This window comes from Phaenicophaeus curvirostris, chromosome 10 (assembly GCF_032191515.1).
Source record: "Phaenicophaeus curvirostris isolate KB17595 chromosome 10, BPBGC_Pcur_1.0, whole genome shotgun sequence".
Lineage (NCBI taxonomy): Eukaryota > Metazoa > Chordata > Aves > Cuculiformes > Cuculidae > Phaenicophaeus > Phaenicophaeus curvirostris.
This window is the reverse complement of record NC_091401.1, coordinates 23925296-24069474: the sequence shown is the minus strand read 5'-3', so window position 1 is coordinate 24069474 and position 144179 is coordinate 23925296. Positions and strand designations below refer to the sequence as shown.

General features: G+C 43.7%; 4 protein-coding genes and 1 long non-coding RNA gene across 9 annotated transcripts in view; 2 read left to right on the top strand and 3 right to left on the bottom strand.

Moving 5' to 3' along the window:
- The window catches only part of CCNL1 (cyclin L1), a 13498-nt gene extending 1150 nt beyond the window's left edge, over positions 1 to 12348 (bottom strand). The window contains exons 1-10 of one of the 5 annotated variants that reach the window (XM_069865318.1): positions 12015 to 12337; positions 11801 to 11875; positions 11425 to 11534; positions 5149 to 5269; positions 4708 to 4772; positions 3275 to 3374; positions 3044 to 3148; positions 2630 to 2771; positions 865 to 976; positions 612 to 710 (exon numbers count right to left, since the gene is read on the bottom strand). In XM_069865318.1, coding sequence (XP_069721419.1) covers positions 612 to 710; positions 865 to 976; positions 2630 to 2771; positions 3044 to 3148; positions 3275 to 3374; positions 4708 to 4772; positions 5149 to 5269; positions 11425 to 11534; positions 11801 to 11875; positions 12015 to 12314 — 1229 coding nt within the window. In that variant the 5' untranslated portion in view covers positions 12315 to 12337. Of the gene's footprint in view, positions 1 to 607; positions 711 to 864; positions 977 to 2629; positions 2772 to 3043; positions 3149 to 3274; positions 3375 to 4469; positions 4484 to 4618; positions 4677 to 4707; positions 4773 to 4948; positions 5096 to 5148; positions 5270 to 9532; positions 9606 to 11424; positions 11535 to 11800; positions 11876 to 12014 lie in introns of those variants that run through there. The other 4 variants (XM_069865319.1, XM_069865320.1, XM_069865321.1 and 1 more) reach the window with 4 other exon arrangements.
- Positions 12349 to 31140: 18792 nt separating this feature from the next.
- Positions 31141 to 34373, bottom strand: LOC138724833 (uncharacterized). The gene is made up of 4 exons (XR_011338115.1): positions 34168 to 34373; positions 32031 to 32155; positions 31711 to 31889; positions 31141 to 31194 (listed from the first exon to the last, which is right to left on the bottom strand). It is a non-coding gene; the product is annotated as an uncharacterized lncRNA (long non-coding RNA).
- A 7979-nt stretch (positions 34374 to 42352) lies between these two features.
- On the bottom strand, positions 42353 to 127596 carry VEPH1 (ventricular zone expressed PH domain containing 1). The gene is made up of 15 exons (XM_069865123.1): positions 127282 to 127596; positions 124677 to 124747; positions 119863 to 120155; positions 117305 to 117520; positions 114446 to 114620; positions 100237 to 100403; positions 98483 to 98692; positions 90412 to 90632; positions 83932 to 84141; positions 82638 to 83032; positions 67121 to 67260; positions 65087 to 65221; positions 59580 to 59697; positions 47571 to 47707; positions 42353 to 42695 (listed from the first exon to the last, which is right to left on the bottom strand). The coding sequence occupies exons 3-15, from the start codon at positions 119998 to 120000 to the stop codon at positions 42459 to 42461; spliced, it is 2499 nt and encodes an 832-aa protein (XP_069721224.1). The 5' UTR covers positions 120001 to 120155; positions 124677 to 124747; positions 127282 to 127596; the 3' UTR covers positions 42353 to 42458.
- On the top strand, positions 104301 to 109789 carry PTX3 (pentraxin 3). Its single transcript, XM_069864898.1, has 3 exons — positions 104301 to 104713; positions 105110 to 105643; positions 108519 to 109789. Exons 1-3 carry the CDS (start codon positions 104566 to 104568, stop codon positions 109130 to 109132), a joined length of 1296 nt encoding a protein of 431 aa, XP_069720999.1. The 5' UTR covers positions 104301 to 104565; the 3' UTR covers positions 109133 to 109789.
- A 13866-nt stretch (positions 127597 to 141462) lies between the features above and the next one.
- LOC138724824 (lysosomal amino acid transporter 1 homolog) overlaps positions 141463 to 144179 on the top strand; it is a 12619-nt gene continuing 9902 nt past the window's right edge. The window contains exons 1-3 of the mRNA XM_069865151.1: positions 141463 to 142374; positions 143563 to 143692; positions 144175 to 144179. The exon at positions 144175 to 144179 is cut by the window's right edge and continues 86 nt beyond it. Coding sequence (XP_069721252.1) covers positions 142190 to 142374; positions 143563 to 143692; positions 144175 to 144179 — 320 coding nt within the window. The 5' untranslated portion in view covers positions 141463 to 142189. The remainder of the gene's footprint in view (positions 142375 to 143562; positions 143693 to 144174) is intronic.

The following is a 144179-nucleotide window of genomic DNA, read 5'->3' as shown; positions in this document are numbered from 1 at the left end:
GCAGCTACCACAGCATCGCCCTGCAGAGCCCCCCTCTCCTCCAGGCACAGAAGAGAGGCAGAGCGCTGCAGAGCCACACAGCACATCACGCAATGCTGACAGGAGAGATATTCTCCCATGCACTTGGAAGAAAGCTGCACCTATGGCACCTCCCACTACTTCAAGGTGGGCTGAGTTCCTAGAGACTGCTCTCATTTACAATTGATTCCTTGTGAAGATCACTGAACAGGGAAGGCTACCTTGCAGTCACTCCATCATAGACTCACCAAGTACACGCGCAGTTAAGAGTCTTAAGCTTTCATTTTACAGCAAAGCTTTTCCTGCTTGAACTATAACCCACCACACAGTTACCAAGAGAACTGCTTCATGTCAAGAACCAAGACTGTGAAGTCAGATCCAAGTATTACACACTCCTGCTGTCCTGCAGTTAGAAGCCTGTGCTAAGCACCTACCAGCTACTTGGAGTGGCCCTGCTTTTAAGAAGTGAAAAGCCTTGCTGAAATATTCCAGAGGGGTAGTTGTGACTAAAAAAAATGAATCCCCCCTCCACCTCCCAAAGCCCTGCCTCCTCCCTGCAGCTCCCCTCCCCCAGACTAAAAGCCAGGACTTACTGCCGCCTGGGAGTGTGAGATCGAGACCTTGACTTTGTTCTTGACCTAGATCGACTACCACTTCTGCTGCTTCTACTTCTCTTGCTTTCTTTTCTCATGCTTGTGGGGAAAAAAAAGAACACAACACAAACAAAAAAACAGGATTACATTTCCAAAATTTTCTTCCACGAAGTAGCTCAAAACTAGTTCACTTCAGTTAAAGAAACTGCTTTTATAAAAGTCTTCTCTTCATCAGGAAGAGATTTTTACCTACCCATTGTAAGGGCTTTTTGAAGCTTGCTGTCTCTCTTCTGGCTCTTTTTTAATGGTTTTGGTATTCAGAGATACTGGACTCTTCTCTTCAGCTTTTACTTCTCTTGGGGAAGCTAAGAATTAAATTTAAATTCAAAATTAGGTATTTTATTCAAATATTTTGTAATAAACATTCCATCCTTTACACACCTTCACCAGTATTTGCATAAGATGCAAACATGACCTCCATAACTACTCTCTCATTCCATCTGCCCATTTATAACACACTCCTGGAAAAATACACTGCAGCAAGGTGCCCGTGGGGATGCATCTTTTAAAGCCAGCTGCCAATGAGGGTGGAGAACACTGTGACCTTCAAGCCAAGCTCATTTGAGATTTCATCCACCACAGCCCAAGTGGTATTGAATAAAAGCTGCCCTTACAGTTCACAAATATAAAATTTAAACTGTTACCTTGACAGTTAATTCCCAATACTATCGAAAGAACTGAGATCAGCAAAATTACAGATTTTGTTTTTACACTAGTGGTACAAATATAATGAATAACAAAAGATTTTGTCAGTTTAGAAGTCCACCTGTCTCTACAGACAGATAACAGACCCCAGAGATGGATTCAACCTTTTCATGGAAGGGCTACTATGCAAGAATGATGCATTTGTACCTAGCCTGCTGACAGGAAGGCAGAGGCACTGCAGCAGGACTTGCACTGCAGTTTCCTCGCTCAATGGCGATCAGGGGTTTAATGTAAAAACACAGAAGGGTAGATTCCTCTCAGAAGCTTTCCCTCAGTTTGCCAGTTAGTAGGCAGTCTCCCAAAACCCCACCAGAGGTCCTGCTTTCACTCAAACTCTTCTAACTTAGGCTCCCATGTCACAGAGATAAGCAGCAGCTTTCATTGTTCAGTGCGAAACTAACACCTGCCACCTCAAAAGACTCTGGAAATTCAGATGCATTGTCCTCAAGGAGAAACAACTGCTACAAACACTGCTTTCTCAGATTATGTTCCTAAATTCCTGAAGGGGAATGTAACAGACAGGAGGCCTGTGCCTTCTACTTTACACCCTCCCATCACTGGATTAATGCTCACAACAGCCTTAAAACACCGTTGGCAGATTACATATCGCTAGCAGCATTAAAAGGAAAAGCAGAGTCATAGCTGCCTGTTCTTTGAATCATTAGAGTTCAGGCAGATTTATCGGCCAGTTCAAAATACACATCGTAACCATTTCTTCACTCAAATGCCAGGACAGCACTGTGATCCTCCCTTCTCCATTTCCTGACCACAAGCTGTCTTTCTCCACTGCACTTGAACAGTTGACAAGTACATTAAAAACAGAGAAAGCCATTTTCAGAAACACTTGCTGCAAAAGGAACCACAAAGGCTATTGCAACATCCCTGCCCAAGAGATAAAATCCAGAGTCTCTCTTCACAACACAGTAACATACAGCAAACACCCGAGCCTAGATACTTCCAGAATGTAATTACCTTACAGGTGCATATTATTTAATCTATCACTCTTCCCACATGTGAAAGTATGGAATAAAGCATCCCATTTCCCTCTAATCTGCTATTTCAAGGTATTGAAACTGTTTTCAAGATTTGTGATTTTTAAAAAAAAAAGAAAGATTTGTCTTGCTTCTGAATTCTGTGACAGTCTAAACCATCCAACAGCTAAAGAAGTAAATCTACATTTTTAACACCTTGGGACATGAATTTAGAGGAAGCAAATAGTATTATTCAAGTTTCTGTTCAGAAAACAAACTTACATGGTTTGGATGCAGGAGAAAAGCCACCCAGAGTTGAGAGTGCTGGAGTTCCATCTGGATTTAAACCTTTTGCCTTCAGTTTAGCTTCCTGTAGCGCCATTTTCCTCTTTTCTACTTCTTTATCCAGGAATTCATAATTGGGCTGTTAAAGTAACATAGTGGTAAGAAGCTGCTCTAATGCAATTAAGATTTTCATCTCATTTCTGAAAAATACTCTTTGTCTTTTAATCACCTATCCAGTAACATGACTAACTTCTGTAATCTGTGCTCACATTCCCCTTGGAGAAGCCACACAGCAAAGCTTTACCAAGTAGAAGACCTATGTGCAAGGGTTCCAAACACGCTTAAGAAAACCATGAGATGGCTCAAGGTGCAATTAACGCTGAACAGGAAAAACAAACATTTCTAAGTTACCTTCTTCCTAGTATAGAGCTTAAGAGTTGTCAAGCATATCTCCTGAATCTCCTCTTCTGTGGTGCCAAAGAGCAAGAACCAGTGAGGACGGGTGGGTAATGGAATCTGAAATTAAACAGCCAAAAGCTTAAGCACAGATCACAGACCAGACTTTCGCTTTACCTTCATATTCCCAAAACCAAATTACTAATAATAAAAGGCGATGCTAACTAAGGACAGATGAATGCTCACCTGCAGAGCTCTAGCAGCAAGATAAATGCAAGCACAAGCTATAGTCTCTGGCTGAAAGCGAACAAACACATTTGTTCGAAGGCTGTCATTCATGTAATTCCTAAAAAAGAAATAAATTGTGACAGGTTGGAACTCTGGTTTACATCTCTTCAGTTAGAGGATAACAATACTGGAGACTCAATTGACTTTATTATTTTTTCTGTTATTATATAAAGCACTGCTTCCTTAGAGTTACTGTATTTGATGTTCTCATTTGTTACTTCTGTAACAAAATTTGCACCACTGCCATTGTTCTGAAACCCCAATGCAAGGTGCGAAACGGTTACTTCCTAGCCCTGTACGGTAAATTGTACCATGAAGTGTCCACTGAGTTAATCTAACAAGTAATTTTCAGTTGTCCAGTTATTTGCTTTAAACACCAATGATCTTGTATTTAAAAATCAATATGCTTAAAACTCAAATGAAAGCATAAAAGCATGGTATATTTTAACCTACCATTTTCCAGAGGCTAGATGCAACTTATAAAGTTCATAAAACATTGCTTTAAAATTCTATGTGTGCTCCAAGTCACATTAACTTCATCCAGAGAGAGAAGCATCCACTTTGCTCATCAAATGTTGGAAAAAGACCTGCAAGTTAGTAATGGGTCTCCCACTTCACTAAGCTACAGTTCTCCCACCAGGGTGGCACTGCCAAGCAAATACATGCCAAGAGATACATTTAAACAGCAGAGACCTCCATCCATTTCTAAGTTACTGAGCTACAGGATAGAAATGAACAGCAGCCAGTACAAATTGACTCTGTAGAAAATCACGCCCAATACAGCTTCTAAGTGAACATGCTGCATGCACCGCAATTTTCTTTTTCGTTAAAAACTCAAGTTTAGCCAAATGCTATATCAACTAAATAAATGTTGGCAGAAAGTCTATCCCGTGTGTCTTTTAAAATACACAACAGTATACAGTAGCTAGGCAACAAATACATTTAGAAACATTTTTAACAGTTACTTCTAAAAGCAAATATACAAATCCTTTGGACACCCAGACAGAACTAGAAGATGCTGCCCGATGGATATGGACCACTTCAGTGAATCTCGGATGAGAGCTTGCACTGGGTTGGCTGGAGAGAAGGGCAGCCAAACAGGCCATCCCCAGGTCATGGGCTGAGGTGCAGAGGGCAGAGCTCTATGACTTACCATCATGGACTACCCTTTAATTAAAGAGTAGAAAAAAGAACAAAGTTAAATTGAGTTCTCCATTACTATGTTGGAATCAAGCCATGAAAATAGTAAGCAGAAACAAGCACCAAAATATATTAAAAGCTTATGTTTGTGTAATAACTTACATCTCATTGCTTTGTATATGGATCTTCATGCTTGTTATTTCTGCTACTATTTTCCTGGCTAGGAAAAGAATGGAAAAAAACCAACTTACCAGGCAGTCTGTACCAGGGTTTGATTACGTTCACATTCTAAGACTTGTAAATACATAACAATGATCTGAAGAATAAAGGGGAAAGAAAACAAACCAAAGACTCAGTTTTAACAGATAAAGCAACAGTAAGGAAGTAAATATTCCAAGCAATCCTTTTCTAAGCATTCACCATAAGCTCACATGTCACAATCACATTCAGACAATATTTAACTACTTTTCTATGGTTTTCAAAACCAGTCACCTTTAACATTTCCCAAGGAAGCAGTTTCTATCAAAGTCATTATGACTATTTGCCTGAGTGCTCTTGCAAAAGCATTCATGAGAAGTACTAAGGAATAAAAAGAAATCAGGTAATTATTACACCCATGCTTCTTGCCCCACAGCTCACAATGATGTCATCAAGGTGGAATAATATTTATCATTATATTTTTGATAACTCACCTTATGTGGGTGCTTGACATGAACACAAAATCCCAACTCCTTCAGAACCCTCCTCTCTGCTTTGATTACTTGATTTTTGGTGTTTATGTAGTTCTGATCAAGTATCAGGGGGCTTGGAGTCCTATAGTTTGCAAAAAATAAAATCAAAACTGCATATCCAAAAATAACAGCATCTCTGTTTTCCCTTCCAACCAACTAATGGCAACAGAAACCTGTTTTCAACTCCTGCAAGCAAGTTTAAGCATTAATCTTGTGCTGTCCAAGTTTAGATAAACTAGTTTAGTTTCTGCTTTTGACTAGCTATGGATTAGGTGGCTAAAAAAAAAAAAAAAATCTTCTGCTACTCTACAGGCAAACTACACTGGTCCAGCTGCTGGAACGAAATTCAGCCTTACAGCAAAGATCTCGAAGAACCTTTACACTTCATGACAGAGGTGGGAGAAGAGTGTGACAACTACCTTTGCTAGGTAGGGCATGAAAGCAGAAGTAAGCTAGAACAGGACTTTTACCGATTTAGCAGTAGCAAGTTTGTGCTTTATGAATTGCAGCTTCCTATGTGCTGGAAGGCAAGGTTATTCAGATCTCCAGAGAACAAGACAGCCCTGCTACTGTGATATAAGAAAAGTACTTAGTAAAGCAAAGAATAACCCCTGAACTTGTGACAGATCTGCCTGTAATTCTGAACGTTACACCCACTACTGAGCAGCGGATGTCACATCAATTCCATTACTTGAACTTGCAAAACAAGAAAGAGCTCGTTTCACAAGATTCCCAAGTCTAGCTCTACCAAGCCCCAATTCCTTCCAAATCAAACTCCTGAATTCTCCAAAGCTTTTTTCAATTTTAGCTAGACTAACGTTTTATTCTTTTCTTTGTCTGTGCTTAGATTTGACCTTTCAACATTCCACATTGTGTATTTTACTCCACTTCCTCTTTAAGACAGACCAGCTTTTCCCCCGTTTGTAATACATCTCACACATTCCACATGCTTTTCAACACAGAAGAATGGTTTTGCAGCTAGTTATAATCTATTAAATCAGAGTCTGTTTACATGATTAATGTAACACACCCCAAGCACTGGTGACAAATTCAGTCTACATTAATTTTTTTGTGTTCTGAAGGTAACGTCCAGTGGATTCAAAATAACAGCTTCCATTTCATCAGAGAAAATCTTTCACTACTAAACTATCTTTTTTGATTCCACAAGTGGATCACACTTCTCTGCCCCGATAGGTTACAGAGCACAAGAAACACTCAAAAAAACCCTCAATTTAACCCCCAGGAAGAAGGTGCCAGTTTAACCATGTGGTTAGCTGAAAGGCTTTCCGACTTCAGCAATCCACAATCCAGCAACCACCTGGAAGGACACTGGTCAAACACAACAAGCCATCCACCTCACCAATTAAAGCACAATGTTATATGACCATGCGCATGAAGCATGAGCTCCCCCTGCTCTTCCCTAAAGGCTGAGAAACAGCTCCCGGGACATCAACTATGAGCTACTGCAGCTTCCTATAGTCAGGAAGCACTTACAATTCAAGTAGGAGCCTTGCCACTCCTGCCTCCTAAAAAAATATAATGTTTGCCATGTTACATAAAAGTAACTTCCCTCATTAAACGTTACTCTCACTCATTAGGGCAAGTTTACAAAGTCGGTGATTCCAGCTACTCTAAATATAACCCAGTCAGGATTTTTTTATTGTTTGGTCCAACAACTCCCCTAAATTTACCAGAAAAGAAAAGCTTCCAAAGCTTCTTTACGGAAATTATGTCAGTAGAGAGGCTGAACATCTTAACTGAATACTGCAACGGCTGCCTGAATACAACCCTCTAGACTGGGAGGCCAAAGGAACCAAACTGAAGTTCTTCAAATCAGTGAAACTGATCCACATCCAACTGATTTCAACTGACATTTGGTTTTATAACAACACTTCCTCCAACGTTGCTTTACACAATTTTATCTAGAGATCACTGGCATTAACAGGATCTGCAAGGCATCATTCAGAGCGAGTTTAGGTGTCCAGGCTCAGCTTATCTTGTTAGCAGAATACTTCATCGCAGGTGACAGATGTTGGATGAAAGTTAGGGCAGGTATGACTTCCAGTCTAAAAGATAAAAGAATCGGCAGGGGAACAACATGACCACATGGGACCCTCCAACAACCTGGCATGGGATTACTACCTTCCACACACCTTTGCACTCTCTGAAAGCTACCAAACCATTCAGCATTACGAAAACACATTAAAGTAGCCAGAAGTGCAACATGAAAGACAGTCTTACTGCATTTTAAGTTCTCACTGTCCTTCTACAGGGTCATAGGATCAGCACAAACTGTTCTTACTTTGGTTGTACGTGTTCAACAGCAAGGGGATTGGAAAATCAAAATTATGGCACTAATAAGCATGCTTTACTCTGCTGTCCCACATTGCTCTGGTCATTTATGACACAGAAGTTCTAAAGATTTAGAGCTCTAAGGCAGCCATAAAAAACATCAGTTTACCCAGACAGTATTTCCAGAAATAGGAAGATAAATGCAGCCTTATACCCTTGTATACACAGCCTTGTACCCACTTACGGAAAAATAAATATCTGCAGAAGACTTTACTGCACCATATTACTGGCAAAAGTCAGGTCACTCACTGTATTAAGATTTACCAATTTAATACTTCAGCATAAACTTCAAAATGTTGGTATGTATACTCATTTAAAAACTGGAAACTTCAGAGATTTCTTTTTCAAACACTTCTTAGCTTTCCAATTGAGAAAAAGAAAAAACGGAGCTTCACTACTGCATTTGCTGTGCTTAGTTCTCAGTCCAAGAAGCAACTGATTTAATTTTAGGTTCATGTAACAAACCAGAGAGAAATAGTTCACAAGCTTATATATAAAATACAAGCTTCAAGGGCTTTACAGCCAAGTAATATTACAAATTCTTACTTTGAATCTGTTCTTGGCAAATCAGTGCGAGAGTTCCAGGCAAGACTTAAGAACAGTGAGCACACAATGCCCATCCAACACTTAGTCACAAAACTTCATCTGGATTTAGAGATTGCATAACAACCCAAGAGATTAACACACTGCAATGTGTTTGTAACAATACATCCATTACAAATATCCTTTTAAAAATCCCTCTAACAAAAGAAACCTAAGTTCTCAACACAACTACAGCTTAATTTAATATCATGTTAAAATTTGATGTCTCTGGAACGTCTGATACTTTGTAGGAAAAGTGCCTTGCATGTAGTTTTGTTCACAATGCAAAAAGTACTTTTGACAAGTACAGCACCTCACAGATCTCTCTTATGCCAGGCAACGAGAGAAGAAAGATTTTTTTTTCAATATTTGTCTCCAACACTGTAAATACAACCACTGCAGTTTTATAGAACAGCCTGAAGAGCACCAAGTAGTGTGCATTATTCATACAAGCCATTTCCAACACAACTGCATGAACCTGCTTGCTGCAGTAGAAGACCAGAGCAGCCAACTGAGCATCTCAAACCAACATTTGTGAGATTACACAATGACAGGAGTCACATTTGGTTCTAGTCTGGTAAGGACTTTCTGCAGCTTTCAGGCACATTTAAAACAAATAAAATGAACTTCAAACTACATTCTACATATTAAACAACAGTTGCACTTCACTCGGAACAGATGTTTCAGCAAATAATTTTTTAAAGAGCAATATTTTCATAAAACGAGCTTTTCTCCATGCACAAACATTTTTTACATGCAGTACTACATGACATACGCTCATGAAAGGTTAAAAAGAAAATGTGCTTGTCCAAAACACTTCAGCTTTTTCTTACTTCTCAATAATAGAAGTATCACCTAGCAGTAACTCAGTTGACTACAGGTCTCAAAAAAGGAAATTCCAATGCAATTCCCAGTTCTGCAAACATGTACATATAAGAGACTGCTTACATAACGATTTATATAAAAAGCTTTACAAATTCAAGACTTCTGTATCCTTATGAAAGCATGTTTTACTATGAATTCAAACACACAGAGCCAGAAAGTGGAACTAAGAACTCAAAACTGTTTAAGAAAGAAAGTAAGCCTACTCAAACTTCATGTGCAGGTTAATAGTTTCAGTTAACAGAAATACTAGACTACAGGTGAAAAGGAAAGGACAGCAGCCTAACTGCTTGTTTCAGTTCCGAGTGGTGTGTCAGAAACTATCTACAGCCTAAGTGTTAGCTTCAGATAAAAAAAAAAAAATTAAGCTAGTATTCTAAAAACCTGGACAGCAAAGAAAAAAGCTTATAACAAGATACAGGAGTTCTTCCAAATGGTTCACCAGCGGCCAACCTGTTAGTCCCCCGGTTCCAGTGACCTATTCTCAGAGCACTGGCTTCTCCTTGGGGATTTTCGATACTTCACTCACTGTTGCCATGACGACAGCTTCATCTTTATGTACCACTCCACATCACCCAGGCTTTGGTAAATGTAGCTGGTCGCTGTATAGTCGGTTGCAAGGGAAAAAAGAGTCGAAGTTAATAACGTGTACAGATTATGTAATTGTAATCTTGTAAAAAGTACAGAAAACGTTTACATCCTGCTTGTTGAAAAAAAGAAAGAAGGCCAGCCTGAATGTCAGACCAGCATTTTTAAGATTAAGTTCATGCAGATTCACTCAGAATCTCAAAGCAACAATATCCATTTCTCCAAAAAATAATGGGTAGAAGTGCACAATTTTCTCGACATGGTGCATTTTAGACACCACGTGACATGCACAAGTGATATTCTGATTTGGAACAGGCTAGCTGGAAAGATTTAAGTTCACAGGTTAAGTTCAGTTTCTCTGATCCTTCGCACAGGGCAAAGAAAGAGCTAATTTATATTCTCATTGTAAAGAAAAGCACTGCATATGATTAACCTTCACTGTCTGGACCAAGGCCAAAACATTAAGAATCACCAAACTAGCTTCCATAACTCCGATAACCAAACTCCCTCATCCTAACTGTGGTAAGAAACTGTACCACCAAATGCACATTACTTCTCTCAGGGCTATCAGAGATAACCTTAAAAGAAGAAAAAGGCTGAGTTCCAAAGCATAACACCGCTTCATTCTTCTTTTACCTAACACTAACTTGTAAAACATGAGCACGAGATAGTAGAAGCAGAAGTTTTAGATACAAGAGAAGCATAACCAACATAAATACACCAAGAAACAGCTGACTTTCCTAAGGGATTTCTACTCAACTTCTCAGAAAAGGTTACGCAGCACTCAAGTTTAAGCTCCTGCTGCAACCTGGTTATACAGATCAGAACAATTAAAAGTGTGAATTTAAGAACATAGCTAGAAACAAAATCCTCTTGTAGCAATGGATTATCTTATGCAGTAAGCAATCGACCACTAATTGTCACAGCTGACTCCTCCAATATCACAGACACACAGCACAATACTGCTGCATGACAGGTTTAAAAACTTCATTTAATAGCAACCCAGAAACCTCCTTCCCTTGTTCCTTCCAATACATAAAATTAATTTTCTCACATGAAAACACACACCGCTTTACACACAAAAGCGCAGTGTTAGACATCCACAACTAAGAACAGCTCTACAACTTGAGCAAACAATGATCCAGATCTGCACACAGATCAGGCAAGCTCACACTCCAACTGCACTGATACAAGCACACAGCACCGTGAAAAACACAAGTCTCACTGTTGGCCATTAAAGACGCCTTCAGCTTCCAAGGCTCAATTACACATTCCTTGTTGAAGTGGTGTCCTTACAGCTGCAAACACTGCAGGCCAAACCATACTTATTTCAGATACTTTCTAATTGTCTTTTTTTTTTTTCCTAAAGGCTAATACTATAATCACTAGAAAAATTCAATTTTCTCTTTTTGTTAACTGATGCTTTACTGGCACCATAACCACATTCAGACAGCTATGTACTAACAAAAGAAAAGTATTGGGACTACTGAAAACAGAAGCCTGAGAAATGCACAGAAACCCACTAGTTACCTACTCATGACCTAAAACTACCTTTCAAGAAATATAAGACGGCAAAACTCAATTAATAACAGACCTAAAAACTACAACCATAGAGCCAATACTCATAACTTGTAACTACGTAAATAAGGAAAATGAGTCCACCATGTAACGGCAGAAGTGAGCACTGAACTGCATTGCCTACAGAGCAGCCAACGAGCACTCCCTTCCCAATTTTAGGTCGTTGAACTTAGCCTGGAAAAATACTGTGAATTGAAAACTGCAGTGTACATTAGTGATAATGGATGTTTACGTTCATAACGAAGCTAATCTTACCTTTTGGCTCTTAACTGCCGCAAATGATGAAACACGTTGATCACGTCCCTTATACGACGAGGCGCCTCTTCGATTTTGGATGCGAGATTGATGCAGGCCATAGCAACAATCTGAAAGGAAGTCCCGTTTCCGTAAGAAAATCACAGAAATCACAGAACGGTTTGGGTCCGAAGGGACCCTAAAGACCATCTAGTTCCAACCCCCCTGCCGAGAGCAGGGACACCTCCCACCAGACCAGGCTGCTCAAAGCCCCTTGAACACTTCCAGGGAGGGGGCATGAGGGCTAGGATTACACAACTAAAAAGTCCCAGGGCCATAAGGCTCGAAGAGCCCAGCCCACAGCCTCCTCCCGCTTCCCCCCCGGCCCCGCGCTCACCTCGAAGCTGTGCTTGACGAAGGACTTGGAGTAGAAGAAGCGATGAAACAGCACCTGCCCCGTCGCCATCGCCACCTGCGGAGGGAGAGGCGGGAGTCAGCGCGGGCCCGGCCGCCGCCATTTTGTGTCCGCACCAGCTGGCGCCGCTCCCCAACCGCCCCCCCTCGCCCTTCCCGCAATGGCGGCGCCCGCCCGGCCGGGGCCGCGCACCCACCTGCGGGAGCCGGAGGAGGATGCCGGCCGCCTGGATGAGCTCGCAGCCCAGGATGCGCAGGTCGGTCTCGCACTGCAGATCCAGCCCGTCCTGCATGGACGGCGTAGGCGAGAGGCGCTCCTCCGGGATCAGCGAGTGGTCGATGGTGAGCGACACCTCCGAGTACAGCCGGTCGCCGATGAGGATGCCCGGGGCGGTGGTTGGGGGAGGCGGCGGGGGAGCGGCCGAGGCGGCGGAGGGGACGGCGGTGGCGGCGACGGCGGCGGCGGGAGGGGCGGCGTGCGCGGCGGCGGAGGCCATGATGGCGGAGCCGCTCCGCACCCGCTGTCGGCGCGCGAGCAATGGCGGCGGCCAACGGCTGCGCGCACTGCTCCGCCGCGCGGGGCACGCCGGGAAAAAAGAGTCCGCGCGCCGCGCCCCTGCCCGCCGCGGAGGATCATGGGCTCGCGGCCGGGGGAGAAGGGAACGGACAGTGGGGGCGGGGGAGGGTGGGGGCACGGCTGGAAGGGTCGGAGTCATCGAGTCAGGGAATCAAAGAGTCACAGACTCATAGAGTCATGAAATCATAAATTGTGAAATCATAGAATTGTAGATGCATAGACACAAAGAATCACAGAGGCATCGAGTCAGAGAATCAAAGAATCACGGAGCCAAAGAATCAAAGAATCACAGAGTTGTAGAGTGAGAGAATCAAAGAATCATGGAGCCAAAGAATCAAAGAATCACAGAGCCAAAGTATCATAGAGTCACACAGTCAGAGTCATAAAATCATAGTCACAGACTCATAGAGTAATGAAATGATAGAATTGTGAAATCATAGAATCGTAGACGCATAGACACAAAGAATCATAGAATCACAGAGCCTAAGAATCACAGTCATCAAGTCAGAGAACCAAAAAATCAGTCAGAGAATCAAAGAATCACAGAGCCAAACAATCACAGAGTCACAGACTCATAGTCATGAAATCACAGAATCATGAAATCATAAATTGTGAAATCATAGAATCATAGATGCATAGACACAAAGAATCACAGAGTCTCAGAATCACAGAGGCATCGAGTCAGAGAATCAAAGAATCACAGAGCCAAAGAATCAGTCATGAAATCATAGAATTGTGAAATCATAGAATTGTGAAATCATAGAATTGTAGATGCATAGACACAAAGAATCAGAATCAGAGTAAAAGAATCATAGAAATATAGAATCAGATGCATAGAATCAAAGAATGATAGACTCATAGGATCAAAGAATCACAGAATTGTAGACTCATAGAATCTTAAAATCGTAGAATCATAGAATCAACGAATCATAGAATCAGAGTAAAAAAATCATAGAAACATAAAACCAGAATAAAAGATTCAGACTCAGAATCAGAATCATAGTCATAAAATCAAAGAATCATAGAATCATTAGATTATAGAATCACAGACTCAGAATCAAAGAATCATTGAATCATAAAATCATAGAATCCTAGATGAATAGAACCTCAGAGTCAAGAATCATAGGCTCATAGAATCATACTTGTAGAATAGACTTATAGAATCATAGACACATAGAATCAGGCTTATAGAATCAAAGAATCATAGATGCATAATCATAGAATCACTACGTTGGAAAAGACCTTTGAGACCATCAAATCCAAGTCCAACCATGTCTACGTTCTTTTCATTGAAACAATGGAAGACCAAACCCTCCTGGTCCCTGATAATGAAAATGCTGGCAAATAAACCCTCTAAGAGTCATTTTGGAATTTTTCAAAGCAAACACCCCTTATCAGGCCTGGGCAACACGAGGGAGCGATCTGCATCAATTGTGTGCAACGAGACAAGAGCTGGACACACAATACATTTCCCACTTAGATGCCTATGTATAAATTTTCCCAGAAATCTTATGCATATCGTATTACTTTCCAAGGACTAATTTTAATGTTATTCTGAACTTCATAAGGATCAAATCTCTTGCTAATTTGGAGCTGGCTCTATGCCTGACCTTGCCTTTGAGATAGAGAAAGCCTGCAAAGAGAGATGATTCCAGAAGAAGAAACATCTGTTCAGGACAGATCAACTGAACACAGGACATTATCATCTCCAAAGAAGGAACAGTGTCTGGAAAAAATACTGTTTGAAAGCACACATGCTATCAGAGGGATATTCTGTCTAACTTTTAAGAAATACAATTACTTAGATTGAACTTAACTCTACTTTAGCTTAAACCAAAAACATTCCACTTTTTTGCAGTAGTAACTACTTCTTGTATCATCCTGATCAGTGATGCCCAGGAGCAGCCCTCACCCAGCTGTCAGGGGTGATGTGCCATGTTCCCCCCACGAAGATCCCCTTGCGCAAGCAAGGAAGGAAATGAGGAGATGAATGTGAGGAAGCAGCTCCACCACCGCCCTGCCCACACAGCGCACTGAGTGGGGCGGCAGCGTAAGGTCACTTTTTTAACAGCATTTGCTACTGAAAAAGTTCTTAAACAGTGAAAAATTACAGAACGGTTTGGGTTGGTAGGGACCATGAAGCACATCCAGTCCAACTCCCCTGCAGTGAGCAGGGACACCTTCTGCTAGATCGAGTTGCTCAAAGCCTCATCCAACCTGGCCTTGAATGTTTCCAGGGATGGGGCAGCCACCACCTCTCTGGGCAACCTGTGCTGGCGTTTCACCACCCTCAGCATAAAAAGTGACTTCCTAATATCTAGTCTAAACTTCTCATTTAATTTAAAACCAGTACCCCTTGTCCTATTACTACAGGCCCTGCTAAAATGTGGTTTGTTTTTTTTTCTTTCCTGTAAGCCCCATTTAAGTATTGAAAGTTTGCAATAAGGTCTCCTCAGACTCTTTTTTCTCTAAGCTGAGCAAACCCAGTTCTCTCAGCCTCTTTGAATGGGAGGTGTTCCAGCCTTTGATCATCTTCGTGGCTTCCTCTCACCCACTCCAACAGGTCCTCGTCTTTCCTGTGCTGAGGGCTTCAGAGCTGGACACAGGACTCCAGGTGAGTTCCCACCAGAGCAGAGGAGCAGAATCACCTCCCTCGACCTGCTGGCCACGCTTCTTTGGATGCAGCCCAGGATACGATTGGCCTCCTGGGCTGCGAAAGTGCACATTGCCGGCTCATGTCCAGCTTCTCATCCACCAGGACCCTGAAATAACTGAAGTGCTCCTCACAGCAGCAGCAGGAGAGCGGGAGACGCTGGTTACACTGTACTTTAAAGGCCACGTTAAAAGGTTGGTGGCCTGGATGCAAGTTTGGCCTGGAGCCGTGGTGGGAATTTTGGTGCGTGCAATGTACTATGCAGGGGATAAAATCCATAAAATGGAGTAAGGAGATAAACAGGTTGGCTGTGGTGCAACACTGCCTGATGGAGAGCTGCGCATTTTCAGGCTGGAAGCACACTCCAGCAAAATGCTACCTTCTTCTTCAGTTATCAACGGAGGAAAAACAGGCTACGGCAGCTACAGCGGTTTAAGACACTATTCTACAAAAATGCAGGATAAGCATTGGGGAAACAGTCCCACACGGAGCAGCCTCCCACCCTCCCTATCCATCACATCGCCATGTGTTGGTCCCCTGTTACCTGAGGCCATCCAGATCCTCAGCCCCACAGAACTCATCACCCAAGGCAACAGGTCACGGAGTTGATTTGGGAGACATTTTCCCCTCCTTTAGGCCCCGTACTGTGCAACCAGCTTATTGCAAGGCACAGTATTAGGGGCTACTTGAGCCTCGATCTGCACTCACTGAGTTTTACTTGCTGGAAATGTTATTTTTACAAGCTCCCACATCTCATTTACATCCTGTACGGCTGTGTGGCAGCTCTGCTGGTTTCTGATGACAGGCATCCCACGGATGATGGGTTTATTGTGTGATTATGGTTGGACTCGATGAGCTGGTGGGTCTCTTCCAACCTGGTTATTCTATGATTCTATGTGTTTATTTCCAGCAAGGGAGTGTTGGAAAGCTGGCAAAAGACTTCTTTCAGTGGGCTAGCCCATTGTTACTGAAATGAGTGTTTCCATTGCAATCTGAAAAAAGAACACGGCTCATTTGGGTACGATCCTGCAAACTACATATACGTGGCACCGGGATTTCATAGCACTCGGCATCTCTCCCCAGCTCCCAACTCTTGTTTGAAAGGGAAGCTTCTGGCATGTTGCCCTGATGTGGGTAGCTCAGCTGCACCTAATATAGAAAACACCAGCAGGTAAACTCTCTTAAAGACTTGGAGTTTTAGAAAGTGAGAACCCCTTATCAGACCTGGGCAACACAAGGAAGTGATTTCTATCAATCATGTGCAGCCAGACAAGAGCTGGGGACAGAATGTATTTCCCACTTAGATGCATATATATAAATTTACCCAGAAATCTTATGCATGTTCTGTTACTTTCCAAGGTCTAGTTTTAATGGTATTATGAACTTCAGTCGAACCTGCTGCTAATTTGGAGCCAGCTCTGTCTGACCTTGTATTTGAGATCAGGAAAGCCTGCAAACAGGGGTGCTTCCAGAAGACCCATCTGTTCAGCACAGATCACACCGAACACACGGCATTATCATCTCCAAGAACGAACAGCACCTGGAAAAGCACCGTTTCAAAGAAAACCATGCTCTCAGAGAGACGTACTGTTTAATTGTCAAAAAACTGCTATTTAGATAGAATTTAACTCTAGTTTAGATTAAATCAAAAATATTCTACTTCTTGTAATAGTAACCATTTATTTTATCAATATTGTACTTAACACAAGAGCTAACAGTGTCTGGAAAAGCACTAGTTCCAAAAAAACATGCTGTAAAACCCATCCTGTCAGAAGGATGTTCTAACTTTAAAAAAATTACAATCCCTTGGATGAACTTAATCCTGCTTTAGCTTAAATCAAAAGTATTCCACTTGGTGTAAAAGTAGCCACTTCTTGTATCGCCCCAGCCCTCAGGGAGGGGCTGGGAGGCCCGGGCACAGCAGGGCGAGGGGGCTGCGAGGAGCACGGCGGGGTGGTTGCTGCCCCCCCCCCGCCCCCATGTCTGGGCGGCGGCGGCCGGGGAAGTTCCCCCCTCCGCCTATTGCATCACTTCTCGGAACGGCGCCGCACCCCGCCGGCCGTATCCCTCCGCGGCCGGGACTAACTGCGCGCGAACAGAAGCGCAAGCCGCTCTTTTCGAGGGCTCTGATTGGCTCGGCAGGCGCGGCCCCGCCCCTCGAGGGCTCTGATTGGCTCTTCCGGGCTTGAGCGGCAGGCGCGGCCGCGCCCCCGCCGCCATCTTGTGAGGCCGCCTCACCTCAGCCGCCCGTGTCCTCGGGTGGCCCCGCCGGGCCGGGCTGGCGCCGCGGGGTTGGGGGCTGCCTGTGGGGAGCCGGCACCCGCAGGGCCCTTGTCTGGGGAATCGCAGGTTGGCTCGTGTTGGAAGGGACCTCAAAACCCATCCAGTTCCACCCCGGGGACACCTCACCCTGGACCGGGCTGTTCGAACGCCCCCAGCTTTCCTGGAGCCCTTTTCAGCGCTGGGAGCTGCTCTAACATCTCCCCGCAGCCTTTTCCAGGCTGCGCAGCTCTCGGTCCTCACAGCAGAGGAGCTCCAGCCCCTTCATGGCTACAGGAAAGCTGGGGAGGGGGTTTTTACAAGGGCTTGGAGTGACAGGCTTCAGATTGGAGGTGGAAAGATTCAGACAAGACATTAAGATGAAATTCTCCACAACGGAGGTGGTGAGGCCCTGGCCCACGCTGCCCAGGGAAACTGTGGCTGCCTCTTTCCTGGAGGTGTCCAAGGCCAGGTTGGATGGGCCTTGGGCAGCCGGATCCAGTGGGAGATGCCCCTGCCCGTGGCAGGTGGCTTTAAGGTCCATTCCAACCCAAACTGTTCTATGATAGTAAGATCTGCTAGAGGGGAGATGCTCGCTCTTACTTAGACCTGATAATTTCATGCATGTGTCTTGGACGCTGGTCCCACAGGATGATCAGTTCAGCTTTGACCTTGTGGGACAGGCTCATCGCTCTGCAGGGAGGATAAGGTTGCAGCATTGCAGAGGACACAGGAAAGATTTATTGTTTTTTTCCATTGGTTGTTGGGATGAGCAAACCTGTTGGGAGCAGAGGGCTTGCAAGGTGTTAGGTTGCCTAACCCTCACAGAACGGGGCAAGGTTGCTGTAAATCATTAATTGAGCAAAGGGTCAGACTGGTTTCCTGCTGCCGGTGTTTGTTGTGCTAAGAGAGCCTGAGATAAAAGCATTTGTAGAGAGGCACGCATCCAATATTTTTAATCAGAGACAAGAAAAAAACAGTGCTGAAGCCTAGTATGTCCAGCTTTTGCTGGGATGGCCTTGTGAAAGGGGGCTGAGGTGCACATGGCCTGGTTTGCTCTTCCTCAGAGCAGCTGGTGCTGGATGGGGAGCGGTGGGTGTGGCGCCTTGGGTTGTGCCAGGGTTACAGCGGTTAGTCAAACTTTCTGAGTTTTAGAAGCAAGCCTTTTAGACAGATAACAAAGTCCACAGTACACAATGTTGGCTTTTTAGCCTTCCTTTCCATTTATAGGTTGTAGTCTGTAACTATCACTAAAGTAATACTTTTTATGCAAATAAAACGTTTTAATCTGGAGGTGCTGTACCTGTGGGTGAATGACTCATAAGGAATTCTGGTTAGTTGGAAGGGTTGATGTGCTTGCCCTATTTTCCTGGTCCTTTCGCGAGCTCCCTTCCTTTACCCGTGTACTGTACAGTCACTAAGATCTTAAAAACAATTTTACATGGATTAAAAAAAAAAAATCCCACCACCAACCCGGAACATCACTGGCCTTTTAGAAACCTGCAAGTCTGATGTGTTGCATTATCAGAGCCAAGAAAAGTCCAGGGAACCCACAACGCTAGCACTGAGCATCTCTGCAATTCTGAAACAATTTACAGTCCATTGAACATCCTAAAGATTAACAGAATAGTAGTAAAAAGGGGAGCTGGGAAAAAATTCTCACGATTGGCTGAGTTCAATAACCCTCAAATCGTTCCACAGGTGGAAGTACTGGGTTCCTTGGTATTTGCAGAAGGCAAACAGCTCTTTCTGGTTCCATAGAAGTTTGGAATGTGTGCCAAACGGGCTGGAACGAGAGAAGCGAGGAGCCATGCAAGCAGCAGGTGTCACTCATTGCAGTGGAGTTTGCCCATTCGTGCACACACCCGTTGTGTATTTATTTTAATTTCCTCCAGATTTCCGGGTTACACTTCAATGGTTTAAAAACAAAGCGTGTGTGCTCAGCCTGCCTGAACCCTACTTACCAATTCTTGATGTTTTTCATGTACATATTCTTTAATTCAATGAAGTTGAGCGATGCATTGTCCCCTAAGCTGTTACACCACTGGAATTCTTGGCTATGCCAGAAAGTTTTCCTGTAGCATGTTTAAAGAGTGCAAACAGCTTGTGGCAGATGGTAAACTGGTACTTGATGTCTCCAAATGGGTAAACACAGAGTCACATCAGTGTTTGATTTTCAACACTATTCTCAGGAGATGGTGCCCACATGAGGGGCTGGAGCTGTGTATCCAGATGTGCGCCAGAGACAAACCTGTTAACGAAGCAGCATAATAAATTTGTGCTTAGTTGCCAGGACACGGTACACTGCTGGAAAACAATGGCAATCAGTAAGCACTGATTGAGTCACAAATGTGAGTGCATTAACGAGCCTAATTATCTTATGCCCTTTGGCCTGTAACTGCACAGTTCATGGAAGCTCTTTAAAATTGGTTGTATGGAGATAAAATGGATACTAAAATACATGTGTTTGGTGTTGCACAGCCTACAGTCACATACCGCACTTGCAGCACTGGTGCCCAGGTAGCCTCCAGCCTTTCGTAATCTTTCTCCATCACCTTCCATAGCACCCACAGCTGCTGACACTCGCACAGCGAGCGGTGCGGGGCTGCCGTGAGGCACTGTCAGAGCACAAACCCCACTGCTGGCCCTTTGGGAGGGAACAGCTTGCCCAAGCGAGCAAATGCACTTAGGAGCGGGGCATAGCAGCATATCATGTCTTCTGACTATGTTGTTTCTGTCCTGTGTCTGTACCTTTGCACATTTCTGCATGATCCCGCAGCGCTGTTACGTTCTTTCAGGCTTCCAATTGCAGCCACAGACTCCAGAACTCGGCGATAAGCTGCTTTGGCAGAGGATACCAGGTAACACCAGCTTCTGAGTGAGCCTCGTGGGAAGGGAGTTCTAGGATATCCTGAAAGCTTTCTCCTAGGGGGTAATTAGATCTCCTCAGTGGCTAAAATCTCTGGAGGATTTTACAGGTTTGTCAGCAAATGTTTCACAAATGCTCATACAAGAAGAGGTTCTTGGCACAGAACAGCAAATTGCCACATGGGATTAACTTAACAGAATAGAAGGGAGTTGTTTGGAACAATAACAGGCTGCAATGGCAGAAAAATCTAATTTCATTAAACGAGGATAGAGGTCAATATGTAAGAAAACAATATGATTTGGCTGTAAAATACGTGGATGTGAAAGTTTCTGCTGTCACAGCAAGTAGACTAAACTAAGGGGACCGAGACTAATGTTGAATCAATTTACTCTTGCATTTAAATCATCTTTCACTTCAGACATTTTTACAAGTTGTTGGGTTTTTTTTAAAAACCAAATAATTTAGGAGATTGACTTCAAGACTTCATTGACTTCTGAGAAATTAACTGAGAATCTAGAATTACCTGCCATCTCAGTGATGAAAACACGTGTTACCAACTCTAATAGAACTTATGATTGCAAGTACACTTCCAGTACAGGTCAGATACTGTGTTTGCATTGACATGAAACAGTTTGGCACCAAAAGACTTGGCAGTGACATTTGCTCAGGCTGGAAAATGGACTTTTACTCTGTCAAATTATGACTTCAAGAGAAATTTGTTAAGTACTTTATAAAGACTCCAGCTTTGGACCCTAAATTAACAGCTCAGAGGAACAATGAACATTATTTGAAATTGTTCCCAGAATGCGATTTCTCTAAACTCTTGCTCACTGGTTTTGAAAGAGAAAAGCGGAATTTGGTAGCATAAGGTACATCCTGCAGTTTTTACCATGAATAACTTGGCGTGAAACCAGAAGTGTAATTATGAATACAGCCTTTTATAGAAGTGTTTCTCTTTCATGTTAAAGTGAGTCTTTACCCTCCACTCCCTAAATTTCTCCCTCTGCTGGTTTCAGTTGCATTCCTCCTGGCATTACTCATTGCTGGCTCACTCTGGTGAAGCTACTGCTGGTGATGAGCTGGAAGTCTTTATCAAGAAAAGGTTAAAACATTGTTCCCATGGGAAAACATTTTTTTTTTCCCTCAAGGATTCTGTCATCTAGAATGTAAAAATATGCTGCTGAACTGGAATATTTCTGTTCTTCAAAGCTTGTACTTGAGATACAATATTTGTTGCCTTTTACTTACTCAGTAAAGGTGCATTTCTATATAAGTGTTTTATAGATTTCTCAGCAGACTCCAGTGCAGGCTTAGCAGCATTTGAATGCTAACAGAAACCTGCGCATTTCTCTCGGTTTTTGAGTTTATGGACTCAGAGCTTCAAGTTTCCCATCACAATACACACTAATTGCTTAGCCTTCCATCAAAAAAGAATAAGGCATTTGGAAAATAAGTAAAGCAGGAGTGCTTGCTGTGTATTAAATAATTGAGCTTTTCCTATGGACTGATGTTCACCGCTCACCTGTTTGCAAACAGTATTTTCCTACATTTGCAAACCAAACATCATGCTTGAAGTCATTTTAGTACAAACCTGTTTTCCTTGTTGAGACACATTGATATTCAAGAAACAGCATGTGAAATTTGATTTGCCAGACCTTATCATGGTCAGGCAATGATATGGCAGCAGAAGTCATAGTCCAACACGGATCAGTGAGAGCCCGTTTCATCTGCACACAAGTTATGTGCCTTAAGTAAACTGGTTTGAGAAATAGAAAATTATAAATGTGTTTAGCTATGGCTTACGCTTAACGTTAACGCACTGGCCTTTGAACTGTGGTAGACAGCTGCTGAGCAGGGTTGGGGCTGGCAGTAACACTCATCGCAAGGACAGGCCAGTCATCCCTCGTCTAGGCAGAGATTGCTGTTCCCATGAGCAGGAGGCAGGTGAACCCTGATCTCCTTGAGGTGGGAGAGGCTGTGTGCGTTTGGTCCCACAACTCTGACTCTGGGAGTGCCAAACCTTGTCAGAGGTACAGGGCCAGCAACTGACAGGACAGCGATGCCCTAAACCACAGCAACCTTCTGCCTTAACACGTGCCCATCAGTGTCTCTAAACGTCCCAGTGGCCAAAATGTGAAGGTAGTGGATCTCTCTGCCTCACTGTCTCATGAAGCTGGATGCTAGAAGTTTAGCAGGTAGGTCTTCCACAGGTTACGTTGGCCTATGGCATGGACCTCACATGGTCACAAGCAGCAGGAGTTGTGTAAAATACAGACAGGCCAATCTGAGAGGGGACAATGATTGCTAGTGGAGGTAATTACCTCAAATATTTGACGGTAATAAGATGTCTCTGCTGCCAAGCACTTCTGAGAAGTAAGCAGTTTCTTCTGTGCTTCACATTTGATTTGGCACTATGAGGTAATACCCAAAACCAAGACAGGGGAAGGAAGCATTGCGTGAAAAACCAGGCTATTTCATCTAATGGAGGTGTGCTGCAGCTGACAGTCTGCTCCAGGCAGAGCTGACCCCACAGGAGCAGGCAGCCAGCTCTGCTCTCCTTGTCCCTCTGGATCAAGCCTGTCCCCGGAAGGTCAGTAAGGCCACTGGGAAGCTTTGGGGACAAGGGAAATTCATGACCAGGCTTGATGTTATCTCTGCCAGCTGTCACCACATGCTTTAAAGAAGTGATATGCTCTGTGTGCGTGCCTATACAAACATCTCCCTCAAGTCCATCCTAGGGAAATTCCTGTGGGTCTGATAGCACTTCCATCTGGAGGCAAGAAAACTGGGAAAGCAGCAGATGGGAGAGTATGACATGGAGCACAGGACAGATTCCCCACGTTCACAGTGCAGCCCCTTGCTTCAGTGAGAGCCTCCTGCTCCTTGTGTCACTGTGATGGTGAAAAACCTGAACTGGGAACGTGCCTGGGTTCATGCAGTCCTGCAGCACCAACCCACCTGCTCACTGATGTGGTTCTCACAAATATATCACAGCTGAACAGGCTGGAAGCTGTAGGTGTGTGAACGAGGAGGTACAAGGCCAGGGTGTTAACCTGGAATAAGTCACAACACAGCCACTAGCAGAGTGTGAACAGAAGCAAGCACTGACAGGACAGAAAGAACAGGCTGTTTCCTGAAAGGCTCACATCAGAGACAGATTTAGCTCTGGTTCATGCAGAAGGATATTTGTCACTAAAGGGAAAGGGCTGGATTATTTTTAGGGGTTGAATCATGAGCCTGCAGCTTTAAAAGGACAGAAAACAGAAGGATGAGGGTAGCTTGTCTGGCGAGGGCTTACCCTCCTTCGGTAGAGCGATGCACACGATATCCTGAGAAGCAGACTGCGTGCAGATAACGTACAAACCACTGTGAGCTGTTGCAAGTGCAGCATCTGGTTTTATCGTTACAAGCTCTGACGCTTATAGTCTGAAAACCCCAGCATCCCACATGCTGTCCTCATCCCTGGCCACGCAAGCAGCAGTGTAACGAGCAGACTGAGCCCACGCGAGTGCTTCCTACTAAAAACCTGTTTAAGATTGAATGCCTTTACCCGGGAAGTGCCTAGCAGAGGCAAACTGTATGGGCTGAGCGCATTGGCAGCCTTGTTGTGTGCTTCAGTCTGCCAGCTACCCTCCTCTGTTGCAGGAGGCAGAGGTGACTTTCCCAGCCCGATAGCAGCGTTGCCATCAGCCCAGCCAGGCTCCTGGGGCAGAGTGAGGTTGTGGGGCACTTTTGTGAGCCTGAGAGAGCTTCTGTGCTATGGCAGTGAGTGTGCCGAGGCTGCAGGACCACATCCTGCTGCAGGGGCTGGGGGGTGGCTGTGTCCTGGGACCTTATCTGATGGGTTGCAGGAGCAGCTGTACCAGCTAGAAAACATCAAGCTGCATCAACCAGCCATTTCACCAGGTGTTTCCCCTGCAGACAAAGATACACTCAGTACAGAAATACTTCTTCTTATGTAGATATCAAGCAAATCTTTCAGCACTTCATCCATTTGCATATTTGCATTGACTGACCTGTGGATCCGCACAAAATGAGTACAAGGCAAGGTTAGCGACAGCACCGTGATCTGCACGCCTGGCCTGAGGTGCAGGCAGGATTTACCAGAAAAGGCTCCCAGGCTGTTCAGAATTTCTCTGAAAGGGGCGAGAGGGCTAGCTGAGGGGCTGCACACACTCCTGCTCTACAGTGGGTGTTGTGCAGCAAGACCTTTGACTGCTCTGTTAGCCTGAGGAGCCACCCTTTGTGTATATAATAAAAAGCTGCTTTCAATATTGAACAAATTGTTATAACTGCGAGCATCAAAGTATTAAAATAGCAGTTAGTGAGCAGAGGATGGCATAGAGCCAAGTGGCAGCAGTGCTAGGGGCAAGTTAAACGTATCAGCTGGCTGCCTTCTTTCCCTATAGGAGTTGCTATAATGGCCAGTGAGCTGTTCAAGCGTTTCTTCATGGTTCTGCAAGCTTTCTCTCTGCCTTTAAAGCATGTTCAAGTGTCTTATTAACCTCAAGAGGTCCTTTATTCTATCTTTTCCTCCCCAGAGAATGATTCACATAAGAAAGATCAGGTCCATCAGGTCCTTGCCTCTTTATCTCCACTCCTCTGTCAGGGATATTCTTTCTCCTACAGCATCTAAGTGAAATCTCTGCTGAGCTCTGAGGCAAATTTCCCACTGACTGCAGTAGAGAGGGAAGCGCTGTCCTTATGGAGAGTGTGGGGCAGCTTAGACTGAAGAATAGGTTGGCTTCTTAGTGTTTATGTATCACAGTGCTAGAAGTAGCTCACAGGGTAAAGTGAGAACTTATTAGAAAGACACCTTTAGCACTCTGGAGAGGAGATGCTGCTGAGAAGGCTGCTGTACATCAGAGCTCCCATCTGAGCTCTGCGAAAGCTCCCATTGTGGCTGGTGGGCCAGGTGTGTGGAAGAGGTATTAGTGATGTATCTTGCTTGTGGCTGTTGGACGACCTCTACTATATGAGGTTAGCTATAAGCAGAAATTTAATCCCCTTAGGCACATCAAATACATCCCTGGTAAACAGCTGTGTTTGACACAGACCCAGCTGTGGGCTTTTGTCAGGAGCTGTTTGCCATCTAGTGGGTTGCTGTGATTTTGCAGAAAAGCATTCTGGCGGTTGTTTTTATACCATCTCTGATCAGGCAGGGCAGAGGAGGGATGCTGAGATACCAAGGGCCTCACTAGCAAAGGAAGAGGAAATTAAATTGCTAATAGACGGGCAAGATCTTCCTTACCGATACCACCACCAGCAATATTAAACACACAGATACTGGAACTGGTAGACCACAAGTCATTTGCAAGTAAAAACCTGGTAGTTTGAAATAGTTATAGCTGTCAATGAGCTCTGTCCCCACAGTGCTGAGAGAAAATTGGCATATAAATGTAGGCAGAGTATACTTTTAGGATACCAATATTCCTTTGTTTCTAATTAACAGAAAATATTCTCAGAGACTTGAGAATTCACGTTAGCAGGTCATTTGCGAGACTAGGTGGACACATCTTGTTCAGCAATTAACATAAATAGGGTTTACTATTGTTACCATCAAAGGTCCCTCAATGCTCTACAGCACATTAATTTGAGTCAGGTTTACATTTGATATAATTATCCTTTTAGTCAACATAGATAATTTTGTCACTTTATTTTGCAACAGACTGCAATCTGAACTAGAAGATTCAATAAAACACTCTTGAGTCAGGCTAGGAGGAGCGGCTGAGAGAGCTGGGGGTGTTTAGCCTGGAGAAGAGGAGGCTGAGGGGAGACCTCATTGCTCTCTACAACTACCTGAAAGGAGGTTGTGGAGAGGAGGGAGCTGGGCTCTTCTCCCAAGGGACAGGGGACAGGACGAGAGGGAACGGCCTCAAGCTCCGCCAGGGGAGGTTCAGGCTGGACATCAGGATAAAAATTTTCACAGAAAGGGTCATTGGGCACTGGCAGAGGCTGCCCAGGGAGGTGGTTGAGTCCCCATCCCTGGAGGTGTTTAAAAGACGGGTAGATGAGGTGCTCAGGGACATGGTTTAGTGTTTGATAGGAATGGTTGGACTCGATGATCCTGGGGGTCTTTTCCAACCTGATGATTCTACGATTATATGAAGGGTCAGGGGATCCTGCACTTGCTCCTAAGCTCCTTGTAGCTTCTCCAGTGGCCACCTTGGAAGCAGCTCAAAACCAAGTGCTGCAGCAGGAAAAGCAAGCACTCCCCATTCCTTCCCTGAGGAATTCACCTTCCTAATTGTACCAAACTAGGCACAAGCAAAGAGGTTCGGCTTCAGCCATAGCCGTTTGTGCAAGGCAGACAAGCGGCAGCCGGCAGCCCACCAACAGCATCCCTCTGCACTCGGAGGGATAAACACGCTGCCTTGAAACACCAGGCTGTTTTCTTGTGCGGCCCTTGTGTCCACAGGCAGTTTAGGTCCTCTGTGCTAAACAGTTTGCATAAGGGACATCCTATTCCACTGCCAATGGAGCAATCTCTGCAAAGCCCTTTCCTAGAGTTCAGATGGAAGGAATGCTTTATAGTAAATTACTGGAGAGAGGCTTTATTCTAGGGCCTTTTACCCAGCAGGAGGCAGCACTTTACTACAAAAACAACCAAACTTAAGAACATTTATTCTTGATCTTAGGTAAAGCTAGATTTTTTTGAGTGAATTGAAGTGAAAAAAACCAAAATAATGCCCATCATGTTATGCCTGTCTCCAGTAGATTTGATAGAGGTTTGTACAGAAGGTATCACAAGTGGCTCCTGCAACATCCCACTGAAGCAGGGCAGGGTGGCAGAAGGCACATGGAGAGGCTGGGAAGCTCAGAGATCTTTAGGAGGGAAATTCCACCTTTATCCTACATTAGCTGCAAACAGGACTGTGTTAGAATCATAGCATAGTTCAGATTGAAAGGGACCAATGAAACCCATCGAGTCCAACCACCCTGCTGCGAGCAGGGACGCCTTCTACTAGATCAGGTTGCTCAAACCTAGCCTTGAATGTTTCCAGGGATGAGGCACCAACCACCTCTCTGGGCAACCTGTGCCGGTGTTTCATCACCCTCAGTGCAAGAAGTGACTTCCCAATATCTAGTCTAAACCTCTCCTCTGAATTTCAAAACCAGTACCCCTTGTCCTATTGCTACAGGACCCCCTAAAAAGTGTTTCCCCATCTTTCTTACAAGCCCCCTTTAAGCACAGAAAGGCTGCAACAAGGTCCCCTTGGAGTTTTCTTTCTCCAAGCTGAACAACCCAAACCCTCTCAGGTTTTCTTCTCAGGGGAGGTGTTCCAGGCCATTAACAACAGATTATGGCAGATAGAAAATTTATCAATGTTGACTTTGTGGTCCTTTTGTCCCTGGGACTGTAGGGAAAAGAGGGCTTGATCACCCTGGAGAAATGCTGTTCCAGAGAGACACCTCCAAGCCAGCGCTTCGCAATGCAAATAGTGCTTCAGGATGACATTATCCTGCAGGAATCAGGACAAGAAAACACTCCTTCAGACATTGTGCAGCCTGTCTCAGAAACTATGGAAAGCCTGGATACTTTTAGGTTCAAATATGTCAGTATTCCCAGCAGAGGTGGAAGACAGACCTTTTGGCTTTCCTTTGCAGCAGAAAAAGACGTACACTGACTTTAGACACTTGAGAAATACCAGACGTCTGCTTTGGTGTTACAGTGTAATATATAGAAGTGATCAGCACAACTCAATTGTTCCCTTTTAAGCCTATTTGCATACATCATTGTCAAAAGAGGATTCACAGTTTACTATAATTATAATTTTTACTGCACTGGGGCTTAATAGAAGACCTAAATATTTGAGTCAACTGAAAGCATCAGAATTTCAACCACTCATCCGAACAGCTCTGAACACATCCACACCACTCCAAGATAATCAAAACATGATTTCTGATGGGATGTATTTCACAGGCTGGGCCCCTCCCCCCAAGCATTTACTCCTTTTCTCAAGTGACTGGAGCAGAATGAGGCCTCCCTTAAAGGTCTTTGCTCCTTTGAAATAATCCACAGGGTACTCAAAGCTCAATGCATAGCATGGCTAAAACCCAGCAGCCACACACCCTTCTGCTTCCCTGCTGCAGCCAGGGCAACACTTACCACTGGTCAGAGCACTTGCAAATGGAGATGGGGTCAGTGGTGGCATCACCTCTGTAACTCCAGCAAACAGCTGTGCTGCTCAGCATCCTGCTCCCAGCCCTGGTGGGACTCCTTAAGAAGAGTCCAAGACAAAAGCAGGCCACACAACGTCCTTCTTCAGATGATCTTCCAGCAAATTCAGTAGCTTTGCAAACTAGAGCTGTGCTTATGTGTGGACGTTTCCATCTGAATGTTTCTGGTCCACAAGCCTGCATAAAAATCACCCACCCAGCATGGCAAGAAAGCCCCAAGCCACCACATCACTCTTTACACCAGCAAACCCTACCCACACCTCCCATGCCCTCATCTGCCAGGGCTGCCTATTTTATAGCTGTCTGCCACCTGCAGCTTCTTACCTAACTCCCAGCAGCTGGTTCTCTAAGCTCTGTAAGCCCAGGCACTCACCCCTCTACACAAGCTTCAAGTTCAGTTCCTCCTTAGGAAGGGAGAAAACCCGTTTTTCTTGATCATGAATTGGAACTTTCCAGCCACTTCTGTCAAAGTCCAGCTGACTGCTTTGCAATGCCATTTTTCCCAAGTCACAATTTGGGATGCAGCTATGATTAGTGGAGAATGTGCCCTACTGTGCACTGGGTGTCTCCAATGGGCCATCTCAGGGCCCAGCAGGTTTAATCTGTCTAAACAATCTGTTCACATTTAACAAGCTGGTGGACCAGAAGCTTTTCTGACATTTTTGGACTTCACATCATTTGTTGGCTCAATGTACAGTCATCAAAACAGTATTTATGTGTCTAGATCTCTCCTAATATTACCAGACCCAGTGGGAAATGCAGTGAATCCATAGTGTTTGTTGATACTCTTTGCAGGAGGCAGCTTTTGGCACTGATAACCTTATCATAGAATCCCTAGGGTAGAAAAGACCTTTGAGATCATGAAGTCCAACCATACCTGTCTACTACTAAATCCTTGGTGCATAGTAAATAACTGAGCGGTGCCTGTGCCTCCTCGATGATTTACGATGTACACAGAGACACACTCCTTCTAGTCACATCCCACTGAGACTTTGTTCATCTCTTTCTTATTCAGAACTACACGAAGGTCCACGAAACTTTTTCCTTCCCTCTTTTCTTTTCTCTTACCTACCTCCTACAGCTTTATACCTGTCACAGTACTCTTCTAGGAGACACCTGAGATGACTCAAGTCCCAGAAGGAGGGAACCTTTACCATGGGGACACTTTATCCCACAGAGACTGAAAAGATCGTAAAAAGAAGCTGAAAAATACAAACCACTGTTATAATGTGAACTTCTTGTGGGCTGGTGGATCATACAAAGAGCCATCAACACATCAGATGAAGGTGCCACACTGTGAACAAGCGTGAACTTTGCTCATTGCCAGCATCCTTGCAGTCACCTACCTGCTTGGTGGTTCCTTTTGAAAAGCTACATGGCAGCGGCTTAAGATTTCCCAAAGATTCTCCCTATGAAATAAACAGACAATGCCTGCACGTAAATAGGTTTCTCTGCCAATGGATTTGGTCTGGCAAGCCTGATCTGAAACAACTAGGTGACCACTATGCTTTAATCCCACATGTTCAGGTGCTCCCTTTCCTGTTGCCTCCATTAATCACAATCCAATCTTTTAGCTGGAAAGAAGAGAGATGAACTTTTTCAAAGGAAAATGAAAAGAGGAGGGACTAGAGAAAATGACTGACATAGATACAGAAGTGGAAAGGAAGGGCTTGTTGAACCAATATCAGAGCCATGGATTAAAAGAAAGAGAGATTGATAGAAAGAGAGATTAAAAGGAAGAAGCAAAATACAGCATAAAAAAAGCTCTCAAATGCTTCTCACAGCTGTTCCTCTGTCTTGGTTAAGGACAGGTTTAAAGGACAGGCAGCTGTCAGTTTTTTAGCTGAGAGGGATGTACACGGTGAATTCTTCAGGAGCTGTGAAAGTTTAGAAAGCCCATTAACTATCTGCTTTGGGGGGAAAAGAGCTATTTTGCTCATATTTCAAAGGGCCTGTGGTCTAGTTTGCTGTAACACTGGATGGTATGAGACTCTACGCTGCTCATTCCGACTGAGAGAGTCAGAAGAAATAATAAAAAATGGAAGCATCCTGAAGATCTTGTTGCATTTAAGTGCTTGGATACAACTTCAGATTTCAGATAAGCCTAATCATCTTGAGTCATCTTCCTTTCGACTCTTCTGTGGTGAGCCAAGGAGCTCACAGACCAGCTCCCATGTGCCTGCCAGGCTTGCTGTGCACGCCTCAGAAAGCTTTCAGAGTGCCTGTGGGGCTTGTTTGTAAGGAAAAGGAGGCAGGAAATCTGAGTGCTGGGCAGCTGAATTACTTAGGTGCTATCCAGTGCCTTCCTCATGACGTTAGAAGGTCTGCAGATGAGGACCTTGAAACGATCAAACAACACGTAATTAAACAGTGGAACTTGTAGTCACGAGATGTTGTGGAGGCCAAGAGTATGGATGGCTTTAAAAAGAATTGAGCAAAATCTCATTATTAAACATAGTGTTCAGGAAGGAGCATCTGGTGTTAGAGGTCCCTGAAGTGTCTACTGGTGATAGCGAAGAGGGTGGTGCAGAGAGCGGGTCATTTGGCTTCTCCTATGTTCTCCTTAAGCATCTGCTACTGGTTGCTGTCAGAGGCAAGATGTTGGGCAGCTGTTTTTTGTCTGAGAGCATTGATCCACCTCATCACAGCCTTCCCTGCAGTTAATGGGCTTATGGGCTTTATAGTTTAGTACCAACACTGATATTTTACACATGGGTTTTATTTCTCATTTCATAATAGTATGTACAACAGGCTGTTGATAAAATCATAATGTTTTCCATCATCTGTCCTCTCTCCCGTTGCATCGCCCTTGTCAAAGACGATCAGAGCAGCGGGAGGCTGCGAGTGAGAAAGCGAGCTGCGGTGAGTATGGAGAGCTAATCAATAGCAGAAAGGAAAGCCCAAAAGCAAAAAGCAGCTTTTTGAAGAGGTTGACTCTTTTTCACATGCATTGCCCTTAGTGATTAAATGGACCAGGATAGAGCCAGATGCAGAGCACTCAACAGAGTTTGTAAAAAATTAGTTGCGAACACCCGGCTTCTATTAATTTTTGCTGCTTTTTGCTTATCCACAGAAGTATCTGGAGGGCTGCAAGGTGTTTACCAAGCTATTGATGAATTCTAGCTGGAATAACTCTGCACAAGACAAATATTTCTCCCTAGCCAACATTTGCTATCTTTTTTTTTCTCTCTGGGGCTCAGCGCTCAGCCTTGTTTCCTGGGGGTATTCCTGGTGCTGTGGAAGAAGGTTTGCAGCTAAGTAAGTGCTTAGTTTACAGACATGCAAGAACTTGAGCTTTGGGGATAGACTTTAGGTTTATCAGAGGTCTTGTGGTGTTTTAGACATATATTTTACCCCTTTTATTAACACAGGGCATCTGCCTGGTGCAGTCCCACCAGGATCCGTCTCTGGTCCCTCCAGCTGTGGAGCAGCAGAACTGTGGAGCTCCTCTGAAGTCCTGTTTGTCCTGCTGATGGAAATCTCGAATGGGTTGGGCTCAATTATCCTGGAGACGTGTCGTGCCGGATCCAGATCTGCAAGGCATATGTTGAACCCAATAGCCTCGGGCAGAGAGCCAGCGTAGCAGTCACAGTCCCGTACACACATGGGATGTGTTTAGAAAGCACCTTCAATTCCTTATAGTGTGGGATGTAGTCAATGTTTTGAAGACGTACCTTGTGGATGTTGGTGGACAGTGTCCTTCCATCATTTCTCTGATGCTGATGTTGGCTCTGATCACTTGCTGGTTGGGCAGTGGGATGCAGAGGGACGTCATCGAACCAGGTTAGCTATAGCTTGGCTGGAATGGAAAAAAACCCTGGTTTTTTTGTTTCCTTCTGAATTCCTGATTGATTTTAGATTCACTTCTTCCCTTCAGAACGCTGGACTGGACTGCTGAGGGGCGGCAAGGGGACTCACACAGCCCTGCCCATCCCTGCTGCCTGCATAAGGGAACATTGGTAGCACCAACATTGAGAGAGCACCACGGGTCTTAACGAAACTTAATGAGTTGAGGGAAATAAAACAGGTGGATGCCCACACATGACACCCAAGAGAGAGCAGTGAATGTTTCAGCAACAGGAATGAGACATCACTGGAGTCTAACAAAGGTAAGAGAGCAGAATCAAGATCAAGGGGAAAATGTTCATGATCTATCGGACACGAAGTCTCTGTGAGTGCATGGCCAGGATTCAGCGCTGCCCTTGGTGTGGCGCTAGGACATCTGAAACCCATGGTGGCTTCTCCATTTCAGAACTGAGGCACAGTCATGGACAGCTGGAAAAACATACTCTGCTGTTGCCTAAACACCACCTGCACTGAAGCAAGAGATCTTCACACTTGCGTTCTTCAAAGGAAAAATAACAGCACTTGCCACGAATATTTTCCCCTGGGCTGGAAGCCCCAAACCACAGCCAGGCAGGGACCTTTGCTTGCAGATCTGTTTTGCACCTTGTGACACATGGCCTCCCCCAGTTGTTTATTCTTAAATAGTCATTCCACCCAGTACAGGTTCGTAGCCTTTGACAAGAGCATTACTTGGTAATACAAAGTTATCTATTACAAGAAATAAGCAAAAACAAAGGATTCTCTTACAGACACGTATTTTCCACGAATAATTGCCAGTAACCAGAAAACAGGTTTTTTTTGCTCCTATTGTGGAGGTGTTACCACCCCTTCTGTCATGGTGCTTTTTCAGTGATCTCTAACCGCACGCTGCACAGGAAAATCAGGGAAGAGGGACCTGCTCAGCAGCACCTGGGGGTGACCACGGACTGCAACGGCGCTGACCTCAACAAGTGATCCTCTCCGAGGCTTACTGACAGCAAAAGCATTGCCTGCTTTGTAAGGACACCCCTAGATTCTGCTTTCCCCATGATTTATCTGCAAGACGGACAGAAATGGCATGTCCAAGGTTGGGTTCTCTGTGGAGGAGGAGCCAGAAGGTGGGGAGGGGGCAGAAATCAGGGGGCAAAACTTGGCTTTTACACAATTGCTATTGCTTAAACATATTGGTACTTTGGTCCTAAAAAAGCCAAATGATTTCAACGTGTACTGAAAGTTACAGTTAATTAAATGGCAGGATTACCTTTTGAGGATTTTATACCTGCAGAGGATGGATGGGGCAGTTATATTAGAGTATCTGTATTTATGGAAACAAATACATCAAAATCTTTTGATGTCCTGAGGTTTTGTGAAACCTGTCAGAGTTCTCTTGAGCTGGGAGGATCTCCAGTGGGTCTGGGACCGGGATGTGCTCTGACAGCATCGCTGGGGCAGTGTGGAGGCCCCAGGCTGGGCTGGGGTCCCTGGTGGAGCTGACCAGGGACATCCAGGTCATGACACAACCAACCTCAACGCAAACAATTAAAAAACTCCAGGTCATTTCAGTGAAGCCATCAAATGAATCAAGTCTGATTTAGTTTCTTTCTTCACCTAATTAGACAACGGGGAGATTTATAGTATAATTGAACCAACTCAATGTTGCTGTAATTTGACATCTAGTTAATCAATGTCCAGTTCCTTCACAGACACAGTATAAATACTTCCTAACCGGTGCAGTCATGATTCTATTAAATAAAACAAACCCAGCCCAAAACCCCATAAAATTAATTTACTTCCTCCTACCATTTCAGCATGAAAAGCCCGTTGGAGCCCTGTCACTACCCCAAAGCCCGAGATGTGATGATGCAGGGTGGACACATCCAGTGGGTCCTCCGGGGTGGCCACCACAAGACGCAGCCCTGCTGCTTGTTGCTGAAGCCACGAGCAACACTTGATGCCTGTAAGAGCAAGAAAAGCTGCATTTCTTACCAAAACATTCCTCGCTGCAAACCTGGTGCCTGGCGTTTGTCAGTGGGGAGGGAAGAGTTTGTGGTTCTGCAGCTGGACAAGTCCGGTGATCACAGAAAGTTGTAAAGGTACCACTACGACAGGCAATGATTGCACTAAAAGTCTGGCCCTACTAGAGTTAATAGTTTTGCATTTGACCTCAGCAGGGCCAAGGATTTTACCCGAGGAGCATTAGTCATCAGCATCGAGATGAATTAGACAACTTGTCAACAAGAAGCAGGCAAGGTTATTCCCATGGGCTGCTGAGCTCGGAATTGGAAAAGCTGGAAAAATAATGTCCAGCTTATTCCACTTAGGCTCACAATGCATGTGATCCCTGTACGCAATACCTAAGCATTTATCGCCTGTTTTATTCTGTTCCTGACAAACACGCTGGGGAACGCTTTGTTCGGGGAAGCGGGAGAGAATTGTAGGGTAAAATTTCCTTGGAAAACTTCCCAGAACTGGGCTCAGCTCTCATAAACAAGCCCTGGGAAGGCAGTTTCGGTGTACAACCTATGGTTCATATTTCTAGGAAACGGTGTCAAGCGGAGCTACTAATGGCCCCACGGAAGAGTACACGGCTTGGAGAGCTCACAGCCCTCCCGGCACGATCCCGCAGGGCTTCCTTGGAAATCATTGCTGGTTTTGAGAATGTGATCTATTTGAGACTTAGGAAACGCAGCGAAAATGTCCAAAATTTTAATTAGAATTTTCAAGCATGGGCAGTTTTGCACTGGGGAGGAAACAACAATTTAACAAGGAGGTTTGTGGGAGATGGCTGTTGTTTGCCATCTCACTCCAGAAGTTGTGAACTTGCCACCGGGGCACAGAAATATCTGTCTGGGCAGTAAAAACTGACCAGCACAGTGTCGGTGACAAGCGACCAGAAGCAACTGTTTGCAAAAACTTCACAAGCAGGAATATAAGAATTTTTCAGGGAATAATAGAACAAACATATTTGAAACAAAGAATTATTTGCTTGTGAGCAACATACAAAATAGATGTAGTAGTTGAATTTGTTAGAGAAAGCAATGATTGTGAATAATAACCTCATTGCTCTCTACAACTACCTGAAAGGAGGTTGTGGAGGGGACGGAGCTGGGCTCTTCTCCCAAGTGACAGGGGACAGGATGAGAGGGAATGGCCTCAAGCTCCACCAGGGGAGGTTCAGGCTGGACATCAGGAAAAAGTTTTTCACAGAAAGGGTCATTGGTCCCTGGCAGAGGCTGCCCAGGGAGGGGGTTGAGTCACCTTCCCTGGAGGGGTTTAAGGGATGGGTGGACGAGGCGCTGAAGGATATGGTTTAGTGTTTGATAGGACTGGTTGGACTCGATGATCCGGTGGGTCTCTTCCAACCTGGTGATTCTATGATTTGCCTGGCTAAATATCATTACTATTCATATTTATCTTACAAACCTTTTACTATGGAACTACCTCGTTCTTCAAGTTCCCCTGAGCTGTTGATACCAGTGCTGTTACTCTTGATGCAGCTCTTGGGCAGCAGCTGTAAGCATCGGTGTGAGCTGCTCTCATTTCGCTCCCTCTGCTGCCTTGGATGCAGCAGCGATTAGCCAGGAGAAACCACTCCTCACTGCTCCTCTCCCTGCAGAGGCACAGGACATCAAACCATGCAAGACATGAGTGCAGAATTGGAAGGTAAGAAATCTATAATATCTATATCATGGAGAGGAGAATGGAGCCAGCAGCAGGAGGGTCCCACACTTTGCACATCTCAGGTGCAGCTGCAGTCCTGGGCACTGTGAGGCAAATGGGAGCTTGCAGGTCCCTGCTCCCACCCAGGCAGGGACTGGGTCGGTCCTTGTGATCAGAAGGATGTCTTGATGATGGGTAAGTCCTCACAAGGGCATGGGTGTGCACAGGAGAAACCCATCTCAGGCTTACCGAGGTGCAAACAAGACAAGCACAAGAAGAAAGATGCACATGACAGCACGGTTTTGAAGGAAGGAGGGGGAAGAGATTTTCCCCCATGAGGAAGTGCTCCAGAGCAGCTCATTGCTAGCCACGCTGCTTATGGGAAGGTCTGCTCTCTTTTTCTTCTCTTAGCAGTTATCATAGGAGGGAAAATACGTGCAGCTGTGCCCGCACAGCATAGCAGGGCTCCAGGGGCTACGCTGCGCCGCAGAAGTGCATCACAGTTTGTTTTAGAAGAAGCTGTGGTTGCTGCTGATACATTTTTGGCGATCCTCTGGTCCCGCTATAGATCGTAGAATAATTTATGCTGGAAGGGACCTTGGGAGGTCATCCAGTCCAACTCCCATTCACAGCAGGGCTTTGGTCCAGTGGATCCCCTAGGGATTACAGCGTCAGCGCTTTAGGCAGCTGCAGATCGTTGCCAAGGCACATGGCTGGAAGCAAGCTCACCCCGTCGCTGGACACCCCGCTCTGCTCCGACTTTGCCAGCTCCCACCCTGCCAGCGCGAGAGTCGCTCCCTGCATTGTGTTAGCCCATGGAGGGGGTCCACGCTCCTGTCCTCTCCACAGAAGTGCTACGTGACGAGCCTGGTCTATAGCCCAGGAGGTGAGAGCCAGCTCTTCTGTGCCAAACCCCTCAGCTTGTTCCCCTGTGTCATCGTATCGTCAGATGGGCGAAGAAGTGATGCCGAAGTACCAGTTGTTCTTGAGTGTAATGTGAGGCCACACACTCGCCCAGACCTGGATTTCTGAAAGGCACACGTGATGTGGCACAGAAATTGTGGTGGACATCACCGCTTCCAGGAAAACATGGATTATTTTCCTTACATAAAGACGTTCAGAGAAGCTGGAGCCAATATTTTAAAGGATTATGTTTCCTAGAGAAATTACATCGATCTGTAAGACACGGTTTATGTTTGGAAATTGCTTGCATTCAGGTCCAGGTTTTGGTCTGGTTTTCTAGCTGTGGGCTGCTACGCTCTTTCCATAGCAGTGAGGCTTCTTTCTTCCACCAAACTCTGGCTGGGTTCTTCAACAGAGGTGAAGTCACTGCTCCCCAAAGAGATAAGAACATCTTCTGTGCTGAAAGGTGGGCAAGACAGAAGGCAGAGAGGAGCGGGCGCTCAGTGAAGCCCTGATCGAGGAGGGCATTTACATTCCTTTTTCCACTGCCACACACTCACCTGCCCAGGGACCCTCCACCAAGGCTGCCAGGAGCTCTCACCTCGTCTTCACGGAGGGCTGGGCTCATTCCTGCAAGGGACAAGCAAACCAACCAAGAAAATGCAGCACAGTAGGAACTACCAACATGTTCGCTGCTCAGAGGGCAGCAGCTATTTAAATTTAGAATGTTTCGATGCATGTCATTTTAAAAAGAACCAATAAAAACTATTTATATATTTCCTTGAGAAGAAAATTAGCAACAGTGAGATTTTTTTATTTATTTTTATTAAATCTCCTAGCTCTCATCATAACTAGATTGATGATTTCTGTGTTTCTCCTTTTAGGAGGATGATTAGAATAAGTTGCCAGTTGAATTTCCCTCTTATTTTATTCCAAGTTTTAATTTAAGACAGGAGAAGTGTGGCTAAGCTTCTTATTTTATGCAATTATCCTTTGGCACGGAACCCAAGGTCTCTCTAACTACATAGCTATGCATTCCATATTGTTTCAATCACGTTGAGATTGAAAGGAAGGATGTAAGCGACTGGTGACAGCCAAGTGCTGATGACAAAGCCTTGAGGCAGCAGGTGAAGCAGAGCCACAGTTGTCTCATTTATGAGTTTCACACTCAGATTTGGAACTCAGTTGACAGTGAAGCGTCTGCTGAGCCCCGTTTTGCACACTCTGTTGGATGACAACGTGCATTCATACAAACGCGCACTCGGATAATCAGGCGCGTTACGTCGATGATGTCATGCATAGGTGGCAGACTGAAACTTGGCATTAAGATTAAGAAATACAGACTATTTTGTCTGTAAAAAATGTTTTTCATGGCCAACTGTATTACTGACACGCCTCGGTGGGTGAATTCAGTGTTTATTGTAGGATGTAATTCTGGAACTTAAGACCCTAAATCCGCAAGTTTGCAACTATGAATTAACTTTGTTCCCATTAGACTCAAATGATTTATTGGTCCAGGTACTGAAAGCTAAATGACTGAAATCTCCTTTCTTTGTCTGCCAAAGAGGCTGTGGAAATTTCCCACCATTTGTCTGTTCTTACACTTGAACTGCTGCCTTTAAGTCGAGGTTTGGCTTCATGGCTTCATTTATATCCAGAAGCAGCAGAGGAGGTGGCAGTCCAGCCTGCAGACCTAAATGATTTGTATGGACATAAGATACAATTTAGTATAGACTTCTTCCCCACTCCTTACATGCCATATGATGTCCTGGAGTGCAGGCTGTCTGCATCCAGCCTGTTCTGTACTCCGTGCGTGAGCAACCCTGAATGAACCATCCCATATCGCTGAGACAACAGTAACCAAAGGATCACAGAGGAAAAGGATGCACCTTTCAAAACAAAACAAAACAAAAAAGCCCACTTTTGGTCTTCAGCACCAGGTTTGGACTTGACCTCATGTGTTTTAGAGACATGAAGTGTAACAGAAGTTTAAGTGTTATAATTCTGTATTACGGGCACAAGGCACATGTTGCCTAATTCCATGTAAACTACAGGGAGTGAGGCGGAGTTCTGTGCTGTGGAACCATAGAATCATAGAATCACCAGGTTGGAAGAGACCCACTGGATCATCGAGTCCAACCATTCCTATCAATCACTAACCCATGTCCCTCAGCACCTTGTCCACCCGTCCCTTAAACCCCTCCAGGGAAGGTGACTCAACCCCCTCCCTGGACAGCCTGTTCCAGTGCCCAATAACACACCAGGTGACCTCCACAGATGTCCATAGACTTGGCCTCAGGTATTTTCACTATTTCCCTAACTAAATTTAGCTTAAATGAAGTTGTTCTGATGACTTTGCTACATTCTGTGACCTAACAGTCATCTCCGCATTTTAGTCGTTACAAGAATTTTCAGGAATTTGACCATTTCAGCATTTCCCTGGAGCACCGAGAGCATCAGGAAGTCTGGAGCTGGTTAAGGCATTGCACGGATCATTGACAGAGGTCTTATCTTTCCCCTCTGACATCATTAGCGTCAATGTAAATTTATCTTTTAGCTCTACAAAACCTATGGCTGGCTTTAAAGCACTCCCTGATTTTCCATCATCTAGGAACGCTTCAGCAACTGCTTTGTTCTCAGCCGCTGGCTGTGTGGTGTGATCTAATGGCATTTCCTTCTCCAGTCAGCATGGGAATGTTGGAAATAAAATATTGTCTTTTCAGACCAGGGCTTGCTGACCTTCCAGGGCACGGGTGCCAGGTTAGTTGTTCAACACACATTAGGAGCCCCAGCTGGAGCTCTAGCCAAGACGCTGCAGAGGTCCGTGGGGCAGGAGGTCCCTGGGGCTGGAGGAGGGCTCCAACCCATCAGCGCTGGGAGGAACCAGGTCTTAGGAAATACTGAAGACCCTTCAGCAAATCAAAACAAACATACATGAACTCCTGCAGGAGTCAGGGAAGGAGCACAAGAGCATAAGGAAGGAATTACGAGTTTTGTTTCACTGTCTTAAAGAGTATTTGGGGAAACTGTAGGGAGTCAGAAAAGGCACGATTTGGGATTGGTCCAGCTAGTTCTCAGTGGCTGAGGAGAGCCAGGCTGCACAGGCAGGGAGACAGGGACCTCTCCGGGCTGGAGGGTTTGGAAGGGTGGTCGTGGGTGGGCAGCGTGGTGACACCAGGCAGGTCCATCATCCCTGCCACCAGAAGGTCACCATCAGAGCCCAGTCACCTCAGATTAATCCTGCCTCAAGGTAATTTTGAGCTCGTTTGCTTGTACTTCCCACCTTGCTCTCGCTGCACCCTGCTCACCTGTGGCTACAGCAGAACCACAGCATACAAGGTTTCAGCATCTTTCTGCCAGTTCCCTGGGGCACGGCTCTCCCCAGGGGCCTCATCATCATTAGCTCTGGGAAATGATTAAAAATAATGGGGAAAAAAACAAGCAAAGAAACTCAAGACACCTCCACGAGTACAGGCAACTAAAAAGAGGGTAGAAATAGCAAGCAGCCTGTTAAAGCCTAGCCTAATTTTCATTGCACTGTAATGGAAATTCCTTGTGCTGGTTCTGCTCCAAGGTCCATGGTGTTTCTCCCCAAAAGGTTACATGGTGCTTTGAGGAATCAGGTTGAGAAATACCTCTCTGGAGCTACCAGTTCTGGCTGCTGCAAGGGACCAGGCAGCCCCTCGTTCTGACCCAGCAGAAGAGCTCAGTAACTCCTATAGTACCGTAAACTATTTTTTTCTAATTCAAGTAAATGCGCGTTACCAAACACGAGCACCTTGCCTGTCAGTGTAACAAATTACAGAGGTCTGGTTCCTGGAGAGACAAGCACCAGCCACACTCAGTGCTTGCAAGCTATCAGACTCCAAAGATAAATATTTATATGGCATGCTACAAGACTCCAAGCTCCAGGCCGTAAGACCAACTGAACAAGGACTGCGCCAAGGAAGCAGGCACCAAACCATCTAGTTGAATCACTCAGATCACACTCTCTCCACCCCATAAGCTTCATGCCCATCTTCTCCTTCCCGTGCACACCACAGCAAGGACAGGGTGAGGCAAGGGAGGTGGCAGCTGAGCATCCCTGCTCCAGCTCCACGGTGCCAGCCCTGCCCCAAACACTGTCCTGGTGCCGTTTTCCCAAAGCAAGAGAAATTCCACACAGGCAGAATAACATTTCTGAGCTGTCCTAGGCCCCGTTTTCAGAGCTGCTGACCAGCAGCGGCTGAGAATGATTAGGATGGTGGACAAATGAGGCTGTAAATTAAGAGATGTGCAGTCATTCAAGCTGCACCCTAGCAGAGAACTGTGGGGTAAGACAAACCTCATAAGGACCACCGGGAACAGGCTTGACTCGGCAGCACCAGCGCTACCTTACACTCAGTTCGAATTTCACTTCAATCCAAATTTGCAATCCAAAATTTTCCAATCCAAATTTATTTCCCAGGTCATTCCTCTTGCTCCCTGTTCCCCGAGCATTTCTGATGACCCCAGCAGGTCCCCGCGGTCACAGCCGCCCCAGCAGCGCTGCCACCCTCACCAGCCCCTGGTGCCAACACCAAAACTCACCCAGCAAATAGGACAGAAATCCAACAAGCAGATATTTCAGGAAGCAGGTTATATTGCCATGCTCTGCAAGGAACTTTCAAAACCATTGTGGGCTCCCTCTGCTACTGAATGGAAAATATATATTACAGCAAAAAAGCATTACAATTAATTTCCCAAACCCTATTAACATCTTCTTTTGGGCAACAACTTTTTGCCAAAGATCTGTTTTTCTAGGTTGGAAAATTTTGAATTTTATTTCTACTCAAACTTGAATGATCTCTGAGTTCAGTTCTTCACTTGTAGACTTCTCATTCATTCCCCTTCCACCCCCACCAGCTCTTTTCCTTTTTTTGCTTTCAATCTTTTCTACAATATTTCCTCCACTTCGGAATCATTTGAGAGCAACAAAGCAAATGAAACCAACTGAGAATTTTCCAGCTTTGGAGAAATTTTGAAAAGTTACAGAACAGAGAAGACAATTAGAAAGGAAAATATTTTTTTTTAAATTACATTCAGTTACAAAGGGAAGGAAAAAGCAGGAAAAAAGGGAAAAGTAAAACATATAAATATTTTAAAATATTTTTCAGCGGTATTAAATCTTAAACATTTCTCAATTTCAAACCTGAAAGAAGCAGCAAATTTGATTTTTTCCACAGACACATATAAACAGTGAAAGGACAAAGATTAAATAAGAAGAAAAATTATCTTTTTACAGACAGAAAGTGATTGACGAAAGCAGAAATCCTTACGTGCTTGAATGTTCTCAGCAATGTCTAGAGCCACCAAGACCTTGTGCATCTCAGAAGGAAAGGCTGAGGAGGTGGGGTCCAGGTTTGTTTCTAACCACGTCTCCTGGCTTGCAGGCTGTTAGGCTGAGGATAAAGCTGCATTTCACACACGGGCAGCTCCTTCTACACCAACAAATGTCCCCGTGCCAGGGAGCACTCGCTCGTGGTGACACTCCATCACCTGGCAGTGTCATCGAGGCATTAGACCTCTCATGCTGCGCAGAGCTGACCCTGACCCATGACCACAGACAATCTCCCCCACGGTTTTCCTGGTTTTGGAGGTAAAAGAGATCCATAGCGTGCCAGTGGGATGCTCTGCACCAGAGTGGTCCCAGCCACGTTCGGTTTGCTGGCGCGGCCACGGAGGTGCCAGCAGCTCTACAGGTAGGTGGTGGCCTCTCGACTCTCCCGCTCTCTAGCCTGCGCGACGGCAACGTTGATGCACTGAAGCCACTCCTCAGCGTTCTTCTCGTCTTTGGCCTTGAAAACATAGGTCTTGTTGTCGGTGAAGATCTCGAAGGCCCGGGGCAGGCTGCGGTCCCTACGCTTCTTTGCCACCACTTTAACACTCTGCACCTTGCTGAGCTCAATGGGGCAGTCGTCGGGGTCATCTTTCTGAAACACAGGGAAGACAAACAGAACCAAGTTAATCTGGTAAAGCTTCCACCACCTTAATAAACAACTTACATTTCTAGAAAGAGCCTGAGGGGCTTAGCCCCCTCCCATGCAGCGCCAAGCTCCTCTACTGAACACCATCAGGATTCATGGGGTATCACGGTCTACTGCACCCAATGGACAAGGTCCACAATGATCTCTCACCCCCCTGACCCTCCCAGCATCTGCACTTTTTAGTTCCAGCTTCAGATATTAGCATGGGCTTGGATTTTCCTTTCTTTGCCTTTTAATAATGGTGACCTTTGTTAATGGAGCCACGCAGAGCTTGTGCTGATGGCAAAAGCTTCCTGGGTACAAAAATCAGCCAGTCCTTGGCGACTGAAGAAAGGTCTCTTCTCTTAAGCAGTGCTAAGTTGTTCCCCTTCTAAGAGTCTCCACCCCAAAATGCAAGCAGCAACTCCTTTTGTTGGTTTTGAAAACAGAACAGGTATCTTGAGTCTGACCCTGGAATTTGAGGGAAATCATGGTATTTCTCAGCGGGGAATGGAGAATATGGGATAGGTCAGTTGCAGTTTTGTTTGAAAATGTGTAAAGTAGGTACGTCTAGGAAATCTTAGTGTCACTGTAAGAAATAAGATGCAGGGAGCATAAGAGATAGTACAAAGTCATGAAAGCTTTCTGCAAGAGAAGAGATTCCTGAGCTCATAAAAAATGTATGAACTGAGTTTCAAAGTGAGAACTTTCAGCCCAAGGCTCTGATTTCTCAAGAATATTTATGTTTCTCTTGTTGAGCTTCATATACTTTTAACTCAGGAGAGGCTGCGGTGTGGGAACTGCAGTCTCTGGAGCTGCTCTCCCAGCAGGCAAGGTATGAAATGCAGGACAGGGAGACTTCTCCTGAAATAATGCCTTAGTCCTTCTGGTAAAGAACCAGCAACATTTTACTATTCTAAGGGGAAGCTCATCTGAAAAGACCACCCAAAGGAAGTCCCAAGCCCACTGGCTGTGATTCCTCTCTGGGATTTGACAGCCCCCAACCATTCCCACTGATCTGCCATTTTTCCACATCCAAAATGAACACTCAGCATGAGTTTCCCCACTTTTGGAGCTCTTCCATGTTGCTTACACATATATTATTTGCAGTCAAGGTCTCCTACGTCCCTGAAGTGCCATAATCCATGGGCAATCCCCTCCTTTCTGACTCAGGCCAGCATTGAAGTCACATCTTGACTGAAGCAGCTCTCCAGTAAGAGAGGTTGGCATGAACCCCTCGGCAGGGTCGGTAGCTGGATGAGCAGACAGACCCCTCTGTCTTCCCAGCGCATCTCCATCCCTTGGTGTTGCTGTTGCTCATTCTGAGATGTGACATCTATTTGCCTGCCTCATTCTTTTTTTTTTTTTTTTTTTAAATCAGGGATCTCATTCCAGATCTGAGAAGTTTTCTTTAAATGGATAATTTCCCACTAAAATATTCAGTCTTAACCAAATGACTTCCCATGAACAATGAAGTCCATAGGGACAAATGTTTCCAGAGCCACCATTTGTTTATACTTGGGGGCTGGGACTTCGTTGGCTTTTAAGATCCCTTCCAACACAAACCAATCCATAATTGTTGGTTCTGCATAATTACATAAGTCTTAATTATTTATATCTTAAATAAGCTTACATTAGGAAAAAATTCTTCACAGAAAGGGTCATTGGGCACTGGCAGAGGCTGCCCAGAGGGGGTTGAGTCACCTTCCCTGGAGGGGTTTAAGGGATGGGTGGATGAGGTGCTAAGGGACATGGTTTAGTGTTTGATAGGAATGGTTGGACTCAATGATCCAGTGGGTCTCTTCCAACCTGGTGATTCTATGATTCTATGATTCCTTGTGCACGACCATCAGACCATAGTAGTGGTCCCACCCTCCTCTGCGTCCACAAGCAGTGATTAAGGCTTTACCAGCAGTACTAAGCTGGCTTTGCACTGAAATCTCACCTGGGATAAACATGAAAATTTTATCACAGAAAATGCAAAGCAATGACGGACTTAAGAACCAAAACTTTGCACCCCACGAGCCAGACCCTGAGACTTAGAAGCCTGTCTAGCAAAAATTATATGCTCCCTTCATTACCACACAACATTTGACCTCACATTGCTAAAGAAAGTTGATTATACCCTGGGCACATTTCTGTGGAAGAAGTTTACCACAATTTTCCAGGAGTTTAGGAAGGGGCTCTTTTTGGGACCTCTTACATTTTGCTTTTCTCCTGCCTCCCTTTTACCCACTGGCCATACAGTTGTTTGCACAAAGTGAGTATAGTCCACAAGGCTACTCTGATGAAGGGAAGGTTCATGGTGGGGTTCCAGGAATGAGCAGGCACAGCCAGCTGGCCATCTCACAATGCCTCCTCTGTGTTAGGTTTGTGTTTTTAAGTGAGCAGCATGTAAAGTCCAAACACACAAGCAGTGCCCAGCCCTGCTCTGCAACGTCAAGGATGACGGGGCAGAGCTGTGCTCAGCCAGGCAAGCACCTTCTGGCCTTGAAGAATGAAAGAAGCACCAGGTGCAGCTTGTCAGGAGCCTCTACCACCACTTTAGTTGGCCACAGCCTGTAGCCCTACATCTTGCAATGCTTTTGGCACCATACCTGGCCAGTGAGGTGTGAGGCTGGTCCTCCTGTCGCGAGCCAGAGGTGTGCAGGAGTGGACCTCCTGTGGGTTCTGGAAGTCACATATTAGTGTCCAAAACATTTCTGTGAGGCTTCATACCTCCAGTCTGCTTGAAGAGCTGAGACTTTTCTGTTTGGTGCCTGCATAGTCAGCACAGGGCATGTGTGCAACCTAAACTGGGGGGCTCAGAAGTTGCTCCAGACTGCAACCCAAGCAATGGTTAACAGCAGGATTTGACTCTCAAATTTAGGCAAAAAATACAGAAGTAACAGGATATAACGCACCGGCTTGAAAGACTGATTATCCAGGCACAATAACGCGGCTGCTGTCCCCAGGGGGCTGGATGCTCGCCTGCTACGCTGACGAACCCATCCAGGTATTTGTGTTCAACTTCAGAAAAAGCAAAGCAGCCTTGAGTTTGCCATTTAAAAACAGAAAGTTAATCTATTTGAATGATGCTGTTGAGCAAAATCTGCTGTTCAACAATTTAATCTGCCAGCTTCACCCACCCGTGAAGCGTTGTACGGTCCCCGTGTGAACAAGGGGAGCACTGAGAATGCAAATCTGATTGCATGTCAGGGAATAATCAAGGTATTCTGATGTGCCTTATGCCTGGCTTGCTTGGAGAGCTAATTAAAGCCATTTTGTTAAACACATTTCTATAAGCCAATGAACATGCTAAAAAATGACAATTATCCTTACACTCTCCCAAGAGGGAGCATCAGCCACATAGAGCTGTAGCTATGGTACACATATGGTACACGTAGGGATTAAACCCTCTTCAGAATCTCAGAAAATGTAAGAAAAAGTCACTAGAAAGCAAGGAAAAAGCTGTTTCCTGAACTGCTTGCTTTCAGAAGGATTGTATTGTCCCACAAAAGGTGCACATTCCTCCTAGGCAGCACAAACTGTTATATTTCTTATAGGAAGCGGCTCAGGGAGCCATTTAAGAAGCCTAAAGAGTTTTACTAACGTTCTGTAAAAATAAAGATTATTTACCAGAAATATTAAGGTTTGGCTCTATTTGGAAGATGTTGCTACTTTTGCATTATCTAAGAGAGAGCTCCTGTAACAAAAATAGACTATTTTGCACAGTGTTTGGTAATCCTCCTTGTGAGAGCTGAAGAAAATGACTTTCTAATAACTAAGAACTGAGGAGGACTGGATTCAATTACCTGCTCTCCCATGCCCTGGGACACACTTCACATTGGTCGCTCAGTCCTATTGGTATAAATTTCAAACAATTTCACAGAAATTTCAGCAGAATTTCTCTGAATTTAGATGAGGGCAGAAGTGAAAGCAAAAGACACTCTGTTCCTTTGAGAGAAAAGCATTTGAACGTCATCTTGCTTTAAACATACTGGTGTTTCTTGCACAGATAACACCAAATAAACCGCTATCATCTCAAGAACAGTCCTTGGGCACCTGATCCAGTGGGATGTCCCTGCCCATCACAGGGGGTTGGAACTGGACGGGCTTTAAGGTCCCTTCCAACCCAAACTATTCTGTGATTCTATTAATATACAAAAGCAGGAAAGACTTTCCAAAAGGTGAACATTGCTTGAGTTTGGAGACTGCCCTGAGGTGTTCAGGAAGGCTTGACTTTCCAGATATGCTGAACATAACCATCTTCCCCCAGAACGCTGCTGGTCCCATGCAGACTGGGGTCCCAGGGCTCACAGCTCACTTGCAGCACCTCAGCTGCGGCTGCTTACCTTGTTGTCCCATGCCATGTGCTTTGCAAGTGGAAAAGGGATATTTACCTGAGCCGAATTTATTGAATTTGTGTTTATTCAAGGAAATAAAGAATCACTGGTCAAGAGTGGATATTATTTCTTAACTCATTGTAATTCTTTCAGAAACAGAGGGCCCCGTGAAGCAGAAATGTTTCCAATTTCCCTGGGATGCCTGAAGGCAGAGGGGATGATGCTCAGGCACAGGTCACCAGCTTATAGAGTATAAATTACTGAGATGCAAAGGTCACAGTCCTGAGCCCTGGGTACTTGTAGGCTGAACTTGAGCAGTGGCAATCTAACACTCAGAAAATCTCACACTCTTGATCCGGAGAGAAAAATAAAATGAAAGGCAGTGAGCAACCCCTTGGTTGAAGTTGCCATGTGGTGCACAGAGACCATGGGCAAAGCTGAGCGGCAACAACCTCTGGGAAATGGTGTTGCAGAAGAGGGAAAAGAGAGAAATCAAATGGAGGGTCTTTTCACTTACGGATTTTCCTTTCCGAAAAAGCAGCTGGTTGCCAGCCAGAGTGAAGTAGCGAGTTTTCCATCTTTTGATAAACTTCCACCGGACTTGCTTCTCTTTAAGCTTGCCTTCAATCAGAGGTTGGCCGTCCTGATTTACAACTGGGGAGGGGAACACACAACAAGGGGGTTATTCCTGTCCTCCCTTTGCCCCAGCCGGAAACCAGGCTTTTGCTGCGATGTAGAAAAGACTTTTTTTGCTGTTCAGCTGTGTCAGCTCCAAGACCGCATTCCTCCTGACCTCCAGAATTCATTCAGCCGCCACTTCAGGAAGACGTTTCAGCCTTTAGTCGTGTTTTGCTTGGGAGGCCTAGCAGATGGAGCTGACAGCTAAGACTCCCCTGTCCATCACTTTTTCTATTCCCTCAGCTACCACGTTCTTATCCCCACCATCACGCCTCCCAGTTCTTCCTCAGCCCTGCAATAATAATTTATAATTTCATGGAACTGAGAGTAGGCATTTATGGTGTCTCTGAGGCTTTAGTCCATATTATAGTGCAGGATTTTGAGTAGGAATATTTTGAGGATCCCACTCTCCGTTAACTGCAATAGCTTGCTTCATTGCAACAGCCACCCCATGGAAAAGGAATTAAGAGCCAGAAGTGGCTCTTGGGCCTGTCCACTTGGGCCTGAGAGACTCGGCAGATAATCCCAGCCCAGAAATGTGACTTTTTGCTGAGAAAGAAGTTGGTGAGTCCCAGAACTTGACCCTTCCCTTCCTCACCTTCCTGAGACACAACTCCTTCTCCCCGTAGGAAAGGGACGTGTCTATTATCAGCCCTCCCTTATCCAGCGTTTGAGCAATAACCTAGCCCTGCATTTTGTAGAGGTCATGTCCTATTACAACTTTATTATCTTTTCTAGTTCTCCCTTCAAGAATATTTCAAAAGTCATTTAATGTTAGCAATACATATTGTAAAAACTAATCCTTGCAACAAACCCAGAATTCCTTACGTCCTGTAAATCTCACAGCACTGACCAGTTGGGAACATGATGTTTTCCATCACTTTTGCATTTCGAAAATAACACCATTTATTTTGACATCTGGACTGCCAAAGGCAGCTCAGCCCCCAGGAACCTGGTGTCCATCCTGCTCCTTCAGGAAGAGTCAGGGTCTTGTCATCATGTTATCCATTGAGGACATCAATGTTTTACCATCTCATGGCAACGTTAACTTCCAAACTATTAGGCTGTCACTGGCCAATAACGCTGCCTGTACCTGGGGTGGTAAGAGCTAAACCAACATTTCTGCCCTCCTTATTCAGCCTATTTAAATACAAGATGGGTAACCGACCAAATCAAAGATGAAGAAGGATGAGGAGAGACACAAAAGCTTCTTTCCATCCCAATGACCTGAGCTACAGCGCATTGCCCATGAGTAATCTAAAATGTAACTAAAAATATACAGTGTACAGTGAAGAGTTCAATACCCGTAACGACTGTAAATGTCGTGGAAGCAGAAATACAGGCACACTCAGCTCCCTTGCCTTTGGCTCAGCTACTTTCCAGTCTGTTCAAATTTTATAGTGGTTTGAAAAAAGTCTTCAATTTGCCTTAGAAAAATAACTTACGTTTGTCAATCTAGATTTTCCTTTAATCGATTAACTCAAACCCAATACCCAAATAAAGTCTCTAGGGAAGGGGAAGAAACCCTTTGTTCCTCTTATTGCAAAATCATTGCTATATTTAAAGTTATTTTCAGAATAAAAAATGTGTCAATGTTGGGAAGCCCTGTGCTTTCACTTGCGAGTTTATAAGGTTGTGGTGAGCTCTACCACCAGCCCTGTGACCGTGGTGCTCACCTGTGTTCACCTGCACTTACCTCAGCTGGAAGCATGCAAGGTTGTGGGAGCTGGAAGAGCATTCCCAAACCTTGCAGGTAAAAAGAAATTTGCCACTACAAGAAAAGCCCAGTAATCAAGGGGATCGCCAAGGGCTTTAAACCACAACCGCAGAGCAACCTCAAACCACTGCCCTTCACGTATGAAGCAAACAATTAAAAAATTCTCTAACACCACATCTGGGGCTGGGTTTCTTTTCCCTTTCTTTCTATTTTTACACCGATAGACAGGACATGATGGATCAGATAGACCGAAGAGCAGTCTAAGGCATAAGCTGCCTGAGAACGGATGTTTTTTTGATGTGATGTTTGACTTGGAGCTCTTCCCAGCATCTGTCAGATGGTCAGCTATCCTCTGGCTGGCCGTACTTGCATACCTTAGCAGTAAAATTTAGCCAGTAAAGCTTTTCCTTGAAAGTGTTCGCTATCATCTGTGCAGGAGCCTTTCAGAGCCCAAAATGCAGTAGGTTGGTGTGATGCTGAGGATGCAAATCGAGCAGTGCATCCAAGTGCAGCCACCGAGGGTAGAACCTGGGGTTTCAAAGGCTTTGTTGCTTTTTGGGCACGAACCTCTCTTTACTACCTCCTGTCTGGTAGAGGAAAAACAAGCAATGCAAATGCAATGCATCAGATCTAGATAGAGGATGTATTTTTTCCCCCAGGATTGTTTATATTGGCAGAAGCTGGCTTTGGGGGTCTTCAGTGTGTACTATTTCAATTTCCTCAAGAAAGACTATAAATATTTCAGCCTCTGTAGATAGGGAGTTTTTGGAAGGAGACGGACTGAATGAAGAGGGAGGTGGCCAAGTTCCAGCTTTGATGGGGAACTGCAGCTGTGATTTCCATGATAAATACAGGTCACACACTGCCTCTCAGCCCATTGCATCTCCAGCCCAACACAGCAGCTCTTTTCTGTGTATCTGCATTTCAGCACCCAACCTGACAAAGTAAAACAGAGCCTTGCTTTCTCCCTGCATAATTTTTGTCACGGCAAAACGGCACAGATTTACAGGGAAGCTGGTTTGGTGCTGCACCCAGTTCACAACACACCCTTTATTAGGACAGAGCCACATCTTACAATGCGCTCCTTTGCTTTTGCCTTAAAAGTTGTTTTCAGGACTACTACAGATACACATTTTCACTTGTTTTAGAGATTTCCTCAACTGAAAATCTTTTCTCCCAAGCCTTTCAGAGAAGTGTGGCTGAGGGGGAGGCAGTTAGAAATAATAATTCAGTTTATGTGAAAATCCTGGGAAAGGGAACAAGGAAATGCAGAATTGAGGGGATTTAAAGTTTTCCTTGGCCATGAGGGTGTTACGATGTGCAGCAACGCGGTCCTTCTGCAGTATCTCCTTGCTGAGGGTGGCTGCAGCAGCCTCTCTGTCCTGCCTCTGTGCCCTGGTCTGCTGCTGGGGAGTTGCGCTGGATCAACACTCAAAATGATGGCTCTGGGGCTGGATATTACATCTGGGGAGGAGCTTTTTAAACCCCCTGCTGAAGAGGTTGTGCAGAATGGGATGGAAAAGGCCATGGGGAATTTCCCTGCTCTATGGCAGGGCAAGCCACCCAAACTTCATACGTCCCTCTGCCTCCCTGACACGGGTGTCTGAAGCACCGGTCCACGTTGATGCCTTTGTGAAGAAGTCTCATGCCACAGAGTGTGCACTGCATCTACACTCATACAAAACACATAGAATTAACTGCTTATGAATCGACGGCAAAATAAACCTGCATAATCCCTATTTTCCAAGCAAGAGGAACAATATCATGTGGGAAAGCTCCCTAAGAACCACTAACGCTGTTCAAACAGAGCAGAAAGCACCTGCTATCCAGCTCACACAGGTACAAGAGGCACACAAGGCAACATCAAATGCCACTGAACAAAAACATACGGGAGAAAATAATCCATTTTAAGCAAGGAAAAAGCTGGGAGTTTTTTGGGTTTTGAGAAAATTTTTTTTCTGCAAACAAACAGAGCCCATGAACCATCAGACTCAAGGTGAGCCTTGGGATTTGCACCTGAGCAAGGACCATGCAGTCATTTTTGCCAGCAGTTGCCCTGATGTCCTTTAGAAGAGACATCATCTGCTGCCAGTGTACTGGGAACAAAAGGGCTGTTTTTCTTTCTAAACAGCTTTTTAAGGCAGTATCAGGTATTATTTGGCATTTCTGCAGCTGAGACTTGCTGAGATACTCATAATGGTCATCCTTAAAAGTCATTCCTCTTTGGGAGGTGAGCAAAAGGACAGATCCACAAGGCCAGCCGTCTTCTAGCAGGTCTGAGTACAAGTCCTTATGCTCTTGTACCAGCCACTTCATCTTCCAGTGACTTTGTTCCTCAGTTATAAAATCACCATTATAATTTCTCAGATGGATGAGAATAGATAAAAAGTTTTAAATCTTTACAATTAGTCTCCAAGATGATATTTTGCTTATTGCGCAAATCCTATTTCTAATTTAACAGTGTACAGGGTAATATCCTTGTCATTCCCATCACTTGCTATTCATGTGTCCATTCTCTTGGTGGAGGATGTTTTGTTACCATGAGAATATGCAGTTTGGGGTCAGGAAATTACCATCTCTGTAGCACATGGGTGATAATAACAGGGCATGGCTCCCAGTTGTCTCACAGGATGAAGTGTCAGAACCGCAGTGAGAGACAGAGCAGAAAGCTGCAAATCTGAGCAACTCAAACCAGCAGCACCAAGCTTTTCTAGAGCGAGTGTAAAAGAAGAGAGAACCTCACTTTAATAAAAAGGGCACAGATAGAACAGGAAAAGATTTTTTACTTGGACATGATAACTATAAAGAATTTATGTGCGTAGTGACTTTTAGAGCATAATGACAACTGTATAAACGTATAAACAGCAAAAGAAGGACTTCAAATGAAAAGACTTGCTCTGTGGTTGGGTCTTGGGTATCTACCTGGCTCGTGTCCCATGGGAATGGCTCTGATACCAACTCCAGTGAAGTATGAACATGCTTTAACTCAAACTAAGAAGGTGTAAAGCACAAAAAGTTTGGGGACCAGAAGATAGGAAGATGGTCGGTGGTCGGGAATGCAACATGAGGGAGGAAGTGAATGTGCAGTTTTGGCCTAATGTGGATTTTTATAGCCAAAATCTTTCAAACCCAGGATTTACTAAAGAAATGTTGATCTCTCTTCAAGCGCCTGTTGGCTGGAAGCAATGCTAACAGAGCACTTCTTGTGCACATCCACAAAGAATCCCATGGGGAATTCTGAAGTCAGCTTCCAAAGTCATTGTAATGAATCTGATGCCAGTATGTCTGAGGGTCTGATTAGAAGAAAAAGATCCATGAAAGATAAGAATGAAGCTCTTTTTCAATATTTTTCTAAGTCCCTTTGCTTATTTTCATTGCGGTTAACTTCACAGAATCACAGAATAATTCAGCTGGAAGGGAGCTCATGGGGTCTCTTGTCCAACCTCCTGCTCAGAGCAAGGTCACCTGTGGGGTCAGAGTAGGTTGCTCATGAATTTATCCATCCGGGACTTGAAAAATCTCAACAACATCTCTAGGCAAGCTGTTCCAATGCATGATCATCCTCACGGTGGGAAAACTGCCCTATGTAGTCAGTCTGAACCTCTCCTGTTCCAGTTTATGCCTGTTGCCTCTTGCCCTCCCACCACACACCACTGCGAAGAGCCTGGCTCTGTCTTCTTGGTGACCTCCTTGTAAGCATGGATGTGCCCTCCCTGCACCAGCCCTTGCTCCTCAGCTCCAAACAACCTGCTGGAGCCTACCCTGATCCTTACCGGGGTTTTACTCAACCATCACTTTAGCCATTCAATACCTGCTTTAAGTGCCTGGAGCTTGTTAAGGGAAATGAGGAGATAAATATATCCATGCAGGACTTAGATATTATTGATAGGTGGTTGTGATAAGTAGAGTATTGTCTTAAGAATATAATAGGAACAGGTGTTGGAAATTAATCTTTATGACAACTACATGAATACTGCTCAATTGTCCCGTGTACAGCCCCAGTCCAGCTGAATCAACAGATTGTGTAAGAAATGTCAGACTTGGAACACAGGTATTAGATTTGATGATAACTGATGATTAAAAGGTCAACCTATTTTTGAGTATAGGCATAGACTAGATATATGTATAAGTTAATGGAACAGCTTAAGGTTTTTTCTTTGAAGTTGAAAAGAGAATAGATGTGTCTCAAGAAAGAAGATAACTGACTTTTATGACTGGAGGAGGAATGTGACCTGTTGAAGCATCATTTCTGAGGGAGAACTGAAATGAGACAGCGGAGATGAATTATCAAGGTGGACTTTCAAGTTAGTGAAGAATAAAGAACTAGGAGCTCCAAGAGCTTTTCAAAGAAAGTAGCTATTGTATAATGCTATGTCATAATATACAAATATCTGATGATTATGTGTGACATGATAAGTCTACAAATAGAGATTTCCTGCATAGCAGGGAAGAGCATAATGTGCTGTAGTGTTTAAGGATCGACCAGAAATAAACCCACATTTCAACTGCGTGGTTAAATTACCTGAGCAACAACTTCAGCATGGCATGGATTCACCTTCACTTGACTTTTAAAAAGCAAGATAAACCTGCCAATATGCAACAATAATGCAGATCAAAGAGAAAAGATTTCTTTGATATAAGCACTATTGGACTAGATTCTTTTAATATTGTTTTATATAAGGTCAAACTAAGTGATCTCTGGGTTTGAAATCTCTCTGTGTGATGGTATGCTGACATGTATGATGAGATCTTTAGTTAAATGAGTTAAATTATTCTAAAATTATATTTACTATACATTTGTCATTACTTTTATTTCCTACAGAACACACACTGAAGGTAAAAATAGTACCCAAACTCAAAATGAAGAATTATTTACTATAATATCTGTAATACTGTGATACAGTAATTAATACTGTAATAATTGCTTCTGAAACCATCTCAATATAGAGATACTAATTCCAAAATCAGTTTAACCCCAAATAGTGCCCACTGATGTGAGCGTCCATTGGAATTATTTTCTACTAATTATGTCTTGCTTCCTTTACAGAACCACAAAGCATCAAGCTTTAAGTCGTTTGGGTTAGAAAACCTCCCAACTCTTCCAAGATGAACTCGAGACAGATAAAAACAAAGCATTCAATCTTGCATTTGATGAAACATAAAATCATCCACAAAAATTCACTCCAATCGTGACTGATCTCAGTGATAATAAACTCCTCTTAACTTGAAAGAATGGAATGTGTGGGTGGCAAGCAGCCGAAGATAAATGCAATTAACCTAAGGGAATACGAATTCACTCACTCTCGTTAATCATCACATTTCGTTTTGTTGAAAACCTGGAAAGAGCACATTACTGAATGCCACTTTTTATAATTTTCAAGTAAGCATTATGGCTGGGATATTTCAGTTCACCAGATAATCACCACTGCTAGCAAAAGATAAATGTATTCAGAAGTTAATATGGTGTTGGCTATTCTGAGTGAATTGCTTTTTTAAAGAGGAATTCACAACCCCCCTCCTCGGTTTTACCCGAATCATTGCCCATGGGCACAATGTCTCTTCTGCAGCCCACAGGGATTACTGCAATTTCTTTGTGAGCTTCCAGAATAGGGAATGTGCTGCAATTCCCTCTCCGGCTATCAAGTGGTTTTACTGAATTTTTTTTTGTGCAAGAGCTTGCGAAGCCAACTGTCAATACAGGAGGTTATGTTGAAATGAGGCTCTTAAGGGCCAGCTTTTCCTAACAAGAGGCACACACTGCACTTACCAGCATTTCAAATACCTTTTATCTGTGCCTGAATGGTTGTAATTTAAAAGAAAAATAACATAGCCTGGATTTCCCAGCTCTGAGACCAGCTGCAGCCAGGGCACATACCTGCATCTGAGCAGATGAGTAGGATTTGTGGGAATGCTCTTTCCCCTTGGCTCGGGGGTGGCAGGAAAAAACAATTCAGGAAGATTTAACAGCAATTCTGGAAAGGAGTGCTTGTATAAAAAATGCTTTGCAATGAGAAGAATGCACAAGAAATATTCAGGCTTTCTCTGGGTTAATTGCCACTTTGGGTACATCCAGCACATTGCTTAAGTTGCCTCTTTCCTCCCAAACTCAACCTCTAAGTGTAGTCTGGCTCCAAAAAACCTCCCAGCTACATTCAAAAAAACCATCATTGATCTGGAATCCTAAGGCACGATTGAGGCTTTAAGGCATAATGCTTTCCTAAGTCCGGAGGATAAGTGGAATCTTGCAACATGGCATCCGAAAAATGCAACAAACCCCAACTTTAACAAAAAACAAAAGACAATAATAGAAAAGAATTTGTCTCTGAATTCCTTCTTGAAGAAGAATTTCATTGCTAAACAGTGTTGCTGAGAGGGAGAAATTACTTTCTTGGCTTTCAAAAGTATGTGAGATTTCAAAGGGTCTGTCCCATGGTGGAATGCAAATAAAAGATGTTTTACAGACTTTACGTTTCTTACCAATTTAAGGAGACCTCTGAATCCTCTTTCTTGTGTCAGATCTTATAAACCCCAAAAGACCTTGAGTGTCTCCCATCTGGTACAACTTTTCCTAGCTTCCATAGCTCTACATCACCAATATCAAGGTTGATCTGTCATTCACCTGCAGACTTTTATTCCATCGAGCACTGTGTCTCGTGTTCCTTTCTTACACCTGAGCTTCCACATGACTCATGCAGTTTGTTATTCCCTTGGTCTTCTACAGATTTTGACAGCTGAGAAGCAAATTGTGATATTCAGTGTGCCTTTCTCACAAAATTTTCTTTAAACTGAGACAGAGAGGAATTGCTTATAAAAAGGACAGCTACAGTCCAAAAAATAATCTGTTCCCAGTTCCTCCTGCTCCTGCCCATCCTCAAAGCATCCCTCAACTCTCAAGCCCTGGCTCTAAAACAAGTGTCAGAGATGCTGAGATTTATAAAAGTCCTCTCCCTCCTCTCGTGGGCAGCAGGGAGAGCCCAGTGGCTGGGCAGGAGGAGGACAGGGTGGAAACCTTTAAGCGGAGGAGAGACAGGAGGAACTGTGGGCAGCGAGAACCCTGCAAACTCCAGGCACCACCCTTAGTGCCTTCAGTGCTTGAGGAGGTAAAACCTTCTTCCAATGTCCAAGCACCCTCTGTGCTCCTGAGTGCTAGTGGTACTTGAGAAAGAGTCTCAAGTTATTGCATCTGCTGAGAAGGCAGCATTTCACTTAATGCCTCAGTGCTCTATTTGCATTTTTTTCCATTGGGCTTTATCATAGAATCATAGAACCACCAGGTTGGAAGAGACCCACCGGATCATCGAGTCCAACCATTCCTATCAAACACTAAACCACGTCCCTCAGCACCTCGTCCACCTGTCCTTTAAACCCCTCCAGGGAAGGTGACTCAATCCCCTCCCTGGGCAGCCTCTGCCAGTGCCCAATGACCCTTTCTGTGAAATATTTTCCTAATGTTCAGCCTAAACCTCCTCTAGTGAAGCTTGAGGCCATTCCCTCTCGTCCTGTCCCCTGTCCCTTGGGAGAAGAGGCCAGATCCCTCCTCTCCACAACCTCCTTTCAGGTAGTTGTAGAGAGCAATGAGGTCTCCCCTCAGCCTCCTCTTCTCCAGGCTAAACACCCCCAGCTTTCCCAGCCGTTCCTCATAAGGCCTGTTCTGCAGCCCCTCACCAGCTTTAGTTGACATCATACAGATAAAAACCATAAAAAAAGGCAAATCTGAAAAGAAATTATTTTCTATTCAGTCTTAGAAGGGGCAGTATAATTTACAAGTACCAGCATATAGGAATGAAAGCCAAATTTGTGCCCAGGCTGCTGGGGAGCTCCTGTCCCCCTCTGCAGTTGACGATCCTTTCCGTCCGTGTGTAAATGCAAAACCGTGTTTACACACCCAGAGAAGTGGGATCAGCACATGTGCTTCATTGCAGACTATTCACCGAGCTAGGGGAAACAGCGAAACTTTAGAAGGGATGTAACCTTCTCCCTCATCTCTGTAGGATATTGTGACCCCAAATCTACAACCTAATTTTTCAACAGCCTGGAACGACGATGAATAAGAGAGAGAGGCAGCGTGCCAGCCCCCTGCCGCAGGCACTCCACAGCGGGCGTTACGCTCCCGTTTCCCAAGGACCGCTGGTGTCAGGCAGAGTACACAGAGTATATTGCCTGAGATGTCAGCTCGAGTGCTCTGCAAACAGACTCAAGAGCCTCTTGTCAGGGCTACAGAGACAGTCCTCACTTTTGTAAGCTCGTGTGCTAACCAAAGAGCCCTGAAGAGCTCACTGGGAACTGCTGCCTGCTCGCGCAGGCTTTTTTTGCTGTTTAACTCGAGTTCAGACCCATTTGAAAATAAAAGCTCTATACTGGTAGTATTGGTGGGGTCTGGGTCCCAGACCCAACACTCCTGGCAGCAGATCCATGGTGCTGTGCCGCTCAGACCACCCCATCCCACATCACAGCACGCTTCCAGCCCTTCCTAGACTTCTCCTTGAAGGATGAGATGCTTTGGCAGGACAGCAACAGGGAAGCAAGGTGTCAGCTGTCCTTTGATGCCTCCAGACTAGTGTCATCAGCAAAGCCTATGGCATCAACAATTGATGCCCCACATCACCCCCAAGCTCTGGTCTGTAGGCTGCCCTACCAGCAGAATCAATAATTTGCCTCAAACTCTCCCCTTTTGGAGCTAGTTAAATATCTTTGAAAATTCAGAATCAAGATATTTTATTTAGCTTGGAAATTTTAAGCAGGAGACTAATTTTTCTTGTAGCCTGACAATACGTTTATCGCTCGTGATGGACAAACCATAGTAAGACCATGGTACTGAGATGAAATTTCAGCTCAAAGCATGATTTCTTTTATGGCCATTGAGTCCCATGAGAGTTGTGGAAGGCGGAAGATGGTCAGACACCCATGAAAATGAGCACGGGCAGCCTGACCTGCAGCAGAGGCTGTGCCACTTTTGCAAGATTTACTAAATTCAGGGTTGATGAAATGTAAACAGATGCTAGCTGCTAAATTAAATAGCTGAAACAGCCAATTATTCAAAGTCTCGGCCAAAAATATTCAAAATTCTTGGCCAAAACTATGCAGGCTTTTACAGAGGGGCAACAAGCATCTAAGAAAAAGGCCATTCCTCCAACTTTCAGTACACAGTACACTGATCTAAAACACATGGTATCAGAGGGCTTAAAAAAAGGCTTTTTAAAAAAAAGGTCACCAGAATCCTTTACCTGGTAAAAAGCATATTTTCTTCTCACCTGGTTTCTAATATAGCTGGAGTGTTATGGCTGCTTGTAAGCTTTGCTGTGTTCCCAAAAGGATGCGTACAATGGATTCAATTATATTAAAGCAAATAAATCGGAGAATTAAGAAGACATGAATCCAGGGCAGTATCTTTACCAATGACCTCCAATACATGGCACCTGTGGATGTGGTGGACCTGGGACACAGATGGGTACAGATCCCTCCCCAAGGGTTAGCAGACTTATGGTTCTACGATGAATTTTGGGTTGTACCCCTCTAAGCATACACCATAGAATCATAGAATCCCTAGGTTGGAAAAGACCTTTGAGATCATCAAGTCCAACTGTACCTGTCCACTGCTAAATCATGTCCCTAAGCACTTCCTCTACCCATCTTTTAAATATCTCTGGGCATGGGGACTCAACCAGCTCCCTGGGCAGCCTGTTCCAGTGCTTGATAACCCTTTCTGTGAAGTATTTTTTCCTAATGTTCAATCTGATCCTCCCCTGGCGCATCTTGAGACCATTCCCTCTCATCCTATCACCTGTCACCTGGGAGAAGAGACCAACACTCACCTCCCTGCAGGTGATTCCTCCTTTCAGGTGATTGCAGACAGGGATAAGGTCTCCCCTCAGCCTCCTCTTCTCCAGGCCAAACAACCCCAGTTCCCTCAGCTGGGTAATGTCTGTGCTTGACCCTGTATCTCACTTGCGATGCTCAGACAAGAGGAGTTTAACGAAGACTTCCAGCTGATACAGATGCTGTCTGTGCTATGCTGGAAAGTTTGCTTTCCCTCTCCCCCAGCCACCATCATCAAAGACACCACGTTATCTGAGAGCTTCACTCCATCCTCCTCCTGCCCCAGCCCACCAGCAATGAAGACAGACCACTCACCCGTTGCCTTTTCAGGGTTATTGCACATGAAACACTGCCAAGCTCCTGCTTCCTCGCTGTAGCCGAATAAATCAAAGAACCTCACTTCTTCCAGGTGCATCTGCACATGGTCCAGGTCCTAGGCCAATAATGAGAAAAACCAACTCATTATACTACCCACAGTTAACAGCTCATAACCCAAAATCACAGAAGGATACGCAGCAGGTGCCGGCGAGCATCGTCTTCCACGCGTCTCCTGTGGGCAAACAACCTGGGCTAAGCAGGACGCATCTCCCTATCATCACTAGCAGATATATATAGAGATATATATATAAAACAAACCTATGGGAGGCAGAGGACTGGTCAGGGATTTTATTGCCTCTTCAATGCTGCAGCCAGCAGTGCACTCAGTGGTGCTACTCAGCACATTTCCCACCAGCTTCACTGTCTTTAGTACCTCCAGCCCCCTCTCTCAGGATTTTTATCAACGCTCCACAAAGCAGTGGTCTCTGCTCACAGTGCTGGGGACTTTGCCTTGTCCAACTGGATCCCCCATCAGAGCAGGAGGTAGGGGTCCACTTCATTTTTCTTTCTAAAGAAAGAATAGCGGCTCTGTACCCAGCCCCTCGTGAGAAGCACTAACACAAATATTTAATATGAATGTTAATATGAACATTTCCAAACACCCAGCAACAACAGCACTGATGTAGCTCATGTAAAACACCTGAAGGCAAATGTGGTGCTGTTCTGCCACTGACAAGCCAGGGAAGTAAACTGAATGTCTGATTTTATCAGAGAAACCTACAGAAAGTATACTTGCACCTCCAAGCACAGGAAAAGCCAGAGGATACTCTTTTTGAGGCAATCAATAGCATTATATAATTCAGTGTATTTTAAACCCTGTTATTTAATTTTAAAACAGATTGTGATCTCATACTTAAACAAACATTGGTGTTAAATAACAGCAACCGAGTTATTCACTGCAAACACAAAGGGAATTGCCAGGACTGCTCAGAAAACACTCCTATTTATTTGCATGGGGTCTTCACAGATCTGCAGCACTGCGCTCAGCAGCCCAAAGAAAACACAGGCTTACGCAGTCAGTGGGGAAAATGCCATCCCTTGCCAGGGACATTAAGTTCATCACACTGAGCAAGGCTGTGTAAAGCGTGCAATTCCATATGCCTTGGGTGCCTGTTCACCAGGGCCAGGGCTGTGTCCATACAGCACAGTCGGCTGCTGGGCTGCCTCGCCCCAGCCCACTCAAACTGGTTTATGCTTGGGATCATGAGTAAAACTTGATTATTTTGCTCTCTAACAGCTCTTTATATGTTGCTAAAGTTCTCATTTTCCTCCAAAGAGGAATTCTATACATTCAAGGAATGTAGTTGGCTGCTTGTGCTGTGCAACAGGAGCACTACGCAGCTAAGTTTCGGGCCCCTTACTACAAGAAGGACATTGAGCTACTGGAGCACGTCCAGAGAAGGGCAATGGAGCTGGGGAAGGGTCTGGAGCACAATTATTTTGAGAAGTGGCTGAGGGAACTGGTGTTGTTCCATCTGGAGAAAAGGAAGCTCAGGAGAGAACTCGTCGCTCTCGACAGCTACCAGAAAAGAGTCTGTGGTGAGGCAGCTGTTGGTCTCTCCTCCCACGCAACAAGTGATAGGACAAGAGGAAACGGCCTCAAGTTGCACCAGGGAAGATTTAGATTAGCTATTCGGAAAAATTTCTTCACTGAAAGTGTTATCAAGCACTGGCAGAAGCTGCCCAGGGAAGTGGTTGAATCACCATCCCTGGAGGCATTTAAAAGACACGTAGATGTGGTGCTTAGGGACATGGCTTAATGGTAAGTTGGCAGTACTAGGTTAAGGGTTGGACTTGATGATATTAAAGGTCTTTTCCAACCCAAACGATTCTATGATTCTCTCCATAATTCCCCCACTGGTCCACGATCTGACAGTCTGAGGCCCCCTGCCTCCTTTAAGATATTTTGTGTGGTGTGAGACCCTGAGCATCACCTCTCTGGACAGGAAAGCTTAGTCCTCCAGAAGGACAGACCACCCCAGCCCCTCAAGGTCTCCTCTCTGCTGCAGTCTCCCAGTGGACGGGCAGATGGCATGTGAGCAGAGTGGAGTGGGCCAGCAATGTACCCTGCCCTGATGTTCCTGGATCCTCCTCCAGCACCTGGGAGAACACAAAATAACAAAGGAACTGCTCTCAACAGGTCTGTTAAGGGCATGTGGATCATGCTGAATGGAAAGCCTAAGAGCTTCTCCATCCTGTGGAAGAATCTTTTAGTGGCTGCAATGAGCCAAGCTCAGACTGAAAAAGAACAAATATCACTGAAATATCAATGCAGCAATCTTTCTTTTCCACTCTGTGCTCTAGTACGCTTGATATAATCTGCAAGCCACTTACTTCAGGAGGGGAAGCACAGGGATAAAGCATAATTGGAGAGGAGAGATTTATCTCATCCCTGTGCTCCATCATCTTGAAAACTTCAGTGACTCCATTGTGAAAATGCAGCTCTTCTTTCTGCTGCATAAACTGATATAGCAAATGAAGGCAAGGGAAGAACTGAACTAACAATAGCTTAAAAATGTTAATTATTCCCTTGCAAGGCTGCTCAACAAAAGACTCTCATAAAATAGTCACAATCTCACTCTTCTGACACAGCATGAGTCAACACAAAGAATTCAGCAAAAGAGCTCAAAATCAGCTTAGTTTTTTATGATGTGGCTTGCGTGTACTTTGATAAAGAACTATGAAACAACCGAGCGGAAATCTGTAAGGATGTACATCTGGAAATGCTTTACTTCTGGCACATCCTAAGCCTTATTGTATAAATGTTTTTTCATGGTATGAGCAGGCTGCCCACTGAAACGCGACGTGTTTTCTGTAAGTCAGGTATTCACTGCAATTTCTTGCTCATGCATCCTGGGCCAAATTCAGAAATCGCTTACAGTGATGTAAATCTGAAAATATTTCTCAGTATTTACTTGGGAATAAACCATTGACGTAACAGATTTTTCTCCAGGTTTGCAAAACACTTTAGAATAGACATTGACAAAAAGTCTAAGTTCATTTATTCTGGACTAGCCATAGGGTCAGAGGGCAAAACGCAGAGTGACTGCAGAGCAGTGCTGAGGCGCTGACTTTGCTGTGGTTCCTGTTGGCTACTGGGGGGTCGGACCTTTCCCACATCCTTGCAGCACAGAAATTCCTCAGTTCTGATAAAGCAATTCAGACATTGCTGAAACCTGACACATAAAACTCAATATAAAATACAAAGATTACGTTGATGTTGCACTTGCATCAACAGATTTCCAACCATTTCAAATTGAGGAGGGTTAGGTTGGATGTTAGAAAAGGGTTCTTCATGCAAAGGGTGGTGGAACAGCTCCCAGGGAAGCAGTCGTGGCCCCAAGCCTCACAGCATTCAACAAGCATTTGGACAATGCACTCAGACACATGGTGTAAATTTTGGGGTTGTCCTATGCAGGGACACAAGGTGGACTCGATGATCCTTGTGGGTCCCTTCCAACTTGCGTTATTCTATGATTCTATGAAATTAAATTTACTGAAAGCTTATAGAAAAAACCACACCCCCATAATTTTCCTACTTGCAGAGGAATAATATTAACAACTACAAATAATTCAGAATATTTGAAGTTCTAATAGCAATGAGAAGAACCTCTGAAGTGAAAAATTCAGATTATGGCAGAATTTTAGTCTGTCAAGCAAAATAAGGACTGGGTCATGCCAGGAATGCTCCAACTAGACTTTTGGGGGATGAAAAAGCTAAAGGAAACCTTCCTTATGGCAGGCCTGGGTTTTGCACACAGAAAACTCAGTGGGACTTTTCTGAGCAAACTGAATGGAAATTGCACTAGAAACAAACTCAGGTTCTGTATTAATAAGCAAAATCAAAACTAAGAAAGTAAACCCACCAGCACGTTGTGGAGAACAAGAGTGGATATTAAAGTCTTACCATTTGAGATGTATTACATCTGCCTGATTGTCTTCAGTCTCTGAAGGCTGTTAGGCAATCCGCAGCTCCTGGAGTTTCCAGGCTTCACTTCACTGCTTAATTCAGTAAATCAGTGAAGATAAGTATCTCATTTTCCTGCTCTGCTATTTTGGGAACTCGTAGAGCTGTTACTGCCACGGAGTGATGAAAGTTCCCAAAATAGGCCAAATGCTAGCATCTGAGCAGTAGTAGGATTATGCAGCCCTGGAGACTAATCACATTTCTAGGGTGTTGGACATATTTTGTAGACTGTGTGCGCATGATGCCCTACATCTAATCCTACCCATGAAGTCACAGCTCTTCCCTAAGCTCTTTATTCACCCCAAACTCCTTTACACTCCACCAGCTCCAACTTTGACTGGTACATCTTGACATGGACTCAAGTTAAGCCACTATTGAACATAAAAGCAGTTCTAAAGCTTTTGGATGAGTCAGGCTAGGATTTCAACAGCAGCTAAAGTACTTATTGCAAGCTCCACTGTGTCAAACTAAAACTAGCCCATAAGCTAAGTCTGAGATGTGGGGATCCCCTGCTCCTCTTGCAAGCCACAGCAGGAGTTCCCACTTCAATGCAACATTATCTTGGGGGTTCAGAAGGTGTTTCTACACAAAACTCCTCTTTTTAAATCAGCCATAACCTTAGTAAATTAATCTTATTCAGTCAGACACCTTCAAGCACACAATATTCTAAGAGAGAGTATTTTAAAATCATGTTTGACAATTCATGTCATCCAATTGAGCTGGATGGAGATGCTCAGGAATAAACAAATATTTGTTTTACAATCCTACAGCATCCTTTTCCAAGAAGCCTGATTAATAGCTTTGAAATAGCGTTCGCTGAAATCCCAGAGACAGTAAACAGCTTTGAAAGAGTAATCTTTTAAACTGATGGAGGGTAACTAATGGTGCATGTGCAAATGATCATTTCCATAAAATCCAAGTCTGTGTTTAACTAGGTGAATTTCCAAGTGGCTGCCAAACAGTCCATAGTAGCAGCTCATCTGAATCTAGAGCCTGAAACTGTTAGCAGGAAAAAAATGCGTATGTAGCATCACTAGTTTTCATCCCATCAGGAACGATGCACATGAGGCACATAGGAGGGAGCGGAGAACAAGCCTGGAGACCTCCCAATGCATGGTACAAAACAACATTGTGGACCCTCTGCAGAGGTTGAAAATACCATGGCTGGTGAACACTTTTCAACACGCCCACAAAGCTGAGTGCTTCACATAAAAGGGAGGTCAGCGGCACACACTGCGGATCACTGAATGGGCATCCAGGAGAAGAGGACGTGGCATGGTAGTTAAGGGTAAATACTTGGAAGACAACAGAACTAAGGAAAAGAAAGGAAAGGGGCAGAGAAAGGGGGTTTGTTTTTCCTAGTTTGAGCACAGCAAAGACTTGCTGCAGCTCTTGTAAAGGTCTTTGTACAGCTGCTCTAAAAGTCAGGGCAAAGCTCTTCTATATTTCCTTCTTCTGAGAAAAAAAAAGAACTTACCTTTTGGTGTGGAAATGTAGACTGAATCATGGCAGTTTCAAAACTGTGCGTCCCCTTGAGCTGTGTCTTCTCCCACAGGGCCTTAAGGACTTGCACAGAATTACTCTGAATGGACAAAGGTTCTGCAAACAAGCTCTGAAGAAAAGGTTGAAAACAGGATTTCAAGCGGTTTTTACTTGGCCTTTAACAAAGAGCATCTTGTTCTTACAGCAGGACAGCCATGAGAATAACCAGGGATTAGTTAATTTCTTTGTAAGGAGTTACGGTGGATCAACATGCACACAACTAGATAAATCTACAAATATTTCATTCCCTTTGGGGCTGTTTTTTTATTGTACATTACATGTCATTAAGATCTGTGGCTCACTAAGGATTATCTATCAGGTACCACGTCACACAGCAACTTGTATGTCATTTTTCCATTGAAATGCTAGCTTAATTAAATGTTAGCAGCCTCTGTGAACCAGGTGCAGATCTCAGTGATATGCATCTTTTTGGAAAAGACAGGTCATTTTCCAGTTAATGTAAAGAGATGCAGGTTTGTACGTGTTTATTTGGACCTGACTCTTGGTCCTTGTGCAGGGAATAGTGCAATGTTTGCGACTGCACTGAACAGCCAGTGGGATGAAATGCAGGAGAAAAAAACCCCACAGAACACATTGAACGCATTTTCCTGTCAGAGTATAGGAATTTTCAGCCCCTGAACATTCACAAAACAAGATGAAACCTCTGTGGGGTTGGGTGCTGTCACCTACAAAGCTCCCTGTTTCAAAGGACTAGGCTACAACCTTATCCTACCTTTAATTATTCTAATATTTCAAGAGCATTAAGTTTTTCATTGTATAAACTGCACACAAAGTCAATGTTACAAGAAATCTTCTGTAGCTGAGACAGTTTAGCATTTCTGCCTCTCCTCTATCTGCTACGTGATCTTGTAATTAAAAAATGCATTTGCATGCAGGAGCCAAGTTGAGAGTGCACAAGCAAATCTGATTTTCCATATCTCAAGTATTTGATTTTGCAATATGAGCAATGTCCTTTTAATGCAGGATTCCTGGAAGGATGTTCCTGCTTCTCCTTCTAAGCAGAAACCCAACAACCCTAATCCCACTCTCTGGCATCCAGCAAACACAGACACCCTTCAGTAAGACTCAACCAGGAATTTTATTGTGTCCCAGGCAATGCATTTTTTCCAGCTAAGCTGTCAGAAACAGGCGGATCATTTTCTCCAGAAGAAAAGGGAGAAGCAGGCAGCTCCAGGCAGCCACCCAGCACGAGTGAAACGGCAGCACCATCAGTCCGTGTTTGGTGGATTTATGAGCGACGCTAGGGAAGGTGTTTGGAAGGGACACATCAGGCAGCTCTGGATTTGCTGGTGCTATCACATCGGTGCGGCACCGTCCTGCCCCATGACAGAAATTAAACTGTCAATCATATAGCATTAGAGAACTATTTTAATTAATGAATCTGTTGAACTAAGCGTCCTATCTATTGAATCACCTCTCTAACATCATCTCTTTTTCTAATTTCATTCCTTTTGTTAATCATCGCTTAACTGGAAGACAATTTCTCAGACCTTCACGGACAAATGCTTCTCTCCCTGCTGCCCTGCAGTAATAATTTGCCATTTCAAAACTTCCATCCTAGGGTTTCTAGATATGATATAACTATTCTTGCCTTGGGGGTTGATTCTGCTGCCTTGCAAACCCACTGCGATGCTCCTGCTCATTTGCAAGGCACCTGGGACCTACTGGAAGTTTTGCCTGAATGAGGACAATAAGGTTTGGTCCCATTTTTTTGTCCCCAGACTTTGTAATCTCTCCAGAAATTTTGAATTGGATCCATTAAATATAAATATAAAAGCTTACAAACTGCAAAATCACTTCAACCTGCTATAATGACTTTCCAAGGAATCACAAGGGTTGCAGGACACTGTGGATTAGACGGATATTTAAAGAGATTAACAATTAAAACATTTTTTTCCACGGACAATGTTAGCAATATAGAGGTGACACTAATTTGTATTGCACACACCTGCTGGAAGAGGAACATGATGTGGATCCACAGCGGAGGCTGCTGGCTGATGAGGGTAAAACTGGATTTACTGTACAGGCAGTAATGGCCCTTCAGGGGACAGCTGAAGAACAGCTTTGCTACACAACTTCTAACAGTATCTAGAAATAAATACACAGAATATTAAAATCAACTACATAAAAGACAGAAACCTTATTATCTGTTATCAGCATATGAGCAAGTAAGCACCGCGTGGGCACACATTTCCCCTCCTGGGCTATCTCAGTCTGGGTCACCTCCTGCGGCGTTCAGAAGGGCATCACAGTCTCTGAGCCCTTAAATTAAACAAAAACCCATCTGAAAGGACCAGAGAAACTCGGTCTCCAGTGCTTTAAATCTTACGTAGTAATCGTTTACTCCCAAACACAGAAGGTGAAGGCAGCACGTGGTCAGGCTGTTTATCTTCTTCGTGCTTTCTCACGCATTTGGTGCCAGCGTTTAGCTTATCAAACCAGACAGATCTGTCAAAACTGTGCATCACTTACTCTCATTTAAAGAGTATGTTGGAAGAAACATCCCATATTAGGCAACAGCCCTGTGGGGGCCTGACATCCGTGGGATCCTTGCCGAGACTTTGCACAGCTGAAAGCTGGTGTCTAGGGATGGAGGAGAGCAGTATGCTACTCCCAGCTAGCATGGGCTCATTCAGCCACTGGTATAAGTTGTGGTATTTCCCTTTTGCGATGGATTCTCTGGAAGCCAAAAGATGCACAAATAAATCTACAACACTACAGCACATTCACTCTACAGGCTGTCTTAAAAATTCATCACCAGAAATACCACAGTTCCAAAGAAGAAGGTTAGTGAGTATTCCCTGAGCCCTGCAACACAGAGCAGGGAGCCAACGTATCAGCTCCTGCCCCACTCCATGAGGGCTCCCAGCCACAGCCCCTCTACTCATCTACCCAGGAGCTGCAGCCCCAGAGCTCAGGTCCACCAGAATCTGTCTGTGCAGAGATGCTCTGGCTACAGCCTGACTTCTAGGGCGTCCAGGTCCTACAAACCCCACTTCTTATCCAGTACATAAGCTCCAGGTCTCCTGGTCATACCTGGTTTTTACACCGTAAGTCAGGGAGCTGGAGATTTGCAGTTGTTTGCTGAGAGACATGACACACAAGGGACAAGACTCACCATCTCTCATAGCACGGCAACAGCAATGGGACACAATGACTTGCTCAAATCAGCACGTGAATGCAAGACCAGCCACTGGCAAAACCCATGGGCCATAACTGCCAGCACAGCCACAGACTTTGCAGCAAAGGAAAACACACAGAGAGGAAAAAACGTGGAGTTCCAGGTCCAATCAGGACAAGGGATTGCAAATGTCTTTACAGTTACCCACCAGGCAAGATCATAGAATCATAGAATCACCAGGTTGGAAAAGACCCATCGGATCATCGAGTCCAACCATGAATGAAACAACAGCTCAGAGAGCAACACAACCTAAGCCAACAGCTCAATGTGATTTGGCCTCTAAGGAACAATCACACATGACCTGCCCATGGCAGAGTAGTTGAAACTGGATGATCTTTGAAGGTCTCTTCCAGCCCAAACCACTCGACTCCTGGAGGAAGCACAACAACCTTGAGGAGCAAAGCACACCATGGTTTGTCATACAGTGTTTCTCGGCTCAGGAATATCAAGTTGGCTTACTCAAGATGGGATGTGTCTGTTAAGAGCTGTAACTCGGTGCCACCCACCCGACACACAAGTTCACTCTAAAAATAGAGCTGGACTCCCAGCCCCAGCTCCGGGGCACTACAGGCAGAGAACGTCTCCAATTCTCGCTGCTCTGTCAAACACCGACCATTTATGCTATCTGTGATCATGTCATCTGTTGATAAAAATCCTGCAATGGTTACATGCAGTCCTTTGGGATCAGCTGCTGAGTGCAAAAGCTACATGCTACGCAATGTCACCTGACTGTGAACCTCCCATTCTGGTTTTATTAGTAACTGAAAATGAAGCCCTTGAGATGCAGGATTCTGCTTTTGAAAAACATTGACCTTGAACCCTCATTTTCTGCCTTTGGAAGACTACTCATAATGATAACAGCATGTTAAGCATAACCTAATAAGACTTCTTTATTAACTTAAAATAATGGTATTGTTTTATAGCCCCTTCGAATAGGAAAAAATGCCTCTTCAAGATAAAAAGTCATGGAAAAAAGAAGATGGAGAGCCTTAAACAATGACCTTGGTGCAAACACAGGAGAGAGCTGTGCCCTCTTCACCTAGCTGGAGAATTGAACTTAGAAGGGGAGGAGAAGACCCAGTCACACCAGCTGCTGCTGCTGCACTTGTTTCCTAGCTAAAAGCAGAAACGACAGACGAACTGCTCTGGAGTGGTTGATGAGCCCATTGGACGGATCCATGAACAAAGCCACTGTTGCTCACCTCTCCTGTGGCCCTGCCCTGCCAGCAACTGCAGGGTGAAAGCCAAAGTATTTTCAAGGAGAACAGAGAGCAGTGTGGGTTCCCGCGGAGTCAGCCAGCCAGGTCTCGCCGTGCAGCATCCACAAAATGAATCACGCAGCTGAGAAGGCTGACACGGGCCAGCCGTGCAGGGAGCATTACTCAGAGTCTTATGCTATCCTGGTGAGTCACCACGCAGCGAAGGTGTAGGAATAAAATGCCCTAAGAAAATAGCCTAACTGGAAAAATGAGTTGGAACTTTTTAGAATATGTGGCTAGTGGGAGACAGTTTAAACAACAACCCTTCTGGATCTGCTGACAATGAGAGTCAGCGACAAGGAAGACTGATACCAGAAGGCAGCCTTTCTGTCCAACAACAGACCGTCTTGAAATGCTTGTTGCTTTTAACATTTTTTATCTAATCAAGATGTGAAAGCAAAGGAGAGAAATGTAATAATTTCAGTATTTCACATAAAACCACAACGTCTGAGGAATGATTTTACCAGAGGCCAAAAGGATGGTTCCTTAGAGCAAAAGTATCAATGGATCAGATTGTCACTGAAAACACAGAAAATAAAAACCTGGGATGCTGGAATCTGATGAAGATGCTACAGAGATGCCAGATGGCTGTTAGGCTTGGGGGAAAAACTTCAGAAGCTGACAAGTGGAAGCCACTTTATTATCCTTTGACAAAGCTGTTTGAATTTGCTGAGAGAAGGAAGTCACCAGTGTCAAGCTGGGACTGCAGAGCTCATCGAGACTCCACTGTAGCACAGGAGAAGAGATCTGAGATGTAAAGGCACGGGAAGATTAAAGCTAGAGTTCACAAAAACCAGTAGAGTCACTACACATTCTGTGGGGAAACACGTACAAGCCAAAGCAACGTGTAATATTTGGAAGTGAGCACAATAACCAAACCAGACTGTAGAGCAAGGGATGACAACAGCACTCACTCCTCAGGGGAACACTTACGTGGTATAATCAGCAACGTTATAGCAGATGAAGCTTGGATTATCTGGAAGCCAACAGGGTGCTCATTAATCTTTACTTATAGGCAGATTCATAAGCCAATATGGGGCCAGAAGGAGCAATAGTGAAAGCAGAAGAAAAGCCACAGACGCTAGGAGGTCAGAGGGTCAGACCAGGTGGTGAGCTTCCCTCCCAGCAAGGGAGTTCATGAACCAAGTCAAAATGATGTTACGCTGAACAAAACTACAAACATCATCCAGATCACTTCCCTACAAAGAGACAGGAGGAAGGACCTAGACCAGGCCTGGTCCTCCTAACCCATTGGAGAACCAACAAGAAAACCCATACATCTTTGTCTCTAGAGAGTGCATTTAGCAGAGGACAACTTTGAAGATGTTTCCTTTGCTTTGTGAAAGTGATGGAGAGAGAAGCTGAAGTGGGGCTCTGCTTTTTGCTTCACCAAGCATACAAGAAAAGAAGCACGCTCATTGGAGCTAGAAATACGGCACTCTTTCCTCTTGCGTAGGCCTGAAAATTTGATCGTCTCTAAGTTCTACAGTGGGACAATCTTAGAAGTGTGAGTATGACCATAAACTTTCAGCAGCAGAAAGCCAGGGCTTGAAGTTAAATCAATAAAGAAGCTGCTAAACTGAAATAACAATTCTGAAAAGAAAACTAACATAGCTGCAGATCCCAGATACATCATGCCCATAAGCAACACAGTCACCTTAGAAGGAAAAAGATGGAGCATAAAATCACCTAGTAGCTATGGGGAAGAATTGAGTTTAACCTACCTTACCCAAACCCATTGGTTCATATCCAAACTTACCAGTGTTCATGTTCAAAATAAAGAAGGAGTTTGAGACACTCGGGGGATCCGTTTGAGCAACCCCAAGTGCCAGGACATATTAAAACACAAAACTAAATGATGTCTCCAAGGAGGCTGTTGACAGAATGTTCTTCAAGCAGCGTGGTCCAAACTAAGGATCCCTGGTTATGCATCACAGATGCTAACAAAATCTTAATTTCAATACACTTAGACAGAAGTAGAGGCTTGTCCTGGGTCTATGTGTGTAAAAAGTTTAATGCTTCATTGTGGGAGATCACTCTTGGCTAAAAGTGAGTACATAAACCATGTAGGGCCACTGCAAAAGGGACCTGGCAGTCAATGTCTTCCTCTTCAATGAGTATAGCACTTATTTTTTCAGTTACAAATATATGAATTGACAAGAAACCTGGGAGACATTTAAAGGCTGCAGGCAAACACTGGAGTGCATTAAACAACTGTGCAAGGCAGCAGAGTCCAGAACTAGATTTCTTGTCGCCCGTTGTAGGTCCACACCAAGCCAATTAAACCCTACCTGGGCAATCTCCCACAGAAGTCACTGCAGCTGTGAGCAGAGGCGGGTAGAGCTCTAGGATACCAGCCTCGGTCAGCAGTTAAGAAAGGGTGTTTAATGCTAGGTGGGATTGTATTTTGGTAGGACTGCAAAGGAGGATTCTAAATGCCACAGAACAAAAAAATTGAAAAGGATATACGGAGAGACACAAAAACTTAACAAACTGCTTAGCAAGACATTGTGAATAATACTGAGAAAAAATACCAAGGCTGATAATACCTGCCAAAATAAACGTCAGCTGAAGCGCTGGGGTTCACGCTGGCTGAGCAAAAAGATAGTTCCTGGAAAAAAGCAGCATTCACTTGTCAAAATCGACAGTGAAAAGCCTCCTATTCAGACAATCTTTAAACCTTTGGTATGAGACGAGTGATTACTCATAGCTATTCCTGCTACATTTGACATGCTGAATGTCACAACACCTGTTAACAAGCCAGAGTTTACTGTGTGATATTCAATGCTTTGCAATGAAACACCACTTTCAACATGTAACAGCTAACCTCAGCCACCCCAAAGTCAGTGGAAAATGGTATTTAAATAAGAAACCTATTCCAATGAAGACTAAGATGAATCTGATCCATATCTAGTGCTGCTAACATTGTATTTTGCTCAGGTGCAAACCAAGATGCTAGCACCATGGGAGTTCATTTTCACGATCACGGGAGACCTGTCAATAGGTAAGCCAGGCAAAATGAGTTTCTTGTCATCATCTGGGTCCACGGAGCTAGAAAATGGTGAATGAAAATGAATTTTTTTCAAAATGAATCAAGAAAATGATGTTTCAGAAAAACATCTATGTTGTGTCATTTTATAAAATGTTTAAAATGGAAAAACCTGATCATATTAATTAATAGCATCATTGGAGACTGCCCCGCAGCATGTGAGATTGGCACAGAGGGTGTACTCATGCTGCAGAATAACAAGCAACCCAGTGAAAAAGATGCTTTTAAAATGATTGTAGTATTTATGAATGGCATGTACTTACGTACTTAGTACGATGTGCAGCTTAAGATATAAACACACGTAAATAAAAACACACATACATAAATTGGCTGCTCTTTAGGTAAGCAACATTGCATCCTTTCCCCAGTCCATCATTGCGAGTTATATAAAACATTGTGAACCAAATATCAACCTTGTGTAATCCCATCTGATTTCAGAGGTGTTAAAGCAGAGATAACACAACATACTAAGACCTGTTCACACCTGTGAGACTTGAAAGCAGTCGTTCCTAGGGAAAACAACTGACTGCATTGTCCCTTGTAACTGCCTGGCGGCTGAGAAAGGGGAATCTGACGAGGGAAAAGGTCTGTAGGTTTAGCAAGAACAAAAATAAATCACTTGCAGGCTTGAGTTAGTGGAAAAGCTTTGAAGGAGAAAAGGAACCAGTCTCAGCCTACGAAGGTGGAGACAACTTAGTTCTCTGAATCTCTGTGCAATTCCCTGCATGGAAACATGTAACCACACACCCTGACTTCACCTGGTAAGGAAAAATGAATTTAGCCCCAAAGAAACTTTCAGGCTATCAATAAGATACAACACACAGGAGATTCCTGTCAACAAAACCTACTTGTTCGGCAATAGCTCCCCCAGCACATGGCACATCTTGGTGAGTGTTGGTAATCCAATGTTGACTAAAGGTCCTTTTGATGTGATTTAAAGCAACAAAGGCTAAATTATGGCAAAGATGGATCTGCAACTCTTTAAAATAATTAGTCAAAGTATGTAAGGGAGGGAGGAAAAAATCAACCAATTTCCCCGAGGACATTAAGCCTATTACATTTGTTACTTCAAGTTACACATTTAGAGACTCTAGAACCAGTTCTGACTTTAAGAACTACTGTCAATTCTAAATATGGAAAGCAAATTTGAAGCAGGGTGTTTATGCCAACTTCTATATCACAGAGTAACCTGCCCCATCTGACCTAAATTAGGACTTGCGGAAACACCATTTCAGCCACTAGATTAGTTACTCTATGAGTGCTGAGCACTCAGTGTGCAGGCTCATAGAAGCTTTGATTGTGGAAAAAGAGAAAAATCCAGAGACAGGCTTGTCTTATGACTATTTAAGAGTGTTAGCTCTTGGAGCTGGATGACGGATGCACTCGTTTTGCTTGGACCAGGAAAATCTGTTGTACATGTCAACGTGTCAAAAGACGTGCACGAGGAGGAAGGGGACGGTTCAGGGACAAGACTAGATGACCCCAGGTCTGTCTTCATTGTGGTGGTAATGCAATAAGGGCAGCCAGAGGTCAACGCACACACCACCCTAGTCTGAACGCCAGTCACCCACAGCCACGCTGCTGCTGTATGAAAAATGAGCTGCTTCTGCACTCATGAGCTGCTGTCAGCTGAGCCACGTGCTGACTTTCTCAGAGAGAATTAGGGCATGTTTTGTATTTGTTGTCAGCATTCCCTTTGGTAATAGCAGAGAAACCAAGTTCTCAGTACCTGGGGACCTCCGCCTGTGTCCCCACATCCAGGTGGAACACTGGCCAGCCTGGTGCCACCCCATACTCAAGGAGAGGCCATCCAGCCCTGTTGCAAAGCAGGATTGTTAGGAGAGAAGTCTGTGTATGCCAGTGAGAGTTTTTGTCAGCCAAGCATTGGTTTAGTTAACTCAGCAATGTAGAAAAGTTCATAGCTCTGCTTTATCTCATTAGCAGCAAAGAAATATTGACTAAAATAACTAATATACTGCTGAGTATCTGGGGAAATCACAGAATGGCTCGGGTTGGAAGGGACCTCAAAGCTCATTTGGTCCCATGGGCAGGGACACCTCCCACTGGACCAGGCTGCTCCAAACCCATCCAACCTGGCCTTGAGCACCTCCAGGGATGGGCCAGCCACAACTTCTCTGGGCAACACGGACCAGTAATTCAACTCCTTACAGTAAAAAATTTCTTCCTAATATCTAATCTAAATCTCCCTTCTTTCAGCTTAAAACCGTTACCCCTTGTCCTATCACTGCACTCCCTGATAAAGAGCCACTCCCAGCTTTCTTGTAGTAACACACTGAACAAACAGAACAAGGGCTTGTTTTATCCAATCAGTATGAATTATCCCTATTGATGGGCACCTACCAGCAAGCCTAAAGCAAGACACTTGAATGCTCTGACCATCCCTCCACACAAGCAGCTCCTCATCTCAGCATCCTCTGGGCACCACCTCCTGCTTTCTTGCATTACTGACAGCAGCAACTGGTGACACCTGGGCACGTTCTCCATAAAGAAGGATGAGTTTTCCTCCTTCCTTAGCCTGGCTTTGACTTGACTTGGAAGGAGACACCACATAACACAAGGAAAAGATTTTAAAACATGAAGAACATGTGAAAGGCAATGCAAGGCACAAACCAACCCCACACCGTCACCGAATGCCCCAGGTGCCAGAGACTAATCAAGACCACAAGGCAACGCTTCTCCAGTCAAGAAACATTTCTCATGTTGGCAAGTCTCAAACTTCCAGAAAAAGAATAAGCCACAACTTGTTTTTTCCTACAGGAAACGAGAGAATGTATGTTGCAATTTTAAAGTTCACTGCAAAGTGGTTGTGCCTGGGGAAAAACAACAAAACATAAACAGAAAAATGTTAGTAGAGTTGTCAATTGTTGTTTATTCCAGCTTAATATGCTGGGCTAAACCAGAAGGGCAGAGGCAAGTAGGTACAGAGTCACTGGTTCTGGGAACAATTAACACATTATTTGATTTATATTTGTAATCCTTTACTATTAAATAAAATCTGTTAATAGGAGTAAAAGTATGCTCATAAACTTCCTAAATAGAATCAAACCCACCCCAAAACATGAAACCAATGAATAAGAAATTGAAACAACTTTTTAAATTTTAATTTTAAGCCTTTTTCAGCTTCCTCAGTTTCTTTTGCCTGATCTCCTCAGTTTGGCTTACAAACATGCATGAAAACACTATGTCTATAGGAGAAAAGGGTAATTTTAAAAGCAACAAGCTTCAAGAAATGCTCATTTAGATGTATTTTAACACTACTAGCTTTCCATGCATTCCATAAGTCAGTCCAATAGATTTCACATCCAGTAAATTACACAAAAATTAATGGAGACGGCATGATTCGACACACCAAGTCCAAATCTGAGTGGCAAAAGCCACATTTAAAAACATAAAGATTAGCCTAACTTTACCATTTGAGCAATGAAACACCTATGCCATTTTGGAAGGTGCAACAGTAAAATATCTCTGCCACATTGTCCCACCTTCAGATGCAGAGGTGCAGTTACCTTTCTGCTGCCTGTACTGGTGACTGAAGAGCAAAGAACCTCTAAGGCGTATGCAGGAAAGCGGGGTCCTGGGAAAACAGCCCACTCTTGCAGCTGCCTGGCTCCCGAGTGCCCCTATCGCATCCCTTGGCCACCTTTGCCCAGCACCCCAGCCTCAACCCAGGCAGAGGGCTGCTGGCTAACCCTGCTTCTGCTCAAATCATTCTGTCCATCCTGGTCCAACCTGGAAGTTGAGAATCCAGTTCATAGAATCATAGAATCACCAGGTTGGAAGAGACCCACCGGATCATTGAGTCCAACCATTCCCATCAATCACTAACCCATGTCCCTCAACACCTCGTCCACCCGTGCCTTAAACACCTCCAGGGAAGGTGAATCAACCCCCTCCCTGGGCAGCCTCTGCCAGTGCCCAATGATCCTTTCCATGAAATTTTTTTCCTAACGTCCAGCCTAAACCTCCCCTGGCGGAGCTTGAGGCCATTCCCTCTCATCCTGTCCCCTGTCCCTTGGGAGAAGAGGCCAGCTCCCTCCTCTCCACAACCTCCTTTCAGGTAGTTGGAGAGAGCAATGAGGTCTCCCCTCAGCCTCCTCTTCTCCAGGCTAAACACCCCCAGCTCTCTCAGCCGCTCCTCATAAGGCCTGTTCTCCAGCCCCTTCACCAGCTTCATTGCTCTTCTCTGGACTCGCTCCAGAGCCTCAACATCCTTCTTGTGGTGAGGGGCCCAGAACTGAACACAGGATTCGAGGAGCGGTCTCACCAGTGCCAAGTACAGAGGGAGAATAATCTCCTTGGACCTGCTGGTCACGCCGTTTCTGATACAAGCCAAGATGCCATTGGCCTTCTTGGCCACCTGGGCCACTGCTGGCTCACGTTCAGTCCCTGTCAACCAACACCCCAAGGTCCTTCTCCTCCAGGCAGCTTTCCAGCCACTTCTCCTAGTCTGTAGCACAGCATGTGGCTTTTCCCCCAGGACAATGATAACACCACTTCACCAGGAATCTCCCAGCTACCAGGTAAAGCACACTTGGAGACTGTTTAAACTGATGCTTCCAGATTAGGTGTAAAGCACATGAGGTTTGCTGTTATCACGTATGCAAGGGCAGCAAGTTATGAGTGTATTCATGTTCCTATTACGCTCCCTGTTGTGCTGGGAGTTTCTGATGGTGCAGATGACTGCGAGCGGGATGGCTATCCTGTGAGTTAGCACTTCCATTCTCACACTGTGCCAGAGGTCTGTGCCAGACCTCACATTTGGGATGCATTTGAAATACCAGTCCTGTAGAATAAAATGCCAACTAATATTTTTTCTGGCCTAGCAGCAGCAGAGTTGATCTCTGGAAATGCTGGCCTGAGCCTATGCAGCTTTGAGGTCCCACTGAAGGAGCAGGGGTCCATCTGTTCCAAATCAACGTTTGGCTTATGGAATGCTGGAATTTATCAGACCGGTGCAGGGGTGAGCACTGCAGGGGAGCAATGAGCTTTTCCATCTACACCATCGTATGGTACCGATTATCTCTCAGTACCGCATAAAACATAACAACAACCAGATTTAGGGCCAGTGTACTGCAACCTGCTTCCCCTGCTGCCTCCTCCCTTTTCAGTGTTCTGTCATTAATCCCATAAAATGTTTGCTGTTTGTATTTCTTCCCATAGGGCATCAAGGAACTAAGGGTGACTGACTACTATAAAATGGTTATAATATTTTTCACCGGTTGGCATTGCATTTTGAATGTGGCTTCAGTGACCAAGGACTGAATGATGCACTAGATCTCCCTGGGCTCTATCCCTTTAAAAAACGAGGCTAGTCAGGCTGGAGATATGCAAATCCTTTAGTATCCTCTACACACACATGTTATCAAACGCTTTCTTGACACTCTGAGCTGTTAATGGTGGCATTTTTATCCCAGTTACCTGAAAAGCAAGTAGAACTAGAGTGGAAAACACAGACCTGCCCTGAAGTTATAACCAAATCCAGCAGCCATACAGGCTTGTGTCTGGGAACCGTCTGACACCAGCCACTCCTAGAGCTAGGATACACATGGCCATGCAGTTGCTCCACCATCCCTACATGTCTGGGAAACAAGAATAAGTCAAAAATAGCCTGTCACACAAGGTTCAAGGCAAGGGCCAGCATGGCTTGGGCAGGTGGAGCCTGTCAGCTGCTCAAGAGCCCCATGCTGCACGGGGTTGGAATTTGGGCTAAACCAGGTAAAACAGCAATGTCATTTTTCCTCTTAGCCTTTCAGAGCAGCCTACTCCCCCTACTTCCAGCCCTGTACCCCCAGATGGGTACCTGAGATCTAGAAAAGCAGAAAGTCTGAAGGACCTTTTGGAGAGCATCTACTGCAGCCAGTGGAGAAACAGCAAATGCAACACAGAGATCATGAACGTGCGTTCTTGGTCTTAATCATTGGGACCCCAGCCACGCCAAGGCAGTGGAAATCCTGCTCAGTGTATGCTGAAAAACAACAATGAAACTTATGAGCATTCAGGAAATTATAGATGGACAAGGCTGGGCCACTGCTGTCTGCAAGATCCTGGAGGTACTGATAAAATATAAGATCGTAAACCATATGGAAAAATATGGGCTGATGAAAACTACCTTGCTTTACTCCATGAAAGCTAAAGTGCCTGACAAATACGGTGGGTGTTATTTATTTTTTTTTTTCTGGAAGAGATCCACAGATTTAAGAGGATTAAAGTGATGAATGTGACAAAAAAGAATGCTTCAAATTGTTTAAGGTATGGCAGAGATGTGAAGCTGTGAAGCTGGGCATATTGGTTTGAACGACACAGGAACTGAACTAAACCATCAGTCCCAAACTGAAACAAGCTCAAATTAAAGGATTTTTGTGGTTTCAGATGCCTTCTTTGAGCCTCAGTTTAAATCCCCTCTCAGACTGCAGTGTTAATTCCAACAGAATCACTTAGGCCCATACACACATGCATCTGGTAAACTGTTGGAGCTTGTCTATTCTTCAAAACACCCTCAATCTGACCATTTCCTTAGTCTTAAGACATTCTGGCCAGCAGCCCAGTCTTAACCCTGCTTCTGCTGTAGGTTCACCACACAGTTCACAACTCTCACCTGCCTGAAACACATGCAGCCCAAAATAGTAAATATTGAATGAGATCATAGAGCTGAGGACATGTCAATTGTTCAATGTGTATAGGAGACACCTTCAAACTGCCACAGACAGGCCATGGATCCACCCTTTCAGTTCTTGACCTGTATCCCTTCACAGCTGTAAAATCTAACACCAAATATTACACAATTTTTGACAGGTAGTATAATTCCAGTGAGCTTATAAGTCAACAAGGAGACTGAAAAACACATTCTGTAACTCAAAAATATTTTGTGAGGGCCAAGACCTACACAGCAAATGTCTCAATCAATAAAAAGAAAAAAAACAAATCTGCAATTCACCATGTTACAGAGCAGAGAATGCAATCAAAGACACACAGGGGACCTGGAGTGGTCATCAGATCTGTCCCCTTACTCACTCTTGGAGAGCCTATGATGTTGGAGTTGCAGCAGCAGTACAGCTGGCTTATAGTGTAAGGCAAGCTTCAGAAGAAATAAAATCTTATATTAAATCAACTGATGTATGTGGGATAAACAATAACGCTTAGGGAGCATCAACCCTTCAGAAATGTCAGACCTTGCTGCCTTGCCTAGGCCAGCTTCCAGGTTTCTTTAACATGCTTTTAACCTCCGTAACCTCCTCGACCAGCACAAGCTAGAGAGTTTTTTCTGCTGTTTAAGCTGAATCTTTTTTATTGGTATTTAAGCTCATTCTTTCTTGCTTTGTCCAGCACGGGCTGTTCCCCAAACTGTCTCACGCATAGCTGAAAATTGTTACCAAGTCCTCCTACAGTTTTACCCTTCCTAGAAAGGATAAAACCAAATTTTCTCAGTTTTCATCCTTTCAAGGAATGTTGGGATGGCAATTCTGATGTGAGTCATAAAGTCCCACCAGTACCTTTTCCTGCTACTAGCTCCCAAAGGGCAAGTGAGAAAGCTGTAAGCGAGGAGTGCAAGAGCAGAACAAGCACACAGCCACAGTCTCCTTCTCGCTCTCCCAGTACCTCCATCTGTGACTCGGGCATTTCCAGAGCCAGGGGCGGTATTGTTTTGATAACCCTCGAGTGGCTCTAATGCATGATTTTACCTAATCACTTTTGAAACCAGGTACCCTTTCTGCATACTAAATGTGCTGTTGCAATCAGTTCTGCCATTTAATTAGGTGCATCTAATTCTGTGTTAAGAGGTGTCTGGTTTGTGTATTTCAAATTTGCTTCCTAATTACCTCGTTGTGTGCTCTCTAGTACTGTATTAGGACAAACAGCGAGCCACCACTCCCAGTTATTCTTCTCAGCCATCCGTGGTACTGCAAATCTCTATCAGACATCCTCCCACTGAGGAGTCCCAGTCCATTTTTCTTCATGTGGAGGTCTCAGATTATCCTCATACTCAGCTTTGTCCTTCAAGATTCAGGCTTCAGCTAATGCAGACAATGACACAACAATGTCATTGTGACGTATCTATTTTTCTTAATAATTCTTCTCTTGCCCGTTTGCTTTTTGTCAATGCAGGTTTCCTCGTTCTACATATTAAACTTCCACTTCAGCAAACTCCTACATAGCCAAGATAAAATTAGCCAACTACGTATATTCATATTTTCTAACATTTACTTAATGTTTTCGAAACACGTGACTTGGAAAGTAAAACAGATACATTTGACTGGGCCTTTATAGCGTGCAGGAATCGCAGAAGTCCAATAACTGGAAGGGTTTTGATGGAGTGGTTTATGTAATATACGAAATATTAACAAAGCTGTCCCTTGTGTAATGAGCCAGACCACATTTCTTCAGCATATTTAGAATGAGTCACATAAATCTCCTGTTCTGCACATGTGTCCCTACTCAAAGAATTTCCCTAAGAATGCTAGTTGAGGATTTTCAGGAAATTACAATAGTTTGAATGAATTTAGAAACAGTCACATGCTTAGAACATATCATAATAGGTACTTCAGAAAGGAAACTGGGCAATACATGTAAAAATATTAAAATTATTGTGTTTGATTACTGCAAGGTCACAGCACTCGGCACTTCAACTCCAGATTGTTTGCTCTCATGTTTCCACTGTAATTTTATGAAATAAAAGCTTGACCACTAATTCTACCAAATAAATATTTCAAATAGCAAACCTGGAATTTAAGATATTTAGGAAATTCTTCAGAAACATAAGCTTTTAATATATGTATAGTTATAGCCCCTTCATGACTGGAAACTGCCTTTCAACTTCTTGACCACTGAAAAAGTAAACAAATACCGAATCAATAACCATTGATATCTGATGGACCTCAAGGTATGTAGCATTAGAAGATGATGCTTTAGGCAACTGCAAATTAATTTAATTTATTGAGACAGCCACTCTTTAGAATCAACACGGCCCATAGAAGGGCTGGGTTGTAAATAGCTCATGACCACCAAGGGGTTAGATACACACAAATTCATGCTAAAAGAAGCAACTGTTACTCAGTATAAGCAAGCAGCTCACTACCCAACCTAAAGAATTTACTTCAAAGAGGAGTATCAAAGACCCATCTTGCAGCATATGGCCCATCTCCCCCGCAGTCTCACAAAACCAGCTTTCTCCAACTTGAAAACAAATACCCACCCCAGATGAAAATAGAAAACATTAAAAAACCCCAGGGAAGTGGTGAGATAGGATCCAAACCAGGGATCTCGTTCTGTTCTGCCTTCAAGGAGATTTTTAGCCTGTGCTGGAACATGCTGACCTGAGGCTCCTGATGTGCTTCATTTCTGGTGTATCTTGTAAGTCAACTGATATAATAATGTCATGTTAGTGAGGAAGGAGACCCAGATTTGCTCTAGACCAGCACAGCAGAACAAGAGGCTTAAGTATTGGCGTGTGCTTACCCATATGCCCGCGTGGCAGAGTTCAATCTATTGCATGTTCACTCTATTGCACTCAACTCTCCATGGCCATTAACACAGCTCCTAACTTATAGCCTGGAGCTGGGTGATGGGCAGAAAGGGAAAGGCAGAAAGCCACACTCCCCCTGCCTGCCCATCCTGCAGACATGCCCAGAGGCACGGCCAGCCCAAGCCAACAGCCTCAAGTCCTGCCTTTCTCCATAGAGCTCGAGGCTCATTCCCTGTGACAGCCAAAGGCAATCCTCACATTAACCTTCATGGGAGTGTGAGGTAAGCGAGGGCTGCACTATATCCTTGAAGGAAAAGAACAACAGGCCTGGAAGATTTCAAAACACTGCAATTCACGAATAATGTTGTTTTATAATGTTCTTCCCCTTCCACAAGCTCGGTGCTAGAATTGCTTTGCTGCTTATTTGTTTGAACCTTGCAAAGACTTCAGAGTAGTTTTAAAGTTCTCATGTACAGAAAGGCTCAGACTTCTTACCTTCAATAATACACTGATCAGGGATAGGAATTTTCCTCCCCATCTCCGTGACGTAGGCTTTCACTTTACCCAGGTTTTCCTTCAAGTGCAAGTAGAGTTTGTCTTGGTATTCCACAGGGCTCGTCACGGCCTCTGCACTTCCTTCATGGGCCTTTTCTCTAGCAGAATCTGGCAAATTCGCTGACTCCATGTAACTGATGCTTTGGTGTGAAACCGAAGAAGTTCCCAGTTGCATTGCTTCAGCATCAACGCTAAAAGGCAACTTGTCATTTTCTTGGCTAATGTAGATCTCAGTGAAGGAGATACCGGCAGTTATCTCCCCATTCTCCTCATCCTGTCCACTCTCTGAGCTTACTCCCTTCACGCGGACTGCATGCAAAGCAAGGCTTTTGGACCTGGAAGGTGATTAAGGAAAGGAAAATGGCTTTGGAATAGAGGTAAGAACATGTGCTCTCCTGAGTTACCTCTGTGCAGTTGGCTCAGAGAGATCAGTGTGGGGCTCTCTTAGCCAGAGGCAAGTATCTTTTGATTAATATGCATTTCAAAAGAAAAACTCAAGCCATAGCTTTAATAAGCAAATGAAACCAAATAATACCCATATATCCCAACATCTGCATGCCATGGACAAAGCTAGTCAACTTATCCACAAGAAACTTATAACCCCAGCACTGGAATATATGCTTTATTGATCACATCATAAAAATGCCATCCAGAAGCCATTTAACTGAACCAAGACTCAGCCCTGGTTCTTCATTGCCCTGTACCTGCAGGCTGAGGATGAAGTTAAGCCTCCGTAAGAGTAAGAAGGGTGGAAGGGAAGTTACTGAAAGGGTAAATAATGGAGCAGAAAGAGAAAAATCTCTGCTGTGAAATTGTGGCACAGAGGCAGCCTGAAGAGACCATGGGTGCACATTGCTGTCTGACCCCTTATCTCCCCCAGGGGCCCAGGAGAGTTGCACTCATCTCAGCCAGCACACAAAATTTGATTCAAATGTTTGATAGGTATCAGCACCAATAATACCCAAGAGAAGTCTCTGTATCTTCCTTTCTAGTTATATCTGTACGTAAATATTTTCCTATCCCTTCTGCTGGTTTAGGGCACAGAAGAGATTAAATAAATAATTTTGAAAGATTTTATCCAGCCTTTGAATTCACTGATACGAGGCTTAGTTAAAATTAGACTTACGATGCCCATAGGTATCATGCAAGCAGACCAATCTCTCTATGTTTGGATAAAGTTTTATTACAAACCCGATATTCCTGAAAACCACTCTCCCATTTCACAGAGCCATACCTGTTAAATCTCATATCCTTCCTTTCCTCTTTAGAAACCTGGCCCAAACTGTATCTCCGCACTGAGCCAGGAGTGCTGTTGTCGACATTTATTTTCTCTTCAAAAGCTTGTATTTTAACTTGAAGCTTTTCATCATCTTCGTTTCCATTCATAACAGATTTTAAATCATCCAGTGGCACAGGAGATTCTGTTCCAGTATCATTTTCTACCCTAAGGGAACAGAGAGCAGAGATTTAACTCTGGCACAGTGTGTTCATGGTGATGCTGACACTGCATTTCTGACTGTTACATTATGTATCTGGTACAATAATTATGACTCAGCAGAGATTCCCGAGGAGTTGATTAATCATTTTCTGAAACATGTTCTAGATCAACGGCTGTGTCAGGTGGATCAGAAATATTGAACATCTCTGACAACACCAGACTGGAAACTGCACGTGCTGTATCTGCACAAGCAAAGCCCAATTCTTTTCCTGATAGTCCCATAGTGAAAAGTTTCTCAACTGAACTGAAACCATTCTCTCAAGCTTGCTAAACAGTGACCTATTACATTATTTTCATAAACCAAAAGTAGAGCTAATTGCAGAGTTTATAGAAGTTTGTGGTTTTAAAGATTTAACAAAAGTACATACAGTTCCTACTGAATTACCATACTCTGGGTAAGAAAAATATCTTTGAAAACTCAGCACACGGATGGAAACAGGCTCGGAAAAAGTTCTGAGTAATGTGACTGAAGTTCAGCAAGAGAGAAAATTCTGAGTAATGTGACTGAAATTCAGCAAGAGAAAAAACACGGATGGAAACAGCCTCAGAAAAAGTTCTGAGTAATGTCACTGAAGCTCAGCAAGAGAGAAGGAGAAAACTAAGACTTAAAATAAACTTGTGGAACTGCAGAACAACTTGTATTGTTTTGAACTCTTAGAATATGTAGCCTTTTAATGCAAATTCAAAGACAACCTTAAAATAAATCGGAGGGAAGCCGTTAATCTTAAAGCACAAAAAGAAATGTGCTGTCAAATGTACTGCTGGTGGAAAATTCCTTTCTAGTAACGCTTTCTGCTGTCTGACCAGTGCAAAATCTGCCACTGGGGCAGTGATCACTACCAGTCACAGAGCTACGACACATCCTAAACCCTCTGCAGAAGGGACCCAGGAGGGAAGATCCCACATCATGCCTTCATGATGCCAATTCCCCTTGCTCAGGGCAAGGGGGTGATCTCTTAGAGAATTAAGGGGCATTTGACAGACTCTTAAAACATCTGAATAGCTAAATCTGTAAAATACGGATATGGAAAGCCACAAATGGGAGCTTTAACACAGCACTTTGAAAGCACCAGAGTCTCAACAACTCACGCTCACAGTTGGGAAGTCTATTAAAAACTCCCAAATACTGCAAAATACCAATTGTGGAAACAAAGCATGTTTTAAACAAACCCCATGAATACTGCATCACAAAATGCACTTTTTCATTTGTTTTGATAAAGGCAGCTAAGGATATTTCTCAGGGGAGATGGCAAGTTTTATCTTGTTTTGTTTTTAATTTGGGCAAGATCTCATAATACATTAACACTGCAGAACATTTTGAAAAAAAAAACCCGAAGAACCTTCTGTAATAAAGAACCTTGGTATGACCTTTTATAACAAATCTTTCTGGAGATGTGGGACAAGATTTAATTTATTAGAAAGCTGTCACTCTAACATTACTCCCAACACTGCTCCCATTGTGGGAACTAAGCACCAAGAACACATATATATAAAGCCCTCTGGCTACAGCGAGCAGATTGATGGACTGATGGGGCTTATGAATGACAGGGCTAAACCAGTGAGCCTGATGATGTTTTAGCTTTTTATATCAGCACACTTTTTTGCAGCATTCTCCTCTTGAGCTCTGATGGCTCTGCAAAGGAAACACAAGCAAGCGCTTCTACTGAAGAAAAACATTAATGAATCCTGTTTGCAATGCGTAAAACAGTGGTAAGTTAGTGCATGCAGGGCTCATCGCTGCCTGGTGCTCCTCAAACCACCACCTCAGCTTTGACTCTGTTGGTTCCTGGGATTTCAGAGCAAGGACAAGGGCTGCAGGAGGGAGGCAGAGGGCTCAGCCCTAGCCGTGCCCCCAGGGCATCATTTACTCCCACATGTACCCGTTTTGCACTCGCATCAGTTCCCATGAAGCCAAAAGCACATACCCCAAGTGAAACGTTCAAGGAAGCCTCCACCCCACGCCCAACGGGACGCCTGGCAGCCCTTCCTGCTGGTCTCCCCTTCCAGCTACAGTAAAACAAACTATTGTTTGAAATCTTGGCAAGAGACATTCAGTACATTGCTGAGGTTGCTGGAGCAGGATCAGCTTACACCAAAGCTTACGCTGTTTTCGAGAGGAAAAGGATGCACAAACCTATCAAGAAGTCATAAGGACCTGGCTTGCAAAGACAGTACTGCACTACACATGGTTTCACTGCTTTTAAATTCTCTGTAGAAAGAGATCTACAGTCAGCAAGTCAAGAGTGATACATTAGCTTGAAGAGCATTTCTCCAGGCCACCAGCACCGTTACCAGCCACACCAGTCAGGTGCTTAAAATGGGAAAGAGAGCATACGTAAATAGAAATTGCTAAAAATACTCTCGAGATGGGATTGCTTCTAGGGCTTCAGCTCTGTGTGGATGGAGGTAACGCAGACGGATCAAGTGCAGGTCCTTGTGGTTCATTAATGTACAGACATAATCACCTCTTCAAATACAATGCATGCACAGGTTTCAAGAAGGCAAGTCGTGGATAACGATGGCAATCTCAAACCCTCCAGCTTACAGTTGGGGAGCTCATCAAGAGCTTCCAAGTATTGCTGGTAACCGATGACAGAAACATCATAAGCTAGATAACATTTAAGGCTGAGGTACCACAGGGACTCAGAGGCTGCATCCTTCGGTGTTTTGCAGGCAGTGCTGCTCACAGCCTCTGCGCTCCCAGGGTGCTAAGCAGGGAGGCCAGAAGATTTTACCAGCTGCTGGTGGTGGACCAGCAATAACCAAATTCTCGCTGCCTGGGAGCAGGTAGGACACAGACCGGTCAGGGAAGGGGATGCTTCATTGCTTCACGTAGACAGGCTCCTGATACCTGTGCTGAATTAAATCACACCACCATTCCTTAACAATATAGGAAAGTCTTAGATGCTATTACAGCTCTCTCTATGACTGCAAACGTTGATTTAAAGGAGGACAAATGCTGTAGAAAATCAAGGGCAAATGAATGGTAAATGAATGCTCAATGGTGCCATGTGCTAGACCTATCTTCTCTTTTAAGGAGAAAAGATAATTTCATCCAGTGCTGCACTAAAATGAGTAGCACTAGTATAGCCTGTCATGCTCAGTTCTTACCCAGAATGAGGGCTTGGAAGCCTCATTAACTTTTCTTTCTTTCTCTCCTTCCTTTCTTGCCTTCTTTTGATTGACCATGCTATACTTGTAGGTTGGATCAGTCCATTAAAACTCAGTATGTGTTCTTAAAAAGCACCTCTGAGACTGAATAACTTGCAATTTTGTGACAGTAAGGGGCAACAGAGCATTGCATGGTTTTAATTATACTCTCCACTAACTGCATGTAAAATTCCCTGTGTCAAACAACTCCAAGCCAGCCATCTCTCTGAAGAAATCAGTTTCTTCTTATGTAAACACATGATTATGGAAGGAATGGTTATAATCCAGCCACACATTTTAAAATCCTTTTTACTTTCACAGCATAAATACTCTGGATTGCTACTCTTTAAAACCCGCTGCAGTTCAGTTAACTGCAGCGGCTCTGGAGCTAGAAGAGTGTTTCCATTTCAACATCTGGACCAGTCCCACTCAGACTAGTACAAGTCAGAAGAAACTCCACTTAAATCAGTGGAGAACTCTCATTTTAGCCTTAACTACCACCTCATACTTGTTCTTGTCTGATCTAGCTGGTACTAGGTTTGACTCAGGCCTGAAATGTAAACCAAAAGACCACCTAAAAATTGTAACTGTGAAAAATCAGTATTTCCTTCTGATCCCTCGTAGCCACGTTGCAATAATAAGTGATGGCATCAGGAAATTGGAGTCACGGAGGATTAGGCAGCTGAAGCAGGAAAAATAAAATAAAAAGTAAATAAATAAAGTGACAGAAGGGGAATAAGGAATAATTTCAGAAAGGCTTGTTTGATAGGGTCCAGGTCCTGCCACTGGCCTGAGACAGCTGTGTGTGGGGCAGACCCCGCTGCAGCACAGCTGTCCCAGGACAGAATTCTATACCCTGTAGAGCACTAGGAATATGTTTTCCTTCCCAGCGCCTCTAGCTATGCTCACACCAGCCTTGTGGTGAGCACGACTGTATCACAGGGACTGTCTTGTGTCATAAAAGCAGTCATTTATCCACAGAAATGTTTAAAACTGCTAACAGCAAAACAAAGAGAGCGGAGAAATGTCTAAGTTCCTTCCACTGCTGTCATAGAGCCAAACAGTGACCTTCCTTCAGCCAGAATGAACTCTGAGCAGCTCTGCTGCCCCCTTGGATAAGGTGGGTTCATTTTCCATCATCTGCCCCTCCACAGTATGAATAACCTCTAGAGTCTGGCTCTCTGACCCATGGCAGCGTTCATATTCCAAGGACCGCAGTTCCATTTTCATTCACTCTTAGGCATGGCTGCATTCAAACTTGTCACTCAGCAGCACATGCAACTTAAATAAATGAGCAAACAACCAAAGTCTTTTCCTTTCAAGTTCAAGATAACCAGTAGAGATTTTTTCCTGAAGAAAAATAGGTATGTTTTCTGAAAAATTCACTGAAAAAATATTATTCCCTCCCTCCTCCTCCCCCAGACTCTACACCCAGCAGTATTTTGCATCTGTAACCACACTCCTGCAGATGAAGCAGCTCCTACTCCTCAGCAAAGCAAGTCCTTAATGAAAGGGAATTCAAGAGAGAAATGGGGAAACACAGCACCAACATTTTAATGAAAACCTTTTCTTGTTTCTTTTACTACTTCTCAGCCTTAGAGATAGACGTTAAGCATAGAAGATAATAAGGAAGAGGAATATCACAACATTTTAGCAAATAAAGTAATTTTTATACCATAAAGGGGCCGTGATGGGCCACGTGAATAATTATGATGCTTTGTTACTGAAGCCTTGATTCCTGTCCTGCTTCATTGCAGTTCCCAGAATATATGACATCCTCTGGTCCCCTTCACTAAGTCACATCTGGCATACTGTTCTTCACAGCTAAACTTGAATAGTTTGGAAAATGTGTCTGTCGTTTCATGCTCACTTTGCTATCTCCACTTCGGCTTTTTCACTGTCTTCAATGAAACTTTTCATAGAACGAGTGCCAAGGGCTTCATTTCAGCAGAGGTTTCGGCCACCTGGTGAAGTTTGGACATTCCTTACAGCCTTGTTGTAAAATGAGGGACTATATCATGGTTTGTCTTCTTTTTCATTTTTAACTCTCTCCAGGATACCAATTAATTGTTTCTCAAATGACCTCAATGTTTTGGCTCCGACTCCATGTCTGTCTCCAAGGCTATCCCTCATGGTTATGAGTTTTCTGACATCTGTGTTAAATTTTATCACAGAATTACTATTCCTTTATGCCCTCTTGACCTATTCCAGTATACACAATGCTAATTATAAGTCGCTCCCTAATTAGAAGTGACTACCACCATATATTTAAATAACACTTATATTCTTAAAGTGATGAACGCAGCAATGCTCCCAATGCTTTAACCTTAGGATACACATTTAAAAGAAGCTGAGCGAGCAGAACATCTTTTTTTATACAAACTTGAGATTTTCTTTCGAGACTTTTTATGGCAAACCTCTGTCAGGGAACTACTCCAGTCATTGTTTCCATCAGCTTCAGAGGTTATCTCCTAGAACAAACTCAATGATAATTGTGTAGCCCAACTTCGCTGATTTATTTTTAACTGAAGCTTTTTAGATTGCCTTAGTCTGCTTATCTAAGATATGGCTTTCTTCCTGTTCTTTAAGTGCTAAAACTTGAACAACTTCTTTATTCTTCAGTGCCAAGTGACACAGTATCTGTTGTATGATGTTCAGAGGCTGCTTTGCCTGGTAGCATGAAGCTGGTGTCTGCAGCGCGCCTACAGCTCTTACTGCCACCCTTTAATTGCAGATTTCCACTTTCTGTCAACGATCTTTATGGTTGCGTTTGAAAAGTTACTTCTACGGGTAGGGATTTTGCCCATCGGGTGTCTGTAAACTATTTTGTATGCTTACCTGACCCTAGAAATTGTGCAATCTAATGGCTGAGTCAGTAGATACTGGAATAATACAAGAGGGATATCAAGACAGATGTGAAAATGGCAATATAGTGACTCATAGGAAGTGCAGTACATCGAAGTCAGTACTTTCAACTGACTATTCACTTATATTCATTATAAACTTACACTGCCTCACACAGCCACGGGGGCGACTGTGGCTTTATCATATCAAAACCAGCTTTACCTGGCTCCTGACACGTTGTCGTTCTCTAGCTGTCGGACGAGGAGCTTGGCTATGGCAGTGAAACTGTTGCTCATGCGGTAGATGTCTCTGCTCTGGGTGCCCAAGATGCTTGAAAAGGTGTCAGTGAGATTCTTAATTTCCAGCAAAAGAATGTGGTGAAATGAGTGCTCCATGTTGGCCAGCTGGTTCACCAAATACGTCAGGCAGACGCGGGCTCGCTCCTAGACAACACAAAGAGATAAAAACAATTTTAAACAAATGAATTCATTGTTTGTTTGTGCAAGGGAGGTTTGTGTGCCTGCTGCTGATTAAAACATTGCCATTGGGGAGTAGCGGTGATAACTAACAAAAAGGCAACTTCATGAAATGCAGAGTTTATTTTTGTGTACTACTGAGGTTACGTTTATTCCTCTTCGTATTAGCTAACCCTGCCTGACTTCAGTGCAACTTATCTCCTTCTCAAACACAGAGGCAGAGTCTCTAAAGCCTCTTTGAATGCCCTGCATTGCTCTAGGGTGGTAGATCAGCCTGGCTCGGTGAATCAGGGCACCAGCAGCAGACCTAACTCCCTTTTCATCTTTGATGAGCCTTATGAGACTGGTCAAACTACCTCCTCCCATCCAGTTTCTGTAACCTTTCTTTTGCTTTATTCTCTGCTGCTTGTGGCAGGCAAGCTTTCTTGTAAGGGGCCAAGAAGTGCTCACGTGCCCTGCTCCAGTTGATAAGGTCTTCTCCCACAGGGTCTTCTCCCCCACATCCACACCTGACTGGTTGCACACGGAGCTTTAGCACAAACACATTATAGCCTGTTGGCAGCTCTCAGCTCAACAGATCTTGCAGCTCAGTTCTGCCCTGGTTTGTGGCACTGCACGACCCAAGACAAACTGGGGTTTTGTGCCTTTGTTACCGCCTCATTGAACTAATGAGCTAACGTCCAGATTTCTGCTTTGTCCATGTCACTCTCCACTCCACTACTGCAAATAATCAAAGCTCACTAGGCAATTGCAGTGAATTCTGCGCATGCCGTAAACTGTTACAAACACTTTTCCAGGAGTGAGGATCTATTTTTCAGACCATAAAGCATCTCCCAACCACAACTTCCTTTCTGGACCTGTCGGGTGATGCTGAGTTGCTGCATTTAGCAGTGTCACCTCAGAGCCTGTTGTCACCGGTGCTACCCAGACTGAGCAGAACTCCTCTGGCACAGCATCAGTGGAGGAGTAAGATGCAACAGGCAGGAGCAGGGGTACTATCAGCATCTCTTTGCACTAATGGTGAGAGGTTCAAATATCTCATAAATCACAAGGGTTCTCTCCTTTCATTGCAATTCATTTCGGAGCAACACTCAGATTAGACCCATGACTAACACTACAACAAAGAGAAGTTTAAAATGAGATTTCATTTTAAGATCTCCTCACACACGATAAGGCGCTGTCTGGCAGTTGTATCAATCACTGCCAATGCACTGAAGTCTGATATGCCCTTTGTAGCCAAAGTTTTGCTAGCCAATTTTTTTTCAGTAGGATGTGATCTCGCCAGTTTATCAGCAAGATGAAATCCCCCACAAAACAGGATTAAAGGGGCTGTTTCAGATCATAATACTAAACATGCAAATATTTTCTAGCAAAGATATTTTATCATCTCTGCTTGGCAAGGGCACGCAATTCTGGGTCCAACTGTTTCTGTATATACATGTACAAATTCACTTACTAAAACAGAAACACCAAAGGTGAAGAACTGCATTAGGGTTCCTCTGTTTTAATTGTCCTAAGTGTATTAGATTCTACAACCCTAAGAATGTCTAAGTGGGAAAAGCAGCAGAAAAAGCAGCGATTAACTCAGGAGCTCATATCAGATCCTCCACTTGGGTCACCAGGTATGGCTCTGCTCAGTAAAACTCACTGGGTACTTTGCAGATTATTATAGAAACCGGGAGATATTTTGCTTTTAGAGTCTGTGCTGAAGCGCTAGAAAAGGTAAAAATAAAAATTTCTCTTCTTCCCAAGGGTTAGCAGAGAAGGAGGAGAAGTCGTGTGCCATACACATGCTCCAGACACTGCGGGACAACAACATTATTACCTCTTCTCTTCTGGGATCTCGTAACAGGAGAGAAAAAATTGCTGCAAGTTTGATTCTAAATACAGCTGGGCCATAAAAATACATGGGGGACTCTGGCAGAACGTGGCCTGAGCATCACAAGCAAGACATTTTCTGAAGAAAAAAGTCAACTTATTTCAAACAACAGAGGATCTGCTACAGTGTGCCATGACAGAGATAAATGAGAAAAGCGTATCAGACAAATTGCTTCCCTTCAGCCATATGGGGAAAAGCTACAGCTACAGCCTCGGATGGGCTGGGCTGGTGTGATGGAACGAGCTTTTTTCTCAATGGCTTGAAAGAGGCTGACACTTTGGTGCATATTCACTCATTTATTTGGAAGATGATCCTCCCTCCAAGAGATAAACACAGGCTCAATTAACATTTAAAACACATTTTTGTTTCCTAAACAAACTGTGCAGCAGACGTAACTGGAAGAGAAGTTTTGACCATTTTCATGTCACTTTGATCCAGCTGGAGTGTCTCCAGCCATGCTGAAATGCTGCTACTCGCCTGGAGTGAGGTAAAAGAACAATAAACTCTACTGAGTAATATAATATGTAACTGTTATACAAAACAAAATTACAGCAAAATAGCTTAACATGAAAGCAGTCATTACCCCCGCCAGAATTTTTATCCAAAAATTTTCAGAAAGCCTATCTGGATATACATAACCCAGTGTTATTTTAACAATGCTTGTTTTACGTATTAATGCATCTTTTTATAAGCATCCCTTGCATTTTATGGCATGAAATCTGCCAGTAGGGGAAGATCAAAAACACAGGCAGTGAGGTGTGGCAAAGTGTATTGCTGTATCTTAAAATCAGGCTGAGAAAAATACAAAAAGAGATCACAAGGCTTTCAGAAGTAACTCTGATTTCCAGTTAGTTCAAAACATACAGATATTGGGGAAAAAAATTATTATAATGTATGACTGACCTACGCCCCAAGCTGGTGCTTGGCTGCGCACACATTTATGGTTAAGGTACGAGTTCTGATTTCAGCTTCACCCATGAGACTGTCGCTGACATCAACAGAAGCGTGCGCATAAACAAGTGGGCAACCTTTAAAAGAAAGGGATCTCTCTCCAGCCAAACCTCTCATCTCTCCAGGGGTCTGTCTGAACTGCCAGGGTGGAGAGGGTCATTTAGTGAAAGCACACGAGGTTGCTTCTAGAAGCTTGGAGAAAGTATTTTCAGCTCTCCAATCTATACCATAAAGGGCCAAGACTCAATCCTTGCCACATCTTTTCCCCTAGTAACCCACCCAGTGAAATAAAATGTCAATGAATAAAATTCCAACACTACCATTGTTGTTTCATTTCCCACTTGTTTTGCTTGGCCAGGAAGGGAATGCTGCTGCTGACGCAGGTCTATAAGGAAAAGCCAGCAGCATATCTGTAACACGGCTCCGTTACAGGAAAAGGAAGAGGGAGAGGAGTGACAACAGAGGCTTTTGGGAAGACATTGCCATGGCAGGCTGCGAGATGAGACTTTCAGCAAGGACCATTTTCTGCTTGCACGCTTCTGCTGGGGCTTCATCTAAAGAAATTAAACTGCTTTCAGTAATGCTTGTAACTTCACAGTTATGCTTAGATCAGAGAGTTCATTTAATTCTTTCTTGTGGGTGCATTCGTTGTTATATGCACTGAGCCTTTAAGATCTGTCCAGCTTTTATGACGCCAGATGTGTTTCTGCTTATTTTATCGCAGGCTGATTGTCTGCATTGCAGGGAGTGATGTCCCATACATCAGTGAAATCCATGGCTTTTTTTGTTCCCTTTTAAGAAGCCTGATCTGCATGGGAATACGCAGAGACGTGACTCGTCTCTTGGCTCACAAGGGGTATGGACAATATCTGCTCAAGGAGCTGCCAGAGCAAAGCAAACAGAACCTTCACAAGGAAAAAGGACAATGAGAGATCCACTGTGTTAATAAACACACAAGAGCCACAAAGACCCTTTGGTCACCGCGTCTGGTCTGATGTAACCCCAGGCAATCGTGAACCAACGAACGTCCTGCCAAAGTAGATCCCCATGCCCCGACAAAACTGTGGGCTACAAAGCACTCACGGTCTCTGAAATAAAATAAAAATCCTTAGGGTAAAGAGACAAAACTCAGAATCAGGAGGTGAGAGAAAGACCATGAGCTGTAATGCCTGTGAAGGAAGAGGGAACTTGCCCAGGAGATGCAGGAAGCAGACCACATCGCACCATACTGAAGAGGCAAAAGCCCCATGGAAAAAAAGCATTCCACAAGGAAAAAATGGGAAAATCTAAGCTCCCCCAGCAACTCTAGCATAATGTTTGCACCCAAAATGGTGCAAAAGAGAAGATCCAGTGGTGATGTTTCATAGGGCATGTAAGCATTGTCCAGGTGACAGTGTTGTGTACGCCCGGCACTGATGTCAGGAGCCTCATGGACTGATACAGCTCAAACACGATTGCAGAAACAAAACCAAGTCACCAGAGCACTGGTAACTACTTAGACATTTCAGTCAGGGCAGATCTTCCATCATTCAGAATTATTCATGCTTTCAATCTTTTCAGAAAGCCAAACAAGAGGAGAGGAACGATTCCTCTCACATCGGCAAGTTCACCTCTGCCACCCTTTGCAGTTGCTTTTATCGGTGCTTTTGAGTGTCCAGTGAAAGGTCTCCCAGATGTCATTAAAACAGAGCACGCCACAAGCAAACGAAAAGTGTGTCGTCTCTGCAAGCACACAGCACTCGTGGTGGCAGAGCAAGCTGGAATGCAGTCGGCTGCCAATCCAGCAGCTTGCAGCTTCTTGAAAAAATAAGACACGGGACATAATGCCAGTTACTCAATAGAGATTAATTATTCAAAGCAGGCTTGTCCAGGCTGCGTGTACAACACGTGGTAGCTCTGCCTATCCATACAAACCAACAGGTTAAAAAATATACAGAGAAAATGTTCTGAAAAACATTTCTTTGTAAACTTTACTGCAGTCTATAATTTCCAACAATAAATGAAACATAACACGTCCAGTTGGTTCCTTGCTTATTCATCGGGATTGATATATAACAATATTGGTATAAAACAATAACAACAACAGAGGGCAAAATAAATTCAATCCCTTTCAAGTGGCAGAACATAGCAGAAACGGAGCTTCAGAGACACTCAGTATGGGGAAAGATAGTTCAGCATGTTAAAATATAGAATCTGAATTAAACCCTTGAGTCTTGATCCCAGCTGTGCTCATTTGAGGATTAGCTAGTTATAACCTTTAAGGCTTCTAGGAGATGTTGACTCATAAGTACTAAGTGCTGAATTAAACATGGTCAGCTGCAGTTTTTATAAAGGTAAATTTTGCTGGAGTGATGTAACTAAACAAGGAGAGAACAACAAACTTCATTTGGCTCACAGTTTTCAATGTGATTTTGGTTTCTTCCCCTCCCCATCCAGAAATAAGATTTACAAAGCCAAACCAAATCTGGCTTTGGTTCTTCCAAGAGAAATTAAAGCCCAAGATCAGCAGAAACAGCAAATGTAGTGTCTTTCTGTGCTGTACCCACAGCAATACGGTACCTGTTGCTCAATGAATACACGCTCAAAACTAAGCACCAACGGAGAAAGGATTGGCCTTATTGCAGCAAGTGAAATAAGACTTGCATGACATCTACCCATGCAAATGAATCGGAGTGCAGAGGGGCTGCCCCCCAACCTCCTGCTCCAGCCCCACACGGCTTCTCCCAGCCTCCCACCAGGCTCCCTCACCCCACAATATTTAAAGAGTACAACTGTCATCTAAGAGAGTAACCAAGACAATTCAGAAACACTAAAAAAGGTTGTGCCAAGGAAAATCTCCTCTTAAATTTCCCTGCATTTCTCATGTGTCTTGTTTGCTCGGAGAGCCTACAGCACAGTAGGGGAGATGCTACAAGTTGCACCACTGGTCCTTCAGCATCAAGCAGAGCTGTTGCCCAAACACACTGACAGCTGCTGGGGAGCTGAGGTACAGGGTACAGAGCTTAACCTCCCCAAAATCGCCCACGCCTGAGATTTAGGGACTAACTTTGGTTAGGTGCCAAACCCCCCCTACCCCTTTGAAGACAAAAGTCTCTCTGGAGATTCTCCAGTGACTACTATCGCTGATAAGCACACATCATTATCTATATCTAAACAAGGAAACAGAGCTGTCATCTTAAAAGGCAGAAGATGAATGTATGGGGGATTTTCCTCCGCACAGCAAAACAATGCCTCTCTCCTCCCCTCCTGCCTCCAAACTGGCCTCCAGCAGAGTCAAAGGAACAACAACCAAAAGGTCTGATTCGGAAAGGCAAAGCTTACAGCACTACGTCCAGCCTTCATGCAGACAAGCTCCAGTAGCCTTAAGGCAGGTTTTGCCTCAAGGATCACTGGAAGGACATGGAAACTGCAGGATTCACTTCTTTGCTGAAGTAAATTATCCAGGTTACAGTATGGCAGGCATCAGTGCCACGCTTCAGCAAATGGTTAGATTTGTTACATACCATTCATTTTCTACTACATAATCAAATTTTGTCACAGCCATAAAAATGTGAATTATTCACCAGAAACCCATTGAATTTAGCAGAACATTATTTTTGTCTTTACAGAACCATGACTTGAGGTGGAAGGAAAATGTCTATTAACAGTGTTGAAAGACACATAGGCTCACACCCGGGAACAAAAATAAAATCTCATTAAAAAACATAAAGAAGTCTAACCAGTTTGGCATCCCCAGGACACCCACGATCTTAGGCAATAAGGTAGCTTACAAGATCCTAGTGGTAAACTCCTCCAGGGTCTACCTTTAGGAGCTGGGGATAGCAGCAAAGTAAGATGTGTCTTAGGCATTTCCCAGTCCTGGCAGGACAGGGCTAACATCAGATCTTCATAAGCATCATCCCTCGCTGCTGGGGACACAGGGATCTTTGGGCTGCTCATCAGAGCTTGTGTTTTGGGGAGGGCAGTGGGCTCTGGAACCTGAGAGCTACCCAATGGTTTCTGGTACACACAGCATGTTTGAGTTTGTCCATCGCACCTGGATTAGATGAACATTGCTCCTGCATCCAGACCACACAGTTGTGACTAAAGCAAAAACTTCACTGGAAATTCATTACGCTGCCATAAGCCTCCTAGAATTTTTTAGGAGTTCATCTCTGTAAATAGGTTTTAGGCATAATGTTCCCATTGGGTCAGATCCCAGACCAAGATGTTCCTACGATGAGGCTTGAGCCCAGCATCACCACTGAGCGTTTTCATTATGAAGACATTTGTCTAAAGTATCCAATTAACTACAGCTACAAAGCTAAAATATCTGGATTACGCTGCACAAGGAAGTTCATATTTTGCTGCATGATTACAACATTCCTGAAGGCTACGTGCATCTAAAATATGATATCATGCAAAGGGTGTGCAAAATATGTTTTTCTATGCCTTTCATTTCATAGATAGGTACATAGCAGCTCAACTTGCCTAAACCCCTGGAATAATAACAATTATGTGCTTTTACCAAATTGGAGTTTTAGCCATGTCATAAAAGGACAATTAATGTAAACAGAACAGATAAGTGCACAGAGCAGATACATAGGAAATAAAAATAATTTCTATATTTATCTTTACAGCTATGAAAATTTCTTTTTCGCGCTCAGTAACCTCTTCTAGAAAGTTTGTTTCTTTCCCGCTAAACTAAATCACATTTCTACCTGAAACTCTTTATAATATGACCATTTCTTGATTAGAATACTGAAGGGCAGTCCCAGTTACTAAAATACCACATCTGATTTTTGTGCTACTGGCTCTCCTAGCCATCCTGGTGGTATTACAGTCGAGACCTATCACAGGCTTAGGACCATGAATATGTCCTGGTAGGGCAGAGTGGTTAGTTGTGAAGAAAGGAATACTTAATTGTATTGCTTTATACAAGATTTAGAAAAAGAAACCAAATAACCCAGCCCCAAACTCAACCAATTAACATTTTTTTTAAACCTACCTCATCTATATGTCCAACAGCTCCAAAGATCTTTGCTGTTTGCCCAATCAAACTTGGAAAACTGTCACCAATTTCTTTCAGCATCGGAAGAAAAGCTGCTAAGGCTCTTGGTTCATAGCTGGATATTTCTATAAGTATGTTTAGAATAACGTCACTATGGTTAGGATCTCTCAAGTGGCCAAAAAGAAAAGGAATACACTCTTCCAACACCTATTAAAAGATCAGACAGAAGCAAATTGTGAATATTTTTTTTAATCGTGAACACATCTAACCAAAAGAGGTACTTTACACTGGAGTGATAAACATAAACCACTAGACTTTGATTTATACAGCTTTCCACCCTTGCTGACCTTTGCACAAAGTTGTTGCTGAGGTCAGTCAAAGTTCAGCTCAACATATGGAATAAGGGTAAGCCGTAGCCTTGAAATATTGCAGTTATGTGTATGTAAGTAAGGAAATGCCCAATTGTTAAAAAAAAAGACAAAAAATCCCTCACCAAATATTTTCCTTGCTCTGGGCTAGTCCTATACTTTATTGATTAAAGCAACAGAAGACTCAGCCACCCCCAATGATACAGTAAATTAAAGTACTAGTAGAAATTTTTGGTTTCTGCTAGAAACTAAATAACGTGACAAGGTTAATAGCTGGAACAGAGGTAAAAATAACAGGCAAGATCCTCATTGCACAAAAAAATGCTGTAGGCAAGTTGTCATTTCTCATAACAACACAATTTTCAACAGACAAAGGATGTAGTCCTTGAAATCGTATTACAAACAGGATGCAGCATATACAACTATCTACTGAATGGTTATTTTTCATATAAACACACGTGTGCACTAATACACCTCCGATTCAGTTAAGCTTTTGCATCTGTGTAACACATTTCAACACAGAAATGGTGCATAAAGTGACCCATTCTTCTGGTTTTCTTTTTTTTTTTTTGATTATCAGTTTTAGCAAGTTGATACCTATCGCTCTGGCAAAATATCCAGTGGGTGAGTAAATTGTTAGCAGTAACAAATGATAATAATGGTAATGATGATAATGCAAAGCATGTCAAAGACATTGACTCCAGCATAAAGCCCCGTAGCAGCCAGCAGCTCACCCCAGCTCCCTCCAGCTGACAAGTCTCTTGCTTCCAAAGGGAGCTCTGCTTCATTTGGGACTGTGTATTACAATATATTTTCCTTGGCTACCTGGGGGAAGATACTAACTACTATTGATTCTTCTTTTCCGACTGTTTATGAATTTCATAATTCACAAAGCAGGTAGTTTTGTGCCTTGTTTTATCACGCTGGGTACTATCAATAACATGCAATCTTGAAAGGATGATAGATTTTGCCTTAGATAATTAATCTCCAGCTCACTTGTAATCAATTCTTAACTAATTTTAATTGTCCTTCATATGTAATTTAATACAGTTCACGTATTCGAATGGAAACATAATTAAGGAAAATTCATACTCAGCTGACAGAGGAAGAGCCAAAAAGGTTGAAAACGTCTGGTTTAACACAACCTTTTTGGTCCAGCAGAGTCACTGTTATGTTCTCTTTATGATTAGATGGAGAATTTGGAATGGAATGAAAGAATTCACAGGGAATTAGCGTAGGAAAGCACTGTCATGCATGTTATGGGACTCCTTACTGTTCGGAGACCAGCTAGCAGACAGGCCTTGCCAAGTCATCTGAAACAAATAAACTCCTCCAAAAGGAGGTGCAGCATTTAGCAGTCAGATCTCCCAAACACAGTCTTACCCTGGGTTCTTTTTTCCTAGCCACGAGCTGGAGGAGCCTGAGGAGGTGGTGGTGTTCAGCCTGGTCCAGCTGAGCCATCCGTGCCACGAGCTCCCTCAGATGGAGGTTTATTGGCTGTGGTTGCTTCTCATACAGAGCAGGCAGGACACGCAGCAGCATCGAGTTCCCTGAGAACAGAACAAAGGAGAGGTCAGTGATTTTCTGTACGTCCATATCCTATAGCGAGAGAGAACCATAGAAAATCAGCACAAACGTGGAGACACCAGTTTTTAAGAATCAGCAGTGTAAAACCAGGGAGGCATAAAGCCCACTGTAGAAAATCATATGATGGGCCAAGAAGACAAATAAATAAACTTATTAGTACAAATCACCGCAGTTATAACAACAAGGATGTAAAAAAAGAAAGTACTATTAATCATAACTTTGATTCTCTAGCACAGCATCATAAGAAGGCAGTTTAGCGAGCTTTCAAATTTGGATGATATTCTGTTGAGTTCTAGACCAAATTAAATGTGATTTAAATTAGACAAAAAACTCCAACCAACCAACAAAAGGCTAGACTGCGTATAAAAGCTATCTCTCTCCTTTGTTGAGATTTAGATTTTCAAATTAAATAAGCAGCATCTGTAAAGAATAGTTGGTTACTAAGAGAAGTAAATACGCATGACAGTCAATTTGAACATAAATAGTGAAGGATGCCATTTCCAGGAATAGAAAGGAACCAGAAAGAGTCAACTGCAGACAGACAAAGATATGCAAAACCCTCTCTCACACATTTTCTTAAGATGTCTGTGCATAATTCAATTTGAAGCCCAGGCTCATACCAAAATATATAACTGCACATCGCTGTACATGCCTGCCTCAATATATTTAAGTTTCACTTCAACAACATATGGAAAACATCTGCCTATTGCAATGTAGTATGGCTCCTTTTTGTAAACCCTTAAAAGTCCTTAAGGTCTCTTTGGATTCAGTTTCCAATAGGAGCCAGCGCTCTCGCCTGCTGCTTTTTCTCCCACTTAAATCTGAGCCTTATCATTTTGGAAGATAAGCAGGTCACTTCATGGATGGTGGAAAAAGGATCTATGTGTCAGACTGCACCACATCATGCTCTTGCCAGATACAAGAAAACGCACCCCAAGACACTTAGGTCTTGCAACATCACCTCCAAGCCAAGTAACTAACATATAATTCACTGCAAGTTCAGACAATTTTTAGTTGAACAGCTTGTAACTCTCTCAAAGGAGTCCTTACGCTTCAGAGGAGCGCCTCCACACTGCGCAGCCAGCCACGCTTCTGCATCCTATCCTGAAGCGCTGATTCCACTTGAAGAATTGTTGGCTTCTCTCTAAAAGCAGCTCTGAGCCCTCCGTACAACCTCTGCAGCCCTAAACGCAAGGCTCAGACCCCACCTCTGGTCCCACAGACACCATGAATTTCTGTCTTGTTTTGCTCTATACATAAAGCACAAAGGTCTGTTACAAAGGCAAGATATTTGGTGATGAATTACTCTAAACAGATCAGCAAGTGTTTTGTTTCTGGACGTTTTCTAGCCACATTCTTTGTGCAATTCTCTTCCTGATGTTACAAGCAAGGCTGTAAAAAAAAGTATCACTTTTTTCCTCGAGTGTCACTAATTTACTACGGGATTCATGCAAAGCATGAATTCACCCAAAGTTAGAATTAAAACAGTGAGACAATGCATTTACTTTGACTTTTCTGGACTTACATCTGAGTTTGAAACTGAACAGCTTTGTAACAGAATACACTAAAAATTATGCTCCCCTCTGGCTAATTTAGTGATTATAGCAGTAACTCTCTTCTTTGCCCTTGTACGTGTTTTGTTTCCACTGGAAGTTTTCTGCCCGTATAGAACAGAACCCTTAAGCTGCTGCTGAATTTTAGCAACAATAACAACTGCAAAAGATGAAATCCTCATGTTCCTGGATGGGCACATTTACAGCTGTAGAAGTGTAGAGGGAAGGAATTCAGCAGAGATTAACAAAAACTAGAAGCTTTTAACAAGAAAAGATAACCCCTAACCTGAGACATGCTATTGCCTAAGCTGGGATGCCGCAAATAGGAAGGTATCTGGAAAATAAGATGAATTATTCAATCTGAGAAAACTAGCATTTTAGAGATGGGATGTACCGGAGGAATGATGCAATTTGACATAACACAACATGATGGACTGCGGGCATGAAAATTCTCTGAAGAAAAATGCTTTGTACAGTTGCAACCTTGAGCAGCCTCCTACAGCAAACGTTGCCGGGTTTATATTCCCTAACCAAGATAAATGAAAAGCAAAGGCCATTTAGAAGCAACCCCATTGCTTTAGAGTGCTATTTAAGTGACCTCACTGATGTGGAATTGAATTTAATTGAATAACCTGCATATACAAACTTGTAAACAATCTAAGCAGATATCACAGTTTGTGTGTGTTCTTGACATGCTGTAAGAAAGGTCGTGAAGCACATCCCACATCACTATGTTCTTGTATTTTCACGTTTTGAGTTAGCTCCAAGCACTTCTGGCCATATGTTTGTCACACCTTTTTGGTTTCTAAGGGATCTACGCACAAGCAGCTCACCAACCTTTTGATTCTCAAGCTCTGGCAATCAGAGGTGATATTGTGCCTGTTACCAAGTAATTCACTTTTTTCCATCTTGCTTCATCTGTCTGAGCCTTAACTAAGAGCCTGAAAAGTATGTTTGTTGTCTGGGAATGGAAAAACATTATACTAACCTCTTTAATTACCTTCTTTCCCTCTTCCTTTCCCTACTACCCTTACTCCCAGTACTTTCCAGATTAGATTTTCTCAGATTTTCCAAGCAGACCACACACTGGGAATTATGCAATTCAGGCACAAACCAACGTACAGTTGGAGACCCTCGATGAATTTGCAGCGCTGGCTGCAAGTGAGGCAGGGAGGAAGCAGGTAGAGCGCGAGCAGCCAGCGCTGCGAGCTGTGATAGTGCCAGTTTGCCCTTCCTGCACACACAAATTGCAGAGGTTGCCTTGTGCTCAGTCTCTGCTCTGCCCAACCCAGCAGCACAGGGAGCTTGTAAAGAAAACGAGCCTGTAGCACACTGCAAATATAACATGGACAGAAGGAGCTCTCAAAGCTGAACAGCAGCGTTCATTCACTCCAAACTGAGCATGTAAAGATAAAAACCACATGCACCCAGAGCAAGTTTTCTGCCCAGGATGACTCAAGTTAGGCACCCACCTCACCCAAAATGCTCACCTCTACTTTATCAAACTTTTGTGGTTTCCAACATATCCCTTTGATGTTACTGCTTGTTGTTTGTGTTTGCAGGAGAGCAGCTGGAAGCCCATGGCTGCATGGGGTGAAACAGGGAGACAATCTAACCTGTTGGACTAGCACAGTACAATTTGTACTATATTGCCCCTAATCTCACCCAAGCCATGCACCTTCTGAAATTATTAATGTCCCATTGAACTGATAAACTATCCAGACTTTAACACAGATTAACACCAATAATAATAACACTGAGCCCTAGATTAATGTCTAACCCTAGAGTGCCCTGGTTTGTTTTTTCAAAGTGAACAGAAATGACTCTAACGATGCAGCTGCTAAACTATATGCTCTTGAAATAAGATACTAGCAGCAACATGTTATTCACATAGTTATGATGCCCTTACTAGTAATTAGGGCTAGAAAAGCAAAACTCTAACAAGCTGTCTAAGTTCTCTTATTGTTAAAGCAGTAAGCTGCTAGTATATAATAGAAATTTTTATACATAGCTCTCAAAAAAGCTACAATATTTAGGCTAAACCATACACGTGTACCCAAACCAACCCCAGGAATGTTTATTTTTCTAAGAATTCCCTCCAGAGCCCTGGCACACACCAACTACAAAATGAGTTTGCAGAAAACTTTTCCACAAAGCACACAAAATAACCTGACTGATGCAGCCAGTACTTGTAGGCAGTGATTTCATCCCCCGCGCTCACCCTCGCAGCACTGCACATTGCAGCAATCTGCTTTCAGAGGGGAAGGGGCAGCTCGCAAGAGCAGCTTTCCCCGTTTCTTCCCCTCTGCTAGTCAGTACATCTCCTCCCAGTGCAAACCTGGAAGGCTGGAATTGAGCAAGCTGCACGCCCCCTTCTCCCCTCGGCCAAAACCAACAGTCAGAAGCGCTCTTATTACAACACTGGCACTAGCATTGCTCATTCATTCAGGCTGAGGCACTCGGAGCATTTATTAGGGGCTCGCTGCATCTCACTCTCAGTCTTGTCTCTGCTGAAGTCTAAGACAGACTTTAGCACCAGGCAGCCCAGCTTTTCTCAAGAAGCAGCTAGAGAATGCTGCCCCAAGAAATACTTTCTGTGCTTACGCTGTTCTGTGTTTTCAGGGCTTCTATTTCTGTCCTGGATGAAGATGATGACTACGACCTCATGTATGTGAATCTGGATAATGAAATTGAAGGTCCAGTTCTTGGTACCGAGGACTGTAAGTAGATTTCAGCTAAATTTGTGTTAAGTGCAGAATTATATTCTTTGTTGCTTACCTCTTGTAACAGTTATAATTACAAACAAATTTTTTTCCAGAGGAAGAAGCATGTGCTTGTACCAGTAGATTATTACAGAAAGCAAACACTAAAGCATTTGGATGGCATATCTTGGAAATGGCTTTATAGACTTTATATTTAAGTTTTCCTACAAAAGACAACCAATGATGCTTAGTTTTAGAGTCGCTACAATATGAGCTGCTTCACTTCTATATTTTGATATAGAGGGAAACCCTGACAGTCTGGAGCCTGCGAGCCTTGCACAGAGCCAGATTTTGTCAAATACTCCTTCTGTTTAAAGTACAAAAGAATAGCAACATCTGTATCTTCCCTTCCAGCTGTTTCGTGCGACTGCCAGCGAGAGCACACCGAGTGGGACAAGCTCTTCATCATGCTTGAGAACTCGCAGATGAAAGAGAACATGATGCTGCAGACAATGGATGAGATCCTGAAGGTGGAACTGCAGACTCTGAATGCAGAGCTGAGCCAGCTCACTGCCAGCCTCGCTGGCACCTTTGCTGCTGCCATTGAGAAAGTCACCTCCCACATTGTGTCACAGCTAGAGCAAGTGCTTGTGAGGAACAGCCACCAAGCTGAAGAAGCCAAGAGGCTTCACGAGTCCGAGCAAGGAAAGGTTCTCGAGCACATTCTGCTGCTGAGCCACAACGTGTCTGGCAGGCTCAGCCAGCTGGAGAGCACTTGCCTGGGAAGGTCTCAAGCGGAGGCTCAGGAGACCACTTTTCAGCAGGATAAATTCAGCCCCACCAGAGGAGACAAGCTCATTTTGAACTCTCTGTGGAAAGAGCTGCAGCAAACCAGAGCAGAACTGAAGGCATCGCAGAAATGGGCAGCTCAGCACTTACTGCCAGCAGGTAAGTCCATGTGTGCTACGCTTCACCACAGAGCTCTCTTTGGTGGGCCTGACCTAACAGACATCCTATAAAACATTCCTCTTAAGTGCAATACTCCACATACAACTCCAAACCAATCTTACTAACGGCAGCTTTAAGTGGTCAGTACGTACAGGGAGGAAACCATTCACTGTTCCTGAGAAAGAGGTCTTGAGCTTTTCAAATGTGGGATCCAAAAAGGGTTTAATCAAAGCCCTTACACAGGGTAAAGCAGCCACTCAGCTAGCATCCCATCTCCTGCAAGCTCTCCCAGATCAAAAAGGTTGCCAGAGTGAAGCAATCATATTTTAAACATACAGATGGTGTTCTCTCACCTTTTACCTTCCCAGCAGGTAACTCCTACACATACACACTAGTCACTGAGTGGTCCTGTTAACTTCATGCTTCTATCGGCTCCTTCCTCTGCCTCTCCTCACCAATTCCAACTGCTCAAGATCAGAGCTAGACCTAAGGACACGCTGGTGATGTCAACCAGCTAAGCACGCCTCCCACAGCAGGGAGGACACATTCACTGTGTGCAACTGTCAGAACAGAATATCTCCTGAAGCACAGAAAAAGTAGTAATACTGTGGTATTGTTGTGGGTTGTTTGTTCCCTTCCAAAATGATTGCATTGGTCATTAAGTGTAAGATGAGCTCATATCTCAAATTTCATGTTCGTTTTTCTGTGCACCGTACTATGACACCCAAAAAGCAGCTACAGCAGCGTAGGGATGGCAGAGCAGACCATGATCTATTTAAAGTGTGTGTGCAAAATTGCTACCTGTACAATATAACTAGATAGAATATAACTCTGTCTACCATGCAGCTATCACTGCACGTCATTGAAATTTTGATGACCTTAATGACAGTGTTTCCCACAAATGTGTTACTGTAGCTTAAAAACCTCACAGAAATCTGCACTCAGAGTCCCACTGGTATGTGTGAAGAGGAAGCTTGGGGTGCAGTTACATCAGTTTGGCCCTTAGCAGCACCACCAGTGCAAGCTCCTACCCAGGTGAGCAAGGAGGAGCACTGCTTAGCACTGATAAAGCAAGACAACAGCTCACGAAAACCTACTACTATGTAAACACAACATAACATCAAAGCATTTTGCAATCTAACATGAATCGACCCTTTCTTGTAGGGCATGGATTCAGCTTTATACGTAAATTACTTTTACTCCTTTATTTACCATGACACTTCAGTAATCTTTGCATACTAGGAGCAGATCTTAGAGCGTATTCTTTTTTTTCCCTCCAAACACACAAATCTCGCCTTCCAGAAAGCATGATCTCATTCTTTATCTCTCCTGTAACACAGCCAGCCTCACAGTCACTTATTCCACGCTGGGTGAGCGTGAAAAACTTCATCAACATAAAGGATCTCAGTCTCATCAGTGGAAATCCAGATTACTTTCACTGGTTCCTACGTGGTTTTCTATAAAATTATGTTATTTTTTTAATTTAAAAGATACATTTTAAGTACTTCCAGAGTCACCCTCTGGACATTTTTTTTTCAAGGGAATTTTTAGCAACTGACTTTAATTTCTCACATCTTGAATTGCTGCCAGCCATACTCTTGAGGGATTTCCTAATCACACTTTTTGTTCTTCAGCTAGGCTGGTTTTAATTTTGTTTAGGTCTTGATAATAAAGCCTGAAAGCTTGCTAATTAAAAGTTTTTTCACAATAGTGTTCTTAAGTAGCGTTTTAAGGAGTATCCCAACAGTTGCTCCTTGCCCTCACCCCTGCCCCTCCTCAAAAGGGCCAATGAAGAAATGTAAAATCTGCTCAAAGCTGAAAGGAAGCAGCCTATGAAATAACACAGCAGCACAACCCTGGAGGGACACAAAGAGTCCTTCATTCACTGAAGCAGAAGTTTCCACATACATTTTAGATCCTCTAGCTTGTTTAAACAGGAAATGAACCAGCTTAATTGTAGAAGGGGCTGCTTTTTCCCCTGTGTTGCTTAGAATATTAAATTATATACGACTAGGGAACAGTGCGTAGAATGCCAAAAATAGCTTCAGTTTAGTGGCCATCAGTTCCTTTTCTAAGTTTCATAAATTTCTGTTAGTGATTTTAACTAAGCTGTTTTCTATTATCAACATATCGATCAATTGGTGATAAAAAACAACCTGTTTAAAGTACCAGTCACCTTATACATTTATGGTGCTTAACCAGTGCACGGGGAAGTTACTGGCCAATAGCCCTGAAGTTAGGGCTGGAAAAAGGAGTCATTATAATAAATAAACACACATAAACATCTCCGCATGCTTCTGCCAACGCTCCCTGTGCCTGCTTTCCAGTAGCCCCTGCCCCTTCTCCCTTACCAGAGCGTTGCTGCTTCCATTGCTCCATCCTGAAAAAGAACACAGAGGCTAAACCAAGATCTAAATGAAAAAGAGAGGACTACCCAACATAATTACCAAATGTAAAGCACCAGTTTCTCTAGGTGATCCAGCAAAAGAGCAGCTCTCCTAGGAGGCACATCAGAGCAGGAGACATCTGCACACAGACCCTCGGGGAAGCCCAGCTTCCTAAGGCAAGCAGGCAGCATTGCACCTAAATGTCATTTTGCATGGCTCAGGACTATACAATAATCTACTTTTACAGTGAGGAAGAGCTGAGCCTTGTTCCTGCAGCCTGATTAGCCCCTAGACCCACTGCCATAGCATTCAGCGAATTCATCCATGAGATCTGACAGTTTCTTCAAAGCATCCTGCATTCCACTGGATGAGCTGAGCTCTCAGCTCCCTTAGAGAAGCCCAGAAGTGAGCATATGTGAAGGGTCCTAACTGTGCACGTACAAGTAGTCTAGTTTTTATTTACCTAACAATCTTTCTAACTTTTTCAGGGTGTGAAACCGCAATTTTATTCCCCATGCGTTCAAAAAAGATATTTGGGAGCGTTCACCCAGCTACTGGAATGACTCTTCACTCCTTTACTGCCTGTATCTGGATCAAGGTGACTGAGGCTCTGGACAAAACTATTATCTTCTCCTACGGAACCAAGTTCAATCCGTACGAAATCCAGCTTTATCTCAGCCAGGAATCTGCAGTGCTTGTTGTTGGTGGTGATCAGCACAAGCTGGCTGTCAAAAATGTGGTAGTTCCTGGGAAGTGGATCCATCTCTGCGGTACCTGGAGCTCGGAGAACGGATCCGCATCTCTGTGGGTGAAGGGAGAGCTCGCAGGCGCTGCCTCGGACATCGCCAATGCTCACATCATTCCAGATGGGGGGATTTTGCAGATTGGTCAAGAAAAGAATGGCTGCTGCATTGGAGGTGGATTTGATGAAGCTTTAGCCTTCTCCGGAAAATTAACTGGCTTTAACATGTGGGACAGAGTGCTCAGTGGCGATGAGATAGCAGCCCAGAGTGGAGAAGATGCTTGCAGCATCAGGGGCAACATCGTCGGGTGGGGAGTCACAGAAGTTTTACCATATGGAGGAGCCCAGTACGTTTCTTAAATTCTTGCAGTTTCTTAAGCAGAGAACGTATTTCATGAAGAGCTGAATGCCAATACATACAAGGAAACAGAGCCGTAGGAGCCCACGTCTCTCGAATTCCCAAGGAAGATTAGCAACGCAAGTTTACAAAATGAGGTTCTGTGGAGACGGGAGTCGATCTCTGCCTGCTGTTTTGGCAAAACACTGAAAACCACACACATATCAAGGTGGGACATTGGAAAAGCTGTTCCTGAGAGGTCAAACAACCACCATCTCTATAGCACAGCGTTTTCTGATGTATAAAAGTGCCACTGTGGACATTTCAAGGCTGAACGGAGCTCCTGGCATCCCCGCTGAAGATATATTGGGTATCCAGTTGCCTAGTCTCTGCATTACAGACATAAGGCTGCGCATCTTCCTAGCTCCTCCAGTCATTGGTTTTTACAGTGCTAATGTGAATTGTACAGAGGAACCGTATAAGCCAAGAAATGCGTTGTTTATTAGTCAATTTTAGTAATTTGTATACTATAACAAAAGTAGCTCCTTCTTTAAAGCACTATTTATGCCACGGATTGACCTAACATATAAAAGTAATATTCCCCATCATAACCTGATATTTTACATTGAGAAAACGCATTTGTATTATATTGTAAATTTACTTTCTATTAATTTTATTGAAATTATTTTTGTAAAGTTGTTCTGTAAATAAAGATACTTTACTAAACTAAAACTTTCCATGCTTCTCATGAACCGAAACTCTGAAAGTACGGACTAGCTGGGATTTTTTCCATGTTTTGAACGACACAGTTTTAGCTGCCAATACTAAACCAATATGAATATCAGCATCTTATACAGAGATCATCAGAACATTGAAATCCAAGCATTAGCCAGAAACAGGTTTAAAGGCCTGTCATGATAACAATCCCTCCAGTGAACACATGCAAGGATCTGCATGGTTTAGTGATTGACGGGAATGGTTGGACTGGATGATCCGGTGGGTCTCTTCCAACCTGGTTATTCTATGATTCTAATCTCTAATTCTATGATTCTAAAAGGGATGCTCTGACGTACTGAGATGCACACACTGAGGCTGTGCTAGCACAGCACTCGGAGACTGGAGAAGGATTGGGTTTGGTGCACTCCCCCCACATCAATTGGTACTTCATGTATAATGCTGGCCATCCAGGAGGGACATACTCAGCTTTAAGATACATTTAGATATCCAGAGTTGTTTGTTAGGAGGCTCATACAAGGCAGAACTGATGGCAGAGGCTTTCTTCTCTCGCAATCATCAGCTTATCAAAATCCAGTAAAACATAGGGCTGGATATGGTGGATAAGAAGCAGCGTCAAGACACCAGTAGTGATTCGTGTGTAGGAAGCAGCAGAAGTAGACAATGATGAACAGGTACCCCCTGGATAAGTAACCATTTATGACAAGAACACTTATTCACTACCTGTTGAAACCTCTGAACAAGTTATCACAGTGAATGTCTTATTCAAAGAAATTCTTATTTCCACTGGAAGCAGCCCACCCTTTTGCTCTCTTCTCTTCCTCATTCTCTACAGATGTCCCAAGAACGCACTTAAAAAAAATTCTTTACTTGGTGCTGTGATGCCTGTCCCTGAATACGACGCATCTACCAGATCCTTCCTTCCATGATACAAAAATAGTAAGAAAAAGCTATGACAAGGTAATTTCTGCTTTCCTATGCCATTCAAGAGGGTTGTGCTTCAGAGCTAAAGTCATTATTATCTGCTCCAAAGTCCTGGCAACACTGTTTATTTAAGGTAAAAATAACTGCTCTGAGTGCTGGGATTTCTCCTATTACCTTGAAATAAAAATACCTAAATTATAAATGTTTAGTAGCACACATGACAAAAATCTCTTACTAAATAATATCTGCAAATAACCTTAACTTCAGAACAATGAAAAATTACCTCTGTTCTTCTGCTGCCAGTCAGAAAACAAATCTTCAGAGCTAAGAAAAACACTTGAGGTCCCAACATCGTGCAAGGGCAAAACTGCTCACAAATCTTGTTTCCATACAGTGCCCTCCATTAAACGAAAACAAACGTCCATGAAACGTAGCCCAAAAAGCAAACTCCTCCAAAAGATTACCAGAAGTCCCTCCTGGCTGCTTTTCTTACTGTATTTCATACCTGAAATGCTTTGTCTTGGAAGCAGCCTTTTCCTATCTCTGTTCTGGTTTGGCAGAGGACCAAATACAAAGCCAGTCCTTTCATTCCCACTGACTCAGCTGGAAAACTCTCCTCTTTCCAATTGCTTTGCTCTTCCTTTATCACATCCGTGGGCTAGCAAAGCTTTCCCACAGTCCAGTCTCCTCCTGTCCAGTACCACAAGTCACCTCCACCAGCACGCCTCTCTCCTTGCTTCCTAGCTTAACTGTATTTTTATTTGTCAACAGTTACTTTGCCTGTTTGGAAAACACCAAGTAAATGGTATTTTGAAGGGAGTTTCGGCTCCAAACATGGAAAAGCCACTGTTACTCCGCTCTCACACTGCAAATGCAGAAATGAAGGAGCAAGCACAAGCCATGCATGCCTAGAATACGTTGATGAGCCCAGTTCTGCTCTCTAACAAGGCTCTGCTGAATGCAACATCCACATCCCTTGCCCGAACTCCTCTGGAAGGTGGAGCAGCCATGGGACTCCCAGATTACAGCAATGGCTGCAGGGTAGTTTTGCCGCTGTCGGGAATAAACCTGTCTGATCCCTTATGCTGATGGAAGGTGCCAGCACAGGGTGTGTCAGCATCGCGGGCACGGTGCATAGAATCATAGAATCGCTAGGTTGGAAGAGACCCACCGGATCATCGAGTCCAACCATTCCTATCAAACACTAACCCATGCCCCTCAGCACCTCAGACATTTGCATGTTTAGAAGCGGAGTTCACACTAACTGGAACAGAGTAGTTAAACACTCTTTCTAAAGAGCTCTTTTTTAGCTAATAAGATAAGCAGCTTATTATGCAGCCAAACGGTTGCCTCAAGTAATCAAAAAAAAAATCCAGTTAGCTCAGGCACTTGTAGGCAAGGGGCCAAAGTCTACTATCAGTCTCACTGGTGCCATTAGGCTGAGCCCTGTCTGTGCAGCACCAGAACAAGGCCCTTTGTCTCTATGCTGTTTCGTAAATCCATCCTTAGCAGCTTATCATCCTGCTTCCCTTCTCCCCTCAGCAAACAGCCTTTAAATGGGGTTCTTAGTCTGCTGCAAACCAACCTTTTCACGCCTGAAATACAAATCACGTACAGTGCAATTAAGGCAACATGCAAAGCAGAGCACTTCACTTATTCAGAGTGCCCTCTTCCAGCCTGGAATTTCCAAATCCGATGTCCACAGCAACATCTGCTGGTAGAATAATATAAATACACAAAACCGAGCAGGAACAGTCAGGATGAAATCTTCAGTTGTGGATGTTAATCTCTGTTCCTAAAGCTATGACTATACCATAAAACCTGCTTCACTTTATTTCTTTTTATTAGTAGTAAGTGCCGATTCTATGATTCTACGATTGTATGATTCTACAATTCTATGGTTGGACTCGAGGATCCGGTGGGTCTCTTCCAACCTGGTGATTCTACGATTCTATGATTCTATGGTTGGACTCGTTGATCCGGTGGGTCTCTTCCAACCTGGTGATTCTACGATTCTGTGATTACAAGTGGTAGCACACAACGTTAACACATAAACACTACATCTTTTAAGACTACTAAAGTCTTAAAACAATTATCCACGTGGCTTTAAGTTATTAACAATATTCTGGTTTTGGTCTCTACTCAATTAGTATCATCACACAGCTCATATTTATTTATCATTTACTCATATTTATCACGTGTTTGTCCTTAAACAAAGCAGACAAATATGCAAACTCTTACCATAACGTCTTAATGACAAACTTACTTTCCAGCTTCGCTAAGCTTCCATAAAACGCCTAAAAATAACTGCACTCCATTTATATTTTTTTAATAAATACAGAATGCACACATTTCATTTGTGGGCTTAACACCTTCATAACAATGTTCCTGGAACAGTTATTGCTGTTACCCACACTTGAAGAAAAGCAAACAGTGATTTTACTGCTGCAGTAACGCTGTATTGCAACAAATACTGTGAACTTTACTGCTTCAGCTAAATCGGGCTGGCTTCCTTCTGCAGAAATACGAATATTTTTGCCTTTTTAAGCCACAAAAGTAAAATGCACAGAGTTAAGGAGCAACGTGCTATGTAAAGCTAACAACGCAGGCAAAATTAAAGAACCGCTGGTGTATTGGGTCTGGCTGAGATAGAATTAGTTTTCCCATAGCAGCCTTCCTAGAGCTTCTTAGCTTTGTATTAGTCGCTAGAAAGGTGTAAGACAACTGTGTTTTGGCTGCTGCTGAGAGGTGCTTGCGCAGCACCAAGGTTCTCTCTCCAACGTTCCCCCCTCACCAGTAAACTGGGACTGGGCAAGATCTTGGGAGGGGACAGAGCCAGGACACCCGACCCAAACTGACCAAAGGGATATTCCATATCATATGATGTCTGCCTAGCAATAAAAGCTAACAGCAAGGAGGAGGAAGAGGGGGACACTTGTTATTGCAATTGCAATACATACTGAAGCCCTACTTCCCAGGAAGCGTCCTGACATCACCTGCTGATGAGGGTAGGTACAGAATAAATCTTCCATTTTCCTTTGCTTCCACATGCCATCTTTGTGCTTTTCCTTTATTAAACCGCCTTTATCTTGACCAACAAGGCTTTTTTTTCCATCAGACTTCCTTCCTGCCCTGTCCTGCTGAGGAAGGGAGTGAAGGAGCAGCTTGGTGGGCTCCTGGCATCCAGCCAAGGTCAACCCACCACAACTACAAAGCTTTTACATCTTACATCTGACTATTTCACCACAGAATGGGATTCATTTCATTCCCATTTATATTTTGGAGAACTGCCAATTACACTAATAGAAAGGATAATAGCCCAGTAACTAGTGTCTCATATCATGGCTTATAATTTGAAGTCCATTAGTATGGTATCCTAACAAGTATTGATGTATTTCCTGCCCCAAGGGTCACCCAATCTATAATGAAATTTGCATAGTCAACAAGGCTCAGTAAATTCACTTATTCTTGAAAGGTCTTATTTGATATAGTCTGTTATTAGATTGTGTGTAACATCTTATCACGTGTTTATAGACATGCCCACGTGTATGCCTTATACATTCATGTTTCATACCTGTTTTTACATATGTTTGTTGGTAGATATCTCTAATAAAGCCCAACTTATCAAAAAGTGGGCACACTGCAGGCTGAAATCTAAAATCTCAGTGTGTTCCTACCTTGAAGGACACTTTTGACAATGCTGTCTGTGTGATCAACCAGCAGATCTGCTTTAGCGATTGCAGCCAGGGATAGATAACTTGACATGTTTCTGCACAGCTCCTTATTGCCCCTCTGAAGAAATTTCACTGCCACTGGGACAGCTAAGGCCATAACTGGAGGTCGATTGTAATTCTGCAAAAACATGAAAAAACCCACTGAAAAATAAGCAGCTGAAAGGAATGATTAAAATGAAGTCTCATGCTGATCACAGTAGAAAACCAAAAATCAAAACAACAGAGGGACAAAAGCAAAACACGTGTTGAGAAAGGTTAAGTTTTGGTAACACCACTTAAGGCAGACTTCAAAGAAAGAGCAAGTATGGAAATTAAGAAGTACTGCACCAGGAGATGCTGATAACGCAGCTATTTTAGACTTCTGCAAGAGGAGAAAACACGATATTGAGTGCACTAATTAAATTTAATCCCTAACATTTCTAACAAGACATTTTGTGTTTGGTGCTCTTGGAGAAGACACTAAAAGCTGTATCTATCATCTACCTAGAGTAGGTAATTTTCATCCCAAGAGGGAAGAAACATCTCAGATTAGTTCCCAATGCTGCTGACTAGTAAAATATCGCTCCCTGCAGTTAAGAGTCATATTGCTGCTTGTTATTCCTGCATCACAGTGACCTGCCCCACTCTCATGTCCAGCCACAAGCAGGGCAGCCCAACATGCTGCAGGTGCAGAGTCAAGGCTCAAGCATGGGTAAATCTTGCCCAGCACAAGTCACAGCTTCCCTTATCTAAACTAAAGTGTGTTGCTGCTCTGAGTTTTGGCCTCTATTTGTGCTGACAGAGACCACATAAAGGACGGACTCCTCTATTCCCAGAACAGGATCTCATGCTAAACCACTGGGACTGAATCAAAAGCAAATGAGCCAAATGAGGAAAAGAGAATGCATGAGTAAGTGTACTGTGAGACTTTCTCACAGGATAATAGCTTTAGTAGCAAACATCAGTTTTCCTCTAATAATTTAGGTTTCCTTTCTTAAACTCTGGCCAATTCCTCTGAACACCAGGTCAGCAAGACAGCTAAATTCTGGCCCCAAACTTCAGTGATCTTGGGGTACCTGCATGCACATTTGTTTTGACATTAAGGTCAGAAAAGGTTTTCTGCAAGTATTTGTATACATAAAATTGAGCGTCTATTGCATCTATTGCCCATTGCATCTATTGCCCATTAAGCTCCCATACATAACTTCCCTTGAAACTAGTAGGATATATTTATCTGTAACTGAGGACCTGCATTCTCTCTGGAGCCTCCTTAATCAGTGTTTTTCTCTCATCTTCACTCAGTTTTGAACATCTCTTTGAAACTGGAGTACATCTTTGTTTTTGAAAATAATCCTGCAATGTGATTATATTTAATTAGCAGCTGAAATCACAGGCAAGCACTGGAACCCAGATGTTTCAGAAAGCAACAAAATAGTGCAAAGAAAGGCAGTCCAGGCTTAACGTGTGCTCATTCTCAAGCTGTGCTGAAAAAAAAAAATTTAGAGCCGAGAAAAATTAAATCTGTTCTTCCTGCTACATTGCCTCCTAGGCCAGCTCTGCCTCCACCAGCAGAAACTGCCTTTGCCATTAGCCTCCTGGAGAACCAGACTGGCCCTTGCTAAGGCTGCACTGTGCTACTCAACCAATGCAAAAGAGCTAAGTTTAACCAGCTGTGAGGCTTTTTCCTGGCAATAGAGACATTCCAAGCAGTGGAGTGCTGCAGCTGCTCCAGGACAGTCCCTTTCCACCAGTCTCTAAGGAAGAAGGAGCTCCAGGCACTCCTAGGTGTCAAGATAGCTCACTGCGGCAAATGCCGTAAGACTAAAGATTACATCTTTAACAAGAAAAGCCCTTAAAATGAACAGAGCTTTATACAGCAGCATCTTTAAATGAACGTAATGCCTCATTTTATTTGGCCGAGAGGCACTACTGAGTAGGAGCCAAATTCTGCCTCCAAGTAATACTCTAGGACTCCATGAAGAAAGAACGGGAAGACAAGGTTTGGCCCTCTGACTAGGATTTAAAAGACCTAAGAAAATTCCAAAGAACGCTTTCCTCCCCCTACAACAAATATAAGAGAGTTAAGAAACGGTTTTAATTCAGATGGAAGGAGAAAGGTTTCATTTGTTCCATTATAAATATCACATTTATGAAAATGTGAAGGTGACAATGAAAAACAGATTTCAATAATACAATACAGCAATGTTTGCAAACCTAGGAGACCTCCCTGCTGCTAATATCATCAGAAACACGCTGTGAGGTTCAATCCAGCTGTCAGATATTCATTACTACTTCAACCATCCCTCACGTATTGTATAAAAACTCATTTTATGCCTTCTCTCTGCAAAGGAGCTCACTGATAATAGCTCTGTTTCAGGGAGCAGTAAATGTACTTTTATAAAACTTTCTCATTACATTTCAATGAACTCATTTCTTGAAGTCATCTGCAACTCGGTGCAATCCCTAAACCACAGAGATATGAGCCAGCTTGACTTAGGCATACAGTTGCCAACAGCACAAACAGAAAGCTTAAGACAAGTGATCGTATGAAATAATGGAGCGTTAAGATAATGAAATCTGGCACTAAACAGTTAAGACAATTCTAAAGTCGAGAAAGTTGCCAAAACTTTTGCTTCACTCCAACAGATGCCACACATACATATAACAATATACATTCACAACAAGGATCATGCCCTTGCTTTTGAAGAAAAGCAACCACTCCCATGCACCCTCAGGAAAAAATAAAGCTCAACAGCATTTTAAAAGACAAAACTGAACAGCCAATAAATGCATTACGCTCCCTTGCTTTCGGCTCAGTCTTACCTGCAAGATACAGCTCATGATATCAGATGCAATTTTTGCATGTGGTGTGTCCTCATCTTTTCCAGAAGGCCTCAGGTTGTGCTCTAGGCACGACTCCCAGAGAGCCACGAGGGCTTTGCCGTGCTTCTCTATGGACGCCGTCTCCCTGATGGCCGTGGTGATGCGGGTGATGCAGATTTCCACCACAGCCTGGTCGTTGTCATTGGTCTGGTAGTCCTGGATGAAAAGAAAAGGTGTTTTCCAGTGAATGCCCATCCTCTTCAAGGCCTCCCCAAAATTACCCTGAAGACAAAGTTTTTTTAACCGGCCACTACCCATGTCCTCACTTCCACCTTTACCACAAGCATTGAGCGTGATTAAGCAGAGAAATTAGTCATCCCACAGACAATTCACTGGTTTAGGTCGGAGTTCTTGTTGCTGGAAAGGTCTGGGTTATGCTATCAAGTGATTTTTAGCAGTCTGTCCTGAAGCATGGCCTTCTGGACCAGAGATTGCAGCTGCACACCTCAGAACTACTCACACAAGCCTCCTCTCCCATAGCCTTCCCAAGAGTGAAACTGGAGTTGTTCTAGCCACAATATATTTAGCAGCATGCAAGGTCCCAAATATTTCACATCATGTTGAGTCCCTGATGTAAGCACAGTTACTTTCAATTAGCGTCAATGTAACACAAATAAAAGTGAATTAAACAGGCTTTATCACAAAATCCTGTAATCCCCCGTAATTACTGACACAGATGCCACGAGGATGTGAAATGGCAGCGCTTTGCAGTAACTAAAAGACTCAGAATACACAATCACCATCAACTACCTAAAAGGAGGCTGCAGAGAGGTGGGTGTTGGTCTTTTCTCCCAGGTGATGACAGGACAAGAGGGAACGGCCTCAAGCTGCATCAGGAGAAGCTTAGGTTGGACATTAGGAAAAATTTCTTCATAGAAAGGGTTCTCAAGCACTGAAACTGCCCAGGGAGGTTGTGAAGTCACCATCCCTGGAGGAGTTTAAAAGGCAGGTAGATGAGGCGCTTGGGGACGTGATTTAGTAATACACAGGTACGATTGGAGTTGATAATGTCAAAGGTCTTTTCCAACCTAATGATTCTATGATTCTAAGAGCAAACCTCTGGTGTGTGGGGAGACGGAAAGCAGAGTGGTCACGTTCACGCTGCTGTGAAACTCCTCACGTTTGTGGAACATACACATGCATCCTCCTGTCCACTCTTATCACTGGGACAGAGCTGAAGCAGCTCTCCCATCTCCAGAGCTTTCTGGTAGACTCATAGAATCATAGAATAACCAGGTTGGAAGAGACCCACTGGATCATTGAGTCCAACCATTCCTATCAAACACTAAACCATGCCCCTCAGCACCTCGTCCACCCGCGCCTTAAACCCCTCCAGGGAAGGTGACTCAACCCCCTCCCTGGGCAGCCTGTTCCAGTGCCCAATGACCCTTTCTGTGAAAAATTTTTTCCTAATGTCCAGCCTAAACCTCCCCTGGTGGAGCTTGAGGCCATTCCCTCTTGTCCTGTCCCCTGTCACTTGGGAGAAGAGCCCAGCACCCTCCTGTCTACAACCTCCTTTCAGGTAGTTGTAGAGAGCAATGAGGAATCACTGCTCAGCAACTCAGAGGTAACACTGCTCAGCAACTCAGAGGTAAGAGATGGCTCTGCAGGATGCTTTATCTGCCTAGTGCAGCCTGATGCATTTGTAAAAACATTTTGTAGCAAATTCAGGTGTTTTCTCTCAAAAAGGATATCAGGAGGAATTTGTGTAAAATTCCAGATAATCTGCAGTTAGGTGAGTCAAAGTGCATCACAAACAGCAAAAGCAACGGACAAAATAAGTTGATTAATGTTCTGAAAGGTTCTGCACATGTAACTGCTGTCAAAGACCTGACCAAAGAGAAAAGCCAGGTTACAGCGGCTGCCCTGATGGGTGAGTCAGTTCTCGTTGCAGCCGGCAACACAGCGATCAGTGCTCTGAGAGTCAGAGGTTTGCACATTGCCAAAGCCGATTTCTAAAGTCACATCTCATATGAAATGCCAGAAAAGTGCAGTTGTGAGAACACATACCTATTTCTAATTGAATATCTTAAGACTCAAAAAAGATTTTCCATTTCCTGTAGTAAACTGGAAGCAGGAAGGATAAAGAGCTTTTTTTTTTTCTGGACAGCAGTATTAAAGAGTTTACCACAATCAGTGAGCCCACCATCATTTTGATAGGAATGATTGGACTCGATGATCCGGTGGGTCTCTTCCAACCTGGTTATTCTATGATTCAGAACTGTTTCTGCTGCATATATACAGTGTACCTGTAAACTCCTGTTAATATTTAGCATGACTTAAATAATTATTTAATAAGAACTATGGTAAAAGTGAACTTGAAATGTCTTTAAAGGAAATCCAGCTAGTGGGAACCAGATCTGGTTACCATATTTCTCACACTTTGCTTGGAATTCTTGAGTTTTTTAGAAACTTAAATTGTGTATGTACCTGTCTTTATGCTTTATTTACACAACACATTTAATCTCATGAAAAATTAAGGACAGTATTTCACTCACCGCAGATGAACTAATTATTCTTATTTGTTCAAGAGCTTCTGAGAGGCTTCCTTCGATTTCAGCATCCTCTAAGGAGAAAAGATCCCCTGCACGTGAAAGGTCCTTCTGTGCCAAAACCAGCCCAAACAGATGATGCATGGCTGCGTTCACCACCGCTCAGCCAGACCTCTGCACGCACCGTGTGCATGAATAACTCTTGATGAGGACAGAACGGGATCAATCCTGTGGACTAGTGATCAATTTAATATGAAGACGAAGCCCAGGGTGTATTTCAAGACTTCCTTGGCCCCAGCCTAAAATTAAAAAAAAAAAAAAAAAAAGGCAGGGGAGAATTAGCAAATGCATTGATGTCACATTCCAGTTTAGCAAATATTTTTTTTAAATGATGTAAGTAAGCAGCACACAGGAACCCCTGACGCGGGGACATCCATAAGCACATACCAGGAACTGTATGTTGAAAGACCTTTTTGCCCTCAAACACTAAATAGCTTAAAATTAGCTAAACAATACATAACTTCTAATAAATAAGAATTAGTTTTTATCCTTCCAATGCATATCACCTGAGCAGAATTGTGACTGGACTACCCGATAAGGATTACAAACTGCCTTTCTGTGGTCAGAGCAGGGTGGAGGAGCTAGAGAGGAGGCAGGGGAACATGACTATCTAGTGGACAAAATGATGACATTAAGGTAGGAATACACTAAATATGATGCTCATTTATTCAAAAGTTTGAGTTAGCTTCAAATATCACGCACTGGAAAAGCAGTCGCTAGAATTGCATCAATCTGCCTTCGTGGATATTGCTGAACTGACCCAAGTTTCCAATGAGTAACATTTCCCTGTAGCTTTATAGAGAGGAAAAAGAAATGTCTGAGATCTGACGTTTATTAGCTGAACTAAGACACAGGACAAAAGGGAATCTCATGAAAAATAGGCTATTCATAACCTGGACAGAGTGATGAAGATGCTGAGTAAGCATGAAAAATTAAGGACCCGGGTGTCACTATATTTACGATGCAGGCTTGAATCTGATGAACCTCCTACAGGAGCGAACAGCCAGTCACACAGAGGGTACATGCCAACCAGGGCAGGCCAAGAGCTCCTGCTGCCTGCCTGTCAGAGCACGTCATTGGCCTCCAGGAGGCTGTGCAGATGTGCATCTAACCCTGGCACAGCTTGGCATGAGAACATGTATTAAAATGCAAACATTACACCACAAAGGAAAACCTTCTACCTTCACTTATTCTCATAAAGAATATTTACTGATTTTTGAGGCCATGAAAAGATCTACCAAGAATGTCTTCCACGTGGCCCATGTGGACTCACAGCCAACTCCTCTAGGTTCTTCTCCCGAGCTGATGAACCAAGTACTAAAGTGTCGCAAACTAGATGGGTTGTTATCATCACTATACGACAGGCAGAGCATCCTTAATCCTGGTTACTCTATGTCAAAGAAGGGGCAAAACCAATACAAACCACTGAGAACTTTCTGGAAGTTATTCAATGAAACAATCTCTATTTCAGCAGCATAGACAGCACCTTGCGCTTCATCTGCCACAAGACAAACCAACCAGTATCATTACACAGGACTTCCCATTTCATTATTTGCAATGAGACAGAGGCAGAAAAGAGCTGATAAGATTGCAGATCCTGAAGCACAACAGGCTGGATCCTCCCAACAAGCGCTATGGCATCAGTCACCAAACTGGAGGCACAGAGTCACCATCAGTCACCGAAGTGTTGCAAGCGTGGAGGAGAACGGGCCCGTCATACTTGGCAATTCTCAAATTCCAAAATAAAAGTTCAAAAAGGGGGAGAGTCGAGCTGCTTTTTTACCTGATTGGGATTCCACGACAATATCCTCAGTGATGGTTATAGGTGCCAAGCTCGTGTTCTTGGACACGACGCGTGACCACTTGCTTTGCTCTCCTGCTACCCCAGGCAGCATCCAAGGGCAAGTGGAAAGCTGGGGCAGCAAGCAGTGAACCTGAAGGTGTTAATTGCAGTGCCAGGAGTAAGGCATTTCAGGAATGCAGACTAAAGCAGCCTAGAAGTTACCAAGGGCTCTGTCAGGTGACTAGAGAAACCCAAATGCAGAGAGGCCTTATCTCTGAATGAAACACACTGTTTCTAGGACAAAATACAAAGCCTACTCCACTTGAGGGCAGTTGTTTTTAATAGAGAATACAGAACTCTCTGTGTTAGTGGAAAGCTATCCTTCCCTGTGAAGGAGGTAAGAAAAAAACTCGGTAAGCTCACACTGTTTGAAAGAAAAAGAACAAGTGAACAAACTTGCTATAAGGTTTTCTGTCCAAAGGAACAAATGCTATCATTCTGGAACACTTTACGTGAATACAAAAGAGGGTCTGAAGTTTACTTTGGCTTTTAACATTACTCTCATAAGTAGTACAACAAAATCTGCACACATAATTGAGAAAAAAAAAAGCTCTAGGAATGAAGATGCATTTGAACCCTCCCTTTGATCAGTGGCACTGAAACACAGCAGCCCCTTCACAACCTTCTGCAAACGATACCCTACTCCATGTGCTTCTGCAGAAGAAGAGTTTCTCAGAAAGGCCCCGCTCTTTGTCTGATGAACAGACACTTTTTATGTAAGTTTTAAAGACAACACTAAGGACAATAAAGAAAAACATTTACTTAGTGTAAGCTCTTTGAAATGGAATTATAGTAAATCTTCTTAATACTTACATTATGCAACAGTGCTGAAAATAGGTTTCTTGCATAGTTCTTAAAAAGAGAGAACTGTCCTTTGAGCATCTCCTCACTATAAGATTGTACTGTTTCCTACTAATTGGTAGCTGGCACTAAAGAAACTGAAAAGCACCACACGTTGTCTTCTAAAATGCTGGAGGTTTTATTATTTTTTTAAAAGGGTCAGGTTGGATGATAAATTGCTTCAGATTATGGTTCCCAAGATGTCTCCTCAGCTTGACTCCACATCACCTACTAGTATCTTCTCTTTCAGACAGGACAGAGCTCCTGTATCTGGCAGCATGGCGTCTGAGATGGACGAGCCTTCTGTTTGTGTTCCATGTACACGAGCAGAGGAAGGGAGGCAAAGGGTCTTGCTGAAGTCTGTACAGCCTGCATGGCTCCCCCTTGGCACAGCATCCGTGGAGGTTGGCAGCAGGGATCCATCCATACCTTCTACAGTCAAAGCACGCGACACAAAACAGCAACTCCAGCTCTTGTAACGAGCTTCAAGTCATCATTATGCAGAGAAAGAGACTCAGCTTATAACCCAAGCCATCTCCTCTGGTTGGCAGCGCAGTCCCACATTTAATTCAAAGTTTTGATTCTGATTTTCAACACCTAGTTTCCCTTTTCATAACAACCTGAAAGAGCCATTAGTTCCCTGGGACCTTGAAGCCGGTCCCCTCCAAGGTGAGTCTCTCAACTTGCTGGAGGCACAGCATTCTTACCAAAGCTCCTTATCAGAAGCAATCAGAATAAAAGCTAGCCTGACAGGTTTCAGAGCTTGAAGCAATTGAATCGGTCTGTTTGCAAAATAATTCCCCCAATAATAGAAGATTAACAACAAAAATTCCATGTAAAAGGGCAGTTGGACCTAAGGGCATCCAAAAGCCAATTGAATTTTGAGCTAAAAGGCTGAGTCTTACAGTTTCATCAGGAGCTCAGATTCTGCAGAATGACATTAGAAGGACAAGAAAAAAAAAACCAAACCCAACACAACCTTTTAAATCAAAGAGGAAAGGGATGGGATAAAAATTTTTATATTTATAGTTCAGGAAATTCTACGAAAAATTAGAATAATTTCCTCAACTTTCATAAGACTTGAAGTATTGTTGCTTGATTTTACCAGATGGTGCTATTCCACTGAAAAATAAACTGCAGCCTTCCAAGAACGGTGCGAGGATATTGTTAATCCAGTTCCATACTAAGCAGCATAAATCAGGAAAACCCTGACTATAATATTTAAGGAATTTTCGGGAACACAGACCATCTAGAGTTCACGTTAATAAACCTCACAGTACCTTCTAGTTCACCCATTGCAAAGTAAGAGGCTATTGAAACCATACTATACTGTTGAATCAATCTCACATGTGAATTTCATCATATTGCACTTCAGAAGGAGGTTAAGCACAGTATTAAGTCTTGAGCTAACTCACCCCTGCGGCAAAATCCATAACCCATCGCCATCCAGGGTAGCCCCTGCAGGCTCTCAAAGCTACTGGCCAGTTGCAGTAGAATACATCAAGAGACAGCAGGCTGCGAGTACAAACCATCCCTTGCTGGAGCTGTGCCGAGGACACTTGATGCTCCAAATCCAGTGCACAGCCATGGCTCTGAGGTGGGACCTGGTCACATTACTTGATTCATTCAGCACTTCCCAAACCACATTCTCATCCATTAACACCCTTTTTGCTATGGGTACCATGCATGGTCCTCCTCAAATGCTGCAGCACGCTTCCCAACTGGTGCACCTCCAGCTGGTTTTATCTTGTTCTGCACTAAATGTCGAAGCTACCACAGGTGCAAAAGCTCTTTCATAAACAAAAGGTAACGTACACTTTCTGAAATATTACAGAAAAAAAATCTGAAAGATATAAACTGAGCTCCAGGTTCAAAAATGTAACATAGATTTAAGTGTCACGTAAATTACACGGGAGAGGAAGGTGATCTGAGAATTCCTCTTAAACGAAGAGCCTTGTGTTAAAGGACTGGGAGGCCAGAGGTCTCGCTGTACCATGGTGACCTGGGGCAAATCACAGCCCAATGCTTTGACTATTCTGTCTCTATAAAGAAAAAAAAAAAAAATCAATTTCCTTACCTCGCAGACATGTTGCCATGCTTAATACACTAGATTCTATGAAGTGCTTTGGATGCCTTGGATGAAAGACGCTATAGGGAAGCAAAAGCAAAACAGTATTAGTAACTCTTTGCCTTTTCAACACTCTGTGTGCAGACTATAAAATATCTGCTGCGTGATACCTCCAGGAATACGACGCTGTATTTCACCAAATGGAGTTTAATATTTAGGACGTGGTCCTGTAAAAAACAAACAGGACAGCAGCTCTACTAAAGCCTGTGGGAATTTGTGATGTTATTCACACATGCGTGGATTGAACAAAGCGAGGTTTAGATTTCACTTCTCTCTGGGGGTGGGGACAAATGTTTTCAGTAACTGCGTACTTAGTTTTATTTTATTTTCCATGAACAGGATGAAGATTAGAATCATCTTCAAAGCAAACTGTTATGCTGCCTATGATAGGATTCCCTTCTCTTGAAAACCTTCTCCTCTGTATTACAGGAAAAATCTGTTTTGTGGAATTAGAATAAACACATCTCAAATAGTTACAGAAGTTCATAATATCTCCAAGACTGCTGGATGCTTCCTTCCCCACATGTGCCCATCCAGCAAAATACGAAAGCCAGGGCACGTTTCCTGGTTGTTGTCAGCCTGAAACTTTCCCAAGAATATTCACATATGCAATACAGGAACAGAATATTGCAAGATATTTCAGAGAACTTCCCTCCAGCCCCCAAGTTACACTAATAATTTGATTTATTTTTATGTTTGAAAAGCAGTTACTGACTAAAATAACGCACTCTTTCAAAAGTTTTAAATAAAGTTCTCACATTTTTCAGTGAAAGAAAAGGATTAAAGATTATATTGAAAGAGCATCGTTTTCACACAGGGTGAATAGACTACAGCAGTTCCCATGGGATCAGCTGCATATATTTAAAGTCTTCCCACAAGACAACCATTGTTTCCTACAAGCCACTCTGTTTTTTTCTGTCATGACAGGTTTCCACACTTCATGTCGTCTAGAAATCCCATACATGCTGAGCTAAACCAGATAATGAAACAATAAATTATGAAGTCTACTAATTAGGCTAGGGTTAAAATGTTGTTTTTTTTTTTGCTAATGAAACACCTTGCTGCAGTCCTGGGAGCTGTGAACTGACTTGCTTTCATCATCCAGTCCTTATCTGCAAGAAAAGGGTATTCCTATTGGAGGCAACTGAAAAATAATCAGAGGAATTATGCAGCTGCTTCTAAGATCCATCTCTTCTACCAGAACAGCAGGGCTGTACTACTATCCTCAGTTTGAAGGCAGTTTGGAGTTCTCCCTAGGCACGTAAACCAGCACAATATTCTCCTCTGCTTTACACTGGGTTAATTTGCAGGTTTGACAGGTCAGACGCTGCTTTAAGTGAACCAGATTTCACAGATCTGCGAGGCACTTCTGGCTGCGCGATCCACGCGGAACTCAACTGATGCAGAGTGGTAAGAATGTATTTACAAACCGGTTAGGCACGACTTTTGCAAACAGTTCATAACTTGACCAGTTTTCTTTTTTATACGTCTACTTGATAAACTATGTGCTGTTGAAACAGTTTTCTACGATCCAGCACGTAAGAAACCAGAGGTTTATATTTGCTGTTTCAGAACACATCAGTGCTATACATGACACTTCATAAGACTTAACATGTTTTTTAACGTCGGTAAGACAGCTTTGTAGGAATTCCATTTCTAACTATCTTCATGATATCAAAATATTATGCTAAAATAAAGAGCACACTGCCAATATAGAATAAATTCCTTCATCTAACAAATACCAGTGCACTGACATGTCAAAAGCTAGTAATTTTCAAGTGTTGCTTAATAAGCTTTCGTATCTGTGACAAATTTTCAAGACTGTAGTGATGTTACAAAAGAAAACCTTGTCATAAAATGCTACAAAACCTATAAATACATATTTCTGTCTAAAGACAGGGGAAAACTAAATGGAACGGAGCCTGAGGGACTACAGGATAGGGTGTCTAAGAATGCCATTCTGGAAGTGAAAATCAGACTAGAGAAACAAATAAATTCAAAGTCCCTCAAAGCCTCCTGAAATAGAAGTCACTGAAATATAACTGAAGTCCTAAGTTTTCTCTCAGGCACCTGGTAATCCACTCCAGTTTCTCTTCAGTGCGTTTTAACAGGGCCAACGGCTTCTCTAGCCTCCATTTCCAAAGCTAACCTCAATAATTCTGCAGCACAGGGCACAAAGTGCCTCCTGAGCGTGGGGAGGAAAGTGAAACCCACTCAAACCCCAGGATGAGTCGAGAGCTCTGCAGGATTAACATCCCTGCTGTCACACATCACAACACACCAGCACTGCCTTTTCTTTCTGTGGCGCTCCAGCTAACTTACAATATTCTTCCCAAACGCCACCGTTATACGTTTATACATATAATAACCACAACTCCTCCACTCACAGAAAAAACCAGTAACAATCACATTATTAAAGACTACATTTCCTACACACTCAAAAACCTCTTCCATTATTTAATACTTGGATCTGCTACTCAACTTCTTTCCATGCAGTAATGTATTCATCATTGAAAATGTTACATGAACGCATATTTAAGTTAGTTATTCATACCTCTCAGAAGAGAAACCTCTGAAAAACATTAATAATTGAAGGCAAATTGTCGCTCTTTAGAAAAGTTCCGATAAAATCCATTAGAGTTGTCAGTCCCCTTCCATCCCCCTGCCTCTGGAATGCAAGGCTGCTGGCTCTGTGCTCAGCCCTGTCAAACCAACCGTACAGTCTATTCAGTTACCCTGGAGTTGTCATGTGGAATCAAGCAAACAAATATCTTCTCTCCATTTTCCCCAACTCCAGCACTCAAAACCAGATCAGAACTAATTCTTCACAAGGCTTAACTTCAGCAGCAGCTCGAGTAAAAACGCTCTGAGCTTGATATGGAATTTGAATTAGTTAAAAGGATTTATCAACAGCCAGTGGTTACATTCAGTTAATTAATAACTTGCTTAAGAGTAACGAGGAAATTGCAGAAGTTAATATTACTTATGGGGCCTCTTCTCAGAAGCCAGCGAGCAGGCTGGATCCTTTCAGATTCTTTGGAGGGCCATTAGCCTAAAGAAAAATCAGGAATGAATAGGACACTGGAGGAAATCGATCCTTTCAGTTGACACCCATTGCATCTCAACCCATCACAGAACTTCAGCCAGCCCTTAGAGAGCGTAGCTGCCCAGGTGGAGACAGTGCCTAGGACCTACCTGAACCTACACCTCCTACAACCAACTATCTACACCTCCAAAGCTTGGCAGCCGTAGTGAGGAACTGATGTCTAAACCATTCCCGCAGCATTCTCCATGCAAGCAGAAGACACTTTCCTTCCACGTTAAGCACGTCTATATACTTTTCCCCTTAACTTTCCTTTGATAAATAAGTCCCAGATTCCCAAGGAACCAATTGTAACTAAAGCCTATGCTACCCACAGACCTGAAGGACCATGACAGAACCAATACTGGCTATGTCCTCCTCTCCTGGGACAGTACAGGAGTAAACCTGCACTAGGAGTGCCCCAGCACTTATGTTTTTTTAGTAAAGGTTCACCAAGACAGTGAAATCACAGCTAGTACAAGATGGTGTGTGGGGAAAAAAAGAAAAAAGCAGGAAGACTGGCTCAAGCCACCTAGCACAGTTGTCTTAAAAGTTCTCTGGCTTTCCTCTTGCTGTTTATAAAAATTGTAATCAATGAAACAGAGAATCGAGAAATTACCACTGGACCAGGATACGCTTGGAAAGACAAATGAAATCAAAGGCAGCAAGGAACACTTGAGCAGCTCAAGCATATAATGCACATGGTAAACAATAGGCTGTGATAATAAGGCAAAACAAGATATTGTGATAATAAGGTTAAAAGATTTTCACATACATTTTACTACTAAAAAAGGAGAATTTACTTTATGAAAACAGTTTTCCCCATCCTAGAAAAAGCTTGCTTTTAAACTTTTATTATATAGCGACAATCAATTTACATCCTTTTTAAACAAAGCCCTGAAAATATTTATTTTGTTAGATTTCTTAAAACAAAAATGTTGTTAGGAAAGAAACACACTATTGTTCTCTCTTCAACTAATTGGTGAAGAGAAATAGAATATTCCATATTCATTGCATTTAGCTTAAATGAATCATGTTACCTTCTACCCAGGCAAAGCATTTTAATTTTAATAATGACAATTCTGACAACTACAATAATGTTCTTGCAGAGGTTTGCTTGTAAATAATTAACAATTGTTGTATAATGAAAGTGGGGGTTTTGATAGCTCTATTAATTTCACAGTCAAGCTGGAATCTCTTTAATTTAGTGCATCATAAAAATCCAACCCCCACCCAACCTACTAACACAAAAAGCTACTGAAAAAAACAGGTTTATGCCCCTGCAGTCTGTCTTGATGCCAAAAATCTGTTGTAGAGCAAGAGTCAACCACGGAAAACCAAGAAGTGTACAGAAAGTAGAGATTATACCTCCGAATGATTAAAGAGGTCAGTGAGGATACAAATACCTTGAGGAACAGGCAAACATTTCCCATGTAAGCAAGTTCTTTATCTATCAAATGCACCAATTCACAGCTACACCTTTTACATACACACTAGGAACTGTGTCCAAGAATTGTAGAACCGGATGCAACGTTTCCTCTACCATAGTAGGAGAAATTCAATTTGATTATTTGTTCCCTCCAGATGACATATCCTGGTGTTTCCATTCCTGTGAGGATGAAATATTTCACCCCAGAAATAACAGAGCCTCTCAAAACGCCATTGAAGTTAATGGAAAGACTCTTGCTGTCATTACAAGGATTTAGTCTTTCATTCTCCAAGTAGGTATTTCCTCATGTAACCTTATGCCCATTTGCTGTCCCAGATGAAGAAGTGGATAGTGACTCAGGCATTTGTGAAGTAATCTTTGGTTTCTATATGGACCAGATAACAAGCAGCATTTCTGGGCCACGCATTTGACTGGCAGCAGCCCAACATTAAATGGATTACTCAGGATTGCAAACTGTCCTGCTAAATAAAAAATGTTAGATGTCAACCTAATATTTCTATCAAATTCCTTATTAATTAACAAAGCTATTTTCTAACTCTTCTCATTTCCTCCCCCCCTTACTAAGTATTGCTTATATTCCAATCACTGGCAAAACACAGCAATCTCATTTGACATTTTCAGAATAGCTGTTTATTTTTTGAAGCCAAATCCTGCATGCGAGACAAAGACAAAGCTCCTGTTGATATTAAAAGAGGTTTTCCCCAAATGAAGACTAAAAACTATAGGATTTGACCCATAGTCTCAGAGGGGATAGACCCTGCCTCAGCACTGTAGCTGTTTGTTAGTAGAGTTCGTAGGTGGTTATTGCCTGGCAGCCCTACCTTGTAACAATACACAGAGCTCATTATCAGCTGCACTGCTCCAAAAGGCTCATCTGCATCACAAAAGACAACATCTGCTGTGCATCTAGGTGCCATCTTCTTGATAACGTAGAGCAGAAATAGAAAAAGTTTGCATACTCATTTCTGTACAGGCACTGCTTTTTTTGGCGACAGCTCCAAAATACTCACAGGCTACAAACAAACATCACTTCAGGTCCATCTAACGGTACTTTAGACACTCCCCAGCCTCCCCTGCTGTGCTGAACAAACTGCACGCACACTCAAGCTATTTTTGCACGTATGCACCTACACGCACGTACTCTCCCATTCACATCTTGCAGATCAGGTAACATTTTTCTTAACCACCTGCATCATTTTCCAGTTGAACTGCATGTTTTATTACTTCAGGCATCCACTTCCATTCACTTTGTTTCCCACTTACAGGGCTTTCTTAATTGAACTGCATAGTTTATGAACTGTGCTAATTGAGCTGCATAACTCTACTGCTGAGTTTTTATATACTGTACTAAGCAGGGTATCGAGTGCTGGATTTGTGCCACTGGAGTTACAAGCTCTGCAAGTTAAGGAGTCCTTTAACAGTTCTGCTGTATTTTTTTCACTTCTTCAATTTCTGTTCGTTTTTTCCTACTTTGTAATACCTAAATGGCTTGAAATCTGAATTGGGCTTAGGCAAAAGGGTTTTTTTAAGGATAGCCAGGACAAATTAATTAAACTGTTGATGACAGCCCAAGTAACCCTTGAATTCTGTCCCTGTGAGCAGAAGTCAAGACAACTTACCCTGGGAGAGCAAAGGCAGCTACTCTCACGCAGAAGTAAAACCGCCTGACCGCAAGGGACTGTTCCAATTGGTGCTCCTAGTTCTGGTTAAGTGCCAGAAGCCTTTAAAAGGGTCCTGGAAGCAGGAAGGAAAAGCAGTATTGATAAGTAACCACGAGGACGTGCTGTTCTCAGCTGCCACGAATTAAGAGCTCAGCAATCAGGGCATGCCTGCTGCAAAGAGATAGCATCTGGAGCCAAGACTGGTTCTGCACAGCATCCAGCTGTTTCCCATCCTAATTAAGTCTATAGGCTAACGGTTATTATTAATATTAAACACCCTCTGAAGCTACTAACAAAACTAGATAAGCCGTAGCAAAGATCCACATTTAAAATTATAGGCATTTATGCTAACTCACAGGAAGGAGCAGCAGCACACACTGAAACTACATGCTCACATCTTTCTGGTGCACAGGGTCTCCTCTTGGCTATGGATAGATGCCACAGTCAGAGCCAGGATTTAAAAAACACTAAAACATCTGTTCAGCTGCTTAATAAACTACTTACCATCGTTAACATTATACCTCACAGATGAGCAAAAGACAAACAAGAGGATAGAGGATAAGTACTTCTACCAGAAACTCTGATTTCAATAATGGATCAGAGCTAAGCCATGGCAGTTATTTGAAGGCTTAAGGAAACTAGTTAGTTGGTGGCAAAACAAAAAAAGAGAGGCAGAACCTCATGGGGCAAGTTATTGAAATGAATTTATATCAACATTAATATGGCTATATAAATGCCCTTCCAGGACAAAGTTCTGTTTCCTAGATTTGTAGAAGAAAGTCTCTGTATAAATCAGTGAGCATAAAGCCATGGAAATGCAGAATTGGAAAATAGTGAAGAGATGATCTAACCTCTTTCCTTCTGTTGAGGCAAGAGCTTTCAGGTCTAGACACACCTGATGTTTGTCCTGATCTTGCTTCCCTAAGCAAAGCTTTTCAACACTTCATAATTAGGAATTTACCCAGTTGCCAGAGACTTCTTCCTACACCATTAGAAACAGAGGACAACAGATGACTCTTTTGTTACAGCATTTGACTTTATAATTCTTTGCCATCTGAAACATGCCTTTTTGGAGCAAACAAATCTTTCAGCTTCTCCCTCTTCTCATATTTTCTTGTCTCTTTTTCATTCTTGATCAATCTCCTCCGGACTTTGTTTCTCTGGAATGTCTTGCCCGTTTCCATGGGGCACTTGAGCCATCAGGCAGCTCTAGGTGCCTGCAGCCTGGACTGGGCATCAGCAGGGATCCAGGATGTCTCTCTGACCATGTAGGTGTCACACAGCTGATGGATCCCTGTCCCAGCTCCTGGCCACAGAGGCAGCTTTGACCCCTGTGGCACACTCAGCACAACCATTTGGGTTTATAACCCCACACCGATTACAGTTATCAAGCACAAGGCTGCCAACAGGTTCCCTCCAGCCACGTGTTTTATCAGCCCCCTGGCCTGTTCCTTGGCCATCCTCTTTGCCTCCCTTGCTCTGCTTTGCGTTTGCTTCTCCATAAAGAAAACCAGTATCTCATTGCTGTTATCCAGGTGAACTCAGTTTTACACAGCGTTAATGTCGAGATACATCCTAGGGAGGGTGGCTAGAAATTGGAGAAGGGAACATTTAGACTAGACATAAGGAATTTCTTCATGATAAGGGTGGAGGCCCTGGCCCAGGTTGCCCAGGGAAGCTGTGGCTGCCCCATCCCTGGAGGTGTTCAAGGCCAGGCTGGATGGGGCTTGGAGCCCCTGATCCAGTGGGGGGTGTCCCTGCTCATGGCAGGGGGGTTGGACTTAAATAATTTTTAAGGTCCCTTCCAACTCAAACCATTTTCTGACTCTACACAGCTGGCCTTGCCAGAGTCTGCCACCCAGAAGGTGCCCCAGTGATCCCTCCACGTTACCTGGGAGGTCTGACCATTTCCCCAGTGGCCACTCTTAGCCAGCACTGCAATCCAGCTCTCCCCATCCCCTTGACGATGTGAGCTTCTAACACCATTATCTGCCACCGCTGGCAATTTCACACCTTGTGCCTGGTGCTCTTCCACGTCCAGTTCACTTGGCTTAACCCCAAGCCTCAAGTCTGAGCATAATATGCCTCACAAAATTTTCACGACCTCAGTTTTTTGCGGGTTATTTTTTGTTAGCCTGGGTTTGTTTGCGAGGTTGAGTTGTTCTGGGGCGGTACCACTACACCTCTACCTTTTTCCTTAAGGATTTTCCCTAGCCTGAGAACCTCCTGCTCCACCAACGTGACACACAGCCAGCAGCAAGGGCTCTAGTATGAAAACGACTCCCTGAATTTTCAAAACTTGATGCAGAGAAACCATTTTTCTCTCATAAACTGAAAATTTAGACCAAGAGCCCCTATAACATAAGTCAATACCTGATCCTTTGTGTCCAAAATGTGGTTCTCAGTTTTTCCCCAGCAGGTCTGAATTTATCAAATAGTGAGGTGTACACATTGCATTAAAAATCAAGTAATAGAAAATTCAGTCTTCACCTTTCAAGTCCATCTCAGTAGTAAACTGATTCAATTTCATTGTCAATTACATCAGGGAGAAAAAAGGAGAAAATGGAAAAAAAATCAGATTAACACATTCTGAGATAAATGGTATTTCAGATAAGTTTAATCTTGCTTTTGAAAGGTGCAAACTCATCACACGCATCTACGTGGAGAACTCTGCAGAACACCTGGAAGGTTTGGTTCAACACCAAAACAGTTCCATCATCATCTAACTGAATTAGGGTTTTCTATTTTTTCCTGAGGAGGACTCATGGGACAAGACAAGAATTTAGAATGGGGCTTGAAACTCCCATATCCAGTCTAACTGGCTTTTACTACAAAGGTAATTTTCTCCTAACCATCAAGTTAGATTGTCCCTTTAGTCTCTCTCATCACACTGTAAATAGATATTCTTCTCTCTTGGAAGCACAAGAATTAACGAAAGAAAAGACATGGGAAAAGGTTGAAAGGAATGCAAACTAGAGGCAGATACCACAGACTTCAGTGACATTATTAGGAGGTACCAGATCCCAGGTCATTCGATTCTTGGACTTAACCATAACCATACGAGTAACAGTCTCATTCTGTTTAATTATTCATCGCCCCATCTCACAGTCAGAGAATCACAGCAGGGCAGAGATTGGAGGGCACCTTCAGTGATCACCGAGTCCAAACCCCTGCTCAGAGCAGGGGCAGCCAGAGCAGGCTGCTCAGGGCCACCTCCAGCTAGACTCAATGACAGTACGAGATGTAAGTGATATTGATATTGTAATACCTAGCGACGTACAAGAGAAAGGGATTGGTACTCTAGAGTTAAAACTGATCAAACACAACTGTCACTCTTACCTGGAGGCTTTCTGATGACAAATCTCCAGTTCCACATTCACAGTAATTCTTGCAAAGAAACTCTTTTCTGCTTGGTTAGAAAGGGTAAAAAAGAACAACACTTTTTTTTTGTCTAAGTAATATCCAATATCAGTTCCATTTCCCACGTCTCATTAACAGAAAAAGATTGTAAAAAACTTTGTGAATGTCTTCAAATCTGATAAATTTCAGTAGCATTATGTCACCTTAAACATCACAAAATCTACTTCACATTTTCAGTCTAGTAGTACCTTTACCCACCCTACATTATGCTCCAAGGAAAGGGTTAATGTCAAGCATATACACAGACTAAGGACTTTTTTATTTTAATGGCAAGGCAACAAATTCACTTAATGACAAGTTCTTGGACTAATGTATTATTCATTTTGTTATGTGACAGTAGAGCCAAACTGTATCCATAAATATATAATGTTGTACAACACTTTTTAATGTAGTTTACATTTATGAAATAATTGGCTGTCTTTTACCACGTTATCCTCTCTTTATTCAGGTTTTTTTTTTAAGCAGATGTCATAAAATGCAGTTCATGACATAGAAGATTCATTTCAGGAATGGAGATAGCAACTGCCCTGGATAAACCTATGAATTTCCACCTCTATTTCTGAAAATGTTTTCTAGTCTCTGGAATGATTTTGGGGCTATTTTTTTACTATGCTTTTCTACATAGAAACTGCTACTTTACTCCTTTTTCCTTAGAATTAACGTTCTGTATTTTTAAACATATTAACTCATTTGAGGTCAACAAATTGCACCTAATCATCAACATACTTACATTCATGCATTTAATGATCCGGGAGGTTGACTTCAGTAACAAAAATACTCAAAAACCTCAGTTTTCAGCATCCTAAAGCAAGGCAGGCCATGAGCAGGGAGATTTCTCAGCAAAGACGGTGCTTTCGCCGGCTGGGTTCAGTCTCTAAAACTCTGAACACATTCAGCATCACTAGGTGCAGGTAACTCCAGTCACCAACGGTCCCAGGAGAGTGAACCAAGTCCCAGATACGGTCGAGGAGTCCAGGCAGGAGCAAAAGGAGACAAACCAGAGACAGGACTGGTGGCAAGGTGACAGCAGAAGCCCCAAGTCCATGCAGGAAACGGGGCTTGATGCAAACTCGTGTGCTTGCAGGAAGGGTCCATCCAGGAGCCAGGATGCTAACAACACCAGCCTGAGGTCTATTCAGGACTGAGGGACCCAGCTTGAGCTGAACCCCTGAGCACCTGTGGGTGGAGGCTCCAGGTGAAGCTGGTCAGGGCCACCAGGGCCAATTGGTGCTCTCAGAGCACAAACACTTTCAGGATCCATGACCTGTTTGCTCTAATTTTGTTCGCCTTCATAAACCATCATGGGGAAGCACTTACAGATTAATTGTCCTCTCCAGTCGCTTGCATGTTCTCTACCTACTGCCCTTGCATGCTTCAGGTAAACATCCAGCTCTGCACTAGGTACCACACGTGTTACTTACACAGAGAGGACTGTGTTTAAGCAGCACGGAGGCATCACAAAGGGTCTCCTGCCATTCCACCATCACACCAGCCATTCCTGCAGCACAGGCAGCTCCTTTCAGCCTGCTCTCCTCTTCTCTGCACCAGCCACAAGACCCAATTCTGCAGACACAGGTGAGGAGGCAGCGAGCAGACTCTGTAACAACAGGCACCACCTGAGCATCCCAGGCAAAGGGAGGCACCTGACCAAACCTGTTCCTGCAACAAGTCTAGATGCTACTGAAGATTCTCTGTATGCTCTTGCCCATCAGCAACAGATGATCCTCATGGACATAAATGGGGAATTACTCAGTGCCAGGGAACACTGTTCAGCTGCCAAAGCCAACAGTGATTCATTGCTTGAGCAGCAATTAAACTAGAACAACGCAGATACCCCAGCCTTCCTTTAATCATTCTCCCAGCCCTGTGTTAATTAGCTAGGCTGCAGAAAGTAGAGAAACGAGGAGCCTGTATGAGAACAAAAAGTAAAATTACATTTAAAAGTTCAGGAAATTACATAACACTCCTTCCTATAGAATATATTTTAAAATATTCATGTCCAAGAGGACATCTCCTACAAAGATCTCAGGATTATTCGTTACATGCGATATGATATATGGAATATTTCAAAGTGGAATACTTTGATTTATGCTAAAGAATGGTTAAGTCTCATCTAAGCAGTTGTGGTTTTCGAATGTCCCTCTAATAGCGTGTTCTTGTTAGAACAGTGTTTTTCAGACACTGTCCTTTCTTTGAAAGTGATAATGTATTGTGTGAGGAATGATTTGTGATAGAGATGTCTCTTCTTCTGTAATCATGGAATCATAGAATCACCAGGTTGGAAAAGACCCCCTGGATCATCGAGTCCAACCATTCCTATCAAACACTAACCCATGTCCCTCAGCGCCTCGTCCACCCGTCCCTTAAACCCCTCCAGGGAAGGGGACTCAACCCCCTCCCTGGGCAGCCTCTGCCAGTGCCCAATGACCCTTTCTGTGAAATAGTTTTTCCTTATGTAAATCCTCTCTGTACGGAATCCTTACTGATCCGAAAGGGAAGGTCAAGCAGAGAGCTGGAGCCAGCTCCGAATTAGCAAGCCTTGGAAAGTAACAACATGCATAAGATTAAATTTATACACGAGAATCCGAGTCAGAAATATATTGTGTCCCCAGCTCTCGTCTGGCTGCAGATCATTGATGCAGATCGCTCTCTCGCGTTGCTCAGGCCTGATAAAGGATGCTCGCTTTCTAAAGCTCCAAAAAGGAGTCTTAGAAAGTTTTATTTGCCGGCATTCTTGGTATCGCACAGACACTGCTATCGCGGATCGCTCGCTGCCGTTACCCATCAAATTAAAAGGCGGCACTGAGGGGGGAGGCAGCCGAGGGGCTTGGGGCATCCCGTGGGATGCCGGAGCGGTGGGTCTGGGGGGGCTTCTGGAGCTCACCCTGTCCCAAGTCCTGCTGGAGCAGGATCTCTCCCGCGGGAGCGCATCCAGGGGGGTTCGGGCGTCTCCAGAGGAGGAGACTCCACACCCTCCCCGGCAGCCGCTCCAGCGCGGGCAGAAGGCGGCGTTCCCTCCCGTCGGGGTGCGCCCCCCCCCCCCCCCCCCCCCCCGCCTCTAGCCTCTCCCAGCGCCCCACAAGCCCGTACAGCGCCCGAAAGCCACGAGGGGCAGCGCTGCCCGGCGCCCGCCGACACCGCGGGGCTTTGCTGCCGGCCGGGTAACAGCGCCGAGCCGGGCCCCGCCTGCCAGCGGCTCCGCGGCTGGGACCGAGCTGGGGGGGGGCGGCTCCGCGGCTGAGATAGAGATGGGGGGGGGGCAGCTCCGCGGCTGGGACCGAGCTGGAGCGGGGGAGGTGGGGGACAGCTCCGCGGCTCAGATGGAGCTGGAGGCGGGGGGGGGCAGCTCTGCGGCTGAGATGGAGCTGGAGCGGGGAGCAGCTCCGCGGCTGAGGTGGAGCTGGAGAAGGCGGGGGGGCAGCTCCGCGGCTCAGATGGAGCTGGAGGCGGGGGGGGGCAGCTCTGCGGCTGAGATGGAGCTGGAGCGGGGAGCAGCTCCGCGGCTGAGGTGGAGCTGGAGAAGGCGGGGGGGCAGCTCCGCGGCTGAGACTGAGCTGGAGAAGTTGGGGGGGGGGGGCAGCTCCGCGGCTGAGGTGGAGCTGGAGGTGGGGGGGGCAGCTCCGCGGCTGAGACCGAGCTGGGTGGGGGGGTGGGGGCAGCTCCGCGGCTGAGACCGAGCTGGGTGGGGGGGTGGGGGCAGCTCCGCGGCTGAGACCGAGCTGGAGCGGGGGTCAGCTCCGCGGCTGAGATGGAGCTGGGGGGGGGGGGGGGGGGCAGCTCCGCGGCTGAGATGGAGCTGGGGGGGGGGGGGGGGGCAGCTCCGCGGCTGAGACTGAGCTGGAGAAGTTGGGGGGGGGGGGCAGCTCCGCGGCTGAGGTGGAGCTGGAGGTGGCGGGGGGCAGCTCCGCGGCTGAGACCGACCCGGGGTGGGTAGGGAGGGCAGCTCCACCGCGGAGCTTGCGTTGAGGGGCCCGGACTCAGCTCCGCGGCGGGGTCAGAGCTGAGCTGAGAAGCAGCTGCAGCTCCGCGGGGGGAGCGGACTCAGCTCCGAAGGGGCGTGGCCTGAGCCGCGAGGGGGCGTGGCCTGAGCCGCGAGGGGGCGTGGTCTAGAGCTCTGCGCTGCCCCCGCCCGCCCGCAGAGGGCGCTCGGTCCCCGCCGCTCGGCTCGCCCCGTGCCCGCAGCTCCGGGACTCGCAGGAGGAGGAGGAGGAGGGGAGAGGGGGGGCGGCCCCTTCCTCTCGGGGTCCCCGTGGTTGGTGGGAGCTGGAGGCCGAGTTGTCGCTAATGAATTGAATTTCACTTTTAAATCATTGACTTCGCACAATTTTCCTTCAGAATAAGGATTAAAATAAGCAAAAGAGCGTCCAAATAAGGTTCCCAAGCCTCTGGTCCCTCATTACTAGTCGCCTCTTTAAGGAGCTGGATGATCTTTAAGGTCCCTTTCAACCCGTTCTATGATTCTACCTTGCACCATAAGGGTTTTATTTCTAGCTAGTGACACACAGAACCTTTTCAGAAAGTTAGAACGTCTAAGTTAACTGTTCTGTGAAAGTAACACCTGTACTGAAACTTTTCCAAGTGGAAGTAACTCGTATTTGGGCATTTATCGAAGAAAATGAGGTTACAGACAGGGAATTGTTATAGGAACATAATAACCTTTTAATATTATTTGCTCTTATCCTCATTGGCAGCTGAAATACTGTAGGAAGAAAAGAAATGTCATAGTTTTCTCCTTATTCTGGTTTCAGGGGCAAAGCATTCAATGCAACAAAAGAAAAGGGATTTTTTAAATGTCAAGCAAAAATTCAAGACTCTGTGTGACGGGGAGTGGAGGAATCATCTCTGTTGATCTAGCTCAGATGCTTTTCTTTTGAGCTGAAAATCGAATTATGAAACATTCCAGTGCTGGAAGATGCAGCTTATTCGGTATTGGGTGTGTGAGAATGTGGCACGGCTGATCTGGGTATGAAAATAACTGGGGGTCACTGGCACTGTTGCCTTTTGCCTTCCCAGCAACGGCAGGAGGAGTTCTGGTTTTGTGGCCGATACGTTTAGTTGACGGCATCCAGTTCTTCTAGCTGCTGGTGGAACTGGTTTTGGTGAGCGGGCTCTTACTGGGACAGTATTGTGTTGAGGATTTAAGAAAAATAGCAGTTATTGTAAGAATGAAAATACAGTCGCGAGGACCAGTAACACAAATATTATTCTGCTGCATAAATGTTAAGTAATAGCAACCCGAGAATATCCACACGCTTTAAATGCGTTAAGAGTGTTGTGTGGCAGGAGGCCAAAGCTCGAGCCTCCCATCATCTGGGAAGTGTAAGTGGCCTGTCTAATCCTTACCACTTTTTAAACTGTTGGGTTTTCTGTTCTGGAGCAGCGTGTGGCATAAGATCAGGTGGCTGAGTCTGAATCGCCTTGTTTAGACTTGCTGCCACGTAGTCCTTGATCTTACAAGGGAACTTCTGCGTGCATGAGTCCGACTGCAGTTAGGATATTCAGACATGGTTCTAAATCATAGAATCATAGAATCAGCAGGTTGGAAAAGACCCTCCGGATCATCGAGTCCAACCATTCCTATCAAACACTAAACCATGTCCCTCAGCTCCTCGTCCACCTGTCCCTTAAACCCCTCCAGGGAAGGGGACTCAACCCCCTCCCTGGGCAGCCTCTGCCAGTGCCCAATGACCCTTTCCATGAAAAATTTTTCCTAATGTCCAGCCTGACCCTCCCCTCGTGGAGCTTGAGGCCATTCCCTCTCATCCTGTCCCCTGTCCCTTGGGAGAAGAGCCCAGCTCCCTCCTTTGATGCCACGTTAGGTTTAATGCCACATTAAACCTAATTTTTCAGGCATGGTTTTACAATACCACATTCAATTATTTTTGTTGGGTTTGTTTTGTTTTTTCTTCTTGTTTACCTCTGCCATATTTTGCTTACCTTGAAATGAACATTTTAGGGTGAAGCTTAAGAAAATGTATAAGGTTTGTGTTACAATGTTTATGGATGCTTGAAAGTTCATACCTAAAAGCTGCCTCAGTGCTTTGTGTGCTTTGATGTATCTCCCGATCTCCTGTTTTAGTGGGTGGTGAAACCCTGTTCAGCTGCAGAGTGCCAGAATGGGAAAGCTTACTTGAAACATTACTCAAATTTTTTACCTTTAAAAATAATTTTCAAAAGTGGTTACAAAGTCTAACTTCACCAGTATAAGTTGAACTTATTTGATAGGCTAAGGTCAATTCTCAGTGCGTGAAAACATGTTCTTTTTTATCATTTAGGTTTGACGAGGGCGGTTCTTTTTAGAGGCAGCCAGTATCTACAGAAAACTTAGTCCAGCATTTAACACTACAGATACCTGAACTCTCATGAAGAGAAAAAGCAGTTTGATGACCAGCAAAGTGAGTCCTAACTTAACGGTGAATGATGCTCTATGCAAACAAACTTTGTGAATCTTAATCAAGGTTCAAAAGTGCTTTGATGTGTAATGAGGGTGGTTTCAACCATTTGCATCACAGAAGATTCAAAATATAACCCATATTGTACTGTCGTGTTTCATTCTGGGGATTTTGGGGGCAGGAGTACTGTACATTTGCCTTCTGCGGTTTTCTGATGCTTTCCCTCTTTGCTCTGGAGTATTAAGTAACCCAAACTCTCTGATGCAATGTTGAATCACTAGTTAATCTGATGTGCTATCTAAGATGAAGTAGAGTCATAGAATCATAGAATCCCTAGGTTGGAAAAGACCTTTGAGATCATCAAGTCCAACCATACCTGTCTACTACCAAACCAGATCCCTGAGCACCTCATCTGCCCATCTTTTAAACGCCTCCAGGATGGTGACTTATCCACCTCCCTGGGCAGCCTGTTCCAGTGCCTGAGAACCCTTTCAGTGATGAATTTTTTTCTGATGTCTAGTCTAAACCTCCCCTGGTGCAGTTTGAGGCCAATTCCTCTTGTCCTGTTGCCTGTCACTTGGAACAAGAGACCAACACCCATCTCACTACAACCTCCTTTCAGGTAGTTGTAGACAGTAATAAGGTCTCCCCTCAGCCTCCGTTTCTCCAGGTTAAGCAGCCCCAGTTCCCTCAGCCACCTCTCATAAGGCTTGTTCTCCAGCTCTTTCACCACCTTTGTTCCTCTTCTCTGGATGCTCTCCAGCACCTCAACATCTTTTGTGTAGTGAGGGCAGGAACTGAACACAGTATTCAAGGTGCGGCCTCACCAATGCCAAACCTGAAGCTCTTCTGAAATCTGAGTTCTAAGCGACTTCTTTTCCATAACATTATCCTGAAATTAGTTGCATGGAAGGCAACATCATGTTTGTTTTGTGAGTGTGAGCAGAGTGTTCAGAGTCCGGTCTAGTTCCATTGAAGAAAGTGCTGTTACTTTATTGGCATAGTGTTGCACATGAAAATAAGAATTTTGGTCTTCAGTTCCTATAAACTGCTTTGTTAGCTTTACCCTGTAGCAGATTGCTGGCACCCCGGTGTGACTGGTGGTCTCTAACACAAACTCAGACTAAAATGCTGTAGTGATATAACTCTGGAGCGTCACATCTCTGTCAAGAGTTAACGAATGCAGTAGACCACAAAGTGTTTTTCTTACTTGGAAGTCTAACTTCTCTTCTGTAAGCAATAAATATAAGCAAGCATTGTACAGTTAATGTCTTATTCACACTGGCTATATTTATGTCTTTGGATTTGGCAGGTTCGTTTATGAGATACCAAGCATCCGTCTGCATGCAGAGGTCTTTTCACAGAGGATATTCAGCACTGGTAAACGGATTTGCGGATTTGCATGGGGTAAAAATGGAGGCAGAAATAAACTTCTGAAATTGAATCTCGATCCAGGAATGATGGCTTCTCGGCTGTATACACATGCTTTCAATATCTCCCCAGTAGAGAATAGGAGATTGTGCATAAATGGAACACCATGGATTTGGCATCTCCTGGAAGAATGTGTTGAGAATGCGTGGGAGTATTGGAGCGTTGTCATAGGACTGATTTCCATTGTCTGTTTTCTGTTTGCTGCACTACCGTAAGTTTAAAGTCTTAAGCAGTCCTCAGATTCAAACATGAGTAATCTTGCCTGCAGCCTTTTTCAAAAGCTGCCTTTTTTTTTATATTTTATCTTGGATATGTTTCTCTATCTGCATAATACAGATATAATATGCCAGAGAAGCGTGTTGCTCATGTTTGCAACAATATTTGGTGGTTGACAAATGAGCTTGATGTACTGTTCTGTTGTACTGACTTGACACTAATCTCTGCCACTTAGAGCAAACGAGAATAAATCACCTCTTCTCTCTTATCTTCTCCACCCTGAGATGCGTGTGCACGCACAGGCACACTTGCAGTAGGAGCTGGCTTGATGTTTATTTAAACCACACGCTGTGACCAGTGTTGGCTTCTGCTTGTGAAACTTGGACCGAGAAGAGGTCAGAAAGAGCCCATGAGTTAGCACTTTGGTGGTGCTAAATCAGTCGCTGTTTGTTCTGGTTTCAAATACGTAGATGGGAGATGACAAAAGAAAAGTAGAAGTGCTCCCAGCAGGTGAACGTACCTGAAACAAAATGGGATTGACTCCAAAGTCTGTCCCCATAAAAGGGTTATAAGTTACTGAACTAGTAAAAGGCCTTTGGAAATCAAGCAAAACAAAAGCACTTTTCAGAAATATTAGTTGAAAGAGAGCTCTACATTAAAGCTGTCATGTTAGTGAGCATGGAATTCATCAAGATACGTCTGATGGACTCACGTTTGGGATTGCTGTGGAATCTCCATTGTGAATTTAACAGTTCTCCAATTTAGAGGTGTTAAGTGTAGCTGTCAGCTCTTTTAGAAGCATTGTTCATTCATAGTCCTTCTATGTTAAATAGCAGTGGTTTTCTTATTTCAGTATTTTGAAGGATGGTATTTAGAGCATATGGATATAAAATGCTTATGAAGTAGTTCTGATGACCAGAAAATGGTATTTCAATGCAGGCCACAAAGAAGGAGCACATGGAAACAGTAATGAGGTTGTGATTTGAGTCTTTTGTTATGTTAGAGGATGACATGGTGAGCTATAGTGATACTGAGTTTTTCTTCAAAAGGTAAGTGGAGTATTACTGTGATAGTCTCTTGTGGTTAGAGTTTTAATCTTTCTCTAGCCTGGTTTTGAAAAATGTACTTCTGAGCTTATTAAACATTTTTTGATTACACTATTTTACGATTACTTCTGTGCCAGTCAAATTTATGTTGCCTGTCGGAGTGGAAGAGTGGATCAGGCGCTGTCTTTGTGCTTTCTGCTGTGTTGGATAGCTGGAGATCTTACCAATTTCATAGGCTGCTATTTAACAAATCAACTGCCAATTCAGGTAATCTGTTAATATTCCTGAATTTTGATTTGTCCTTTTCAAACTGTTTCTTTAAACTCTAGGATAACTTAATATTGCACAGCAAAGTATATACTGGGAAAGAAAATGGTGTTGTATTCTGTTCACTGCTCTGCCATGTATAGAATAAGTAGTAATTTCCCAAATATAGACATTGATAGAGTGGAGCTTCTGGGCAGGAAGGGTTTATCAGTTTGCCAAGGTAGGAATTTGTGCTTGGAATCCTGGAAAATGAGCAACTGTTGCAATTGTAGCAGCAAGTCCCTGTTGCATAAGGTTTACACCTGCAGCAATCTAACCTGTTTCAGACTTGTTTCATACTGGAAGTACTTGCTTTCTTTGGTTTATTTGGCACTGCCTTGGTATTTGTCATTCAAGTTATGATTATAAAGCAAAACTCCAATGCAGTTAAGGCATTTTGAACTGTTTGTATATCAAACAAGCAAATTTATCTTCTCTTTCAGATTGT

What these genes read in the sequence shown, in the direction of transcription:
- PTX3 (XM_069864898.1), top strand. Translation starts at nt 104,566, where the DNA reads ATGCTGCCCCAAGAAATACTTTCTGTGCTTACGCTGTTCTGTGTTTTC. An exon ending in AGTTCTTGGTACCGAGGACT is followed by an intron (nt 104,714 to 105,109) that starts GTAAGTAGATTT and finishes CTTCCCTTCCAG; the next exon opens with CTGTTTCGTGCGACTGCCAG. An exon ending in TCAGCACTTACTGCCAGCAG is followed by an intron (nt 105,644 to 108,518) that starts GTAAGTCCATGT and finishes TAACTTTTTCAG; the next exon opens with GGTGTGAAACCGCAATTTTA.
- VEPH1 (XM_069865123.1), bottom strand. Translation starts at nt 120,000, where the DNA reads ATGCATCATCTGTTTGGGCTGGTTTTGGCACAGAAGGACCTTTCACGT. An exon ending in CTAGGAAAAAAGAACCCAGG is followed by an intron (nt 98,693 to 100,236) that starts GTAAGACTGTGT and finishes ATCTTTTAATAG; the next exon opens with GTGTTGGAAGAGTGTATTCC. An exon ending in AAGGATATGAGATTTAACAG is followed by an intron (nt 83,033 to 83,931) that starts GTATGGCTCTGT and finishes ATCACCTTCCAG; the next exon opens with GTCCAAAAGCCTTGCTTTGC.